At 36.9% G+C, this 144,179-nt stretch overlaps 7 protein-coding genes and 1 long non-coding RNA gene across 9 annotated transcripts; 5 read left to right on the forward strand and 3 right to left on the reverse strand.

The window, feature by feature from the left end:
* The first annotated feature begins 8,435 nt into the window (after positions 1 to 8,435).
* Positions 8,436 to 14,724, forward strand: LOC127624260 (uncharacterized). The gene is made up of 4 exons (XM_052099002.1): positions 8,436 to 8,572; positions 9,861 to 10,219; positions 10,742 to 10,944; positions 13,825 to 14,724. The coding sequence occupies exons 2-4, from the start codon at positions 9,880 to 9,882 to the stop codon at positions 13,909 to 13,911; spliced, it is 630 nt and encodes a 209-aa protein (XP_051954962.1). The 5' UTR covers positions 8,436 to 8,572; positions 9,861 to 9,879; the 3' UTR covers positions 13,912 to 14,724.
* A 6,020-nt stretch (positions 14,725 to 20,744) lies between these two features.
* LOC127624150 (feline leukemia virus subgroup C receptor-related protein 2-like) lies at positions 20,745 to 43,762 on the reverse strand. Of its 2 annotated transcripts, XM_052098833.1 has the most exons (10): positions 43,013 to 43,762; positions 38,092 to 38,233; positions 36,761 to 36,901; positions 33,622 to 33,689; positions 33,031 to 33,134; positions 32,667 to 32,777; positions 32,308 to 32,413; positions 30,142 to 30,253; positions 28,796 to 28,851; positions 20,745 to 20,915 (listed from the first exon to the last, which is right to left on the reverse strand). In XM_052098833.1, exons 1-10 carry the CDS (start codon positions 43,619 to 43,621, stop codon positions 20,862 to 20,864), a joined length of 1,503 nt encoding a protein of 500 aa, XP_051954793.1. In that variant the 5' UTR covers positions 43,622 to 43,762; the 3' UTR covers positions 20,745 to 20,861. The 2 variants fall into 2 exon arrangements, 1 of the variants encoding a protein (XP_051954793.1); XR_007968123.1 differs by lacking the exons at positions 20,745 to 20,915; positions 28,796 to 28,851 and having other exon boundaries at positions 30,144 to 30,253; positions 36,761 to 36,893.
* Positions 43,763 to 50,394: 6,632 nt separating this feature from the next.
* taar14a (trace amine associated receptor 14a) lies at positions 50,395 to 51,405 on the reverse strand. Its single transcript, XM_052099158.1, has one exon. It carries the CDS (start codon positions 51,403 to 51,405, stop codon positions 50,395 to 50,397), a length of 1,011 nt encoding a protein of 336 aa, XP_051955118.1.
* A 5,506-nt stretch (positions 51,406 to 56,911) lies between these two features.
* Positions 56,912 to 75,387, reverse strand: stx7l (syntaxin 7-like). The gene is made up of 10 exons (XM_052098961.1): positions 75,319 to 75,387; positions 72,119 to 72,239; positions 70,987 to 71,056; positions 70,651 to 70,741; positions 69,302 to 69,439; positions 64,453 to 64,499; positions 61,767 to 61,863; positions 61,479 to 61,551; positions 59,692 to 59,774; positions 56,912 to 57,726 (listed from the first exon to the last, which is right to left on the reverse strand). The coding sequence occupies exons 2-10, from the start codon at positions 72,195 to 72,197 to the stop codon at positions 57,631 to 57,633; spliced, it is 774 nt and encodes a 257-aa protein (XP_051954921.1). The 5' UTR covers positions 72,198 to 72,239; positions 75,319 to 75,387; the 3' UTR covers positions 56,912 to 57,630.
* An 8,707-nt stretch (positions 75,388 to 84,094) lies between these two features.
* taar10 (trace amine-associated receptor 10) lies at positions 84,095 to 85,135 on the forward strand. Its single transcript, XM_052098524.1, has 2 exons — positions 84,095 to 84,413; positions 84,486 to 85,135. The coding sequence occupies exons 1-2, from the start codon at positions 84,095 to 84,097 to the stop codon at positions 85,133 to 85,135; spliced, it is 969 nt and encodes a 322-aa protein (XP_051954484.1).
* An 8,021-nt stretch (positions 85,136 to 93,156) lies between these two features.
* Positions 93,157 to 94,188, forward strand: LOC127624402 (trace amine-associated receptor 4-like). The gene has a single exon (XM_052099220.1). It carries the CDS (start codon positions 93,160 to 93,162, stop codon positions 94,186 to 94,188), a length of 1,029 nt encoding a protein of 342 aa, XP_051955180.1. The 5' UTR covers positions 93,157 to 93,159.
* A 2,866-nt stretch (positions 94,189 to 97,054) lies between these two features.
* Positions 97,055 to 107,205, forward strand: LOC127623949 (trace amine-associated receptor 4-like). The gene is made up of 4 exons (XM_052098525.1): positions 97,055 to 97,182; positions 100,935 to 101,946; positions 106,360 to 106,381; positions 107,195 to 107,205. Exons 1-4 carry the CDS (start codon positions 97,055 to 97,057, stop codon positions 107,203 to 107,205), a joined length of 1,173 nt encoding a protein of 390 aa, XP_051954485.1.
* A 271-nt stretch (positions 107,206 to 107,476) lies between these two features.
* LOC127624278 (uncharacterized) lies at positions 107,477 to 109,524 on the forward strand. Its single transcript, XR_007968141.1, has 4 exons — positions 107,477 to 107,521; positions 107,615 to 108,827; positions 108,958 to 109,046; positions 109,343 to 109,524. It is a non-coding gene; the product is annotated as an uncharacterized LOC127624278 (long non-coding RNA).
* Positions 109,525 to 144,179: the final 34,655 nt, after the last annotated feature.

Raw genomic sequence — 144,179 nt, forward strand, 5'->3', positions numbered from 1 at the left:
CAAATGCATACTGGCTTTCATGTCTTCATATTTACCAAAATGTGGCATTGGCTAACACAACCAACTGAAGTTGAAAACCCGGCTCTGGACAAGCCCAAAAGCTAAAAACATTAGCAAACTACAGCGTAACAAATAAAATGACTATACGTTGGCTTTTTCTGTTCTTTATTAAAGTCATAATTAAAAACATACAAAATACACACAAACAGAAAAGTGACAATCCTGCATTGATTTCTACCTTGAGCACACCAGATGAGGTGTGTGACAGTATCACCAGTAGAGGTCAGCGAGGACCTTTAAATTATGAACTCCAGTTTAAAATTCAGCTGTTAATAATCTGTTAGAATGTAACAAAAATTATTTAATCTACACAAGAAATAGATACTAGAGATGGTCTTTACTGTTGTTCAGATTATATGCTTTGATATTGTTGTTTAATTGATGGTCAATAGCTAAAATGAACATATCAGCTATATTAGGAAATATTAGTTTTGTTTATAGATTATAGTTTTGAAATTGTTAGTTATAGTTATATAGTGTAGATATAGGGGCAGTAGTTATAGGGAAATACTTGTCAACTTATTAACAAATTAAGATAATGCTTATTTAAAATAACCACTTCAGATAAGGGTTAACCATTTATGCATTTAAATACAATTTTGCATTTCGTTATATATCTAGTATTCTATCTCCATTGGGATTGCTGATCACAGTGACTGTGAAAATCCTTCATTACAAAACTATTTTCCCCACTTAAAATAAAACTGTGTTTTTTATGAGTGGCTTTTAGGCCCAGAAACATGGGAGCTTTTTACCTCAATTACCAGCTTCGGAAATTCACCTTTTTTTTAATTATTATTTGTAATTAAGGGGCAATATTATCCTCTCGAAACTGATTTTCAGGGGCATTTTTTGCTTCATATGGACATATTTTCCAAACATTTTAAAACACTATGTGTAATGTAAAATGCTTTTAATCAGTTCATTAAAATATATTTTAAAGCTCTTAGGTACCTAGAAAATGATATCAGCATCAATACAATGTTTTGTATGATATGATATTTTACTCAGCCTAGAATCAAATCTATGATACAAACAAAACTTAAAGAGAACAATTCATTACGGGAGCATTTTTTTGTCCCCACATTTTAAATTTTATGCACATTTTTGTCTATATCAGTAGCATTTATCAATTTCTGACACTGCCAAATCCTTTCACTCATTGGACAGTTATTAAAAACTATTTTAATCACATTGAACCAAAACAATACGGTCAGTATTTTGTCTCAAAATAAATGCAATAATTTCAGGGTATTTCATTTGCTACATGAATTTGAAACATTTTAAAATGATTAAATTAGGCTTTAGACATTGCATGGATGACCTAACAGATCAGGAAAAGTTAGCAGTGCAATGTGACAAACAGGTGTTTAGGAAAGGGGTGTAGTTTTTTTGTTTTATAGTGTTTTGGGAGAAAAAACTAATAAAAAGGTGCTTGTAGACCTGTTGTACCCTACCATTGTAATATTATGAATATGGTAATCATCCAGTACCATGGAACCAAAGTAGGCTTACCAAGGAGAAACACTGGGGCCCACCAACGTGTCTATACACTAGTAGTATATGAGGGCAGCCCATCCATAAAGCTTTCGTCCTGAACGTAACCGTCACAGTACTTCCTCAGTTCAGGGTGTTGAGTCATCTGTTTGAGATCCGATTTTCAATCATCAAAATATTAAGTATTTAACATTTATTGAGTGCAAAGAATGACTAACAATGACAAAATATGATCACATTTATCACAGTTAGTGAAATAATCTGGCTTGACATTGGTGTGGATGCCTACACAAGGAGCTGAAAACTCCTTACCTTATTCCTCAGGAATGTGTACTGCTTTCTGTTCTATTTTTAGAACTCATATAACTTTGTGGTATTAAGGTGGCGGGACATCTGTTCTTTCAATGAACACACACATATGTACATACTGGTTTATAAGCTGCCAGTGGCTTAAGAGAGGAGATCCCAGGGGACCATATTGGATGCCAGGCTGCAGTTTGCTGACATCACCTGTCACCATCTTTAATTTGTCCCAGGATCTGGAGCTGCTGTTGTTGACATCATCTGTGGGATTTCCAGTGTTGTCACACACACACACACACACACACACACACACACACACACTTTAACCACATAGATACTTTTAGGCAAATGCAGTACATCATCATCCAGGTTTTCCATACATTCATAGAATCCTATTATATTCTAGTTTTGTCATGTCACATAGCATTGCTTACCCTCAGTGTGGACGAACTGTTAGAATGGATAAGAATGCATAAATACATTCTAACTGAATGTATATATATATATATATATATATATATATATATATATATATATATATATATATATATATATATATATATATATATAAAACTGGAATGTTTTATATATGTTGTGTGTTTGTGTGTAATTTTGTAGTGTGGCCATCTTGGCCAGGACTCCCTGGAGGAAGAGATTTCTTTTAATCTCAATGGGACCTTCCTGGAAAAATAAAGGAAATTATTATTATTATTATTATTATTATGACTCTGATTCATAATCAGTAGGCTAATTAGTAATGTGTGATACAAATATTCTCAATCTCAAATCATCCTGAAGGTGCATGGATGAATGATCCAAACATCCCTTTTGCCTGCTATCCAACAACAGTATTCCTGATTTTATTATTACCCATCTTAATATGTCTTTAGTGCATAAATGTTACATTCTAAATAACAGTTTGAAAATTGATTCTTTGAGTTTATACCGAACTGCATTCAGAATTCAAGACAGGTATCTAGTAATATGCCAAGTGGAGATTTTCTTACAACGTCTTCCAAATATATAAAACATTTGACCGAATATCTGTTGCAACAAGCAAGTACAGGCAATGTGGCATATGGTTAAAAAGAGTTTAAAGCAGCCTTTCTTGAGATGCAATGGGCTATTAAACATACTGAGCTACACCTAAGCTACACGTGTGTATTTTCTCAGTCTAAATAGACAGAATTTCAGTAGTACACCCAAATGACAATAGCCCAATCATACTGTTCATGTGTTACACTTGCTATAGTTTACTTCCATGTTGTTTCTTTAATGCAATGTCAAATGTAAATCAAGATAATCACTGAAACATCAGTGCCACCTTGAGTAAGAAATAGCATTGATATATATCTGATAATTCACCATTGTTGCACAAAAAATCAACATGATTTAGTAGTCATTTGTATGAATATAGAAGTCATTTGTCTTGTAATAAAGAGGTTGAGGAATACTTAAGATTTGTGGGCATAACTCAAAAATTAAAGAGGCCCCGGGTCACTAAAGACCCGATGTGTGCATTAAAGGGTTAATCTGTCTTGTCTGAAGCATGATGTCATGCAATCTGCCAGCTATGATGTCACGTCTGATGTATCTTTGGTTGTGTTCGTGTTCATCTGGGGACTTCATTTTCATGCTAGGTGAATCATTTGCACAAATCTCCACGGCTTTGATCAAAGTTTAAACATCTAACAACACGAGAGAATAAAGAGTGAACACTTTGTGAACGTAAGGACTAAAAGGTCAATTGCACCTTCTAAAATATTAAATATTTTTTAGATTTACTCTAAAGTGATTATTCAATATTTCATACTGTTTGTTACTGGAATTTCAGGCACAAACAAAATCCTAAATTTCTTAGGCTTACTAAAAATCAGGGGAAGACCAATGTGAACTGCCTAACTAACTTTCCATAATGTAAATTTGGAAGAAAGATGGCCAACAGGAGAACAAACATCAGCACTGAATCTTAGCCAATATTGTTGTGTTCAAATAAGAGCAAACATTTAAAGAGCTTATGTACATATGCTAACAATACTTGCAGTAGTGACATAAGAAGCAGTCATTTTATCAAGTACATTTACTGAGAGATATTACAAGTGTGAAAGGGTGTAATCATTAGTTAATGAATGCTTGTTTGTCATACAAAATACTTCTTACTAAGAGTGGAAAGGCAGCAACAACATCATGTGTGGCCAGCATTTGGATGATTGACACAAGTCTAGCAACACCCTCTTTTAGCAATAGTGGTTTGTTACTAGGACTCCACGTTGTTGCTCGACCAATCAGAATGAAGACAACTTGACCTTCTGTTGTGGGTGTGTCCCTCCAGGGCAAAAGAGGGCAGTAGCAAAACATATGAATGACTGGCAGATCGTAAAGAGTAGCCAATGGGCCCTGAGCACAGACCAAACCAATCAGAGTTGCATTCTGTTCTGCTAGCTAGACAGTTACCAAGTCACTGTTACTGCCTGAGTTGGCTAGGGCTGTTTGCCATTGGCTGAAAGTTGAGAAAACTCAGCGACTCATTGGCTGAATAAACACAAGCCGTTGCCGGGGAGCAGCACCAATCACAGTGAGGCAGCAGTCAGCTGTTTGGTTTCTAGGCAGGATTGAGGGTTCTGAGATGTTTTGGCGGGAGAGTGGGAAGGAAGGGGGAGGGTAGGGGTGCTCTAGAGTGAAGAGGAGCATGTGATGTGTTTAGCTCTTCCTCTTGTAGGATCTTTCTGATGCAACATGCAGTTGAGGGAGTGGTCTCCTGGGCCTGTTATGTTATTTTTATTTTTTTTAACAGGTCTTTACTATGAAACAAGAACCAATGATGTAGCTGTTGCCATGCAGGCAGTGCCAGTGTTTGTTTTGCCTGCTCTCTCATCTCCTATACCACCCCATCCACAGTTACCGTAGAAACAGAGTCACTTCGAGTCTATTTCAATCCTCTTCCTCTAGTCAGTGATTTGTCTGTGCTTTATCCGCTTCTAAACCATCCCAACTCTACACTTTCCAGCAAACTGAAATGGCTGGCAACACAGTGTTGGCATGAACTGACTAATGAAGTTAGGATGCAGCCTGTACAGAATCAGACAGACACACTTATTTTCAAGAACAAAAACAATTCTCCCTGACGACCCCCCCCCACACACATACTGTAATTTCTCTCATTGGCAGGTTTTTTTCCTTCTTGTTTTAAGCTCACTTTGGTTTGTAAAACATATCTTATGTAATTTTGTTTATCAAGTAAATGTATCTTTAAGAACTTTTACTTGAAATTACTGATCAAGAAAATTATTTTCTTTGCAGTATATATCGGAGTTTTCTAGTGCACTAATTAAACTTTAAATTGGTCATTGCAATCTCATGGTTGAGAACCGCAGCAACAGTGTGCAGGAATGCTGAGCGCAAGGGCTGTCAGAAAAGATGATGTCATCATAAACCAGTGAGAAGAGGAAGTCTGTAATATTCATGTGACTCACTGCCCATTTTTAAGAAGTGCACTGGAAAATGTTTAAATGGGTTTGTGTAAATTTATCACAACAGTCCCACATATTCCTCTGTAAGGTCAATCTAACTAATAAATGAAACTGGCAAATGGTCCTTCACCAAACACCATGCTTTTTCTTTATTGCAGGAAAGTATATAAAAGTAGGGATGGGCATTTTGAGTAGTTTTGTAGTTGAGAACTCTAACACGTAAAAAATGAAAAATGGAATACTTGAAATTTAGAACTCAGCTCAAACTTCAAACTTTGAACCTGTATTTCTTTATATTTTATTATTATTTTTAGAAATGAGCACTTAGCATAAACAACATCTAGATTCAAAAACTAGATCAACATACTTCATATAAATGCTGCTTTACTGAATGCATGCTGAAGTCTCTCCACTTTATACCATAATATTTAGAAGAGAGTTGTTTGATGTCTGGCGGAATGCATATTTTTTTTATAAATTTTCTGCAATAAATAATTTATGGAGAAATCATACTGAAATAGTATTTGCTATTTACCAAGTGTCTTTCTTTAAAAGATCAGAGTGAGATATTAATATAGGACCAGTTTCATTGTGGATGTGTAGTTCATGAATTAGGTACATGTAGATCTACTGTAGTTTTACATTTCCCTATAGAGGCTTTAGATCGAGATCTCCACTCATACTGTGGCAAACTGGGGCTCATTAATTGACAATGGTTGCATAAGATTTGCCTGTGAAAAGCAGAAAATGCATTTCTGGCAGAAAATGCCAATTATGTTCAGACGCAAAGGGACAATTCACTCTTCCTTGACTAAACTTGGAAAAGGTTTTTGCCTTTGAGTTTTTTCCTCAAGACATTGCACTGATATCCTTAACTTTGTTCATGGTCTGTGGCTCAGGATCTCTGTAATGCACTGTTGTTGTACAACAGAACTAAATTATTCAAATAGGAAATCAATGGGATAAGTAGTTTGCAGTAGTTTGACTTCAACTATGTGTTGGTCTGCTTTTGTGAGGCTCATCCATAGGCTTCAGGTATATAATGGGTGTGTCTCATCTCGCTCCCTATGTCGTGAATCAGTATATTGTGAATACGAATTTGAGCACTATTTAGGTGTTTATCCACTGAACATTGGGGACCTTGTAACTCAAATCACCTGCAACACAATTAAGAGGTCGGGCATCTGTAATTAATCAGCAACATTGCTGTATAAATTACAATGTTGTGAATGAATATGTACAGTGTTTTTAATGAAAGATAAATTACATAAATTAAGAAATAAAATACAAAGTAGTGTATTTTTAATGTTCTTCTTAAAACTGAAATATTTAAATGTCTTTTTTCCTTAAATGCACATCATGGATGAAAGATATCACAAACAACACCTCTTTTAAAGAGAAAATTAGGATTTCACAGCATACTTTTACACTTGCACTTGTCTTCTTGAGTGAGAAACATCAGAAGACTTGAGAGAGACTTCAGAAGACATGATGTGTTTCCGGTTAGGAAACAGAGTGAGAAGCGATGCTCCCTTGTTTTTTACGGTGCATTCTGGGAAGTTTTAAGGATCTAACATTTCAATGCATTGATCGATTTTGTACTTGGGACCGCCCTAGAAATATCTGACTCCCTGGTCAGCTGAATTCTAAACGAGGAAGCTTATTGAGATGCACCATAATTTTAAAATTTTGTACAGATAATATTTAGTACATTTACATTTATGCATTTGGCAGACGCTTTTATCCAAAGCGACTTACAGAGCCCTTATTACAGGGACAATCCCCCCAAAGCAACCTGGAGTTAAGTGCCTTGCTCAAGGACACAATGGTGGTGGCTGTGGGGTTCGAACCAGAGACCTTGCTGCTTACCAGTTCTGTGCTTTTTAGCCACTACGCCACCACCACTCCTATCTGCTATATACTATCTTACTACATTTAGTAAGATTGCTTAATGTGTTACAAATATGGGCAGTCTTTTTAACAACAAAATTTGCATCAGAAAACACCAAGAACAATACCAACAAAGAAAATGCATGGTAATAAGTTCCTCAGAACTGTTGGTTGTAAATAGATTCAAGAAAGGAAGATCACAAATGACTTCACTGTTGATTACTTCTAAATGCTGAAAACAGGTCTACTATCAATGTTAGTCAAAGGTCTTACTTTTCTTAAAATACAAAGTGATGAAGTAGGCAACACAGCTATGGCTGAAAATATAAACATGAATGGATGGAGTCTGTAAAGTTGGCAGATTGAGATAAATTAAAAGGGCTGTATTTGTTTGCTAAAGGCCTCTCTCCAAAACCCTGAACTTCTAAGACATGTAAAAGTGTTTCTGAGTGGCTAAAATAAGGGTGTACCGCTCCTCCAATTATTTTTGTTGTTTACATTCTAGAGTTGTCACAGAGACAGGTTTGATCTATTATAATGCCCAATTCAGTCATACCTGAATTTTAGTTGGGACTTATTATGCATGGTACAAAACAAATTGTATACAGCACATTTAATGACAGAAGTTTAATGCTTAAGCAATTTAGAACAAACCCCAAACAGTGAATGTTTGAGGAATATTAATAATACAGTTCTGCGTTGCAAACAACTCCATCAAGTTCTCTGCAGGGGGGTATTCAAGAAAGTATACTATCACGATCCTGTCACCTTGTCAGGGGATTGTCTGACGAGGACCGTGGCATCATCGTCCTCTGTTTAAATTCAGTTCACATGACATACAGTAAAATAACATTTGATGCAGAACATGGTAAATACCAGTAGAATTAATCTTAAAATAAAATATATATTAAACCTAAAGCCAATTATCATAATATTAATAGAATATGAAGTTCAGTGCAAACTACGTAGGCGAGAGTGGTCTAATATTAGTGTTAAATAATATCATTGAATATCAAGAAAATGTTGAAATGCTGCGTACTTCTAACAGAGATTGACGGATTCAACACACAAACCCTAAACTGACGTTTTCCCTCGGGCAGCAACAACACACAGAGATACCCCGCCCCTTTTAAATAAATTACCATATCATGTGACGTCATCGCAGATGGGTGTGACTTTCGCTGCGCTCGTGTCCAATACAAACAACTCGAACTGAGGGCGCAGAATGAAAGCGAAGCGCGTCGGTGTTAGTAAAAAGACCAGCATGTACAAACGTGAAAACGGAATAAAACAGTACTGATACAATAAACGGAATAAAAATAGCACTTGACAGACACGTTTTCGCACTGGCGGTGAGTGTCTAAAGTTTATGTGACTTATTCATTTCTTACTTTTCTCAGTTGGGACGTGATTTGTGCTTTCATACTTAGAAATAAAAATAACTGAAGTGACCGTTTGTGTCAGTTAGACACAAACTTCTAGTGATGGTCTATGAAAGAAAATGGTTAACTACAGAATGAAGAATGATGATCACAATGCACAGAAAAGTATCAGTTTCATTCCAAACTTTAAACAATCAGTTGTGCCTATTCAAATGTTCATGTCTGTCTGAACATTTCAGCTACACTCAAATGATGTTGTATGTGTATTATTGTGGTATTACTTTCTGATAGGTTGTTTTATTTTGGTTTACTTTGCTATTATACTTAATAGCATATGCCCATATTATAATACCTTAATAAATCTCTGTTGACATAATTACTTATAATTAATTATTTAGAACATTTAAAATATACTTATAAATCAGTTTCATTTTATTTTTAACTGTTCGACATTTTGAAATGATAAATGATCATGAAATGTCAGATGCCTGAAATGCATGCCAGAAAACTGTTTATAATCGGTACAGTTTTACTAAATTCACCACCCACTGTAATTGCCCCTGTTATATTAAAACATCCTCATTGTTGAGTATCAGTGCTACATTACATTGCAATTCTCAGTTAATCAGATTATTCTAGACAGAGATTGATTGGTTGATTGTTTATTTTGATGTGGCTGATTTAAATTGTACCAGTCTGTTTTCTGGGAAATATAGTATCAGCCACAGCATACAGAACACTTGAGCACAGGCCTGACACTTCCCCTTAATTTGTATGTGCTGCCGTTTCATGTGCTGGTGGTTTTGCTTGCAACTTGCCTGTCTTAGTCATCATCTCACAGTCCTTTGATTCCAGAAATGTCATTTTACATGCAGAATATTCCTTGTTTAAGCTAACCAAAATAAATATATTGACTAAATGTTATTTTAGATCAGTCTCATTATTAATTGCTCATGTGAATGTGTGTACGCTCACAAAGATACATTGTTTTTATCAGGTCAAGTGTTCCAGGACTGTATAGATAAGATGTTATGCTTTTGAGCAGGGTGGGCCATTGCTAGTCAATATTCTGGTAATATCATAGAAACTAGATTTCAATCATTTCCATGAAAATTGACTGATATATAGAGTTTTTCCTTAACAAAGGAACTCTGAATCTAGACACAAAAATTATAATTTCGCATAAAAATGTGTCATAATCCTGACTGATATCTACAGGGGTCTTGACACAGCATGACAGTTCTGTGCTGTATTTTAGGGCAGTTTCGGTGACTCTAATGGAGGATGAGGAGGACGAACAGCTTCCTCACTGCTGTGAAACACCATTAAGAAACAAGAGCACAGAGAACAGAGACGCCTTGCATCTAGAGGTGGGACAATCGACTACCCGGCACAGACGTTTTGAAGACAGATCCACTCAGACTGCGAGCTCTGTCCAGAACTCAGGGAGAGCTGGAGATATGGCACCATTCCAGGGGTCTGAAGCAGAGACAGCATCATCTCCCTGTGGAAATGTGGATGCCAGGACTGCATTTAGGGCTAATTGTGGAACTGGGGGCTGTGCTTCACTTACTGCGGCCCTAGGGGCTCCTGAAGAGCCAAGAGCACTTTTTCATGGTAAAGAAATTCAATGTGCATCAAATCCATGCTTGTGAGATTATAATTTGGTTTCTTTAAATTTTTGGTGAAATGTGTTATTTGTGCGCCTCTAGTGTCAACAAACGGAATTGCAAAAATAATGACTGTTTTCAAACAGGTTTCCTGAACACTCCCCCATCTTCTATTGGTCAGCCAAATAAACAGTCCCATCCCAAATTCACACCTTTGGAATGCTCTAACAAACTGAGCAACGTTTTGAAAGTGCCATAGAGGCACAGTGTTTACACTTTATTGGAAAATCAACCTACAATTGGCTTATTTATAGTTGTCTCTGCATATTAATATGAAATAGGAGAAAGTATTTTAACATCCCAAACATTTGTACACTTCATTCTTTAAAATGATTTTGCAACTAAATTTAAAAACTTAACTATCACACAGACAAACTGACTTGAGAAAAATAAGTCAAATTGTTGCTATTTGTTGAAGCAATTACAAAGTTTAAAGGTTAATCATTCATAAATGTTTTCCATCTATAAGGAAATGCTGGTTTTCGCGCCCACTTCCCTGCCTTGTTCGAACCGGTCCCGGATGGTGCACCAAACACAAGAGACAGTGCGGTGGATGAAATGAGGCAAGAACAAAAAGAAGATGAACCAGAGGCGGGGATTAGTGTGGAGATTCAGATTGGACGTAAATTACGAGAAATGGGTGACCAGTTTCAGCAGGAACATCTTCAGCTGGTAAGAGTCATTTCCGGACAAACTAGTTCAGACATGTTTCTTTCCCTCATGCAAGGTTGAACTCTCGACGTGTGAATCAAATGGGGTAAAAAGGATCACAGGTGTTGTCAGACTGTGGTTTACATTGCAGTGGTTATTGTCACAATGTGAAATGACATCATCGTGTGCTGTTATTTCTACTGCATATGCAAATGCTCAACCGATGACATCCTTGTTGGTTTACTCTTCTCAACGCTCTGTTTACTCATGACATGTTCTTTTAGATTTGTTCAGATGACTTATCAAAAGTTATACTGTATGAAAATATGTAAGCCTGTATCCATTATATTAGACACAGTTGTCTGTCAGAAAGCCATTTTACTCGCTTGATGTTTTACGTATATACCAACATGAGAGTTTGCATCAGTATCCAGTCATAATTAAGTATCAATGTCAATTTCATTTATTTTTTATGTGTTTTTCAAGGAAATAACACACTAATATACTGTAGGACAGTGGTTCCTAACCCCGTTCCTGGAGGCCACCCAACATGGCATATTTTGTATATCTCCCTTTTCTGACACACCCAATTCAGGTCTTGGAGTCGCCACTAACAAGCGGATGAGTTGAATCATGTGTGTTTGATTAGAGAGATATCCAAAATGTGTAGTGTTGGGGGGCTTCCAGGAACAGGGCTGAGAACCACTGCTGTTGGAGATACATTTGAAACAGTGTTAGAAAAAAAGTATATGAACAATGGCACATTTTGTCATGTAAATATGACCATGTGAGGAGTCTTTAAGTGTTTGCTGTAGACCATTTGGGTTAATGTACATTAAGCGCATTCAAGGTATACATCTCATCAGTTTATGCAATTCCTGGGAATCGAACCTATGACCTAGGCGTCGCTAGCGCCGTGCTCTACCAGTTGAGTCATGTGAATGTATAAAAAATGTTAGAGCTATTCTGTTTTGAAAAAAAGTGACGTGGTTTAATTAAAATGACCGAAGCAGAAGAAGACAACAAGGTTTGATTCAGTTAAGTATTAATGTTTGAGAGATACCTACATTGATTAATTTAGCCGCTGACACTTTTATTGAAAGTGTTTCCCAACCTCTGCATTAAAGGGATTGTTCATCCCAAAATGAAAATTCTATCACACTTGTGTTGTTCCAAACCCAAATTAATTTGTATTCTTCAATGGAACACAGAAGGAGATGTTAAGCAAACATTTTAAGCTTCAGTCCCTATGTTGTGTGTGTGAGTAATGCAATTAACTTTTAGTTTGACTGAGTCTAAAATGTATATTTGGTGTTCCATGAAAGAAAGAAAGTCGTACTGTTTTGGAACAACATAAGGGTGAGAAAATAATGAAAGAATTAAAATGTTTGGGCGTACTATCCCTTTAAGTACCATAGCATAACTGTAGATCTGTAGAGGCTTTCAAACTATACAAGTTGAATTTAGCTCAGGCCTGACTAGCTGAGGTTTGTGTGTGAGAGCTGAAAGAGGATGTGGAGTGTGCTTATACTCAATCTAAATTTAGACACTGACTCAATCTCCACGTCAGCCTGCATGTGACAATTATTTCAAATGTCGGCTAACATAACACTGTTTGTCACGCCTGACTGTGTGTATATAGTAGTGTAAAACCGAACGCGTGTAACTGTGATGGATTCATTACAGCCATGTGCTTTTAATAGTTTATTATATTTATATTTATATATTTATAACAGTTCAGATACAATTAAAAACGTAAACTTCATGTTCTAACGTATGAAACCCGCCCAAAGGCACTTGAATAATAATTAAATAAAAAAATAAAAAAATAAAAAATTCCCTGAAGGATATAAATATAGCTAAGAATGGTAGAGTGTATCGGAATAGCAAGGTAATCTAAATTAAAGATTTGATAATTGATTTTAGCGCTATATAAAAGACTGAAGACTGAAATACAATTCCTGCCCACAACTTAGCTGGATCAACTATTGATTGGACCCTTTAGCTGTCCATCAATAGGGGTTTTGAAAACAAGCTTTAGTCGGGACACAGCACCATCTAGTGCACCACCGCTGTTACTCGCCACTGAATTAATAGAATAGAAGCATTTATTTGGTGACATTATACATATATTTTTGCATATATATACAGTGAAATGTATTTGTTTTTCCACATATCCCAGCATCTATACCTGGGGTCAGAGTGCAGGGTCAGCCATGATATGGCACCCCTGGAGCAGATAGGGTCAAGGGCCCAACAGTGGCATATTGGCAGTGCTGGGACTTGAACCCATGACCTTCTGGCCAGTAAACCAGAGGCTCAACCACTGAGCCACCACTGCCCCAAAACAGTGTTAATATGGCAAAATGAACAGGTCTTATTGCACAATAAGAATAATTTCATATTATTCCAGAGAAAGAGAGAGAGAACGCTTGTCTCTGTAATCTTTCATCATCATGTAATAATTGCTCTAGTTTATTTATTTTAACTGATGATTTACAACAATATCATCAAGAAATCACATGCCCTTATGAACAAGATGAGTTCAAAACAAAAGAGGACAATATTATAATACCCTTATACAGGAAAATTAACTCACTAATTTAATGTAATTTATCGTTAAAGTAATAAAGACTACAGCAATAAATCTAACAAATAAATCTGTCTTCATTCTGGTATAAAGCGGCCATATCTCATGACCAAATTACTTCCCAACGTTCAAAATTAAGTCAAACATTACAAGTGCACGTTCAGTTTCACTCTTGAATATGTCACCTAACAGAAGTAAAATGGCTTTTCATGTTGACCTTAAATTCCAGCATAAATATAGACCTTATAATGGATCTTTGATTAATTTGGCCATTTCACTTTATATTTACATATCTGTTTCTTTTTCTACAGTTCACTCAGCACCACAGGGGCCAGTTGGGTTGGTTCCACCTAGTAACATCACTGTACAACTTCCTGTTTCCACGAGAAGGGCCCTGAAATACAAGAGCCCAGAGACGAGGGGGCCACAGCACAGGTTCAGGACCCAAATGAGTTTCACGCAGCACTGCAAGATCTGGACTGTGCACAGATGTGGATTATATGGCTCAAAAACAGTGTGAAAAGAAGCGAGTTGCCGCTGGTCTGAGACTTCCTTCCTTTTTCAACAAATTCATTATGAGGATAGAGCATTGGGGGAAATGAGACATATACTGCAGGTTGTATATCAAAGATATAAATATTCTGCCTCATGTTGTTTCCCCAACACATCTTCACATTTGAGTGGATCTCGGTGCAGTGAATGCCTTAATAAAACCCTCCGAAGAAAGAAGCTCTACTGAAGAGGTCCACAGAAATATATTTGTGCTGAAACGTCTACACATACTACACTCTGACACATTCCAGAACAGATTCTTGAGCTTTTTCTGCTGATTCATCAATGCTCTTGTTTGATTCCTATCCACGTGGCAGTTTTCAGTATTATTGGGACAGAGTTGAAACACTTTTTTCATTGGCAATGGAGACCTGTCGTCTTGACCAGGGCATTCGTTCATCCATAGGCCAGTAACATGCTTCATAAAGGACTGATGCACAGAACTTTGAACAATTAATTATTTGTTGAAATGAAGACAAATACTTGAACATCAGGTTTTACTCTATCAACATTGAGCCTTTTCTAAAAGTGTTTGCATTTGAGAGAAATGTGAATTTTCTGATAAAAACATGCTGGAATTCCTGCAGAAAATAATGCTTTCTCGTTAAGGGAGAATGTACCACAAATGATTGAACTCACAGGTAAAAAAAAAAAAAAAAAAAGCTTTTGAAAAAATGAATTTGTATGTTCTGTTGTCTTAAAAGACTCCATGAATTCACTTGATTAAGACATTTAATTCTAAAGAGCATTTGATTGGACAAAAAGAAAGACACACCCATGAGTGCAGGATGTCATCAATATTTTCAGGTTAATTATCCCAGAAAAGACTGTCATTTTTACGTTTCATGTGTACACCTACCAAAAGTTTTAGTAAACCTTTACTAGTACACTCGCTTATGAATGATTTTGAAGCCACAAAATTCCAACTCCAACTTCAGGCTCTGTATTTCTGTTCTTCTGTCTCATATCACAGACCTTTGACATTTGATATCAATATGAATTACATAATGAAAATTACATAAATTATTTCTTTCAGGCACCCAAGCGAAAAATGCAATCACTAACATAAAATCTGCAAATATTATAAGTTACATTTTCTCCCCCTTTTTTAAGTTCTAGGAAAAGTTGTATATGTTTGTATATAGCAATCACTGATTATTACAAAGATGATTTTATTAATGTAAATGTCTTAGAGGGAAAGTTTCTTTGTACAGATGGCATAAATATGCTTTTATGAGGAGGACATGAATGAACTCAGAGATGTAGATTTCTATCAGAACGCCCAGTGACTGGCTCATGATCTGGTGTTGATGTTAATATTTTAGTTTGAATATGATTAATGATAAACTGGGAGACTATTTATTTTCCATATATATCTTTTTAAACTCATATTGTAAAGTGAAATTTATATAAATATGAGATTAATATGAATTTAAGCTATGAAAATAGATATTCCATTTATTTTTTCTTAAAGGTGAAGCGTGCAATTTCTGAGACACCAAATGGAATGGCAAAAATAACTAGATAGGTCAAGTTTGTCAACAGAAATTTTAATGTTGGCTTGACAAAGCTTTGTCTGAATGTTTGAAACTTGTTTTGAAAGTTTGAAGTTTGATGGTTATACCAGAGATAATTTAGCAGAGATGGGCAACTCCTATTAAAATGAATGGGAGAAATTGGAACACTTAACGGCAGCCAAAGGTCAACAGATGAGCAAAGAAGTATTAAAGGTAAAACAGCCAATCACCTTTTAGATACAGACATCGTCTCTCAATCAACTAGACAACATGCTTGCACGTTAGCTATACAAGCTGAGAAAATGGCGTTTTTCTTTTTTGTGTAATATGAGGTAAATAAGCAATATTTACGATACCAGTGTTTTAAGATTTTACTACTGATTTGAAATATCTGATTTGAAATATGTCCTTTGATCGTAATCTTGACCAACCATTTAGGAGATTTCGTTCTTTCCCCATTCAAGTAGGTAGGAGCTGCACTGTCATGACTGGAAATAGCCTCCTGAGAGCATTCAAAAGATGGCCGACAGTGGACCGACTTGCTACAAATACTTTGGTTATTCCAACACTGCAGTAAGACAAGTGGCTAGCTAGATTGTCAGACTATCACATAGTCAGATAAACCATCAGATAGAGAGAGAAAAGTAACTTAAAGCAGATTAAAAGCCTATTGTTGGTTTGTTTACATTTGAATTTTTGAACAGTAGGAGTTTGAATTAACGAGCATTCCGTTGGGCAGTTTGAACATTCCGTCAATGTAAGTCTATGGAATTTTTCAGATATTTTATTGTCTGCTATTATATGTCAAGCCAACATAATGATGGACACCTCTCCCAGTCTACCAATGGACAGATAAACAGATAGTCCCACCCTGAGCCCATGTGTTATATGGAGCTAGTCAGGTAGATCCACATTGTTTACACATTTCATGGAACTCAACCTGGGACAGGAGGAAGTATCTGAACATCAAAAAATATTACACACTTCACCTTTAAACGCTTTCTTTGTGGTACAATCCAAAAAAAAGGTGCCTGTACTTTGCAGTTTACAACTTTATATAATTTGCTTGCGCATTATTGATAAAAAGAGATATCATTTATAATGTTGTTTATGACTCCAGCATAAGAAAAAACCTACAAATCATGTCTTATAATTTCCTCTGCAATTATTTCAAGACCATTTTGTTTCCTGAAAACATGTTCCACCAATGTGAATTCCAGTGCAGTGACATTATTGTCCTGTTGTTCTTTTGATGAGTGTGCCTGTTATATCTGTGTATTGGTGACAATGACACTTGCAGACAATCAAACAGCTGAAGGTGCCTTAGAACAGCCGGCCAACAAAGAATTCATATCACCATCACGCTGAGCTTCAGTCATCATGGGTACACAAATACTGTCGATCTAAATGCTGTTAATGGTTCTTTGGGTCGAGGCAGACATGTATTACAGTTGGGGTGACAACAGATTTTGCAAATACCTCCAGGTAAATAACAGGGAGCTCAAACAGGCTATCAAAAGATTAACATGAGCACAATCTCTCCAACTGAACTGATTGTTGCAGGAAAAAGCTGCTGCTGCCTCTTGATCTGAAATGCCCTTTCAAATGCACTCAAAAAAAGAAAAAGGAGTAAAAATATTGTACTGTTTTTTTTTATTATTTGAAATGTGTACAGGACATTCCTGCTGGTTCTTTTTTAATCTTGCTACTTAAAATAATTTGATAAATGCACAATTTCCATATTAAATACTGTTATGAAAATGTAAGTAAGATGTTTTTTTACATACATAAATGCTGTTATATAAATGCTGACACGTTTTCTGCAAGGTTTGATGCATTAAAATATTAATGAATACTCATTTGAGAGCTTGTCTTGATTATATTTCTGTGATTATATTGTATTAATATAATATAAATTAAATATGTAATGTTAAATACAGTAAAAGTCAGAAGTTTACATACACCTTAGCCAAATGCATTTAACCACAATTCCTGACATTTAATTGTATAAAGTATTCCCTGTCTTAGGTCAGTTAGGATCACTACTTTATTTTAAGGAAGTGAAAAGTTAGAATAATTGAGAGAATTATATATTTAAGCTTTTATTCCTTTCATCACATTCCCGGTGGTTCAGAAGTTTACGTACACTTTGTTAGTATCTGGTAGCATTGCCTTTAAATTGTTTAACTTGGGTCAATTGTTTTGGGAAGCCTTCCACAAGTTTCTCACAATAAGTTGCTGGAATTTTGGCCCGTTCCTCCAGACAGAACTGGTGTAACTGAGTCAGGTTGGTAGTTCTCCTTGCTCGCACATGCTTTTTCAGTTCTGCCCACAGATTTTCTATCAGATTGAGGTCAGGGCTTTGTGATGGCCACTCCAATACCTTGACTTTGTTCTCCTTAAGCCATTTTGCCACAACTTTGGAGGTATGCTTGGGGTCATTGTCCGTTTGGAAGATCCATTTGCGACTGAGCTTTAACTTCCTGGTGGATGTCTTGAGATGTTGCTTCAATATATCCACATCATTTTCCTTTTTCATGATGCCATCTATTTTGTGAAGTGCACCAGTCCTTCCGGCAGCAAAGCACCCCTCTACGTGACACCTCCATGCTTCATGGCTGGTATGGTGTTCTTCGGCTTGCAAGCAGGGGTGGACTGGGAATAGAAATTGTCCTTGTTGTCAGAAGGGGGGGGGGGTCCTTTTCTGCATAATGCGGTGGCTCATTACAGTTTATCGCGGCCCATTTTGCAGCCGGCCCGGTTCCCCTGATGGCCAGTTTGCCCTGATTGGCCCCAAAGTGCGTCGGCCCACCGGGAAAATGCCCGGTATGCCATATTAACAATCCAGCCCTGCTTGCAAGCTTCACCCTTTTTCCTCTAAACATAATGATTGTTATTAAAGCCAAACACTTTGATTTTTGTTTCATCAGACCAGAGGACATCTCTCAAAAAGTAAAATCTTTGTCCCCATGTGCACTTGCAAACTGAAGTCTGGCTTTTTTAATGGTGGTTTTGGAGCAGTGGCTTCTTCCTGGCTGAGCAGCCTTTAAGGGTTGCTGTCGATATGGGACTCGTTTTACTGTTGATATAGATACTCGTCTAGCTCCAGCATCTTCACAAGGTCCTTTGTTGTTGTTCTGGGATTGATTTGAACTTTTCGTACCAAACTATGTTTATCTCTAGGAGACATAATGAGTCTCTTTCCTGAGCGGTATTGGCCAATAAATTTCCCCTTTGGCCGATTTGTTTTGAATCGCCTACTTGCATGTGAAGTGACTGAGACATGTAAACGACTAATCACAGTTTTTGATGTTACGTACCATTGTGTAACTACAATAAAATACCGGTGTGCAACACAGTGTCATTTCAATGGTCTGTATATCAGAGCCGCAGCAGACGCCGCGTTTGAACTCATAATGTTAAAGTGATCTCACGTTTCTTTCTCCCTCTCTCTCCTCAACAGTTCCCTGTAACTTTTCTAATGATAAAAGGCAAATATCAATAAAACTTATATACCATCTGCAATTATGTACATATCTCATTTAAACACATGTAATTCACAAACCTCATGAAAATCCAGCATTTTCTTCTGGTTGAGCACTCATCTAATATCTTCTGAAGCACGTATTCATCAGCCAGAATCAAAAAAGGATCAAAAGTTCCTCTGATTCACAAATCATGACGGTCAGTCCATGACAATCCAAGCAAGCGATCCAGGCCTGTCAGGAGCTTGCTGCTCACGCTGGATCCGCACAAGCATGAGTGCAACTTCAAAGTAAAACCGCTTCATGTGTGCTATGAGTAAATGTCTTATTCACTATGCACTATATATTTTATTGGTTTGATTTGATATTTTTGGTGAAAATGCGATTGCTCACGTGGACATGTCATACATGGTTGCTGGAATACTGTGTGTACTGTTATTTCCTTCTTAATATATTAATAATTTCTTCATGTGCAAATAAATTACAAAAATGTTATGACTAAACAGAAATCTGAAGAAACTGCTAACATTTAAAACAAAATAGCATTTTTTTAATTCTTTTTACAAAGTTAAAGTTTAGTGTGAATTTGAGTTAGCAATTTTATGTTTGTGTTATATATTATATTAAATTGTGTGATATATATATATATATCGGCATTGTATCAGCCTATCAGCCACCCTGCTCTCTGGATATCGGCATTGGCCATTAAAAAACCCATATATTATAATTTTATAATGCAAAATTCAAATTTAACATGGTCGGCAGTGATTTGATGTTGCTGGCCATTACTTTTAATCAGAATTATTAATTCAGCTTTACAGAAAATCAGCTTTAATATCTATAACGTCTCAAAAACAATTTGATGAAAAAATCTGACTTTCTATAGCTTGGCATTACTTAAATTTTCACAGCGTATGTGGAAAAACTATTTTTATTTATTTTTTTGCTTGTTTATTAGGTGCTACTAGTTACAAATTTAAAAGGGAAATGGAAAATGCACCCAGCAGACACGCGGGGTCTCAGGATGATAAACATTTGACTAAATAAAAAAAAATAAAAAACTTGAAAGTGCTTAGAAGTGTTATAGATTTTTTTTTATTTTTATTACAACTTTTTAGACCTTTAATTATGGTCAAAATACTAAAGAATAGGAAAATTTGCGTTTTTATGAAACAGAATTTATATAGCTGCATAGATGGAAACCAACACAGCGCATTTAACTTTGAAGCTCTTATTTCTATTCAGTCACAATTTTTCTTAAATATGCACAATACTGACAAACATTTTGCATTTTCCTTCTGGGTTTCATCAGAGGATTTGGCTTTGAAACCTTCTATAAAACCTTTTTATTATTAAAGAGAATGTTACCATAATTAATTTTATTCACCAACTGATAAGCTAGTTAAAAATTAGATGATATCCTGAGATGATTATAGGTAAACTTAAAAAAAATTATCTTGTTGAACAAATAGACAAGCTTAATAGAAACAAGATCTGTTGAAACTAAGGATGCAGTCCCTGGCTGTTATAAACACATCTCTCTCTCTCTCTCTCTCTCTCTCTCTCTCTCTCTCTCTCTCTCTCTCTCTCTCTCTCTCTCTCTCTCTCTCTCTCTCTCTCTCTCTCTCTCTCTCTCTCTCTCTCTCTCTCTCTCTCTCTCTCTCTCTCTCGAAAACATTTTAGCTTCACTCTTGACATTGAAGGCAAGTTACAAACTATAAAGAAAAAAGTGTGAAATACTAAATACGATCCATTCTGAATTCACATTATCTGACAGAACGATGTGCAAGTGCGTTAGAGTTTGGCTTCAGCTACAACAGAAGGTGCAGTTGATCTTTCCAAAGGGTCCTAAAAACACAAAACACATAATAAATATAACAGTGAAACAGCTGTCATCATCACACATATCAACTGGAGGGCAGTTAGTGAGTCAAAGGAGTTTAATAAAGCTAAACACAACTATAGCCAAAACAAATAATTGACATTGTAGAAGTGCTATTATTGTTAACCATTCATTAAATAAAATAAAAATGCAACAATTTACGCTAAATTAAATTATGTATTTAAAATACAAATGACTAAATATGTACTTTAGTTTTAGGTATAAACTATTATAAAATATAAAACACTTACAATCTGTCTTCATTGCTTATAAGAATGCCACTAGACAGTGATAACACTAGACAGAAATTACACAGAGATAGGACTAACAAAAATTAAAATAAATGAAAAGGAGAAATTGAAAATAACACTACAATGCAGAAAGCAACATGCTACAAAAGACATGCACATTGCTCAAGGGTTAAGCGTTTGGATAAAGCAGACAACTTTCAGAACAACTACAATCAAGTAGAACGCATTTTTTTTAATCAGTTTATAAGATACAATCAAAATGTGTCAGAGTGTGAATCAGATTGGTGTGTGCCACCTGTACCTGAACCACCAGTGAGTGATAAAATAAGGCACAGATTCATTGATTGATCAGATGTGTGCAGGCGAGAGGGGAGACGTGCAACTGCGATCCTTAACGTCTGATTTCCCGACTGCTGCCTGCATGCGCACGCACGCACGCACGCGCGCGCACGCACACACACACACACACACACACACACACACACACACACACACACACACACACACACACACACACACACACACACACACACACACACACCTGATTTGTGCAAATGAGTCGAGCTGAACAGAGGAAACTATAACAGAGACGAGAGAAGAGGACAAGTAAAAAGAGGGAACAGGATATGCATACAGAGAGAGAACGGGATAAATGAAAAAAAGAAGAGTGGAAAGAGGAAACCGAAAATAGGATGCGTGGAAAGAGGGAACAGGACGAGTGGCAAAAGGAAACAGAAAATAGGATGTGTGGAAATAGGAAACATGTTAAGTGGAAACAGAAAATAGGATATGTGGAAACAGGAAATGGAATGAGTGAAAAGAGGAAACAGGAAGAGTATAAAGAGGAACTGGCTAATTGGAAAGTATAATGGGATGAGTGGAAAAAACAGAGTGGAAAGAGTAAATAGGGATATGTGGAAAAAGTGAAAGGGATGAGTGAAAAGTGGAAACAGGAAACAGGATGTGTATTAAAAGAATGTAATGCATGGAAAGAGAAAACAAGATGAGTGGAAAGAGGTACTTGATGAATGGAAAGAATAATGGGATGAGTGGAAAAAATAAAAAGAGTAAAGAGGGCTAAGTGAAAAGAGGAAACAGGATGAGAGAAGAGAGGAAACTGTATAAGGAAACAGAAAAAGGGATTAATGGGAAGGGGAAACAGGATAAGTGGAAAGAGGAAACGGGATATGAGGAAACAGAAAAAGGGATGAGTGGGAAGGGGAAACAGGATAAGTGGAAAGAGGAAACCGAAAAAGGGATTGATGGGAAGTGGAAACAGGATAAGTGGAAAGAGGAAACAGGATATAAGGAAACAGAAAAAGGGATTAATGGGAAGGGGAAACAGGATAAGTGGAAAGAGGAAACAGGATATGAGGAAACAGAAAAAGGGATTAATGGGAAGGGGAAACAGGATATGTGGAAAGAGGAAATGGGATATAAGGAAACAGAAAAAGGGATTAATGGGAAGGGGAAACAGGATAAGTGGAAAGAGGAAATGGGATATAAGAAAACAGAAAAAGGGATTAATGGGAAGGGGAAACAGGATAAGTGGAAAGAGGAAATGGGATATAAGAAAACAGAAAAAGGGATTAATGGGAAGGGGAAACAGGATATGTGGAAAGAGGAAATAGGATATAAGGAAACAGAAAAAGGGATTAATGGGAAGGGGAAACAGGATAAGTGGAAAGAGGAAATGGGATATAAGGAAACAGAAAAAGGGATTAATGGGAAGGGGAAACAGGATATGTGGAAAGAGGAAATGGGATATGAGGAAACAGAAAAAGGGATGAGTGGGAAGGGGAAACAGGATATGTGGAAAGAGGAAATGGGATATGAGGAAACAGAAAAAGGGATTAATGGGAAGGGGAAACAGGATAAGTGGAAATAGGATGAGTGGAAAGAGGAAATGGGTATGAGTGGAAAAGTTAAGTCATGTAATTTTTATTTGTATAGCGCTATTCACAACAGACGTCGATTCAAAGCAGCTGTACAGGAAATTATGCTACAAGAGAAAATAAAGCCGCAATGTCTGTCATCTTTGTGCTATATGATAAAAATTGTATTGCAGATTGTGCTTTAATAAGTAAATAATATTAGTTTTTTAGACCCCGAAATGAGCAAGCCAAAGGCGAATGCAGCAAGGAACAAAAAAAAAAACTCCATAAAATGAAGAAAATGAGTGAAAGAGGAAATGGAATGAGTGCAATGAGGGAACAGGATATAAAGTGTAAAGATTAGCAAAAGTGACAGTGGAGGACAGGATGACATGTGTTAATAGTGGCAGTTTCAATCTTTAGAGCACATCCTGTCACAGCGCTGGAATCTCATCACAATAATAAGAGCACAGGACACAGGAGCATGTGGAAGAAATGTCAGGAGGCCGTTAGTCATTTTATCTAGTATATGCAGACATGATAACAGCCATAAAATAATAGAAACACAATATGATTTTTGCAGCATGAAACAGACCTCGTTCAAGCAACAAACAAATACTGCAGATCACAGGCACAACATTAACTTATCTTGGAAGGGAAGGTCTGTATATACAGCTGCCCAAAAATGTATTTGGAAACTTGAGCCACACTAAAAATGTATGTCTTTGCATCATAAACAAAATATCAAATAAAGTGGAATTTTATGGAGTCAAATCCAAGCCACATATATTTGCAAATATATAACGCATCGCAAACAAAAATAAAGTATCACAAAAGAAAAAAGTATCGAGGAAAAAAAATAAGTGTTGCAAACATAAATGTAGAATTGCAAAATATAAATAAATATAGCAAAAATAAAGAATAAAGAAAATCACTGACTGTTGTAAAAGATACTTAAGAACTTTTTTATTTCTGCAACAGATTTTTAGCAGCAATGAACTTGCTGATCTTTTTCTTTGCGATACCTACAAATTATTTTGTAACGCTCCTTTTATTCTGTGTTTCCATCAAGTGTGAGCTCGTGATACCGCTTTCCCTTTAAGCGGTATCACTTTTCTGTTTCACTTTATGGCACTGTTTTGACATGGGAGTGGAGTCAGGGGATTGGGGTGCCTACAATCATCCATGTGTTTATCAAATCAGCCAATCGTGCGGCAGCAGTGCAGTGAATAATATCATGCAGATACAGGTCAGGAGATTCCGTTAATGTTCACATCAACCATCAGAATTGTGAAAAAATATGATCTCAGTGATTTCGACCGTGATTCTCTGTGCCAGACAGGCTGGTATGAGCCAGTCTGTAACTGCTGATCTCCTGGGATTTTCACACATAACAGTTTCTAGAATTTACTCATAATGGTGCCAAAAACACCATGTTATGGCTGATTGGTGTATTTTATACCTGATTTTTATAAAAGATTTATGTCTATCCCAGATCTGTTGTGCTGCATGCAACCCTGCTTCTGATCAACCCTGCTTCATAGGTTTCATGCATGTGAAATTGTCTACGCATGTGTGAATCTTTTTTTTTTTGCGTGAATTATTAATGAGATTGATTTGGCTCCATAAGTAACACTCCCTTCTCAAGCATGTGTAAGACATCATAGAAGATGTTTGTAACTGCCATCCATACGTCACGCCAAAGGCATTCAATGCTGAGAAATGTAGGCAAAACAATGTAATATTTTTATTAACATGTCACCTTGTTGCATAAATGTTGAGTACAAACAGTCACCCTAAAAATTTGAATGCTCGTAAATTTAGGTCTATGTATGACCATTTAATTAATCTTAATGCTTACCACTGGTTATGCATGCTTTTTCCTGACATGTAACTTCCCCTCCCACAGCCTCACATGGAAAACATGCACCTAGCGAGCTCCACATTTTCTACTCCTTGGTCTCCTCGAACTCTAAATGCATAAGTAATTTAAAAGGGTGTAGCTGTTTTAGAAAAGTGGCCCGACAGTCTAATAAGCATTGCCAATGCCCATTTCATTTTGGTCCTGTTTGTTAAGACAGCCAGCAGGGACATATTGCACCTAATTCTTTCAAACGGTTTATAGAAAAATATGGAAGTAAACATATGGAACAATTTCATCCTCATGATGTTCCAAACATATATGACTTTATTCCCTGACAAGCCTCTGTAAATATTAACTATTTTTCATAAAATTAAATCATATTTAGTATTTTAAGAAAGCAAGACAAACAGGTTTGGAACACAAAGAATTGAAGGCAATTTAAATTTCGTGATGAACTTTTCCTTCAATGAAAAGCGTATCATACACAAGATGAACAAACCATACTTTTTTGAAAAATACAAATTGTCTTACCTTAATGGAAACCCATGTCTCTCCACTGACTGAAGGAAAAACCAAGGGCAGTTGCTGCTTTGTTATATGTAGCAGCTCCAAGGTACATGATCTGAGGGAATTTATCTAATGTTACATTTATGTATCCCATCAGTAATTCTGTATGTATTTTTCGAGGCAAAGAAAACATAGTGAAGAGAAGAATTAGAAAAATACTTTTCTGGGGTAGCCATCTATGGTACCAAAAATCACAAGGCCATACATGATAAAAGATAACATTAGTTAATAACGGTTTACATATATATGTAACTAGAGAGAGAAAAGTGCAAACATACTTCAACAGAAACATACTTCAACAGCTGTTGGTGTCCCACATGGAGACCCAGTGCTTGCAACCGTTCATTCTATGCCCTAGGTGTGGACTTTCAGCCTTTACCGAACTGACTAAGTTGTCAAGCACCTCGTTTGTGATCTTAGAATAGGTGTCTTTTACAGAAATGCCATACTCATTGAGATGATGATTGATAGTCCTTGTTGACACACCAAGGAGCTGGGCAATACATGGAACAGACAGCTGCATATTCACTAGTTTCTGAAGATGCTCTCTGGAAAAAATAAACATTGGAGGTCCCTTTACTCCACTTCAAGTGCACTGTTATTTGCAATATGCCTCTCCACTGTGTTTTTAAGGTTTGGAGTTCATTAAGAAGTTCTTCTGGGACTGTATTTGATTATACACAGAGGTGATGAAAAGTAGCTCAGGGTTGCATACAAACTGAAAGTAGTCTAAATCCAATGGTTGGTGACACATTGCATACTGCAGTTTGGAGAGCAGTCTCTCCATTATCATCTTTCCCAGTTCAACACTAATGGCATCATTGTGCCCACTGCCCAACAAAATAACAGTTTCTTCAGTAAGTTATGAAATATACAAAATGCAAAATACATATATGTATACGTATGATCTTCTTGACTACAAGATATTATAGAAATTATAGCTTAATTTGTTATAATATTACTTTCTGTATAGCTGCTATACAAATACAAATGACTTCTTGACAGATTATTTGTTGTTTGACATCAGAGGATCCTCTCACGATTGTCAATTATCTGTTAGGACTAATAATCCTTACAAATATGAACACTATCCAAAGCAGCTGGCTAACGTTAGCGAGTATGGCTAATATATCCACTGCTTTAACTGATCTCCAACTGCTTTATCTGAAGCAAATGCGGTTAAAACACATTTAATGCTAATTAAACAAAAGGAAATGATCAACTTTACATACCTGAGATCCGACCGCATGTCTCTGCTTGGCCATGATGTTTGATCCGCGTTTCAAGCTAATGACGAAACTTCCAGGGAGGCATCCCTGAGCACATTGTACACGGCCCAGTCCCCTGACTTCACCCCCATGTCAAAACAGTGCCATAAAGTTAAACACACAGAAAAGTGAAGCGCAAAGGGAAAACGGTATCACGAGCTCACACTTGATGGAAACGCAGATTAAAAGGAGCGTTGAAAAATAATTAGTATGTAGATAAAAAAGGATCAACGTTCTTAAAGGGGTCATATAATGGTACATGCACTTTTTCAAGTTGATTGTACTGAAATGTGTGTTGGCTGTGCCTGTACACAACCATCCTATTATGATAAAAATCCATCCAGTGTTTTTGTTTTAATCTCCTTATATATTTTCCCCTGCCTCAAATCGAGCCGTTCGACCGTGTGACGTCACACGGTCGGACGCCCCTCCCAGGATTGTTGATTGACAGCAGTGTTTCAACACAGACCCGCCCTCGCTCGTGAGCGAGCTGTCAATCATAGTCCGTCATCATTGTTGATACACTGGAGCAGAATGGCGCCTAAGCGATTGTGGTGTCCTGTTCTTCGGTGTAATAACGAACACAGCAGTCATTTTGATGTTCCTAAATCTAAACCGCTGAAGACGCAGTGGCTGAGTTTTGTTTACGATGGGAATATTCCCCACGAGCAACGTCAATGCGTTCATGTTTGCGCGAATCATTTTTCACCAGACTGCTTTATAAACGAGGGTCAGTATAAAGCTGGTTTTGCTAAGAAGCTGCTGCTGAAAAAGATTCGGTACCAACTATTTATATTCCCTCTGCACCTCCAGAAGTAGTAAGTGTAACGTTTTATTAACCTTTATATTAATCTTTGCAAATCGCTTGCACGCTTCACAATGAATGTGGCTAATGTTTACACTCAGGGTACATTACGGCATGTTTTCCATAACGTTACGACGTTCTCAATATAATTCATAATCCCACGTTTATAATGAACAACGCGTTATGGTTATTGTGTTATTAAAAACTGTGTACGCAGGTGTTACAGTTAACATGGTAACACTAAGTTACACCTGGTTTACTTGTATGTTACTGATTAAGAAGTAATGTCAAAAAAACAGTTATACGGAGAATAACTCCAGAACGGAGGGGCGGGGTGACCAAAGCTCATTATCATTTAAAGTCATATGCTCTGAAACGGCGTGCTGAAAACAGAGCTGTTTTTGAGCAGGTAAAATTAGTGTTTTCTTAAAATACTAATGAGAATTTTTAATAAAAGTATATTACAAAGTTTTCATTTAGACCCTAAAGATTCATATTAACTTGTACAAAAATGGCAATATATGACCCCTTTAAGTTTCTTTTACAACAGTCATTCATTTTTTGCAATTAATTATATCTTGGATACTTTATTTTTGTTAGCAAAACATAATAATGTTTTTTTTTTACTCAACTTTCTTTTGCAATGCTTTATATTTTTGCAAATAAATGTGGCATGGATTTGACTCCATAGGATTTATTTGAAAGAAATGCAACACAAACTTTAAAATAATAGTTAAAAACAGTGATAAAAAAACAATAGCCGTATTATTCAAAATGAAGACAAATAGTAATTGTACACTTTTCTTTGTGGAACATGTTTACAGCTAATGTGATGAACTACATCTGTGATTTCCCTCTTAAAACACATGTGTAAACTTCATACACCCACTAAAATCATACTGATAACAAAAATGACTCAGAAAAGTGAAGTTCCGAGAAAAGATCTAGCATTATTTGTTTGTCAATGCCACTTGGTTTGGTTTTTAATGCAATTAAGTTGACATTTTAAGTTGTCTTAAGTGTCCATGTGTGTTTATTTTATGAATACATCTCATATAATTTATATGTCTGATGCATTTTATATGTAAACTCATTTTTGATGCTCTGCTTGTCTTCCACGAATATACAAAGAGTTATGGTGCAATTTCAGTCACATTTATGTAAGTGCAGCTGCAACTGTTCCACAAAGCAGCAGGCGTGTTTGGATTGGTACTTACAGCTGTCAGTGCTTGCTGGTTTGCCAACTGTCTGCGCAGATCTGACTTAATACAGCCTGAGATAAAGAACACAACCACAATGAGACACGTAGGACAGATTCTCAACTTTATCATGCCACTTCACAGTGTTAATTTTAAAGAATAAGATGAAAGATATGACTTATGACCTCTATCTTTCTGGAGAATCTCACTGCCCATTACGATTAAGATTTGACTTTATTTTCATGACAGTTAAGCCAACCATCCCCTCCATTAGAATACTATATAATATTTAAATAAATAAATACCATATATATTTTTTTTGTAAAACTTTTATGGTTGCATATAAAGTTGTATATGTTAACACGTTAACTACATCAGTTAACATGAAACAACAATGAACAATACTTTTAAAGCACATATATACACACGCATATATATATAAAAAAGTTACATTAACATTACATTAATTGTATTTAATTACCTAACAAAAAATTTTATATTTTCAAAAAAACATTTAGTATGTTTTAATGCTGGTTGAACGAACGAACGAACACACACACACACACACACACACACACACACACACACACACACACACACACACACACACACACACACACACACACACACACACACACACACACACACACCCCTTCATAAATTAAAGACTTGTCCCTGCTGATGCCCAAAAGTCTACCAAAACGGGCGTAAATGAGTTAAAGATGCCTGAAGAGAGTCCACAAAAGCTGCTCTGTTCAATGTCAACTCTCTTCCAGAACAAAAGAACAATTTTAACTCTCGGCTGAAGAAAAAACAAAGCAATTTTTTTGCATTTCCACAAACCAGTGATTTTCCATGCATGTAATCGCTCATACATTAACTTAAATCTTAGAGAACAGAGCAGCTTTTAAAATATCACTCATGCAGCATACATTTTTATATTTTTAAGAAGCATTGAAATCACCAGGAAGTATACTGTAACTTTAAAATGCAACCACACAATGACCAAATGAGTCAATCTCTAAATGGTGAGCTCTAGTAGACTGTAGAAATAAATGCTTTAAGTGTGTTGCTTTAAATTATGTTGTTCCAAATCCATATGACTTCTTTCTTATGTGGAACACAAAAGAATATTTTTACACAGTTTTTTTCTTCTCTCTTTTTTTCATACAATCAAAGCATTTAGTGACCAAAAAAGGGCACTGTCTGGAAAAGAGCAGCATCAACATTCTCCTTTTGCATTTCATCAAAAAAAGAAAGTCATACGGGTTTAGAATGACATGAAAGTGAGCAAGTGATGATAGAATTTGTATTTTTCCCTTTAAGAGACACAGAGGCAGATAGAGACACAGAGCTGTCTTCACCTGTCATAATGGTTCCTATCAGAAGGAAAACACACAGGAAGAGATTTCCAGCTAGAGTGTTAAACGAGTCCATCATTTTCCCCTGACAGATTGTGAATATGATCCCAAATACCTGCAGTAAGAGAACAGAGAGACATAATGAATGAGAAACCTATAGACTTGAGGAGATTTTAGCTGCAGTGGTGCATTATGCTCAATAGGTGCTGCATTTCAGGATTTGGAATTGTTGTGCATCATCATAGAAGCAATCTAAATGAGATTCTAAAAGAAGACACAATCTGAGCCTCTAATACAGGGGTCGGGAACCAATGGCCAATTAAAAATAAAGTGGCTCGCTGGGCGTCTCAACATTAATCACCAACACATGATCGTTTAAAACATTCAAGAGGTCACTTTCGTGCAGAAAGTGTGGGTGCGAATGCAAAGCTTTAAGTCAATGACAGTTTTGATTTCCTTTATCTTGAATTTGTCATGCAGCCTACTCCTGGTGAACAAGGTTTAAAATGAACACCCCGCCAAATGAGGAATTTTCATGCAAAGTATTTTGCTGATGTACCAGCCACTGTGGAAGGTGACCTGCAAGACTTCTCGGAGTGATATATTACAAGAAATGAGACGTGCATTTGACGAAACTTGATTATATTTTGAAGAAATGACGAAAAGAAAAGCCGCCGATGCATGTCTGATTTGATATGTGTGAGTCTGCTATTCAGGAGTGCAATTAAAGTGCTTCTAAAACACACACATTCATTGAGTTTTGGGCCTCGTTCACCAATAACTATTGATCTTAGCTGTTAAGAGTTATTTTATGAACATTCGTTATTTTTTATATGCGCCTAGGGTGTGAAATAGCACCCGCCACACTCCAAATGCGACGAGGCTCAATCAAGTTCGCGAGCTCCTTGTCCAAATGCAGGTATTTCATTCAAAAGTAATTTTGCTTATCTACCCGCAACAGGTGGGTGACTTGTAAGAAGTCTCGGAGTGACACATGACAAGAAATGCTGTTAGTCAAAAAGACACACGCTTGAAGAAACACACTTTACTCTATTTAAAAAAAAAAAAGACAAAATAAAAGCTGTAATTGCCCAAACAGCAAATCAGACACAAGCAGAGGCAGTGCAACAGGACCCTGTCTCGTGGAACAAGCGCATGTAAAGAGTTATCACTCATTTTGCTCTCTTTCATTCAACTGAAAACTGTTTGCAATAATAATGTAGTCTATGAGAATGCTGCACATGATCTCCGATCATCTTGTGAGGTGCTGTGAGTTTCGCTTTATTTCCACAGAGCAGTTCACTCATACACATTGTGAACGCAACTCTGCAGGTTCAGTAATGGTATCTTTGTATTAAAGAAACAAAGAATGAAAGTGATTAAATCATAAAGTAATACAAGACAAGTTTACCTTGAACCTAAAAGCTCTAATTTCTTTTCTTTAGGCAGCATTAACTATTACCAAAACGCAAAACAAACACATTCGATAAGAACACACATTTGGCAGCATTTTTTACAAGGGAATTTATTAGGCTTATTTATTATGATGATTATTATAATTCATCTTTACATTTATAATTGTCTTTAGTTCTTAATTTGTAGGCTATTAGTCATTTTTGCATATTTGGTTGTTTTTGAGTAGTCTATATGCAATTTTATTGTATTAAAAAACTTTGTTTTTGAAAATAGTAAATTATTAATTTGTGCTATGGCTCTTTCAAAAAATGCATCTACCAAAACTAAAAAAAATTGGCTCCTTAGTGAAAAAAGGTTCCCGACACCTGCTCTAATAAATTATTATAATTTTTCTGCATAGAATCTTTATCTTTGGCATGACTTTATAGTGACATGCCAAGTGAAATGCATAAAGTTCACTGTAGCAAAATAATACCATGTCTTGCAAATTAAATAGTTTAAAATAAATGAAAATGATCAACTTTAAAATTCTAAGATATTACCAGGTTTTCTATGACTGTAAAATAATTCTGCATTGTCCTAAATGGTTGTTTTGTGCATTTGAGCATGCAAATGACTAGAGTGGGATTCACTTTTATTCAGGTGTACAAGTGTGAATAGGTCTGATGTAAATGATCGCTGATTTGTAATATGTTGATATCATTGTACATGACATTAAAACAGACCTCAATCATTAAAATCACACACACAGACCTGTGCGGAACAGTTCAGAAGACCTGATGATGTTCCCTCAGACTCTGGGTAAGTGAGTTCCACAGCAAACTCAAAGCCAAGGGGCAGATAACCCGTCATGAAGAATCTACAGAAGAACACACAAATAAAACCAACATACAATATATTTAATAACTCTGGATCCAGGAAAATTTTCATTTAATAAGTAATTTAAGAGGGAACTTAGCAGACAGAAGTGTCTAAAATTTGTGAGTGTGTTTGGAGTCAAACTTAAATAAAAAATGCTGTAAATAATAGATAGCTCCTGGACAGGTCCCGACAGATTGTCATTTACAAAATCTACACATCCCCCACCACATGCATCTTAAATTCTCTCTTACCCGAGGCTTCCCGCTGTGATGAAAACCACCCACAGGTGTCCCAGATCCAAAGTAAAAGCATAAAGCAACAGACCCAGAAGGGACATGAGATACACAGCTAGAGTGGTCTGTCTGTGGAGAGATCAGATACACAGCGAGAGTCAGAAACACAAAACAAAAGGTTACGGGGTCAGTGAGGTCAAGGTTCATGGGTCGAAGAGGCAAACACCTGGACAAACACACTAAACTAAATCATATGAGCAGACTCACAGGAGGGAGGACACGATAACAAACTTGTCCAAGAAAGAATCTGCTGGTTTTAAGACTAAGGTTTATGGAGTGCTGCTGATGGAGTGATGTCTGAAGGCCATCTCCAAAGACTTACTTGTATGTTTTGGATCGGTCTAACCAGATCCCACAGATGAGGGAACCCACCATGCCAGCGGTTACAATGGTGAGGCCGATCCTGCCCACGTTCACTTCCTCTCCCTGCCAAACCAGAATAAACATTCACATACAAACTCTATTGAAATGGTTCTCAACTGGTTTTGCTTCAAGACAACCCAACAGGTCTCAACATTGTTTACTGTACAAAAGTAAACAGAAATATAGTTCAAATCTAATTTTGAATTTGGTTAATATAACCACCATGAACTGTGTACGCACAACAGTTAAGAGTTTGAGAGTGTGGTTTCTAAATGTCCATTGAATTTTGTTTTATGGTTTTGGAAAGCCAATAATTCACTCACCAAAAAAAAGAAAACTGGTTGAATTCTCATTGTTAGTGAACCCATATTTAACTGTCGCCTTGGTTTAACCTTGCACAGTTTTGTTCATTATTTTCAAGGAATTATGTGCCAAAATGGAAGGGATTTGGGGTTTGTCTATATCCCACAAAGTTTATTTTAGTGTGAATTTAGTGCAGGCCAGGGTCTTTTATGATTGGCTGGACAGCCGATGAGTGGGAGGGACTTACGTGATAGTGTTCGATGATCATTCGGTTGAGAAGTGTACCGACAGCATAGAAACAACCAACGTTCAGTCCTGAAAAAAGACAGAAATGTTAAATAGCCAATCAGAATCAGGTTCGAAAAATTAAGGAGGGTGCGTTTATATGTTGAGATTACAATGTAGGGGTTAGGGATTTTTTTAAGCATTTTTAAGTATTTACTATATCCCAATTTATGTGAAGCACGCAACAAAACTACTACAGTTGTTCTGACTGAAATAACAAGCTATATGAACACTGAAGCAAAGTTGGCACACTGTTGCTCCCCAATACTTACTTTATTAGGCATACAAGCTTTGGTGATACAATAATGCTACTGTATATAAAGCTGAGAAGAGAGAATAGTCCAGAATTGCACAAGCCGAGAATGTGAAGGGTTAGGCAAATAAATCTGTATCCAGCTGCAATGGACGATCACCCCAGGTGTTCGCCTCTATAGTGTGGCCACTTCAATACGCATCCCGTATAATGGGAAATACATAGTATTCACCGGGTGGGGAGTTGTACCCCCGATCATTTGCTAGGTGAACAGGGGGAGGGGATCACAATCAGGGCCCGGTTGCATAAAACTGTTTTAGACTACTCTTACAAGTTAGTTGTCTTAATTTTTATTCTTAACATTTTCAGTCAATTGCATACAAATTTAGATTGATCTAATTTAAGACAGCAGACACCTAAGCTAAGTTTTGTTTACATTCGATTTTGCCATGGAAAATAACTGTGATCTGAGCCAGTAGGGCTTGACTTCTGAGACGATGAGACTTTGACTTCTACAATGGTAACACAATTCCTTGTTTAAAATTCACTACATTTGTTAATTAAATTTTTTTTAAGCAATGCATTCTTTTAATAAGCAAATATTTGTGTTGAGCACCCACTGTTGGCCATTTTTTTTTTTTTTTAAAGCTGTTCAATGTCTTTTTCCATAATGCAATGCAAATCTGACTGTCTTACTAGAGACAACTGTGAGCTTGTTTTTTTGCAACAGGCTTTCTCTGGTGTCTTTCGGTAGTCAGACTAATTTTTAGACAATGTCTTAAGTTACTGGCTATGTTTATGCAACCGGCCCTAGGAACCATATTAAAACTAAACTTCAGTCACTCTTTCCTCACACTGTCGTCCTTCGGAAGACAATGCAGAAAAGCTGAATTTCCACATCCAGGAACGGCTAAACATTTTAAAATCTTCCCAGACATTGTAATCTATTTTTAGTTAAATAACAACAACGTTCCCTCTAGTTGTGTATCAACTTATAGTGATGTAGAGCACCAGTGGACGGACCAAAGAGGCGATGATGTAAAAGGAGGCATTGTTCTCTTGATGTGGAAGTGGTCAATGCATTAATGAAGGCCCCCAAATAACAGAGAAGTCACAGAAGTAGAGAACCAAACTGTTTTTGCAGCTTTGTGTCAATCAATGCTCTTTTTGAGCTAGAGAGGAAGTTTTGAATTCTGGAACTTACTGTTTTTTTTTATAGTACATTAAACTCTTATGAAACTCTTATTTTAAAACATTACGGAAAATGTTATTACTCATGACATGACCCCTTTAAAGTTTAGATGCATACAACTGTTTAAAGTTAATTTGGTAGACTAGCATTTAGTTGACCTCAAAGCTAACAGACATCACTTAATAGCCACCAGGGTTGGGCTGTAACGGAATACATGCGACAGCGTTACCTATTCAGAATACATAATTGAAGTAACTGTATTCAGCCACGTTTACATTTTGAAGCACCTGCTTTCAGAATACAGTTACTTTATAACATGTTGTTAGAATACTTCTCTCATAATGACCACAAAATAAGGCAGAAAAAAAACATTATTTTAAATCAAGTGTGAAACTTTATCTGAACAGCACTGCACATGTGTCCTTTCGGTCTCTCTTTCATTAGAGCAGCTGCAGCATGATCTGTGTTGCCAGGGTTTCATGCCAAACTGGGATCATTTGAAAACACGGTCACGGTTCATAATCATAGAATCGTAGGTTGCATTTTTGGGATGCTTTAATAATGGACTGAGGTCACCAAAATGTTTGATGGTAGTGAAATGTTTGATTTGGTGAGTCACATCCACATCAGGAACTTACAGAATAAACAGTTGAGAAATAGCTGTTATTAACGAGAGGGATACTATAATATTTCTGGCTTTTAGATGGGAGGCAAGTTCAGTGTGACACGTATTGTAATATACAGGCATATTAATATTTATATCTCACTTTTTTTTTAAATATATAAAAAAAACAAGATAAAAGAATCAAAAGCACCCAATAATAAAAGTGCAGATAATAAAAGAGATAGAAAACAAAATGTGTAAATAGGCCTAAATATGGAAATATGCAAGCAAGCCTAGTTAAAATCATTAATATACTACATTGTTGTCACATGATCTCACTATTTTTTCTTCACGTAGCATTTAGCTATCATCTTGAAAATATATATGGTTAATTTTACATTTACATTTATGTATTTGGCAGATGCTTTTATCCAAAGCGACTTACTTATTACAGGGACAATCCCCCCGGAGCAACCTGGAGTGAAGTGCCTTACTCAAGGACACAATGGTGGTGGCTATGAGGATTGAACCAGCAACCTTCTGATTAACAGTTATGTGCTTTAGCCCACAACACCACCACCTCTCCGTGGAGAAAGAAATTAGCATTTCTTATCTAATTTTGTGTCAAATATTGTAGTGGACCACAAAATGCCTTCTGACTTACAAGAAGAAATACATTTAGTGTCCAACTCCACATCTAATTTAAAGAAACTAGCCATTCAGCTTCACTTAGATGAGTTAAAAGTCCAGGTGTAGCTTTCAGATAAGTTAATAATGACATATAACACGTAATTCTTCCAATAGTGCCTTGCCTTTTTAAATATTTATTCTAAAAGTATTCTGAATACTTACATTTATTTAGTAATGTATTCTGAAGACATTACATAATAAGTAACTAAAGAGTATTTAGTATTCAGCCCAGAATAATTTAAGTCAAATTCTGGCCAACCCTGATAGCCACAAAAACATTTGATTTCATGGAGTCTTTAAATGCCAAAGAGCATATGTAATTAAGACATGTTCTGAGGTCGTAAATGGGGAGAAACATTCACCATAACTGATGACGAGTAGGATGAAAGCTTTGTTGCGAAGCAATCGGAGTATGGAGGCTGTGTATGAGTAGCTTTCCGGAGAGATCTGACGAGCCACAGCCTGGGCGTGAGTGGGAGGGACCTCCGGACGGTCCTGAAACACTGACAACAACATAAAATCACAAACTTGTCCAATCACCTGCCAGACACTTCACAGAGAACTCTTTAAATAAAAAATTTGGAAAGAAGGAAAGTTTGAAAGAAAGTTGCAACAAAATGTATTTTTAAAAGTCTGAAAGTATGCAAGAAAAAGTTTGAAAGAAAGCTTGAAAGTAAAAGTTTGAAAGACAATTCGAAAGTTTAGAAAGAAAGAAAGAAAAAAGGAAAATTCAAAAGGTTGAATGTTCATAAGACAGTTTGAAAGAGAGAGAAAGAGAAAATGTTGTAATTAAGAACGTTCGAAAGTGAAAAAAAAAAAAAAGTATGAAAGTAACTTTAAAAGGAAGTGTAACAAATCTTCACACAGGGAGGGAAAGAGGACACAGGGAACCGGGTTTCTTCAGTCTGAGGTAAGGCTTTTTAATTGTAAACTCTTCTGAGCTTATAGCTTCACATTAGCTCTTTAGCTTCACATTGACTCGTTAGCTTCACATTGACTCGTTAGCTTCACATTGACTACTCAGTTGGACCCTAGATCTCTGGTTCTCTCTCCCTTCTTGGCGTGGTGTTTTATATCGCTCTCCCCAAGCTCACTGCAACTCCCCCCCCCCCTTTTTTTTGCCTGCTGTTCTCAAAACCGCAGGTGACTGAACCCTTAATATTTTCTCTATTAAACATGTGCTAGATATATAAAAAAAACTCTCCCACAGTATTTGAGCTGTTGGAGATGTCTATTTATAGAACTATTAATCAGAAACACTAGTGTTGTCCTTTAGAAGTCTGTTATTTACAGAATAAATCAATGATGAAAACATCAAAACAGATTATTTCAAGGGAAGTTAAGACTACACAATAAACATAAAAAAAAATGGCATGTGAAACAACACTGAAATGTGACCTGGTTCTTGCATGAGGTTTTGTGGCTGGGTCAAGATAAAAATGGCAGATCGTTATTTAAACAGCTGAAATAAAGAGAATGTAAAGAGTGAAAAGAGAGCAAAAGTGTTACATGTCAAAGTATAAATAGTGTTACAGTACGTGCATGCACATGATCCATGTACAAATATATATGTAAATACGTATATGTGGTTTTGTACAAAAAAAGAACAAAAACAGGACTCAAAAAGAGGAAGAGAATATTCAGATTGAATATTCAGACATTCTCTGACATCACCATTGACTTTTGTTCTTACCAATGACAACCAGAACAAACAGGAAGGTAGCCACGCCCGCTGGGATGTAGAACATGACTCGTATGTGACCCGCCAACTTGTCCAGATCATCCACATTTGGAACCAGGATTGGTGGAACAAGAAAGCCAATGGCGACCCCTAACTGAAAGGAAAACAAATATGTCTAAGGTCAAAAACAAAGCAGGACTTCTAAAATACATGCTCTACACAAGTTCATGAACGCAAATGCAACACAATCTCAATTTCAAATCTCGCTGCATTACGAAATGTGTCCAAATTCTTTCTAGTAAGTCAGTCCACTGTCAGCCATCTTTGGAACGCTCTCGGGAGGCTATTTCCAGTCATGCCAGTGCAGCTCCTATCTACTTGAATGGGAAAAGACCAAAATCTCCTTAACGGTTGGTCAAGATTACGATCAAAGGACACATTTCAAATCAGCAGTAAAACCTGACCTCAATGTCACCATACATTGTGCTTCTTTACCTCAGATTACGCTAAAACACAATTTTCTCGGCTTGTATAGCTAATGTGCATGCACTCTGTTTAGTTGATTGACAGGTGATGTATTTTACCTGTAAGGCGGGATTCCTTTCTACATCCATTGACCGTTGGCTGCAATTGGGCGTTCCAGTTTCTCCCATTCATTTAATAGAAGTGGCCCATCTCTGCTAAATAATCTCTGATGTGTCCGAACGAAATTCATAACAGCTCAAGTATGTGTTGCATTCTAAGGGTTGCCATAGGAGGCACTAAAGTGGGCATTTGAGTAAACAGTCTTTTTCAGTTTTCAACAGTCAGTTTTCTTTTTCCGCTGAACTACGGTCATGGTTGAAAAGGATATTGCTGAGCAATGTTAGTTAAAGTTTGTTAAACTGTCAACATGTTTAGCTTGCTAGCTACTTGAATGATATTATATATTATAATATATTGCTACCCTTATAATGGGTTTCATTTATGACGATGTCATTTCAAAATCTGAGGTATATTTACTCCTTACCTGGGACTTCAAAGCCCTCAATTGCTCTCACGTACCCAAGGACCAGGGACACATCAAAGGACCTTGAGGCCTTGGGGCTCAAAAGTCATGAGTTGGGAGCCCTCATAGTATTTTGTCGGGGTGTAGTTACAAAAAGATAGGGCCCTCAATGGTGTTTTGTTTTCGGGAGGGGCCCTTACTGTTTGATTCATATGTAATCATTAAACAACAATAAAAGTTCAGAGGCTTAATGAGTTTGCTCTGTTTTTTGAAGCTCATCTCAGAGTTGTTGTCATAACAAGGGGAACATAAACTCAAACCGGCTTATTTACCATCAACAGGATTAGATTGCAGCTTTATAAATGCCGTTGATACTGGAAATCCATATGCTAAATTTTCCAGTAGCACCCTGTTGAACTAAAGACAATAATAATTTTGTATTCTAAAATTAAATAATAATACATAATAATAAATATATATTTACTGATAAACACAAAAAATTATTTAATATAATTTAAAATATACATGAATTGCACCAAAAAATATCAAGAAACATCTGGGTTATATTTGACCCTAAAGTAAAAAAAAATGTATACTATGAATAAAACATGTAGGCCTATATTATATACCATAGTTACTATAATTTATTATATATACTTTTACTAGGATATTAACCTATGAATGGCTTACTTATAGCTGGCTCTGCATATTAAGATGGGATCCGAGAAAGTATTTTTAACAAAAAAAGTTACATACTTCAGTTTTAAAGGTACAGAAGCAAAAACAATATGCATGTTTAATTGCAAAGCCCAAAACATGTGTACAGGCGAACATTCTAGCCTTTGAAATTATACTCTATCTGACCATGTGGGTAAACACAGATGGTCGACGCATGTACACTATGACTGCTATGAGACACTGGACTATTTCTGTACTAAAGTTCAGACCCATAAATATGTCTTTAAAGTCTTTCAGACTTGAGTTAAACAAATGCAGAGATCACCTGATCTTCTTACGCATGCACTCTTGTTTTCACTTTCGTCTCTTGTTGTTCACCAGAGTCTAAGTTGTCTTCAAACTGTTGGGCCACACACAGACAGTCCACGTGGACTGTCCTGATGATGACATTTGCGTCACGCATACTGTGCCGTGAGAGCGATCATCAACATAGACAAACAAGGCATTAAATGGTAAATGGTCTGCACTTATATAGCACCTTTTTAACCTTCGCTGTATTCAAAGCGCTTTACACTGCGTCTCGTTCACCCATTCACACACACATTCACACATTAATGACGGCAGAGCTGCCATGCAAGGTCCTAGCCTGCCATTGGGAGCAACTTGGGGTTCAGTGTCTTGCCCAAGGACACTTCAGCATGTGGAGTCTTGTGGGCCGGGATTCGAACTGCCAACCCTGCGATTAGTGGACAACCCGCTCTACCACCTGAGTAACAGCCCCTGTTATACTATACTTTTGCATTGAAGGCCAAAGTATACTTTGGATGTCTGCATTGTGGTTCGCTCTGCACACAGTGTGCTTGCTTGATGCAGATTTCGTCATTTGCACAGTCCGAGCGGACTGACCGCAAGCAAACCTTATTTTCTCAAGAGGCGGACGAGGTCCTCATCTCTATGCACCATCTGCACATGCACCTGGCATTGACTGTACTAAAAGAGATTCACAAAACAGCTGTACTGGGCATGTGTCGAACGCGTTTGCATGTGATTTTAGCCTTCTGAAGCTTTCATAGGACTGAGTTGTAGAATTAGCCACGCCCCTAATTCCAAAACCCCACCCTCCAAAGATAATTATTCACCAACACCTAGCAGAAGAGCAGCATTGTTTGTTTCTGTGGCTGTCAAATTCAATAGAGGCACAATAGCACCACTATTGTATGTATGTTTAGTGGATAATTTCAGCATTACTTTTTGCAATTTATGAATTTTGTAAATGATACCAATAAAAAAATTAAAGGTAAACTCAGTAACTTACATGTTTGCGGAATTTGGACTTGACACCTAGTGGCATGGATGTAGCATAATTCAAAATCAATAGTTTTCAGTTTCAGATACCATTGTAGAAATGTGCTATTCATAGTCAGCCAAATGTAGGTTTCTGAGATTAAGTGAGTAGTATTCAGCTGGCCGTGTGATCATAACATGTACCCCCCTCTCCATGTACAACCCCAATTCTGAAAAAGTTTGTACAGTATGAAAAATGCTAATATAAACAAAAAAGTGATTTGTTAATTATATTCAAACTTTGCTATATTGAAAGCACTACAACTACACATTATAGGATGTTTTACCTTGTGAATTTCATTTTCTTTTTTTCTTTTTTTATGTACATTCATTTCAAATCAGATGATTGCAACATGCTCCAAAAACGTTGGGAGAGTCGAGTGTTTACTACTGTGAAACACCACCACTTCTTCTAATAACACCTATTAACCATTTGGGCACTGAAGACACAAGTTTATTAAGTTTAGAAAGTGGAATTTCCCCCCATTCGCCCATTATGTAGGTCTTTAGCTGCACAATTTTATGCTGTCTTTGTTGCCGGATGGTGTGCTTAATAATGTGCCACACATTATCAATTGGAGAAAGATCAGGACTGCAGGCAGGCCAATCTATCACCCACAGTCTCTGCTTACATAGCCATGCACTTGTAATCCAGGCTGGATGTGGTTTGGTGTTGTCCTGCTGGAAAATGCTGGGACGTCCTGGATAACAGTTCATGTTGCTCCAAAATTTGTACATATCTGTCTGCATTCATGGAGTTCACACAGATGTGTGAGTTACACACACCATGGGCACTGGTGTGACACTGACACTGGCTTTTGGACCTGATGCTAATAACAGCTTGGATGGTTCTTTTCGTCTTTGGACTGGATAACACGAAGTTGGCAACGTTACTGGACAGTGTTGATGTACGGCTTCTGCTTTGCATAGGTGTCTTAACTTGCATCTGTGGATGCAGCGGCGAGTGGTGTTGGGTAACAAAGGTTTACTAAAGTAACCCAAAGCCCATGATCATGATATCCATTACAGATGAATTATGTTTTTTTAGACAGTGATGTCTGAGGGATCAGAGATCACGTGCATCCAGACGTGGTTTTCGTGTTGCCCTTTACGCACCGAGCTTTGACCCGATTCCTTGAATCCTTTAACTATATTGTGCACCGTAAAGGGTGAAATGCCCAAAATGATTCCAATTTGTGTTTGGGGAACATTGTTCTCAAAGTGCTGGATTGTTTGCTGAAGCATCAAATTGACAAATGTCGAATGATCCTTGCTCTTGAAGGACTAGGCAGTTTTTGGAGGCTCCTTATATAATATGACATGATTGCCTCACCTGTTTAACATCTCCTGTTTCACATCGTCTTATTTCAACTTGTCAAATTGTTATTAGTCTTAAATTGCCCGTCTCAAATTTTTGAAGCGCGTTGCAATCATCTGATTTGAAATTACTGTAATTTTTTATTTTTTTTTACTATGAAATTCACAAGGTAAAACTTCATATAATGTGTAGTTGTGGTGCTTTCAATATAAGTGTGAATATCATTTACAAATCACACCTTTTTGTTTTTATTAGCTTTTTTCAAACTGTCCCAACTTTTTTGGAATTGGGGTTGTAGAATAAATGTAAAAAAAAAATATATATTTTATACATGTATTGCAAACATTTTTTAAATGAGGAACACCTTTAAGATTGAAGTTTCAAAATGTTCAGCATTCAACTCAGCATACGTTTCTAATATTTGTATACCGCACTGCAATTACGTCTTTTGCTTTCACCTATTTGCACACTGGATTATGATTGGCATCCATGTGCGCACGCAACCAACGGCATGCGGCATTTCTTTAATGCATAACCAAAATCTAAAACCTAAGCTTACCTACAACTTAAAACCCCTAAAATAATAAGAACAAAAATCAACCCACCTGATTTCCGAAGACCCCGATGGAACACGCAGTGGACACCTCATCCGAACCGAACCACACCGACGCGATGCGCGAGGGCATCCCGAGGATGAACACCTGGGCCACGGAGCAAGTTAACTGACCCAGAAATGTCACGGGAAAAAGGTCCGGTCTTGCACTGGCCACCTTGATCCACGTGCCTGCGCAGTTCAGTGCAGCGGCAACGAGCGCGATGACCCGCAGACCTTTTTTATCCAAGAGCCACGAGACGGGAAAAATGAGCGGAATGTACGTTAACATGTAAATCATGGACATCCAGTCAATGGTGAAAGAGTCCACGCTATAGAAGCGCATGAATATATTGTTGATGATCCCGTATTGAATCCACTGATATGAGTTACACAGCGAGTATGAGCTGAATAAACACACTATGATCCATCTCTTCTTATATAAACGCGTTACCGGCGGCGAGGTTTGATGCTCAAGACACACCTCAGCATCAGTCACGGCCGTTTTGGATAAATATGTATTATAATTCACCTCCCGACTCACCGACTTTAACTCCTCGCCCATTTCCTCTCTATTAAAATGCCTTCGAAACCTAGTAACAATGTCATAGATGTCATTCATTCATGTTAACTTATGTCAAACTAGCTTGTTTAAATACTTACATTACATGGCATATTAATGATATAATAACTGAGATTCAATTCTAGCAAATAAACATCCAATCTCGCTTCGATTTATATCAATCCGCTGCACGGATTTGATTGCAGCGAAAACTCTTCAAACATTCGCTCAAAAGTTTCGACAATGTGGAGAAGCTCTCAATAATGCAGAAGGGAAATGTAAACAAACTTGGCGAGCGAAATGGGTGGAGCTTAACGACAGAGGCGGAGTTTTCTGATCTCTCATTAAAGGGTTAGTTCACCCCAAAAAAGAAAATTCTCTCATCATTTACTCACACTCATGATATCCCTGGTGTGTATGATTTTCTTTCTTCAGCAGAACTCAATTTAAAATAAAATAAAATAAAATAAAGAAATATATCTTAGCTCAGTGGGTCCTTAAAATGTACGTGGATGGTGATCCAACATTTGAAGTTTTAAAAAGAGCAGACTGTCAGCATAAATGTCATTCATACGACTTTAGTGGTTAAATTAATGTCTTCTAAACTGACACGTAAATTGTTGGTGCAATTAAGCACTTTTTAACTATAAACCATCACTTCCGTTAAGCTTCACGTGAGCGCTGCGTTAGGGTGACCATACGTCCTCTTTTTTTGACCTTAAAAAGTGTCTGGCTGTGGTTTGCGAAAATGTCTGGGATTCAGCTTTAGTTGCATTATGATGTGCATCTGGCCTAATACTTAAAATTGTGTGCTCACATATTTGCATTGCTTTAACCCATCTTTGTAAGTCCCGCCTTCTCACAAACCAATTGGTCGAATTATAAGTGGCTTGCAGCAACTATTGGCCAAATTCCTGCCTGCCAATCGCTCTGCGAACGTGCGAAGCGCTGTTGTGTTTGGCATCAAACAGTTGCTTGATAGTAGCAGCAAATGGCAGCTGAGTGGAAACGATGGTGGATACTCGGTTGTAAACAGCGCTGCTCTTCTGGGTGTGTCGCACGTGTGTCAGTTCTCACGTGTTTCACTTGCCAACGCGATTACATCACACGCACATACTGCTGCTGACTGGAAGCGATTAATTCGAGTTAAAAAGTACTTTAATATTGATCTTTTCACACCAAAAGCAATCGTGTCCCTTTAGAAGACATTAATTTAACCACTGGAGTCCTATGGGTGACGTTTATGCTGACTGCTCTTTTTGGAGCTTCAAAGGTCGGATCACCATCCAAGTGCCTTTTAAGGACCTTCTGAGCTAAGATATTTATTTTTTATTTTTCTTCAAATGTGTCCTGCTGAAGAAAGAAAGTCATACACACCTGGTATATCATGAGGGTGAGTAAATGATGAGAGAATGATTTCATTTTTGGGTGAACTAACCCTGGGACTTAACCCATGGGGGAAAAAAATATTTGTAGTGTTTATACTATTTAAATGAACATCAAAAATAGATGTGATTAAAGTGGTGAAAAAATTATGACCTGTCACAGTCAGATCACAGGACCAAAATATTCACTTTAAAAAAAAAGGTTAATGCCCATGTTATTTTCATTTCATATTACTCTTATCACGCATGATGTGTATACAAAGGCAAAGGGGTTCCTTGGTACATTACTTTTCTCAGTGGGACCTGGAGAGAGGAATACACTGATAGCACACTGTGACAGGGCGGAGGGCAGGGCCGGGTCGTGATTTTACACACCCGGTCCCCTATTAGGCTAATCAAGCCTCCGAGAGGGACAAAGGCCGACTGCGGGTGGTGGTGCGACAGAGAGAGAACGTTTACGGGCAGCTGTCCATCCTATGTGTGTGTTTGTGTCTTTTGGTTTATTTCTTCATTAAACTATTATTTATATTGTCAAGCCGGTTCTCGACTCCTCCTTTCCATTGAACTGCTTTACACTGGTGCCGAATACACGGGAAGGAGGAGGGATATGCCGTAGTGGAGTTCTCACCGCTACCATCAACCCCAACGGAGCAGCCGAGGGGATAAGGGGCTCCTAGCGACCGCCTCTACCGGTCAGGGCCACTGCCAGGGGCGGGGGAGACCCCTTCTGTTCCCCGAGAACGTGGCGGGGCGTTCTGTCCGCCAGGGGCTGAATGATTGCCTCCAATCCGCCCGGTGAGGCGCGGCTGTCGTCCACTAGAGGGTGGAAGAGTGGCCGATGACCAAGCTATGGCGTATCAGAGAACCAGCGTGTAAGTGTTTTTTTTTTCTTTCTTTCTCTATCTCTCCTCTCTTTCCCACTGCCGCTCCGCGTTGGCCTTTTCCCTCTTTTAAATGTTACAGTTTTTTGTTGTTGGGGGGGTTGTACTGCACTGTTACAGGGAGTACCCCCCTATTTTTCATTAGTTTCCCTCACTCTGTCCCCTCCCAGATTCAGGAAGGCAGGTATGACCTACCTGACATCTATATGATGTGTTTCTACATTTGGAAGATGTATTTTCTTTTACATTGTTTGCTAATCTACAGTATATCTATAAGACGTATGTCAATAAATATGTCTCAGATGTCAATAAGACATTTAGCAGATGCCTTTGAGACGTTTAGGATTTAGAATGTTTGTAAATCTGATATATTTAAGATGTTTAGCTGAGATTAATTAGATTGTGATGCTTCCCAGATGAAAATATCTAAAACAGACTATAAAATTATAGCTTCAGGCCAAGCTTCAAAAACTGCCAGCAAAGATATAAAGAGCCTCTAACTTAACCCCTACAATTTTTAGGGTAACCCTTAACCTTACTCTAACCTTTAATCGTTGCCTTTTTAGGGGCCATTGCCAGCCCCCTTCCACACAACAAGATCACATGGGAAGTCGGCATAATGTTTGCAAGCATGGTAGTACCCTACCTGGAGTGGTGGTGGCGTAGTGGACTGAAGCACATAACTGTTAATCAGAAGGTCGCTGGTTCGATCCCCACAGCCACCACCATTGTGTCCTTAAGCAAGGCACTTAACTCCAGGTTGCTCCGGGGGGATTGTCCCTGTAATAAGTGCACTGTAAGTCGCTTTGGATAAAAGCATCTGCCAAATGCATAAATGTAAATGTACCCTAGGATTGACCACATTATGCAGACTCACTGACAAGCACCATCTCTTGTCAGACATGTTCACATCGGCTCCTATGTGTTTACCTGGGGTCATATCCCACGTTGAAACCAGAAAGTTATCACATTCGTTCTCATAATGAGTAATGAGCACATTTCAGTGGTTACATTTGTCCCTCTAACATTACATTTTTACTGCACTTATGTTTAAGTTTGGGGGTTATTTTGGGGGATACAGTTCCTAAAATATGCATTCCTCTTCTCTATATTACAGCCTGAACAGCTGAAAACAACTTGCTTCTCAACTCACTTTTGGCGCCCCTCTGTGGACATGTGCGGAAAATGGACCTTGCATGCCAAACGACCAACAACACTTACTGATTTGTCCACTGGGGGCAGTGTTTCACATTTTGGGAAGCACAGACTGATTTTAGCTAAATAAAAGTCAACCAACTGTTTGCTATGTCACTGTGAGATCAGTCTGACCAGGCCCAGTTTTGCTGCCCACCCTCTACTATCTGTAGTTACGTCAGAGATTCTTTATGCTAAGATCAGCCTCCACAGCTTTTCCATATCCTGAATATGGATAACAGAGAGCATAACAGTCGACTTGGATCGTGTGTGTCTTCTTTATATAGCCCTGACGTCAATTAACTAAGTTAAGAGTGTTAGAACAGTAAATCACAGTTTGTGGTTACCATACAAATGAATGGGTTGAGTCATAAACTGACTTTTGTTGTAGTTATCTCCACTCAAAGTTTACTACAAAAGGATAGTTTAGTGTAAAACAATTTGAAGATAAGCGGACAGGGGGTGAATTTACTATGAGATGAGCAGTTTCCTCGCAAAAGCATTTTATTCAGCGTACTGAAGCATCTCCCCCATAGACATCCATTCAAAAATTACAGCCTAGTCTCCTTGCCAGTGAATTGCTGTGTCATGCATTGTTTTGCTAACATTGGAGGCTCCCCCTTGGAAGATTGGTTATGCACTGTGTCTATGTTATTTTCATTACAAACTAACCTAACTTGAGTGGAAATATCGCCCCTTCTTGTATTTGTCCTACCCTCTTCTGGAGTAACCCCGCCCATTCTGGAATTACCACGCCCTCTTTTTGACCATTTGGAGATGTCCATGCTTCAGCTACTTAGGCAGGGGTGGTCCAATTATTATAATTGTTTGTGATCACTGGGTAAGGTATTTTATTGAAATATTTTATAGGAGATGGCTGGGCCGAATTTAACTTTTTATGCCAGTTTCTAAAGCTTTAAATTATTTAAACGATTCCTTTTAGTCTACAAACTTCTCCAATAAGACGAAAATCGTACTTGGAATTAAATGCGTCTTAAAGGTGGATTCGGCCTTCTGAGCCACCAAGCGTCCTCTGGAGGAGAACATATGTACTGCAAATGAGATGCTGAAAACATTCCTTGAATTCATTTATCAAAGAATAAATATAATATGGCAGTAAACACATCAGAAAGACAAAGACCAGAATGCAGAGCACTAATGCAGCTTTTCACTCATGCTGTTTTTAGAGGGTTCTGTGTTGTCGTGAACCTGAAGAGCTCTTATAGTGATCGCATAAACTCCAATTAGAAAATCGGACACAGCCAAAGAGAGGATGAGGATATTAGCAGGTGTCAGAAGAACCGCAGCTGCTGAGGCCACATAAATGAACACATAGACAGGAAAATTAACAGATCTCTCTGGACAGGAAAATTCCACAGTCATCAGTTTGGTTCACTGCTGTAAAATTAATAGATTGTGAAGCATTTGGAAGAGACGTCAAAAAAAAAAAGAAGAAGAAAAAAAAAAGAGTATTGTTCTCGTTGACTTCCGTCACATAAAATGCAATACTGACACAACCAGAGATAAAGATCTCTCAAGACAAGATTCATGGATTCACATCAGCTAATTGTGTCTTCAACAGCAGAATCTACTCTGAACTGACCCTCAGTGTAGCATCAACATTCACTCCCAGAGGTTCATTCTGTGTTGACTTTTATCTGTTTGACCTGTTGACTTGTTTTCTCAGTGATGTGAATTCTATTTTTAATGTTGTTTTCAAGGCCACCAGCATCAAGGGGTATTCAAATACAGCTGGGAGGTTTGGATTGCTTGAACATGAGGTTGTTTGCAACTTTTTATTCGCCTAGTTGGGTCCACAAGATTTTTAACCAAAATGGCCATGCTTTGTTTTTCCAGAAGAGCTGGAAAACCTCACATTGCATTCATTTATAAAAATGTATTCTCGTTTTAAATGCATGAATAGCACTAGTATTTGCAATAATGGCCAGCTCTATAAAATGTTGTTCCAATCTAAACCCAGTGACAGCGGCCCCCAAATTGAGGGAAATGTGGGTGAAAATAAACCTTGGCGGATAATGCCGTCAACTCACTACTAGCAAATTTGGCAAGGGTTTTCTATCATGTTACAACATTATTCCTTTTCCCTGACAGTATTTCAACCAAAAAGCATGTTGTCTATTTTCCCTCAGCTGTTTAGAATCAAACACAATGTCCGATTCGTGAACGAATCACTCTTTTAAATCGGTTCTTTCAGTCAAACTGCTCAGCAAAATGGTCTGAATCGCAACTGATTCGGGTGGCTCACACGCGTACTGAATTGTTTGGAGCACTTTCTCACTTGGTAAACATTAATGGGACACATGAGAACAAACAAACAGAAGTGCTAGATGAAGTGGAATATTTACAGACAATCCATTGAAACAAAAGCTGCAAATACATCCCATCGTTTTCCAGCAATGCATTAAGCGGAGTGCGCAGCTTGAGGACGACTCTGTAATGTGTGTGGGTAAACATGTTCTTATAAAAAAACGAGTTTCAAAACAATAGCATGAATGTACCAAAGTTTAGATGAACCATGAATCATTCAGTACCATGGTATGTATGCAGGCCTAAATTTCAAAGGTGTTACTTTCTGATACCATTACTGTACCATGGTCAAATATATGTGGACTCATTATGGCCATCCCATTTCAAAAGGTCTGGAGCCACCACTGTCCAAGCCTGTATGACTGTCTGTCATGGACTACAAAAGGAGATGTATGGCAGAATATTAGAAACTGACAGCATCAGTCACCATTCACTTACATTGCATTTTTTTATTCATTGAATTAATCTGAATAGAAAGTAAACCTACAAAAGTAAAAAAAAAAAAAGAAAATGGAAATAGGCTATATATAATGCAAAAGTTTTATTTGTCACAACAATCTTAACCGCTATAAATATTTGCTGGTATATTATGTAATTCCCGTTCAAAATAAAGTGGCAGTATATACTTTTGTGTGGGGTGTTCCAAAAAGACACACATGAGACTGTAATGCCCAGCTCTCTTTAGAGTACCCACTTTGGGTCTCTGCCCTTCAGAGTGAGTAGGGCATAGGATGCTCATTTCATCTTGCCTGACCTGTTCCAAGGTGACCACCTAAAATAGCCATGCCATCCATAAGGTATGAAAAAAAATGGGGGGGTTGATAATAACAGCAGCTAAGATCATTGGAAATGCAAATGGAAATTATTAGAATCTGTACATAATTATTTATTTTTTTATACAATATACATTTTAGCAATTAAAGATAAATTGTATCAGACTTAAGGGAAAATAGGCAATTGTCAATAGGAAAGAGAACAATTTTTTTAATTACAAAGTATTTAGTTTAAACAAGCAAAACACACATTTATTTCACATTGTTCCTAATTAAGATCTTACAGAGAGCACGTTTATCAGGGAGGAATCTGGGTTAAATACTTTAAAAGATACAATTAATTTGAAACTTTCCTTAAACCAAGGGTAGAACGAAGCATAAATAAGTGGATTGATTGAGGAATTAAGGTAAAAAAGAACCAAAACATTGTTGATGACACTATAAAATGTGTCATCTCTTAAAAAATTGTTTAAAGAATAAATATAATATGGCAGCAAGCACAGGAGAAAGACAAAGACCAGAATGCCGAGCACTAATGCAGCTTTACCTTCTGATTTCATGGAGAGAAGGAAGACTTTCATTCTGTTTTTAGAGGATTCTGTGTTATAAACCTTAACTGCTCTAATAGCAGTTGCATGTTTCTTAGCAATAAAAAACACATGCGTGTATAATATAATAATAAGCGTACATGGAATAACAAACACAACCAGGAGATCAATGAGAGACGACACCTCATCTATGATATAAAGACATTGTCCTGGACACATGAAAAAAGAGAAGTTTCCATTAATAAAAAGAATAGTGAAGTTATAAAGGAGTGAAAACATCCAGTTAAACAAAGTTGCTATGCAGATCACAGTGGGAGAGATTTTCTCGGAGTATACAAATGGATAACTTAATGCAAAAAAACGATCAACTGCTATCAGACCCACAGTGTGAACAGAAACACAAGTCACCAGAAAAGTCACAAAATTGAATATAGTGCAGAAAATTGGTCCAGAGATCCAACATGACTCGATCAGCCACATCAAATGAAATGGCATCACAAAAACTCCAACTAGGAAATCAGACACAGCCAAAGAGAGGATGAGGATATTGGCAGGTGTGTGGAGCTGCTTGAAGTGACTAACAGAGATGATGACCAGCAGGTTTCCACACACGGTCAGAAGAACCACAGCTGCTGAGACCACATAAATGAACACATAGACAGGAAAAGAAACAGATCTCTCTGGACAGGAAAATTCCAGACAGTCATCAGTTTGGTTCACTGCTGAAACATTCATGTTATTTTGGAGAAACGTGCAAGCAAAGTCTTCCTTCTCTAATTGTACACACTGTAGATTTACACACAATGCCAATAGATTTAAATGTAATACTTGCATTTCCAACAGAGTCCAGTTTCATTTGATCTGTAAGCAGTTTTCACTGTGCCCAGAACATTCTGGAAGGAAGAAGAAACTAGCTTAGCAAACACCAAGTCTTGCTGATTTATATATGCACAGATGTAACCTGCCCCCTCCCCTTGACAATATTAATAAATTATATTTTAATGATCATTTTCTGCATGTTGTTTACATTCTTTGCACAGTTTTTAATCACTTTGAAAAGTGTCGATATAACGCATTAATTCAGTGCGATTAATTACAGTATATTAAAAATTTGAAAAAATAAATGCAATTAATCATTCCCCCTGACTGTGATAAGGAATGATCCTACAGTACCATCAAAGCAATTCAAGCTTCAAGTACCATTTTCATGTTTTTACGAGTCTTATTCAGCAGGGGACAGTAAGTGCAACTCCAGACTGAGGACGTGTTTTGCAGTCAAACACATCTGAATAAAGAACAACCGTGAGCGTCGCAGTCTCGAGGTGTGTTTTTCTAAGTTTCAAACTACGTTTAACTTTACACAACATCCTTAAAACACTGTTTATATAGCGATGCGTCCAAAGTAAGATGCTCTAAACGCAACCGTCTGACGCATGCACAAAGACGTTTCCTAAGAAAAGCCCATATATTATGTCTATCTCAGAAAGATTGACAAATTAAATTGCAAAATTGATTGATGTGGACTGTAGGCCAATGATAGCCTTATTCAATGATGTGGAGATAAACAATGACTGTTTTCGAGGTCTGCGTGCTAGGTAGAACACGCCCTTTGAAGGCTACAGTATAAGTCATTAATTTTCAATGACAGCCAGCGTCTCTCGGCGGCGAGAAGCGCTGCGGCGAGTCTTGGGCGGCGTGGGCGTCAGATGGAAGTTCAAGTGCAGTCAACATTATGAGAATGAGCTGTGTGTGTATGGGAGGTTCGGCGGCAACCTATTGGAATATAGAAGTGCTCCGCTCTAGCGAAGTCTAGAGAACATAACCGTGTAAACTTTGGTTCCCACCAAACATTCGTTCCGAAGATAAAATGGAGAAACGAATTATTGCCGTGACGGGTTTTCCTTTAATATATGACCAAGTCCAGTTATTATTACAAATGTATTTTATTCTGATAACAAACAACTATAAATGCAATTACTTTCTGCCATCGATCGATTTCTTATTTTCACATTTTAAAGAGTTCATGAGGATATACGCTACTTGTGATAGGTCGGCAAAAAGTAAACGGTCGACGTGTCTGGATGTTTAAATTGTGGCCCCTTTAAATACAGTTCACAAAACAAAGCATTCTGAACAAACGTTGCCGCCTATTTCAACTACGTCAGAGCGTCCACGAGCGTCGAAGGCAGGGCAGCCACAGAGCCATATAGAGAGAGAGTTGCGACAACTCCATTGACTCCAATGGAACGTTTATTTACAGCAATGCCGGCTCGTGGAGCCTCTCAATAGTTCCCGGAAGTAGCAGCAAACACATGCCGCACCGTAGAACAAACCGTTTGCGACACACTTTTAAAAGGTGAGACGTTTAAAGAAAAATATTATCTTATTCTGTATATTATCAGTACATCTAAATAAAAATAACTTGTAAATTAAAACCTTTATAGTTGAGTATTACTCATTAAATTAGGAGATAAGGAATGTTATCGGATAACTAACAGATTAGGCAAGGATTGGAGCTGGATAAAGTTAGTAACGAACACCCTATTAATTGTAAAATCTGTTTTCTTGAAAAAAAAAGTAATATCGTAATATATTATTACAATTTAAAATAACTGTTTTCTATTTTAATGTATTTTAAAATGTAATTTACTCCTGTGATGCCAAGCTGAATTTTCAGCCTCATTAATTTTGAATGGCAGTTTATATACGAGTATGCTTAAGTTGTTTTAAAGCTGAATATATTGTGTATATGAATAAGTATTGTAAGAATTATACATTAGATATATAATATTTATAATACATAAATAATTATATTACTATATATAGAATTGTAAACAATAAGCTTCATTTCACAAAATTTTACATTTACGTAACTGCTGCTAATAGTTAATAGTTCATTGACCCATTGTGCGGTGCAAGCTGGAAATCACCTGTCACCAGCCTGTCTCTGTACTATCTGAAAAGTCATAAATATGACATTAGTTACCATGAGATTAGTGAAAACAATGAACATGAGGTAACATAAAAAGGCAACAGAAACCCTAGCCTGAAATAAGTTGAGGCAAATAACGGTAGCTGAACACTAATCCTCAAATATTAGCTGATTTGATCTTTAAAAAACAACATCGCTGTAACAACATACTCATGCTACATACATATGTCGGTGTGTTACATAAATATATAAAATAAATGCATTTATTGACTACTAATTACCAGAAATCGCAGTTCTGTCACTTTACTCTAACAGTTTGAAATGCCCGCCAAAGCACTTCCTGGAACTATCTGAAGTCTACGTGAATCACGTGACGATCAAGCATTTAGAACTTCCGTTGTCGCAACTCTCGAATTTTGACGCTCTCGCCGCTTCTGGTGTGAACGTACAGTAAGGCGTTCAACAAGCCACGTGATAAGATGCGCGGATTGATGGTCTGACGTGGAGGCAACTGAGATTCGTCCTCCACCACTTGGATTGAGGCGAGTCACTATGCCACCAAGAGGACCTAGAGCATGGAATTGGGCATGCCAAATTGGGTAGAAAATACAGAAAATTTTTTTTTATTTTTTTATTGCATTCTAATGCAACTTGTGAATGTAAGTGAATGTTTATCACTTACTTTGTATATCTCCCTGAGTGTCCACATGTTTGTGTGACATCATGCCGGAAATTGGTGTTAAGAATTTCTGCACGATCCTCCAAGTTGTAATTCTGACTTCAAGATGCAGTCCATGGCACTTTTCCTAGTAGGAAGTTGTAAAATCCGAGTTGAATGAACACTGCACTACTTTTCAAAATTTGGTCCAACACTGAATGCTCAAGCAGCCTAATTTACACTTAGAAAACTCCCGATGTTGCTGTAACAATGCACAAATTACATACCAATTTACTTGAAGTGAAAATCAGTCCTCCTTTCCTGTTTAATAAATTAAGCAATCACACGGTCATGCAGAACATCTCGTGCAGAAGGATCTCTTTCTCAACGGCGATACCAGCAGTGATGACAGCCGACTGGTCAGACAGCTTGATCTTATGCTTTTTGTCTTGAATTACATACATAACTTAAAGCGTGCTTGTGTCACACAAGGCAAGCTAGAAGGCCTCAACCGGAATTGGCTGATGAATCTAACAATCTGAGTTTAGTTGCTCATTAATTTGCCCTGTTGAGGGATTCTGTGGAAATTGTGAAGGCCTGAGGGGGTGGAGCTCAAACTCACGCGCTGCTTCAGGCATGCATACATCAAGGAATACATTCTTAGTTTTTCTCTATTTGTTTGTGGATTCATTAAGAGTTGAAAGCGATTAAAAATACATAGGCAAAAAGGTGATTGAGAACGAAAGGATTAAATATATTTATTTATTTGGCATGTTATGCCAGCTGCTCTCTCTATACAGTATATATATTAATCATTATATATTTGATCATTTTTATTTAGGGGCCTTTCTCGGTAAACACTGATGCAACTACAATTCATTCGATTAATCAGCATATGATGCCAATAATTCGACTGTAAATTTAAATTAATTGACAGCCCTAAATATTAGGCTATGCATTAGCCCTACCTAAATTTGAACTCATCCTGCAAACCTTTGTGCATGAGTCGTCCCGCGCTGTTTATGCTACAGATATGAATGATTCCTCAAATTGAGCGGCTTGTTAAACATTTTTCTGGATGATAAAACAGGCAACAACAAATCCATTAGACTTACACTGAAGAAGAGATCTGATCCATATCTAGGGACCAGGGTCCGGTTGTACAAAACCAATAAGGTAAATAATGGCATATATTAGGGCAGCACAATTAATCAAAAAATAAATTATCATTAAGTCTTAACATAAGATCTGATCAGATAAGTTAGGATATTTCACAAATTCATATTACAGAAGCAAAAAGTTAGGGTCCCCTTTAATAAATAATGACAGAAATTAGAGCTGCACAATTAATAATATTTTTTTGTTGTTGTCATAATTATGATGTTTGTCATAATCGTGCAACCCTAATATAATTATTTTAATGAATTATACCTTTAAATATTCTAAACAATCAAACATACACCTCTAAGCCACAATTTAAAACGGTATTTGTCTTTTATTTCCCCCACAGCAGCCACAGACCTCTTGAGAAAGAGAAGATCCTGCATTGATAAAATAATTGTAATTTCATAACAAATGCAAATAAATCATGGAAAGAAAAATCAACAAAAAAGCTGCATTTTAAAACAACACATAAAAAAATTGTAAGATCAAATATTGCTTTTATAATAAATTAGGCAGCTCATTTCCATGCGCTTGTTACTCATTTAGCAAAGATTTTTAAAGTCAGTGAACTCCCTGTCACAGGCTCTTCTGGAGTTACTGCATATTTGAGAATGTCTCCATCTCATGGTTGTTCTCTCTCATAACATGTTATCAAGTAACCCAGCAGGCAGTTTATTCACAGCTCTCATTGATGACACTTTTTATTTATTGTTAAACTCTTTAAATGTAGTCTTTTAGTTGGTGAAGTTACAGATTACCAGACTCTCAATAATATCAGACAGAGATGGATAAACATGGTTCATGGCAATGATATTAACAGTTATAATACATACACTCTCTCAAACACACACAGGATCATTTAATTAAGACTTCAGAGCACAATAAAACTATATGGCCCGTGATTAACAGAATATGACTTATGTTGTTATCTAAACATCCTAAGCCATATAAAAGAATACGTACAAAATCCAGTAATTTTCAATGTTTTGTGATTCGGATCGATATGTATAATCCCACTGACTCAATTTAAAATCAATAAAAGTTAAAATGTTTAAATCAACTCAATCTGCTATTTTACTTCATATTACACAAGTTTTTTCCGCAATACAGAAATATAGTGCATAATAACAGATTTTCCTTTTTATATTGCACTTGATATATTAACTTTTCCAAGAGTGTTTGAAATTTGTTCTTATTCAAGCAGTTTGAAAGTCAGGTGCCCTTACACACCTTTATAGCAGCAACGTCAGAAATAAAAACATTCATTTTAAACAGATTATCAGATATGTTTTAAGAATTATGCATCACAATTTCATAATAAAATTCTATCAAATTGAATTGAGTAATTAAAAAATAATTAAAAAGTAATAATAATAATAATAATAATAATAATAATATATATATATATATATATATATATATATATATATATATATATACATATAATAAAATATTACATTATTTCATTTTATTTTGTTAAAGAGTACTCAATTCAATTTGATTGAATTTTGTAATGAAATTGAAAAGCATAAAATCATCTAAAAAAATTGCTAAAATATTTTTTTTTGTTTATCAGGAATGTCTGTATATATAAAAAGGATGAAAAGTGCTGTCATGATTATATAAGTATATATACACACACAGTATATACCGTATGTACTACATATTTAAAGGAATGTTCTGGGTTATATGACAGAATACGTAGCAAGTGTCATGCTGTTACTTTAAAAAGTTTGTTTTTTTAGGGCTGATTATTGATTTAAAAAAATGTATTTAATTAATTTCATGATCAGTTAATCACAAATAATCACATATCAATATTTGCTAAAAAAGTCCCCAAACAAAGACAGTTCAAATGACATTGCTTTAGAAGATGAGTAAAGCACTGAATAGACATTATGAAAAGTTGCTTTAGCAGTCAATAAATTGTTTGTTTTGTTATCTTATAATTGGACATAGCCCTATCACTGGCCACAATTAATTTGAATAACTTAACTTAATTAACAGCCATAGTGATTTGTTTTGTTTTTACGAACTAAGGGACGAGTCAAAATTACTTTCTGTGGACAAAAGAGCTTAACTTGTATTGATCCCGGAACATTCCTTTGATGGCAATATCTTAAAAGCATTTAGAAAGCAACTCTACAACTCTTTAAAGACACTGCCGAACAAACATTGTAGGAAGTTAGATGAAAAAGATGCAGGCTCATCCTCTGACGGCAGCCCAGATAATCAAACCAATAATGACAGCCAGCACGACCAGAACAGCGATGAGGATGCAAATCTTCTTGCGGGATGACGTCTACAGTGATTAGAACCAAATGAGTCATCAGTGTAAGAATTAATTCAATGAGTCAAAATGTACTCACCCTCATGTCGTTCCGAACTTGTATACTTTTTTGGTCTGTTGAATTAGTCAACATTCTCCGTCAAATCTCCTTCATACTTGTGCGCATTCAAACATGACGCCTCAAGACAAGTTACTGCAAGTGATTTTAAACATCATTGATTCTCTAATGATTCCAATAAGATTTGAGAGCTACAGCAGCAAATTGTAACTTAAAATGTTGGATTATTCATCACACAGAGACATCGTTTGTTTTTTAGAAAACTTGGAATAAAGTGATATGGAAAGAAGTCATATGGACTTCTTTAAAATATCTTTTATGCTGCGATTATGTACTTTTTGGAGCTTGACTGCATAAATCACAACCCTTTTTTAATGTAAGGAAAAAAGCAGCACAGACGTTCTGCAAAACCTCACCTTTTGTGTTCCCTAAAAGAAAGACAGCTCTATGGCTTTGGAATGACATGAGGTTGAATAAATGATTACAGAATTGTATTTTTTTGGGTGAACTTATTTAACTATACCATAGTCCAGAATGAAGATTAGGGCTGTGGTCAAAATTGCGTATTGTCCAAATATGCACTGCATTTGGTAAAGACAGTACTTCCCGGCCAGAAAAAGTATGTTATGTTGGTATGTGAGTGAGTGAATAAGTTCCGGACATACTTCATCTGGAAACGTGGGAATTGTCCCGTGATGCAAATATATCACAATGTACCAACCGCTAAATGAATCTACTCTTGATTTCTTAAACAATCACAACTTAAACTCTCTTGTTTGTTATTTACAGCACTTACAGTTGAAAAGAGCAGCCCGACTCACGATTCTCCGCCATTTTTAATTTTAAGAGTTTTGATTATGATGTCACCTCGGCTCCCAAGGCATTATGAAATAGTAAAGTGTCCAAACTATTCTCACTTCAGAATCTCGCCAGTAATAGTAGACCACCTTGGGTGTTTTCGCTTACTCTTTTATGAATACTTTGAATTTGGACACCCTACTCCACTGGCATACTGTTTTTGGCATTCAATACAGTAGAAACATATGCCCATTCGGATGTAGCTTAAGCCGGTGTCACACTAGGTGATTTTTCTAATGATTTTTTCAGTTGTGAGCTTCATTTGCATAGTCGCCGGGCAGATGGATGGAGTTGGAGCATTCATTAGGGTCTGTGTGACAGTGTGGAGGGCGGGGCCGGGTCGTGATTATACACACCTGGTCCCTTATCAGGCTAATTAAGCCCCCGAGAGGGATAAAGGCAGACTGTAGAAGATGATGCGAAGAGAGAGAGATCGTTTACGGTCTCTCTCTGTCCGTCATGTGTGTGTTTGTGGCTTTTTGTTCAGTTTTATATTAAAACTATTATTTGTATTGTCAAGCCGGTTCTCGCCTCCTCCTTTCCCTTATAACCCCCTTTACAGTCTGCCAGCGGGAAGTCGTTAATCCCGTGACCATCTAGACTCCCTGCTGAGTTATTGGCTCTGACAACTGGAAAAACAGATCTAACTTGTTAGAAAAAATCTTTCTTTTACTGAAGAAGTGACAAGGCCTCATGCTGATCTGAAAGTTTTCATTAGCATTCGCACGCACAGCCTCATATCTTCACAAACGCGGACTGCAATCCATAGTGATTCTGTCACTAAGCATTTTTACTGGGGCTCTCTTACACTAAAAGGAATAATAAAATGAGAGGCAGAACAATCTGTTCTTGTTGAGGATAAATCCTTTACTCATTGAAAGCTACATATGGACATACACATTCTACGGCAAGCTGTGCGAGATCTCCGCAAAACAGTCGGTAAGTGTGACAGCCTCGGACAAAATCCAGTTGCTTGGAGTCGGCTAGTGTGACGCCAGCTTTAGGTGTCAGTTTTTACCATCTGAAAGTCATTAGTCATTATTAATGAATGAGAGCTGTACCTGGGAGTCTGCTGCTCTGGACAGCTGCTGTGTGCCAGACTGCACATAGACCTCTGCATTTTCTACATTGGCCTCTATACTGTCTGCAAACGGGACAGACATAAAAAGAGTAAAAACCTTTCACAGATGAACACAGAGATTTGACTTCTTCCTCCAACTATGCAAAACATCAACTATGCAACTCATTTCTTTTTCTTTATTTAAAATGTTGCTTATAAATAAAACATGATAATCCTGGACAATATTTAGTTTCCTCTGCAATCTCATATCATTCACTCAGATATACCTCTTTAGGCAAACATTCAAAGTTTTGAAGGACAGCACAAGACAATGATGCAAACTTGTGTTATTTGTATGAAATAGGAACACCCACATAAACAACAAAAGTTTGTAATAATAGCTGATATCTGGTCATTAAAAGTTTAGCGTATGAACAAACAATCCCACTGAGGTTTAGTGTGTGAAACCTCACGGGTCTTCATTATCACGATCTGCTTTTGCCTTTTACACCTTTAATTGCACTTTTCTGTCTATGGGTTTCACCACTAAACATACACTAAAGACTCAAGGGGACAAAATCGAAATGCTTAGAAAACCATGTGGACAGGGGCAGTTCTAGGGTCAGTAAATAATCAGGGCATAGCCTAGACATTTGTGGATACGTATTGGGCCATTCTTTGATGAAACATCAGAATATTATACACTTTATAATAAAAGTTGAAATGTTAAATTTATGGTGTCATTTATAAAGAAGACCTTAAACCTTTAAATATTTCCCTAATTAAAACTAAAAGGTCTAACTAACTTTTGTCTCAGCCTCAGATACCGTATGCGCAAAGATTAGACATTGCATGCTTTTAACACTATATACTTTAAAACCCGATTTAATAAACACTATTTTATCCCTTTGTGTAGTTCAATGCACATTGTTTACCTTTGACAATCTTATAGCTTTTTATTGATTCTTCAGGTGCTTCAAAGGGATAGTTCACCCAAAAATAATTTACTCACCTTCATGCCATCCCAGATGTGTATTGCATTCTTTCTTCTACTGAACACAAACAAAGATTTTAAGAAAAACGTCTCATTGTCTAGGTCCAGACAATGCAAATGAATGGTGATCAGAACTTTGTAGCTCCAAAAATCACATAAAGGAAACATAAAAGTAATCCTTAAACTCCAGTGCTTAAATTAATGTCTTTAGAAGTGATATAATAGGTGTGGGTGAGAAACAGATACACATTTTTATCGTTTTTTTACTCTAAATCTCAACTTTCATATTCACTTTTACATCTGGAAGTGAAAGTTAAATTGGAGATTTAGAGTAAAAAATGACTTTTTTATCTGTTTCTCACCCACACCTATCTTATCGCTTCTGAAGATATGGATTTATACACTGCAGTCATATATATTACTTTTATGTTACCGTTATGTGTTTTTTGGAGATACAAAGGTCTGATCACAATTCACTTGCACGTTATGGACCTACAGAGTTTAGATATTAATCTAAAAATCTTTGTTTGTGTTAAGCAGATGAAAGAAAGTCATACACATCTGGGATGGCATGAGGGTAAGTAAATGATGAGAAAAGGTTCATTTTAGTCAAACTATCCCTTTAAGTTAATTTAATAAAACGTAGACGGCAGGCTGTAAATAGGCAGAAACAGGTGCTTAGGAGGAAAACATTTTCCATACCATCTGTACCACCCACTTCTAAGAATTTCAAGCGTGCAGGACTGCAGTGTACATTAAGACTCTTTCAATCATATATTTCTCTCAGATCTTACCAATCATGTCTCCCTGTTCATGCACCATCATGCCCAAGTCTTTGAAGATTACATTAATGTCTGTGATGTCCGACTGAAAAAGAAAAAGAGTACAAGAGAGGCTACTGATATGGCTGGAGTCTTCATCTCTTCTTGTGTAATGTGTTTTTTAATTAGGACAAAAATATGGAGTGCAATTTTTAAAAGACTGAAACTGATGAAGCAAAAGCAAATTTTGGTTCAAATGATGCATGTAGCAACTGCTGGCTAAATCAGTTCTGTGGTGTCTCAGATTTAAATGAGTCTCACCTCCAGTTGTCTGATTGCTGATTCTCTCTCCTGAATGAGCTGCAGATCTTCTTCTGTGATGTTCTCCACAAAGGACTGAGAATGAATTTGACTTTCACTGGAAATACACAAACACACACATTTTATTTTTGGCCTTTTATGTCTATATGTGACAGGATAGATGGTGGAAAGTGAATGGCCAAAGTCAAACAGTGGTTCCAGACCTACAAATACATTAAAGGAGGAGCACAACACACGTGATACAGCTGTGACATGGCTCCGAAATATTGCATTTTTAAGAGCAAAATTTTTAATCTAGTCATGTCATATTAGGTTTCTTCTACTTCGGCCACTTTTAGCACTGTGGATTTCTAGATATGTTAAAAGTTAAAATGTTAAATAATTTTTCACAATCAAATGTATTTTTTATTAGTCAACCAACAACAGAGATTTACGTAATTTCTGTCTTTTTGAAAGTCAAGAAATTCCCACCAGAGAGTAATTTTCAGCACATCACAAATTATGTATCGTGTTTAATAGAATTCCATGGTGGAATGGTGAAATTTGTAAACTTTTGGTCACTTTTTTTGCCTTGCCAAGGCTACTTTCATAGCTAAACAAATTTTGTATCCTAAATACACACAATGGGGCTAATTCATGAACATTTCATAAATATATGAAAGAAATTGGAGTTATTTCAGCATAAAATGGAGATTCCCGAAAACGTCCTACCGGATTCACCAACGCTTTCTAATCCCCAGATCTGTTAGTACAACTTGTGTATGTAAGTGAATTCCAAATGTTCGTAAATAGAGAGTGTGTGCACATTCATTAAAAATTATCATAATCCACGGCCATGAAAATGTCATATAAGGAAGGATTCAGACTCACTAGTAAATGAGAGCTGATAAGATTTTAACATATATGCGAACAGTAATAAAAGTTTGTAATATTCACATCGAAAAATATTGATTTAGCAAACACTCGCATCTAAAAATAAAGTTAGGAACTTACAGTCATCTTTGCTTTCATCAGAGGTTCTTTAGTGAATTAACAAGTCCAAGAGGTCAATAAAACGTATTTAACACGAAGCTTTAGTGTAAAACATGTTCAGTTCATGCTGACAGGAGGATGTCCTTCTCATCGCCAGCATCGTTGGAGAAACTTCTCTAGTAAATGCAAGACTGTACTTGCCTTGCAACAGGAATAATCTTCAAAGAAATTGATAGAATGACTGAAGAAGGTCTTTGACCGAAACACTCTAATATATTACAGATTTAAAAGCTGTACGCAGTGTGTAGGACCACCCCGGCTGGACTCATATATATATTTTGAAAATATGAAAAATTCATAAATCAGAAAATTTACATAAAATTCGTTCTGCTCATGTTTTTTATGAATGAGGGCCAATTAAATAATATCTTCTCAAATTTTAAACAATTGGATAAAATTACAACTTGAAAATGCCACCCAATACAAATACTCTGCTCAAAAGTGATATTGACCTCGAATTGTCTTTTTCTTTGTCTCATATTTCATCTCAGGCATGCTCTTCACTGACACTTTTGTCCACTTGGTTAACAAGTAAACAAAAAACGAACAAAAAAATATTAGGGGCAAAAAGTTTTGTGTAGTGGAAATGATGCCACAACTTTGGGACAGCTGTAAAAAATCTTTTTTAAATGGATAGAAATCACTTTTACACAATATATACTGAAATGGTTTGTTTATTTCACTCTTTGTTTAGATTATCATAGTTTCCAATGCAATAATTTCTATTTTATAATGTTTCATATTTTAATATTAAAAGTCTGACCAAATTACTCAAACTTAAATAATCACAAAAGGTATTTAAATAAAACATAGTGAAATTGTTAAAAAACTACTAAAGAATTAAATGAATCACTAAATAAATCAATAAATGTCTCTTTAATTTCATTTTTGCATTAGTTTGCATTAATTTATTATTTTCACATTATCTTTGGGTGTGTTTTTCATTCGAGCATGAGCTTCGTGTCTTTTCTTTTTTATTTTCAGGGTTATGGATATTGACCACTACAGTGGTCGTCACGTTTCAAAATCGATTTCTTCTGACTTTCAGGTAAATTAGTTAACATGCGTTTGTTACTATGGATGTGCTTCTTACAATAAGAGATTTCTTGTTAATTTGTGCAGATGAAGTTGGCAAACAAAATGTTGAAAATCACTTAATTTTAAGTTTTAACTCATTAAGAAAATACTGAAGAAATAAATGCTACAAACGACTGTAACATCCGCTTAGGTGTTGATTTTTTTAAAGTCATTATGGAAGGAGGACGTCCTACATTGAAAGGTGACACCCACTGCCACTGAGTGACATGTTGTTAACTATAACCCAGAAAATTTCTTAAACAACAACAACAACAAAAAACTTAAAGATAATGCTAAAATGAAAATGGATCCAAACTAGTGCTAAAATGAAATAAAGTTACATTTATTTATTTATTTAAAGGGACTTTAAAAAAAAAAATTCAACAAGTAATTTGGCCTACCATGGGTCTGGGAATAGGATAAAACATTTAATCTGTTAGTTTTAATAAAAATCAACCCCTGTGACATTAAATGTCTAAAGTTGAAGAAACCTATTAATACCCCGACACTGTTGGATTTCAGATTAATACACTTGAATAGCAATTAAAGGTGTTACATTAACACTTAAGTGTCTAACCTTGCTAAAGGTGTAATGATTCCTCCAAAGTCATCTGTAGCGCCACTCTGTGGATAAAAAGAGTATTTAACTATTAGTGTAAACCAGAATGCACTATGTTAACATGCTTGTCAAACTGTAAGCAATGTATAATTTGCAGTATGGAATAGTAACGCAAGAAATTAAACATCTGACACGCTTTCTTGAAATTAAAGGAAAAAACTGAGGAATATGTCTACAAATGTGTACAGAAATGTGTTCATGCTCTCGCATTTTAATAGGGTTCAACCTATTAAACCTATTTACATTATCAATGTTAAGCCACAAAAATACACACAGTCAGAACGGCCATAGATTGACCAGTAGAACACATAGTCAGAACGGCCATAGATTGACCAGTAGAACACATAGTCAGAACGGCAATAGATTGACCAGTAGAACACATAGTCAGAACGGCCATAGATTGACCAGTAGAACACACAGTCAGAACGGCCATAGATTGACCAGTGGAACACATAGGCAGAACGGCCATAGATTGACCAGTAGAACATATAGGCAAAACGGCCATAGATTGACCAGTAGAACACATAGTCAGAACGGCCATAGATTGACCAGTAGATCACTTAGTCAGAACGGCAATAGATTGACCAGTAGATCACTTAGTCAGAACGGCCATAGATTGACCAGTAGAACACATAGTCAGAACGGCCATAGATTGACCAGTGGAACACATAGGCAGAACGGCCATAGATTGACCAGTAGAACATATAGGCAAAACGGCCATAGATTGACCAGTAGAACACATAGTCAGAATGGCCATAGATTGACCAGTAGATCACTTAGTCAGAACGGCCATAGATTGACCAGTAGAACACATAGTCAGAACGGTAATAGATTGACCAGTAGAACACTTAGTCAGAACAGCCATAGATTGACCAGTAGATCACTTAGTCAGAACGGCCATAGATTGACCAGTAGAACACATAGTCAGAACAGCCATACATTGACCAGTAGAACACATAGTCAGAACGGCCATAGATTGACCAGTAGAACACATAGGCAAAACGGCCATAGATTGACCAGTAGAACACATAGGCAAAACGGCCATAGATTGACCAGTACAACACATAGTCAGAACGGCCATAGATTGACCAGTAGAACACATAGGCAAAACGGCCATAGATTGACCAGTAGAACACATAGGCAAAACGGCCATAGATTGACCAGTAGAACACATAGTCAGAACGGCCATAGATTGACCAGTAGAACACATAGTCAGAACGGCTATAGATTGACCAGTACAACACATAGTCAGAACGGCCATAGATTGACCAGTAGAACACATAGTCAGAACGGCCATAGATTGACCAGTAGAACACATAGTCAGAACGGCAATAGATTGACCAGTAGAACACATAGTCAGAACGGCCATAGATTGACCAGTAGATCACTTAGTCAGAACGGCCATAGATTGACCAGTAGAACACTTAGTCAGAACAGCCATAGATTGACCAGTAGAACACAAAGGCAGAACGGCCATAGATTGACCAGTAGAACACATAGTCAGAACGGCAATAGATTGACCAGTAGAACACATAGTCAGAACGGCCATAGACTGACCAGTAGAACACATAGGCAGAACGGCCATAGATTGACCAGTAGAACACTTAGTCAGAACAGCCATAGATTGACCAGTAGAACACATAGGCAGAACGGCCATAGATTGACCAGTAGAACACATAGTCAGAACGGCAATAGATTGACCAGTAGAACAATTAGTCAGAACGGCCATAGATTGACCAGTAAAACACATAGTCAGAACGGCCATAGATTGACCAGTAGACCACTTAGGCAGAACGGCCATAGATTGACCAGTAGAACATATAGTCAGAACGGCCATAGATGGACCAGTAGAACACATAGGCAGAACGGCCATAGATTGACCAGTAGAACACATAGTCAGAACGGCCATAGATTGACCAGTAGAACACATAGTCAGAACGGCCATAGATTGATCAGTAGAACACAAAGTCAGAACGGCCATAGATTGACCAGTAGAACACATAGGCAGAACGGCCATAGATTGACCAGTAGAACACATAGTCAGAACGGCCATAGATTGACCAGTAGAACACATAGGCAGCACGGCCATAGATTGACCAGTAGAACACATAGTCAGAACGGCCATAGATTGACCAGTAGAACACATAGGCAGAATGGCCATAGATTGACCAGTAGAATAATTAGACAGAACGGCCATAGATTGACCAGTAGAACACATAGTCAGAATGGCCATAGATTGACCAGTAGAACACATAGGCAGAATGACCACAGATTGACCAGTAGAACACATAGTCAGAACGGCCATAGATTGACCAGTAGAATAATTAGTCAGAACGGCCAAAGATTGACCAGTAGAACACATAGTCAGAATGACCACAGATTGACCAGTAGAACACATAGTCAGAATGGCCATAGATTGACCAGTAGAACACATAGGCAAAATGACCACAGACTGACCAGTAGAACACATAGGCAGAACGGCCATAGATTGACCAGTAGAACACATAGTCAGAACGGCCATAGATTGACCAGTAGAATAATTAGTCAGAACGGCCAAAGATTGACCAGTAGAACACATAGTCAGAATGGCCATAGATTGACCAGTAGAACACATAGGCAGAATGACCACAGATTGACCAGTAGAACACATAGGCAGAACGGCCATAGATTGACCAGTAGAACACATAGGCAAAACGGCCATAGATTGACCAGTACAACACATAGTCAGAACGGCCATAGATTGACCAGTAGAACACATAGGCAAAACGGCCATAGATTGACCAGTAGAACACATAGGCAAAACGGCCATAGATTGACCAGTAGAACACATAGTCAGAACGGCCATAGATTGACCAGTAGAACACATAGTCAGAACGGCCATAGATTGACCAGTAGAACACTTAGTCAGAACAGCCATAGACTGACCAGTAGATCACTTAGTCAGAACGGCCATAGATTGACCAGTACAACACATAGTCAGAACGGCCATAGATTGACCAGTAGAACACATAGTCAGAACGGCCATAGATTGACCAGTAGAACACATAGTCAGAACGGCAATAGATTGACCAGTAGAACACATAGTCAGAACGGCCATAGATTGACCAGTAGATCACTTAGTCAGAACGGCCATAGATTGACCAGTAGAACACTTAGTCAGAACGGCCATAGATTGACCAGTAGAACACAAAGGCAGAACGGCCATAGATTGACCAGTAGAACACATAGTCAGAACGGCAATAGATTGACCAGTAGAACACATAGTCAGAACGGCCATAGATTGACCAGTAGAACACATAGGCAGAACGGCCATAGATTGACCAGTAGAACACTTAGTCAGAACAGCCATAGATTGACCAGTAGAACACATAGGCAGAACGGCCATAGATTTACCAGTAGAACACATAGTCAGAACGGCAATAGATTGACCAGTAGAACAATTAGTCAGAACGGCCATAGATTGACCAGTAAAACACATAGTCAGAACGGCCATAGATTGACCAGTAGACCACTTAGGCAGAACGGCCATAGATTGACCAGTAGAACATATAGTCAGAACGGCCATAGATGGACCAGTAGAACACATAGGCAGAACGGCCATAGATTGACCAGTAGAACACATAGTCAGAATGGCCATAGATTGACCAGTAGAACACATAGTCAGAACGGCCATAGATTGACCAGTAGAACACAAAGTCAGAACGGCCATAGATTGACCAGTAGAACACATAGGCAGAACGGCCATAGATTGACCAGTAGAACACATAGTCAGAACGGCCATAGATTGACCAGTAGAACACATAGGCAGCACGGCCATAGATTGACCAGTAGAACACATAGTCAGAACGGCCATAGATTGACCAGTAGAACACATAGGCAGAACGGCCATAGATTGACCAGTAGAATAATTAGACAGAACGGCCATAGATTGGCCAGTAGAACACATAGTCAGAATGGCCATAGATTGACCAGTAGAACACATAGGCAGAATGACCACAGATTGACCAGTAGAACACATAGTCAGAACGGCCATAGATTGACCAGTAGAATAATTAGTCAGAACGGCCAAAGATTGACCAGTAGAACACATAGTCAGAATGACCACAGATTGACCAGTAGAACACATAGTCAGAATGGCCATAGATTGACCAGTAGAACACATAGGCAAAATGACCACAGATTGACCAGTAGAACACATAGTCAGAACGGCCATAGATTGACCAGTAGAATAATTAGTCAGAACGGCCAAAGATTGACCAGTAGAACACATAGTCAGAATGGCCATAGATTGACCAGTAGAACACATAGGCAGAATGACCACAGATTGACCAGTAGAACACATAGGCAGAACGGCCATAGATTGACCAGTAGAATAATTAGTCAGAACGGCCATAGATTGACCAGTAGAACACATAGTCAGAACGGCCATAGATTGACCAGTAGAATAATTAGTCAGAACGGCCAAAGATTGACCAGTAGAACACCTTATTTAAATGGAAAATGTCAACTCTAACTATTTTCCACTTGCATTGGATACATTTTGATTTAAGTGTTATTCATTTTTGGCCTTTCTGTCATATTTATGTGTAATACAATCAAATAGATTTCACTGTCGACACTGGCACTTACACTTTAGATATTCAAAATGTACTTCTTTAGTATAGTGTCTGTATGAGTTCTAAGAATGTGCTGTACAGTATATTTTAGATATTAGATCTTAGGGTGTACCCTCAGTCAGGTAAATAATGCCAATCTATGAGTATTATTGTTTTAACTGAAAGGGCTACACCGTACACATATAACTTACTGAAATTCTTGAGCTGGCACGGACACGAGCCACAAACTCCTTCTCTTTTTTGGCCGCCTCTCGCTGAGCTTTCTGGAAAACGCCCAGCGCATTGGAGAATTCATTGATTAGACGTTCTCGCTGGATTTTTCTTTGTCGCTGTGTGAAAACAGAAGAACGTCACTCACTATACACACATCTGAGAAAGTGAGCAGTACTTTTAAGTTAAACATTTATAGTGATTTGTGATTTCATCCCTACACCAAACATCTGTTATTTACAGTATAACATGTATTGTTCCAGTCCTGGATAATGGATGCTGATGTTGTTATAATCTGCATGTTAGCAACAGATATGAGGCAAAACACCTGTTCACCGAGCTACTGTGAATATCACTGAACAGCTCCCATCGAGGCCATTATTTAAAAAGTGTTTTATAAAAACAATAAGGCACTAGAGAGGCCACATCATATTGTGACTATAATAACAATATAGCACTTCATCATGCTTATTTCAGTTAGCTTGTTTATTTTTGTTATGAGACCTACTGTAAGTGTGTAAAAGTATGATGCTGTTTTAGTCCCACGTCAAAATAAATGACGTGGGAAATAAATTATTACGAGAATAATCTCATAACATGCCTTTTACGAAATTTGTTGCATTATGAGATTAAAGTCGTAACATTTTTAGAACAATGTAAAAATCATTAGAATAAAGATGTAGCATAATGAGAGATATTTTGTTTTTTGGATGAACAATTCTTTCAAATGTAAAAACAAAGTAAGAATGTTGATCCAGTAGGCAATATGTAAAAATGCTCATAGAAAACAAAGACCAAATGTTTCACTAAGTATGTAAGATGAACTTCCTTTTTCACTATAAATCTTGAGATCAGCAGTCTCCTTGCTGATCATGATCTCAAGCTCGATTTCACTTCCTAGCGCCATCTATCACTCTGCGCATGCGCCAAGAACTAGGAAGTGTAATCGAGCTTGAAATAATGATTGTAAAGATTGCAATGGTAAGAGCTAAAGTGAAAAAGGAGTTACATTTTGGTCTATTCTCACCCAAAAAATGTATTGGATTGCTTCAGATGATATAGATTTAACCACTGGAGTCTTATGGATTACTTTTATGCTGCCTTTATATGCTTTTTAGAGCTTTACATAACTGGTCACCATTCACATGCATTGTGTGGACCTACAGAGCTAAAAATCTTCATTTGTGTTCAGCAGAAGAAAGAAAGTCTTACACAACTGGGATGGCATAGGGGTGAGTAAATTATGAGAGAAAATTAATTTTTGGATGAACTAGCCCTTTAAAGTGTTAAATGACTGAGATAATATGGAGGGACTGTGAGAATGCTGTACCTGCTCTGTGGTCACAGGTAAAGAGCTGAACTCTTTCATCAACCTATCGGTCTCTTTAGCAAGATTATTGACATGCTGCTGATTCTGTTGTCTGAATATATAGACAAAGACAAAAAATATATATTGGCATTTACTTGCTGCAAACCGTCAATGTCTGGACAATTGAAAAAATCAAGAGTTTAAAATGTAGGTATTTTTTATTTATTGTGAGAACTAAGATATTGTTTATAATTATTTAATTTCAGTTATGAACAATTATAATAAACATACTGTATAATGTGTGATAAATTAAAGTGTCTTTATTGACACTGAAATGGATGCTTATGGTCGACTCACAATCTCTGTCGCAGGTCAGTCGAATCTTGTGCTGTTCCAAGGTGGTTTATCGTTTGCTGGATTGTATTAGCTGGAGAAACCAAAAGAATAGTGACCTATAACAAACAAACACTGGGCAAATATTCACTTTAAATACCCCCATGAGTTTTAGGTTGATGTAAATAAATATATTCGTTAGGTTGGGATTTGTTTCCTTGTGTGATGTGGTGGTGGCGTAGTGGGCTAAAGCACATAACTGTTAATCAGAAGGTCACTGGTTCAATCCCCACAGCCACCACCATTGTGTCCTTGAGCAAGGCACTTAACTCCAGGTTGCTCTGGGCGGATTGTCCCTGTAATAAGTGCACTGTAAGTCACTTTGGATAAAAGCATCTGCCAAATGCATAAATGTAAATCTAAATGTTTCCTAGTCCACTAAACAAAAACCTTTGCCACTAGGGAAATGTGTCTTAAATAAAGTACTAAAAAGCTTTATTGGTTTGTGTAAAATGTATGTGTATGTATTATGGTTTAACATACCCATCTACTTCAATACTGATTTTACTTCGCACTTTATTTTCAATGTTGTTGTTTGTAAATGTAGCATTAAATAATAGAGAAACATTAATATGCAAACCAACATTTGAATGAGCTTTCGAACTGCTCAAGAAAACTGAAGAGAGTTTTGACATTAGAAACACGGAAATGAATCAACCCAACCCAAGACTAGACGTGATGTAATAAATAGTAATTTAGCAGACAATTTTATACAAAGTGACGACTAACACACTTATTACAGGGACAATCCCTCTTAAGTTCAAGCGCTTTGCTCAAGGCCACAATAGTGAAAAATCTCATTCCTTGCAGGGTTTAAACAATTAACCTTCTGGTTTTTAGCTTGGGCTTAAGGCCAAAATGGACCGAACTTTACTGATGTGAAGTTCCAGAACTCAACACATAAATCAACGCTGATATGGAAAGACAAAGCTTGATTAAGCAATTGATTCAGTTTTTTCATATTTGTTGTGAAACTCATGAAAGTATGTTGGTCACATCAGTGATTCAAACTCACACTTTGACCTAAGTTTTATTGTACTGTAAATAGTAGGAAACGCATCACATAGATAAGGAGTGACACGGTTAATTTACTCACTTAGCTGTGTTATTCTCTGGATGTTTGAGCTTATAGTCTGTGCCAGCACATTTGCATCAACCTGACTTGATCCAGACATGATGGGGTCCTCTTCAGATCTTCACAGAATAAGTCACCAAACCTAGAAAGATTACAGCTGTCTAGTCAAACTCATCTGTAAGCACAATTTATTATTGAGTCTACTACAAAACTAATGTCAAGCATTATGCACAAGGGTTTCGATCAGAAAATGTTTTTAAGATCATGAAACACAGTCAAGTTTGTCATTTATGTTTATACAGTATGTTCAACATGGCTGAACTTTGAAATCTCTCTTAATATTTCCACTAATGATAAATAGTCGAAAGGCATTTATCTATGTTTAATATATATATTATACAAGCTTCCGAAAACTAGTTAAATTGTTAATATACTAGCTTAGATAAAAAAGCTAGTTCAATTTAGTCTAGCTTTGGTAGACTAGTTCAAATTTAGTAAGCTAGCAGTCAAAGACTAGATCATTAGTTAATATATTAGCTTTCATAGACTAGTTTAGTTAAACACGCTTTTGTAGACATTCAGGTTAGTCTAGCTTTGGCAGACTAGTTCAATATTTAGTAAGCTAGCTTTCGAAGACTAGATCATTAGTTAATACATTAGCTTTCGTAGACAAGTTTAGTTAAACAAACTTTGGTAGACTAGTTCAATAGTTAGTAAGCAATCTTTTGAAGACTTGAGAACTAGTTAATACATTAGCTTTTATGGACTAGTTTAGTTAAACAAGCTTTCATAGACTAGTTCAATTTAGTCTAGCTTTGGTAGTCTAGACTAAAAAGTTAGCTTTTGTAGACTAGTTTAGTTAAACAAGCTTTCATAGACTTTCAATTTAGTCTAGCTTTGGTAGTCTAGTTCAGTAGTTAGTACACTTGCTTTCTAAGACTAGATCATTCATTAAATCTTTAGCTTTCGAAGACTAGTTTAGTTAAACAAGCATTCATAGATGTTCAATTTAGTCTAGCTTTGGTAAACTAATTCAATAGTAAGCTAGCTTTCAAAGATTTTGAGACTTGAGCACTAGATAGTACATTAGCTTTCATAAACTAGTTTAGTTAAACAACCTTTCATAGACTTTCAGGTTAGTCTATCTTTGGCAGACTAGTTCAATAGTTAGTAAGATAGCTTTTGAAGACTAGATCATTACTTAATACACTAGCATTCATAGGCTAGTTTAGTCAAACAAGCTTAAGCAGACTTGTTCAATTTAGTCTAGCTTTGGTAGAACAGTTCAATAGTTTGTAAACTAGCTTTAGATGACTAGATTATTAGTTAGTGCCCTTCAAGTGGACTTGGAAAAATCTTAATTATGAGTTTCGAGCACATGAATGACCCAGCGAAGTCAAAAGTTCAATTGGGAAACTCGGAATTCTAGAAGATACCAGAGTTGCCGAGATGGGAGGAGTCCTAAACTTTCAACATGGCAGAGGAGAGTATAGTTTCTGTATTAAATTACAGGTTTTGTAAATTTTTCAAAATACAGCTAATTGTAAGTGTTTGCCGTTTTGGTCATATCCATTTATGTATATCCGCAACCATTCTATGCATGTTGTACATTTTCACACAGTGAAAATAGCTTGTATTTAACCAAAATTCCATTATCGTCAACAAGCTGAGTGATATGTATAATGGTGTCAGAATAAAAGTTCCTCAAGAAATATGAATGAAATCCTGGCATCGTCCATGTTTCCTGTTCTTTACAACAACAAAGCACATACACGACATACTTGTAATTACCACTTCAGAAGTGGGAAGTAGGATAATCCCGATAGCACACAAAGGCAGCAATAGACCTTTTCCACCATCCGGGTTTTGGAACGTGGAAGTAAAATATTGCTGGGTAAACTTCGACAGCGGTGAATGGAGACACAGCAAATATTATTTTCACTTACCCATTTGCTCCAACAGCAAATAAAAAAAATCCACTATTGCGTTACGAAAATGCCACATTTTCTGTCACTCTATCAACAGCTGTATAGGAAAAAAACTTGCAGCTGTGGTAATCCATTTTTTTTTTTTTACTAATTCCATAGTAATATAACACAAAGTATAATGTTATAAACGTACACTCAATGTTTAAAAACAATGATATTGTAAAAACGTTTGCCAGATTATTGCTGTTAAATAAGGTGGAAACGCGTCATCACAGTCTGTCAGGTCTATTAGTTAATACATTATTCCCATGTAAAGTTTATAATTATTTTATTACTACTCCTTTACATTCTACTACTACTCAATTTTACATTCATAAGTGTACATTTTCAAAGAAAATACCTTCTTTTTTATTTAAAAAAAGATGTTGATCAATATTTGAATTATTTAAAGAATTCAAATAATCCAGTTGCTTGAAAGATTCTTTCATGGAGTATAACCACTGATCTATATACAACTGGATTGCTCATGACGTCACAACAGTGAAGCTACTGCTGGCAGTTTAGAATCCTATGAGCAATCCAGTTTTATATAGATCAGTGTGTACGATTTAAAAGTTAATATAATATGCTTTAGTTCATTTAAAATTTCATTTACCGTAACCCTCGTGATTCATTGTGTTTATTATATTTACCATTGCAAATGTTTAATGTTTTGTTATGTCTTGCTTTGGAAAAAAAAAAGTTAATACATTAGATTTCGTAGACTATTGTATGGTATGACAAGTCTTATAGACTAGTGCAATTAAGTACTCTGGCTTTGGTAGACTAGTTCAACAGTTAGTGGACTAGCTTTCGTAGGCTATTTCGTAGTAGGTAGACTAGCTTGGGCAAACAAGTTCGTTAGTTAGTAAACTAAATCTTTCTCAACAGACTAGAAATGTTGGCAGTTCAAACGCACCCGCTGAAACAATGCGGAAACTAAACTGCGTCAAACTGACAAACACATTCAATAATAAAATCAGTTATTTTACTTTGCTGGTAGGCTACTCACCACCACAAACTAATTATAAATACAAATCTGTGTGTTTGTTTCAAACTAATGGATCAATAACGCGGCTGTCAAAGAATCTTTGACAAGTGAATGAACTTCAGAATCAGCTGCAGCGCGACTTCCTGTACAAAAATCATTATTATTATCATTATTATTATTATAAGTTGTTAAACTTGCACTGTGAAATGAGGGCATACGGTTCTGTCTTTAACTTTGATGGGAACTTTCGTTATTCTGTTTACCTGGATTTTCACGAGCGGATCTCCGAGTCCTCTGCTGGTTTCTTCACTCGGGGTCACGTGATGTTTCTTTAGCCTTCCGCATTTTATGGTTCGACTCTAGAAACACAGACGACCCACTTTACATGACACATATACAGTATTTGGATAATGGGTATTGCTTGTGTACACACACACACACACACACACATATATAGGCTATATATATATATATATATATATATATATATATATATATATATATTTATTTTTTATTTTTTATTTTATTATTATTATTTATTTATTGAATAATATTGCCTTTTACCAATATAGATGATCTCAGTGATATACTGTAAATGCCAGTAAAAAGAAAGAGCAGACATTACCTGTTCTGATGCACCATTAATATTAGTATGGTAGTCCGTTGTTAAAGGCAACCCTTAAGGACATTTAGCTTTTTTCTGGTCACAAAATGTATCACTGTCAAAATGTTGGTTATTTATTTTTATTGAATATTGATGAAGCAACATCATTTGTGTGAAAATAAATAATAACGGAAGGTTGTTTCGATTAAAATTCAGTTTTAGTATAAAGGTGGCGAGAGAGCCTTTTACCTCACAACTAAAAGGCCCCAAGGGGGATTAAAGTGATATTGTGTAGATACAATTTGTGAAGTAATGCAAATAATTTTGAGACAGATGCTTTTTTGAGTAACAAATTAAGATGATGATTACTCAAAATATCTACTTCGAAGAAGAAAATTTGGTATTTTATTTATTTTATTATTTTTTTACATATCAAGTATAAACAAACTAATATTGGATCAGTCAATGTGAGCCCACTTTGAAACATATTCATATCAAATCCATTTGCCCCACTTAAGAAAAACAATGTGTTTAACAGGGGCCTTAAGCCTCTGCAACAGGGGGGCTTTTTACCCCAAAAACTAGCCTTTCACTTATTGGACAGTTATTGAAAAATATTTGATTATTAAATTACATTTAATGTTTTGGGAGAAAATAAATAAATGGAAATATAATAAAATCAATCAAAATCAAATCCCTTTAGTGTCACTCAACCATATACACAATTGCAATCCATCCTGTCTGCTGTGTTTCCTTATTCCCAGCTCAGAAAACAAGAATCTATAAAATGCTGTCTAAATTGAGTCAGATAGTTAATATTATGTTACTCCAACAAAGAGTAAGTGAAGAGGCCCTTAAATACTCTTTGTTGTCTTCTCTGGCCCTCCCACACGACAAGACAGCAAATAACAGTGAAAGTACTCTTTAAAAATTAAGAGTTAAAAAACACAGGCTGGAAATATATTATTTTCATTTTCTAGTTTAACCATCATGGTTGAACCATTTTTCGTCTTGACGCATTTCAGTAGTTAATGTAATCCTGCAGCGAGGATAGCGTAAACATATGTGCCTTGCTGTCCATGGCGGAGGGCTCGAGGCTCGAGACTTGATCTGAGCTTGAACGCTCCCCACAACTGGATTAGTATTGATGGAATAGAAAGGAGGAGATGGGAAGGTGGTGGGATGCTGGAAACTCTGAATGCTACGTAGAGGTAAGCAGCTATTTATATACTCTTACTTTGTCTGTGTGATTGGTCGGATTAACTAAACTAGCTCCCCTGAACTTTGTTAATAAAACACCATTTAAATTAGTGGTTATCCTGCTACAACACTTCTGGTTCATGAGTCGACTTGCATGCTCTTTATGACAACATGATCACAAGGGAAGTCGGCATGTTGTTTCAGAGAGTTCCAGTAACCTAGGATCGGCCACATTATACAGACTCACAAACAAGCGCCATCTCTTATCAGACATTTGTGCATCAGCTCCAGCATCCAGCAGTTTACCCACGACCAAAACTGTGTTGCATCAGCAGCATGTAAACCCCGTTTAGTTCCTGTGTTCAAATTAGGAAGTAATCTTGTTTGCATTATAAGTGACAAGCATGATTCCGAGGTTGCACCCCCCATTACATTTTTACTCCACTGATGGTTAGATTTTAGGGGTTAGGGGGAACAGTTCATAAAATATGCATTCCTCTTCATTGAATTACAGCCTGTACAGCTGAAAAAAACTCTCTTCACAACTAGTTTTTGGAGCCCCTCTGTGTACATTACACGTGGAAAATGGACCTCACATGTGCCCACATGCCCAACAACACTGTCCTTTAGGAGTATATAAAATATCAAATGTACATTCCCAGTTTAAAGGAATCCCATTCCTTTATTCTATTCATCTGTGTGTGTGTGTGGTATGTTTTGCTTTTGAGTTGCTGCCTATAAGAGCATTCCAAATCGGTCACTTCTGAGGTTCCATTTCAGATTCTGGCTAAAAGCCCCAGCACGGCAAAGTGGCTCTTCGTTCTTCGCTCAGAGCCAAAAAGAAGTTTGAAACAGCTAAGTAATACTGTTTGCAAACATTCAGACACTGACCACACTGCTGGGGGATGCAATAAGAGATACATTTAAATATGACGATGCTCAAGGCTACATGTAAAACATCACCTAATATGACATTAATATGTGTTATCAATGACTTCATGCCTTATTTTATGAGTAGAATTCACTCAAGATCAGTAAAAGAAGCCATTTTAATTACTCAATGATGATTTAAAGTAATAGATGTGCAGTTGATAATGTGTAATTTGTAATATTTACTTTTTGTAATGCGCTAACATGCTGTACATGGCCGATTACACTCTGTTATTATAATTAACGATGACACTGATACTACTGCTACAATGTATAAAAGAGTGTTAATGGGTAGACAGACAAAAGAATGATGATAATAGAGGCATATTTTACTTTGGGCAGAAGGCACATGAGTGAAGCAACATATCAAACAACAAAGTGAATGAGCACTTATGCTGTGGTCCAGACAACTCAGAATTTTGGATTTTCCCACCTCCAGAATGCAATGAATGACTGGATATCCGCTCGAAGTCGGACACTTGTGAACTCGGGGTAGATCAATGAACACCGACTTCAGCTAGTAGCATCATTTAACGTCGTTTCAAATATGAAGCGACCTCTGAACAGAAACTGGAAATGGGTTTTGTGAAGCATAAAAACTAACCTTTTAGTATTTTCACAGCAGGATATATCTGTGCATGCAATATACAATAAATGTACAAGAGGATGTTAAGAAGAATTGTTTATGTGTCTATCAATGCTTATGTTTTCACCTATATTGCTAGTGAAATAGCTACTAGACAGCCTGCTAGCTAGCAACTGAAAGGCTGGGCTGTGTTTATGCATTTGGCATGTGTTCATGTCACCGTGGTTGGAAGTGGGAAATTTCATCTTGGATATTCCCACTTCTGACTTTGTCTGGAACGCAGCATTACTGTAGGAGTATATAAGTAGATTTGATTCCTTTTGTAAACTAATTTAACAAAAAAAATTGCTTGACTTTTATTGTAAAATCTCTCATTAACAATAATGTAAGTCACTACGTGAAAGTTTTAAAAGATGTAGGTCAGTTTGAACACCGGTGTATTCATGTTGATTGATTTTAACTAACTGAATGGGAATTAGCTGTCTGCCTCAAAGTCGGTGGAGCTCCAGGTCACACCTACCAATGACATGGAACAATGGCGGTAAAAAGGTGTTTAGCAGCCGGTAAGTTTCCCTGAAGTTTCCCCCAGCGAGCTGTTACGAGCCACCGAAACCAACTCAAAACACCTTTTTGGCCATAATTTGTTGTGAATGACATCACACTTGTTCCTTCTTTGAGTTTGTAGGTAGTGAGCAGGGCCCTTTAAAAGGCAGCTGCCTATATCAGCAGTAGACATATAGAGAGCTCACTGGGTTTTGGAACAGAGTGAAAAGAAATATTTTCTGTGGGTTACACAAAGCTTTTAAGAATATAAAAATAAACATCCTATTAGGGATGTCTTGGGCCAATTTGTCCTTCTTTTTTCAATAAGAAAATCTCTAAACATTATAAACACTACATTTTATTTTTATTTAATTTTCATTTAGTTTGTTTTAAACATTTCTTTTTTCAAATATGGGTATATGTTTAGACAAGATGTAAAATCTGTGTCAAGTCAAATATGTGGACCACGGATGGTCTGCTGTGGCGACCCCTAACGGAAGCAGCCGAAAGAAGAAAAAGAAGCAGAAGAAGGGTATGACTGGTGCATGACCTTATAAATATTCACTGTGAATAAACTTTTCAAAACCTCACACCCTCGGTTGTTTTGACCACATTATCTAATTAACATCACAATGATGCAAATCACTGAGTGATTGGCAGGTGTGTTCACATCTGTAGGGATCATTCAGCGTAAGGTGTGAGTCCTTTGCAGTTTAATGAGGAAAGGTGTGAATGTGTAAGTAAACAGCAGCATGTCTTGCGAGCACATTAGTTGTCATTTCAATAACAAGATTTCTCTTGAGACAGAACTGACATGTGTATTATGATACTGTTTAACTGAGAATTGCAGAAAATCATTATAAACTTACAAATGTTTTAATAAACATTTATATAATGTAAATTTAAAGCACAAACTCATAAACACTGATTCATTGTAACCCGCACTACATGTATTCTCCAATCAACAGCCATTCCACCCTCTCTAAGGAAAAGGCCTGAGTCTATATTTCTAAAGTAATTATTTATTTATTTTTACCATCAAATCATTTTTTTTTTGTCCTTTTAAATGGTCTTTTTAAAAGTGTTTTTACCATTAAGACAAATGCACATTTTTAATTTGTCATGGATGCTACATTGAATAAATATGAATTAACATGGACATGAGTGTGAGCAAGTTTCTGCAAATCTCTGTGTCAAAACAATTTCACAATGCAAAGAACGTCACCTTCCATATCCAGGTATTGTTTCAAAAGACGCAAATGCAAATGCAAAATAACTTTTTTATATTTCCAATAAGGTAACTTGTAGCCACTCACATGCAACAAGACAAAGTTATGTGCTTAATATTTAAAAAAAATATGCATTTTTTAAAACACTGTCCAATATATACTACATGGCACATTGTGTGCTGCGCAGTATTTCTGTTCAGTACATAAAAGGTAGTTTTCAATTCCCAATACATCCCACATCTGTCATGGTCCTGTCACTCTTGTCAGTCTGGGTTTTTGTCTGACAGGACCGTGGCATCATTGTCCCATGTCTGTCTCGTGTTTCATTGTCTGTCTTCATGTGAGCGCACAGGTTTGTTTTTTTCCCTGCCGTGCGCACTTCGGTCTGTCTAGTTTCAAGACCGGAGCATGGTGTTTGGATCCTGACATCACTGTCTGGTTTGGTTTCGGTCTGTGTCGGGATCCAGACACTCAGATGTTCTGTCTTGTTTTTGTCACCTGCTACGTGCATCGTGTTGCGTTTGTCTCTATATGTATGCTCAGGTTTTATTTAGTGTGAGAATGCCTGACATAGCTTTTTGGCATTGCTACGCATTCCCTCGTCTTGTTTTTCGGTTGGCATGAGCGTATATTGCCTTATTGTCTTGATGATATGCGCTCATGCCATTTGGGTGTTTTGTTCTCTCATGTAAGCATGTAGATTTGTTTTATTTCTGTATAACCTTGTGTCTCTCTGTCTTAAGTCATACCCCACCTCCTTGTTTGCCCATTATTAGTTCATTTGTTACATCTGCCCTGCATTAGCCTGTTTGATTTCCTTCACTATTTTTCTCCTCGTGTGTGCTGTCCAGTGCCAGTTCGTTTGTGTGCTTGTGTATTCTGTCGGCCAATTGGTTTGTTCCAGTCGGTCTTGTGTGTTGGTCCTGTCTTTGATTCTCCCATTCCTCTCCAGTTTGTCCTGGTTCCCCGTTATCCTCTGCCCCAGCCCGGATTACATTTTCCCCTACGGGGTAGTTTGTGGGGTTTTTTTCCCCCTTGTGGGGGTTTGATTTTGGATTCTTTTGTTTTATTTTTTGTATTAAATAAACCTTTATTTTTTACTCTGTGTTTGGATCGTGAGCCTCTCTGATCCTAACAATATCAATGCATATCAGTTTCAATGGCATGTAGATGCTGACAGCACCACTGCTTTTTACTCTATCCAGGAACAACAGTGATACCATTGTACATGCACATCCACAATAATACCCCCTTCCTTCATGCTGAAGATCAGCAGTCTCTTCACACCAATGCACATTTTATACCCAAAAGTCTGTTTTTGAGGTTTGAATGTAAATTTTTAAATCTGCAGAACAGTTTTGATTATGTCATAATTTTGTAAATGATGCAAATGAAAAGAAATAGCCTTGTTTTGATCACAGTCTAGCCAGCTATCATCAGAGATGGCCATCTTGGGAACGCTCCCTTGCAACTATTTTCTATGAGTTCAAATGGCCTAAAATGGGTAAAGACAGAAATCTCAAAAACCATTGGTCAAGATTATGATCAAAGATCATATTTCAAATCAGCAGTCAAGTCTGACAACAATGGAATCACAAATTGTGCTTCTTTAGCTCAGATCATCCTAAAAAAACTAATTTTTTAAGCTGGTCCATCTAATGTGTCTGCCCTTTCCGGAGTTTACTGACAGCCTTGACTATGTCTAAAATGTGATTGGCTCTTAAACCTATAAGGCGGGATGTCCTTTTCTACATCCACAATATTTGTTGTTACAGTTTTCTACCATTAATTTTAATACAAGTGAACCATATCTAGCTAATTAGTCTTTGCTGTCAGTTAGCATGATTGACATATATCAGTGTTGAAGTGTATGGTTAGCATATCCAATTTCATCATGGCAGACAGCGCAGCGTCAGATGCAACAGTGATACAATTGTCCCCATTCATGTGTGCCATGACAGGTTGATAGTAATGAGTGTAAATAAATACTGATTAAGCTTTGAATTAAATCTGATAAGCTTTACTGTTTATATATATATAGGATAGGACATATATTATATCCATCATATGCCATTCTGTATTGTGTGCCATGAGAGCTACTCTCACCCTCTTGAGTTGTGTTTGTCATCCAAGCAATGGGCACACAAAAGGATCACTAATGGCAGTCCAATGTATGATGTCACAAAAAAGCTGATTGAAAATGTACCCTGGCAGTTCTCTCCATTCTATGTTGTTTTCCTATGTTGGCCAACAGCCCACTTCTGTAATAATCTTTTCTTGCCAACCCAAGCATTTAGAATTATATAACTTACAATACAGTGATGTGTTGTTCCTGAAGATTTTGCTCAAAACGATTCTCAAGATATGTCTGAGTCAAGATCGGCAACACCTAACAATAAGCAATTTATGTCTATATGTGATGCATGTGCCAATTCAAACAGAACTTAAAATGCTGGTACAAAATATTATGCAATATTAAAGTCATTTATTGTGGTCCGGGTCAATTGTAATATTTAATTTGCTTGACTTTTTTTTGAATATATTCAAATATTTACATGGTAGAAATACAATATTTTGTTGGTATGAGTGTAACGGGAGCCAGCTGGTACGTGATAGCTGTACAGTTTGTGTAAACCTCACTACCATCGCCTCAAGAGGTGCACTAGTGGCTTACGCTAGGTGCTGTAGCCTTTAGCCTCCTCGTTATAGCGCCCGTCTGTCATGCCGGCAGGTACCGGTTCGAATCCCGTTCAGAGCGGTTAGAGCAGGACTGGTTAAACGAATACCTATCAGACAAATATACCTTTTTTTTAATGACAAACATTTTTTAAATTGTGGTGTAGTTTATTTTGTTCCTGAGATTTAACTCAAAATGTGAAACATTTTACTATACCATCACTTAATACTATACCATCCCATAGTTTTATACCTTTGTAGTAACTGCAGCCATAAAAGCATAACCATATCCCATCATGCTATTTTAACTGATTGCTTGTTTCTGTAACTCAGGAACAAGGAAGACCTCATGGGAAAAGTTACTCCAGTGTCCTTGTTGACCGATAATGAATGTAGAAGTGTACTGATGCAACGCTGGAGGGCTGAGAGATATAAATGTGCGTTCTGCTTGTCTGACTTTGGTGTAGGCAGGTCAGGGCTGTACCAAGTATGTGTAATGGTACGTGTCTTGTACAAGCTGTAGGGTGAATAATTAGTTTTTTGTTTTTGTATGCATTTGAAATCTAAAAATTATGTATTACTATATGTACAGTGGGGTCCAAAAGTCAGAGAATACTTGTGAAAATGCTTTTTAATACAGTTATTTTAATTTAAAATACTATTATTGATCAAGTTAAATCTATCAAAACATTTGATAGTGGTGGTGGTGTAGTGGATAAAGCGCAGGGCTGTTAAGTCACAGGTTCTAACCCCACGGCCACCACCATTGTGTCTTTGAGCAAGGCACTTAACTCCAGGTTGCTCTGGGGGAATTGTCCCTGTAATAAGTGCACTGTAAGTCACTTTGGATAAAAGCGTCTGCCAAATGCATAAATGTAGTATTTGGCACGCATCCATTATGCAAAGCATCCATGCATGCTTGAATGACAGCATGAACTCACTGCACTGGAAATGTTTCAAGGGGCATCTTGTGTAAAGCAAGTGAAGTAAAAGGAGTTATCATGGTCAATGTCACAAATGTTTTTATTTGATCAGTGACCAAGAAAGAGTACAAATGTTTAAATATGTCTTTTAGTTCATAATGTTTCTTTAAGCCTAACACTGATCATTTCCAAGTTTATATTAGATGTTGAATTCCAGATTTTCAGTGTGAACTTTGATGGTAAATATTCATACTGTTATGACGATTATGGAGTGAAAATCTGTTTATAATGTGCTAATGTTGTTGTTTTTAACAGACCATATTCCATTTCTGACAAGTCAAACAGGAGATGGACCCAATCAATTCAACTACAATTGAAAGTGGGCCGGCTCTCTGCTTTGAATCCTTCAACAACTCGTGCGAGAAGCTTGTCTATGCGACAGAGACTCAGATTTTGCTCTATTTGTTCTTCAGTGCTATAGCACTTACGACAGTATGTGGGAACTTGCTGGTCATCATAGCAATCATTCATTTCAAGCAGCTTCACACATCAACCAACTACCTCATCTTATCTCTAGCCGTGGCCGACCTGTTAATCGGGGGGTTTGTGATGCCCCCGAGTATGATGCGCTCAGTTGAGGCTTGCTGGTACATGGGGGATGTGTTCTGTAAAATACACAGTAGTGTTGATGTTATGTTATGTACCACATCTCTCCTACACATATCTTTCATCTCTATAGATCGATATTATGCCGTGTGCCACCCTATGCAATACCATAATAAAATCACACCTCCCATTACCTTGATTATGATTTCCTTAAGCTGGGCTTTGTCTGCCTTTGTTGGATTTGCTATGATATTTCTACAACTCAACATTCTTGGTGCTGAGGAGTTTTATTTCAACAATGTAGTGTGTAAGGGAGAGTGTTTCATCTTTCAAACGGCCGCAGCGAGCTTGACTTCCTCATTTCTTGCTTTTTATCTTCCTGCTATAATCTGCATCTGCATATATCTCAAAATTCTCCTTGTTGCAAGAAGACAATCAAAATCTATACAGCATGCAGCACAAATAGGCAAGGAAACCAGCACGTCTATTATTAAAACAGAGGGGAAGGCCACTAAAACACTAGCTATAATCATGGGGGTATTTTTTGTGAGTATTTCTCCCTTTTTCTTCATTAATCTAATTGATCCATTTGTTGAACACAAAATACCACCTGCCTTATTTGACATTTTTTTATGGATCGGATATTTGAATTCTCTTTGTAATCCCTTTGTGTATGCATTTTTTTATAGATGGTTTAGAAAAGCTCTGAGAATCATTCTTTTGGCCAAAATATTTCAAGTTAATTCTTCACAATTGGACTTGATGACAAGACATAGTAATTAGGAATGACCTACTGTAACTGTGTAAATATTCTGTATGTTAATAAGAGCAAAACATTCCTGGATAATATGCATGTGTCCATACAGACAGAGATCTGCACAATAACCATGAAGCCAAATCAAGTTAAACATTCAATGTGTGAACTTAAACTGCCAAATGACTGAGTTTTGACATTTTGAAATATAAGTTAGGTGTACATTTTTCATTTGAGATCAGGATGTAGGTGTTATGACTTAAAAAATACAACCTCATACATGTATAAAAATTATAGGGGTAAACAAAGGTTCTATACACTTTACATTAACACAACATAATCAATAAAGTTGAAACTGTTCAGAAAATTGTGTAGTATTTGTGTATTGCTTAATTATTGAATGTCTAGAATATTTTGTGGGTTTTGTGTATTATGTGTAAACGGTATATAAAATGTAAGTGTATTCTATACATTTGATAAATTGTGTTATATTGTAACTACATGATTGCATTGTTTGTGGACCACACACCCAAGATTTTTACCCACTCGTACACTTGTGTTGTAGTGACAAAAGTGATAAAAAATAAATATAAGATTTTAAAAGACATAGTAAAATGTATGGTAAATTTATTCAACACCATGGTAGTACAAAAATGACATTTGTACTATATAATGAGTTGGCAATAGTAACATTTCCCATTTAAAGACACACTTTTTTTGTCTCACCTTATCATTATCAAAGACAATGCCTCTTAAAGTCATTCTAAGCCAGGCGCGTCACTTGACCCCTTTTACTGGGGCACGTGCCACAGTATAAATCTGCTGTGCCCCAGTAAATGCTCAAGTTTGAGTTTTAACAATTTACTTTATTTGTCAGTGCATTCATTTATATTGATAATCCGAGAAAAAAAGAAATGGATCTATCTAAATGCAACGCAGTAACCCACTCAATCAACGCTTGTAAAAGCAACGCAGTTTAACCGAAAACACAAATCTGATGCATGCGCGCAGAAATCCATGTCCGTGCGGCGCGCGCCTGTGCGCATGCTGTAACCAAAGCCACTGCTGCGCGTACAGCCACACACACAAGTCCAGGAGCCGTTTGATCCAGCAATGGTTGGAATAAAAAAGCAGACTCATTTAATGACATCAATGTATTCATGTTTTGCGTGATAATCATTCATCATTTCGACATGTTTTATGATGTTGGTATTTACACTCGTTTACATTTACAAGAGGGGAAAAAAAACGTTCAACATACACTAAATAGGGCCTATAGAAGATATTAAAATGAACGAATGTCTATTTTTTCCAGCCTGTTTTACTATTAGCATTTATTTATCACACATTATTTATTTTAGATACAGTTCCTACATATTGCTATTTACACGGGGCAAATATAATACTATTTATTAAATCTACTTTTATTACGTATCCTATTTGAATGGGGATATAATTTATTACAGCTGACAGTTACACGAGCAGACAAGGTTTGAAAATTAACTGTAGCAAGATAAAACTATAATACATTTGAAGGCTTTTTATTGGATCAATACAGGTAAACGTCATATTATGGAGTGGTGGTGGCGTAGTGGCTAAAGCACAGGGATTAATCGGAAGGTCACAGGTTCTAACCCCACGGCTGCCACCATTGTGTCCTTGAGCAAGGCACTTAACTCCAGATTGTTCCGGGGGGATTGTCCCTGTAATAATTGCACTGTAAGTCGCTTTGGATAAAAGCGTCTGCCAAATGTGTAAATGTAATGCGACTACGCATTACTTTATGGAGAGTTTACGACCTACTAGTTTAAAGCTTGCCTTAAGAACAGGTGGTGCAACCAAATTAAGCACTGACTTAGTTACAAACTAACTAGTAAGGCCTTAACTTACGTGAGAACTTACACACAGCTGGCGCAACCCTACCCACGTGTCAGCACACAAGTCAGAATTGAGGTAGGCTTTGAAAACATGATGAAACTAAAGTAAGTTTCTAAATAATACAGATGGTCTTATTGGCTCTTGTATATACATATGGACATCAGAAAATTCTTTGGACGAAGCAGGGATAGGAAACAGAAAGGAGAGATGAGTTTGTGGGAAGTAAACATAATGATGATAAACAAACTACATCCTCACCTGTCAGAGTCAGGTTTCAGACATCAGATGAGAAAGCATCAATTCTCAGGAAAACCTCAGTCAAGTCTGGAATTGCAGAGAAAATAAACCCATTTTTGTGTTCTGTAGTAGGGGAGAGTGGGGGCGGTTGCAACACTTTTTACATTTCCTTCAGATTCTCAGCGACTGTTTGTATTAGAAAGTCAAAAAAATAAAATATTAAACCCATATATGTCACCTACCTGCCCATACTGTTGCAACATGTGTACATATGATAATATGAATGTAATTTGTACTTAAATAGACCCTGAAAAATGTTGCGACTGTCCCCATATTTGGGGAAAGTTGCAACAGTACCGAGGGGCAGTTGCAACAGTCATTTAGATGTAATAAAACTCATACTTCTGCATCATTTTTCAAATCTTTTTTTAGTTTATTTGAGACCAGAGTTCATCGAGTTAACTTACTCAAGTAAAAAACAATTTTTTTCTGGTTCTTGGACAGTTGTGACCCCGGTCTCATCCATATTCCAGATGTCCTTCCCTTCAAATTTGTTTTTGTCAAGCACATTGGCAAGATTGTCGTAAAACAAGGATAGGCCTACATTGTAACGGTTGAAGCTTGTGTTCCGTGTGAGACTGGTAGCTTGAGGGCACCGTATAGACAGACTGGGCTGTCTTTTCATGAACCCCATAAACCAATCCCGGCCAGCCAGGGAGCACTCATTCCAGGTTTCAGGGTAGGAGCACTTGTAGTAGACAGCCAGTTGGAAGGCCAATCGACGAACCTGCGAAATGGATGGTAATTTCTCTTATCTTATTATTTCACAGTCTCAATATTCTTATATAAGGCTCCCTACCAGCCCTCCCTTTAAGCCTACACTCTGCTTTAATACCTTCCTCATGCTTAGGCCTACCTCTTTAGTGCTGAGACCATAGAAAAGATCAGCTGCTCTTTTTAGGTATTCTGCCAGGCTATCTTCCTGTTGGACTGAGAAGACCCTCCTCGGGGTCCAGTAACCTGTCCTCATCTTCTCTCCTTGACTTAGCCTCTCTCTTTTTTTAATAAAGCGGTAGAGGGTTGTGTGGCAAATTGAATACTGTTTTGCCACAGACCTCACTGTCCTGCCGTCATTGCTCACTACAGCAGCAGCTAAGGACAGAATAGGTAGAGGGACACCCCTATCTGTTGTCCTTTTCCTGTCTCGTGGCATACTGAAAAAACAGAACAGAAAATTTAGGATATACTGCAGCCTAGTTTGACTTTTAAAAAAGCAATTTGCTGAAATACAAAGAGGAGACACCTGGCTATTGAAATATGTTCTTTATCAAACCACTGAATTGCCTTTTATATCAATTTTATATAATTGTCATTATTATTGTCATGAGGGACAGTTGCAACACCATGTGGGGACAGTTGCAAAAATGCGTTGCAACTGTCCCACCCTTGGCAGCCATCTTAAAACTAGTGATGCTAGCCTAACACATTAGCTTGAACACATTGTACCTAAGTCTGTTAAGAGCTAAGAAACTGCACATTCAAATTATAAAACTATAAAGATCAATACTTAAAACGTTTAGACAGTATGACAAAAAATCTAGTTGTAAAAAAAGTTACTTTTTTACCTTGAATTTCAGTTCTCCCTTAAGGAAGTTTAACATGTGGCTGTTAACTTCTAGAAAGAAGGAGGGGCATACTGAGCATGTGCAGTAGGAGTGTCATGACTCCAGCTCATTCCTGATTGGAGAAATCAGCAATGTTGCAACTGCCACACGTTGCAACTGTCCCCACTCTCCCCTACTGGCTTTGATTATGATAACATTTAATCTATCTTTCGGATATTAAATTATTTGAATTCTCTAGCACTAGTTTAGGACACTACATAAACAGTTGGCAGTAGCTAACTATGACTGCTGTGTGCTAATTACCTAGCAACTAAAAAGGGCCATAGTTTGGCTTGTTTTGAGCTGTTGTTGCAAGTAAACTTAATGAGATTCAAACATCAGTTTAAACTTACACCAATTATGTTAGCTAGCTAGTTTTTCATCTATAGAAATTACACTTCTACATTTATAAAGTTAGAGATAGCTCAGCTAGTTTCACAAGCTAGCAACCAAACACAGCCAGTTTAGCTACCAACTCTGCCTAGCGAGCAACTCTGCTCATTCTGAGTTTGTCTAAAGCCGTTTCACCCGAGGCTGTTTCGCCTGACATTGGATAATGCAATTCCATAGACTTCCTAGAGGTTTTCCTGATGTGTAATGTGCAAGATGTTTACCTTTCCCAGTACTTGTTGCAGTGTAGGAATAGTGGGTTAAGCAAGGTTTTGTATAGTGCATTGTGTTGCACGCTTCTTGCACGCAGCAGGCTTTGAAGAAAGAAAAGAAAAAGTGATATGAGTAATGGGGGGCCTGTGCCCCAGTAGACCTTTATGTCTAGCAATGCCTCTGTTCTAAGTTCAGGTCTATAATTTATTTATTTATTTTTTGTCTTCAAACCTTCCAAGGAACCTATAGACTCATTTTGATTGTTGATTTTGATTCATTTTGATTAAGCACAAAAATAGTTTTGCATTTGATAACACAATTTCAACAAATGTATGAATCGTAAAAATATTAAACATTAATTTCCTCAGTATAAATTACCTAAGTTCTCTTGGACTGTGAGTTTTAGAAACAAATGAATGCAGTCTAATAAAATGGCAGGATGGGATTTGGTTATCGTTGTTGCTTTTGTGGCTTCAGTTGCTTTAGAGGCAAAAACATCTTCGGGATGGCCCATACAAAACTAATGTGAAACTGCAATTCATAACACCAGAGACTGTTTATCAGGCCACGTATATTAAAATGAATGGTAGAAATTGGAACGGCCAATATGGTGGGTGTAGAAAATGAAGTCCCACATTACAAGTTAAAAAGCCTTTTCTGCATATCGCCAGGGGCGTAGCACCAAATTTTGGGCCCTGGGTACAAACCATCTTGCTGGGCCCCCGTACCAAATATGTATGTATAGAAAACTGACTTCTAAGGGGCCCCCTGCCTCGGGCCCTGGGTACTCGGTACCCTTTACCCCCCCAGTCCGACGCCCCTGCATATCGTGGCGCCGTTTTGTGGTCCGTTCTGCGGTGGCTCATTGTTGCTTATTCTCTGCGGTTCTCCTGATGGACATTCCGCCCCTGATTGGCCCAAAAGTGCGTCGGATTACCGGGAAAATGCCCAGTATGCCAGATTACCAGTCCAGCACTGGTTATAGTGAACAGGAGGTAAAAATGAGGAGCTCATATGACAGCAGAGTAGACAGTCTTCACACATGAGTTGTATAAAAAACATTAAAAATGATTAGTTAAAAATTGACTGCATATCAGGTTTAAAACTCAGTTCTGTAATAAGCATCAAGTTTCAATTTGAAGTTCTTTTGAAATGTGCATTTCAAACCATATATTTAGGATCACATTTAGAAGCTCTTAGACAGACAATATTCTGTATTATTTTATTAGTTCTCGAGAGTATGACAATTAAAAATCCTGTGCATGAATTGTTTGTCTCAATGTGTAAAGACAAAGATTGTCTTATTAGTTTTAAACCAGTCATTTAGTTTAGAAGATTCATGTGATATTGTGACGATCTTGTGAAGTCTCAGTTTGACATCTGTTTAACAGATATTAGTTGTCTTCCTGTTATTTATTTATTTTCAGTCATATTGTATTTCTGAGATATTTCTAACAATCAAAGTTGCTGATGGATTTGAGTAAATACTATATTATTTCCAGTTTAATAATGTGTTGGCTAAATTCAACTTTCCTCAGGTTCATGTGGTGTCAGACATCAGCAAAAGACTAGAAAGGCAAACCCGAAACTCTCGGGTTCATACATAAACATCGGGTTCATTGGGATGAGAAAAATCGAGACAGATTCATTACATTGATGCAGTTATTTTAGCCTTTTATCCAAGGCTACCCAGGCTTTCTCACTATCACCCATATACTAAAAGGCAAGCTTTGCCAGTCCTGTATTAGCTTGTCATGAATTATCAACTGTTTTATTCATATATACTTATATACTATGTTTATAAGGTATAAATCCAATTTTGAGTGTTTGCTATTGTTTAACATCATTGCTTTTGATTATGTATGAAGGACTCAAGGACTCACTTAAGGAGTGCTTTGAAGCACAAAAAAATAAATAAGAGAAGGTTAAAGATTGGCAAAAGTTTGTCAGTGTCTGTCTCCCAAATGAGGAAAGGTTCAGCTCTATGGAACATTATGAGCTATGGGGTAAGGTGTGATGCCAGTGTGGCAGGATACAGCTAATGAAGCATAATAATACATACTACAAGTGAGCACTGATATTAACACCTTTGATTGGTCAGACGCCTTTGGGAGTCTCTCCTATGAGAAATTATAACAAGTCTCATGGGTGTGAGACACAAATATTGCATCATTGCTGGGTTGTGTTTGTGTGTGTGAGTGACAGCCATGATGAGGTCAAATTAACAGTGATTTCTTTTTCTGTTGAGAGGTCAACAGAGAATGGCCAGACTGGTTTGAATATACTTTGGCAGCCAAAAGTTTGGAATAATGTGCAGATTTTGCTCTTATGGAAAGAAATTGGTACTTTTATTCACCAAAGTGCATTCAACTGATCACAGTGTAGAGTCGGGACATTAATAACTTGAATAAAAATGTTCAGAACTTCAAAGAGTTCTGATTAAAAAAAATCCTCCACGTGCATAAATGACAGCTTTGCAGATTCTTGGCATTCTAGCTGTCAGTTTGTCCAGATACTCCGGTGACATTTCACCCCACGCTTCCTGTAGCACTTGCCACAGATGTGGCCATCTTGTTGGACACTTCTCACGCACCTTACAGTCTAGCTGATCCCACAAAATCTCAATGGTGTTAAGATCCATAACACTCTTTTCCAATTATCTGGTGCCCTTTTTGTGTTTCTTTCCCCACTCTAAACATTTCTTTTTGTTTTTCTGTTTCAAAAGTGGCTTTTTCTTTGCAATTCTTCCCATAAGACCTGCACCTCTGAGTCTTCTCTTTACTGTTGATACATGAAACTGGTGTTGAGCGGGTAGAATTCAATGAAGCTGTCAGCTGAGGACATGTGAGGTGTCTATTTCTCAAACTAGAGACTCTGATGTACTTATCCTCTTGTTTAGTTGCACATCTGATCTTCCACATCTATTTCTGTCCTTGTTAGATACATAAACATTATCTATAAAATAATACAAATGTGACACTGAAAAAATATGTATGATATAAAGGTTAAATATAAAAAAGGCAAATATTTATACGTTCTAAAGCTGTAAATACCTAAAAGGTTTGTTTTGAATCAAACAGTCTTACATATTGCTCGTTTCAGCGTCAAGCCAAATGCCCAAAAATTTACATTGAAATGTTACATACTAAAAGCTAAGATTAATAATGAGATCAGGCTGGATAGTAATTGATAAACCAGTTCTAAAGTTTTATAACTAAAGTTTTAGTGTTTTAATCTAACTATTTTCCTTCAGAAAACCAAGGGAAATGTTTTATATGACCAACCTATCATGTCATGAATTCATATTATATTAGACCAGCCAAAGGCTTATTTTTCTATTTAATACCTTTAGTTTTTAGTCCATTGATCTCCTACTTTGAGGATACAGATTTTTTTCAGTCTAATCTCCTGAGTTCAGGATGTTTGTGTAACCATGGGTTACACCTCGAATCTTAAGTATATATTGACAAGACTGAGATGCACGGAGTCCATGTATATTAATATATTGAGTGGGCATGTACTGTATGTATATTCATCTTTCTTTGGATATTGGTTTTTACCATATTAAAATTCATGAAATAATTCAGGTCAGATTTTGGTTAACTTTTTTTGTGGCTTTTTACATTTACAGAGGAAATCTTTTTTAAATTATTGCTACTTGGGTAGACGTGATGGCTTCAAATGAAACAGACATTTACACTGAAAACATTCTTCTCTGCTACCCACTTCTACCAGACTCCTGTCCCAGAACGCAACGTCACAATATAGTTAAAGTGGCAATGTACACTTTCATGCTGCTCATTACTATTATGACTGTTTTTGGGAACCTGCTGGTCATCATCTCTATCTCACACTTCAAACAGCTGCAGTCTCCAACTCATCTCATCGTGCAGTCTCTGGCTGCTTGTGACTGTCTGCTGGGCTCTTTCATCATGCCCTACAGCATGGTACGATCTGTGGAAGGGTGCTGGTTTTTGGGAGATATTGTTTGTAAAGTTCATTCTAGTTTGGATATGACTTTCTGTATCTCTTCCATACTGCATCTGAGTTTAATATCTATTGATAGGTACTGGGCCATCTGTGACCCATTAAGATACAAAATGAGGGTGACAAACTGTACTGTGACTGTTTTTGTTACCTTCACGTGGCTGTTTTCCTTTGTGTACAGCTTTTCTATTGTGTTTTCAGGGGTAAATAACATTGGTTTGGAGGAACTAATATTAGAGATGTCTTGCTTTGGAGGCTGTGTCCTGTATTTTAACAAAGAGTGGGGCCTAATTTGTGTACTTTTGGTATTCCTTATTCCAGGAACTGTCATGAGCTCTTTGTACATCAGCATTTTCCATGTTGTGAAAAAACATGCAAAGGTTCTGTCAGAGAACGTGTCCACCGCAGTGGGGGTTCATACTCAAAGCTCTGCGCAGAGAGAGAGAAAAGCAGCTAAAACTCTTGCCCTCATTATGGGTGTGTTTTTTCTCTGCTGGCTGCCTTTTTTTATTGCTACCGCTATTGATCCTTTCCTCAATTTTGTGACTCCTGTTGATGTATTTGATGCTTTGGTTTGGTTTGGGTATTTTAACTCCACTTGTAACCCTTTGATCTATGGATTTTTCTATCCCCGCTTTCAAAAGGCCTTTAAGATTCTCATATCCACTTATATCTGTGGCTTCAGTAAAACAACCACATTGATATTTGAATGAATAGGACATCATACCACATACATTTATTCCAGAAATAATTTTATGCATCTTTTCAAATTAAATAATTGGTTGTCCATGCATGAACAAACTTTTATATAATATAGAAAATTCTACATTTCTCATCTTTAGAATGAAGAATATCTTACTCTTATTGTAATGATAATGTTTTGCTTTTTTGTCCAATTTTACTTCAACATCATGACCAAATATATTTTTTAATGCTCTACAAACAAAATTTTCAGACAGATTTAGTTCCTAGATGTATGACTTTGGCAAGTATTTAATAATTTGTGCTGTTTAGAGTACCGCTGCAGTCTGAGAGCCTGCACTTTTTGTGCTATAAGGAATTTAAACCCAAGGACAACTTTAATACAAAAGTATCAGAGGGAAATTCGCCTGAAAATCAAGTGAATGAAGGCATGATCTGATAAGAAGTGCCTGATTTCTTACACTAATAAATTCTGTCCCTCTCACTTAAAATTGTTTAATTTAAGTCACTGTGTCGGGGAAACACAAAAAGAAACATTCTGATGCTTGATGAAAATATTCCCTTCTGAAACTCCATGATTTACATTTATGCATTTGGCAGACGCTTTTATCCAAAGCGACTTACAGTGCACTTATTACAGGGACAATCCGCCCGGAGCAACCTGGAGTTAAGTGCCTTGCTCAAGGACACAATGGTGGTGGCTGTGGGGATCAAACCAGCGACCCTCTGATTACCAGTTCTGTGCTTTAGCCCACTACACCACCACCACTCCTTTTACATGTACAGTATCATCACAGCTGCATAAACTGAAGGAAATTATATTCTACATCAGAAGTAGTTTCCTCAAAACTGGCCTTTAGGCCAGTGGTAAAACTTGTTGCCTGATCCTTAAATTTCAGACATTTTTATTGTCAGACCAGTCAGATAAACGAGGATCAGGCTTTGGATCTTGCCATTCATTAAACAGGCATTCAGTACATTTAATTAAGCATTTTTGTGATGATTTGGGAATTCAGCAAAGTAGTTGAACCTGAAGAGGTCTGTTGGGCTTCAGCAGGGCTGTAGCTAGTGGGGTGAAAGGTGGTACTCAGGGCCAGCCCAAGCCTTTATGGGGCCCTAAGCAGAATTTGATTTGGGGGCCCCTCTGTGCCACCAATACAATTGACTATTGTCAACGCACACTATAAATCTAACACACCCATTATCAATTTTATTAGTTGTAGCTGTGTTGCTTACATAACACCAATGTCTTCCTGGCATGCTTTTACTCTTCAATGGTTTTAATTGTAACAGTAGCAAACCCACAAGAGTGGTCAGGTGTTAATTTGCACTTTAAAATGCATTGTCTTACAGTACTAAATGGCATACTTAATGTGGTGTACTGAAAAGTAGCAAAATAAACCAGAGGACAATGCATTTTCTGTAAACAAGTTAACAACTTTAATTGCTTTTGGTTTAAAAAAAAAAACTGTGTTTGTTTATAAAGTAAGAAAGGAAACATTAACATAATGATTTGTGGAAATCAAAAACAAAATATTTAATGAATACCTGGAATAAGAAAAAAGAAAGAAAAAAAAACATATATTTTAAAGATTCAGCAAAGAAACACTCAGCCATCACTGAAATAACATAGGAAATTAATACGGGTCTTTTTAGACCCATGTATGTAAAAAAAAATGTAGAAATACAAAAACTGTGTTTGTGCATAAAGTAAGAAATTAAACATAAACATAATGATTTGTGGAAATCAAAAACAAGATATTTAATGAATACCTGGAATAACAAATGATAAAATACATATATTTTAAAGATTCAGGAAAGAAACACTCAGCCATGCATGAAATAACATAGGAAATGAATACGGGTCTTTTTAGACCCATGTTGCGCATTAGAAGGGTTGCGATACAAAAAAGATTTTTATTCGAAAAGTAAGAAATGAAAAATTTCAATTAGGATTTTTAATGATCTAAAACAAGTTAATTGAGGAATACCTGAAATACTGAATGATGAAATTAATTTCTTGCAAAGATATAGAAAATGAAAACTCAGTCGGGTCTTTTTAGACCCATGTTGTGCATCAAAGGGTTAACATGCCTTTATCTGTCAGTTTTTTTTTCTCTTCCTCGGTTCCCTTACGACTTCAGTCCACTTGACATTGTGTTTACTAACGCATATGGGGAGTGCCTTCATACATGACCTATTTGAAACCTCTCTACAATAACGCCAATATTCTAATATTGGCTATGGTGTTTGAGCCCAGCCTGTTTTGGCGCGGAACTGACTGGTCGTTTCCGCTATAAATCAGGTGGACAGACACCATTTCCTCAGAATTTCTTCCTTCAAGACAGTGATTACCTCTTGTCTCGAAGCCCTCTACCTTCGCCGTCGATTCACACCAGTCAGCGGACGGAATCTTCACGGCAGTGAGAAGACTCTCCGCTCCCTGCAGTGCTCTGGCGAACATCACTCCGCCTCCAACCCAGCATGCACTGTAATTAATAACTCGTAACTGACATGAATTCAATGAGTGCTTTATCACCATGGGGACTGCATCATAGTAAGGTATCACAATCAGAAAAAATAACCAGTTAAACTGAACTAGTGTACATGTCACTGCCATGCTAATAACACCAGCATGCAGTTCCCATGCGGGTCTAGTGGTTTGGTGTTGGCCTAACTGGTGGACCTGTGAAGCCATTCTTTTCACCAGCAAAACTTAGCTGGTGAAGCTGGTTGACCTGAGTGATGATTCTGATGAAGTTGGTTGAGCTAGTTTAAAAGCCTGGTGAGGATACCAGCACCCAAAACACAACATAAGCTGGTGTCCAGCAATGCTGGTCTTTTCAGCTGGGTGGTAGAAGATAATCATGTGTTTAAATGGTTCTCTCAGCTGGAGTCATGCAGCTAAGTAAATGGGCTCTGAAGAGTCTGTTTAATGAGGCCTTGTCTAGAGCCACAACTGCATGTGCACTTCTTACAGAAGCGTTGGCCAAACACCTGATCTGGTAAAGTATTTCTAAACAGAATAGAAATACCTGTTTAATCAACAAGTATATAATGTTTATGTCTTCTGTCAACAATTTTTTAAGTCAAAATTGAGTTTTTAGTGATGATGCTAAAGTACAAAACAAAGCTTTGAACCATGCAAAATGCTGGTCAATTACAAGAACCTATACCTAAATAATGGATCCTTGTGCTGAATTATATAGAAATATAATATGTTAAGAGATATCAAATGTAAATGTTATTTTAGGACATGGAAATAATTCCAGAATATTTGTTTTTGGAAATAAGATTATTTTTTTTGCAAATAAGTCACAAATATCTCATGCATTTTAAGTGACTAAGGATTTTACAAATTGAACTATACAAAGCATAAAGAGTCATGCAGTAAGCTAAAGACAAGTAATAATGGTTATCCAAGTTTTGATGTGAGATTTGATAGCCAAACAGTCTGGGACCTGCTAAATAACAAATCAATAACTGGATGAGTGTCTGGCTACAATGGGAATTGATCACCTTTGAGAGTCACTCTGTCATTAAAAGTGAGAAATGATAATAAGTCTCCTAGGTGCTGTTGTATTTGTATGCTAAACACAAACATTGCATCATAACTCTCATGAATGAGTGGCTTTGGTTGAAGCATTAAACAGCACAGATTAAACCATGTGATTAATTCCAAAATATTCAGTTTTAATTCATAAAGGGTTTATAACTTTCTGTGTATTCTGTTTAGAGAAGTTACAGTGAAAGGAAAACTAAAATATTTAACAATACACACAATTGTTTGTATGTATTGTAAAGGCCTATGGGCAGTTGACATGACAGGTCAAGCGGTGAGATGCTCAATCTAAAACTATTTTAACAATCTTTTGTAATTCCTGTAGTTTTATTATGCATGTATTTTTTTTCCCAATAAGTGTATATTAATTAGAAGACAGCTATTTGCAGTTTGGAAAACAGGTGGTAACACTGGTGGTGCCATTTCAGTGACCTGCACATTAGTGATTAAAAATGTTGAAAACCCTATTTCATTCAGTCCTTAGAACTTTAATTCAGTTTAAATCTCTGGATTAGACCCAAAAAGTGTCACTTTGATTTTTTTGTATACACATAGGCTATAATACAGTCCTATTTTAACATGGCATTTCAACTTCTCAAACATTGTTAATGGAATACAGTGGCCCCTGAGTGCTTCGCGGGAGCGTAAGGACTTCTTTAAAGGAATATTCTGGGATCGATATAAGTTAAGCACGATGGACAGCATTTGTGTTCTTCCTTTACTTTAAATAAAAGCAAAAATCGAGGTTACGGTGAGGCACTGTATTGAAGTGAATGTGGCAATTATTTGGAGGGTTTAAAAGCAGAAATTTGATAGAAGCCTTTACATTTATTCTTCTGTTAAAACTCATGTATAATTTGAGCTATAAAGTCGTTTAAATTATATTCCTTATTTTTGGGTTTGTTGACATTGCATTGTCATGGCAACAAAGTTGTAAAATTGGCAACAACTTTTCACAGAAAAGTTTTGTAAGTGATTTTATCAAACTAAAATCATGTTTACATACATATTGTTTATGACTTGTGGCAACATTTTTGAAACAGTGAGTATTTTAACTTTCAAAAATTGGCCCCAAATTCACTTCCATTGTAAGTGCCTCACTGTAAACCCAGATTTGTGCTTTTTTTAAAGAAAAGGAGGGGGTAAGTAAAAATAACTTTTTGTGGAAATCAAAATTATACCACAAATGCTGTCAATATAGCTTAGCTTGTATAAAACCCGGAATATTATTTTAAGGACTTTATCAAAATACACATGATGGGTGCCTCTCAATCGGAAGGCTGCAGCCTCATTCGGCTAGTTGGGCTGCCACGTAATCAAGCATCATCAAAGGCCATCTCAATTGTAAGGACACTTGGAAGGCAGCATCGTTTTGCAGCCTTTGTTTGCCACATTTTGGAGGATGCATCGGGTGTATCCTTCGTGGCCTTCAATCACCCACAAGCCTTTGCACATGTCCCAAATTAGGGGGAAAACGAGTTGTGTGACCGCGCAGGCGGAAACCTCTATAACGCAGCATACTTTTTCTCTTCAAGTTTAATTTGCATTTGCAGTTATGTCAATATGTAGAAAATATAAATAAATGCAAGTAGTTTAGAAAATACAACAAATTAGAAGATACAAAGCACCAAAAATGAATAATTAAAAAATTAGCTTTGTGAATAACAAATTTTGCTCAAATAATTTAGAATAAATTCGGAAGGATTTCGGGGTGGCTGTGGCTCAGGTGGTAGAGCGGGTTGGCCACTAATCGCAGGGTTGGTGGTTCGATTCATGGCCTACATGACTCCACATGCTGAAGTGTCCTTGGGCAAGACACTGAACCCCAAGTTGCTCTCAATGGCAGGCTAGCGCCTGGCGTGGCAGCTCTGCTGTCATTTGGCGTGTGTGTGTGTGTGTGTGTGTGTGTGTGTGTGTGTGTGTGTGTGTGTGTGTGTGTGTGTGTGTGTGTGTGTGTGTGTGTGTGTGAATGGTTCAAAGCATATGGTTTGGCTGAATGCTGAGGAGTGTAGCCTACAGTTTCAGAAGGACTGGTGTGGGAAGGACACAGCCTAACTAGGCTGCAGCCTTCCATTTTAGAAGCACCCAATGTAATTTTTGCTTGATATCAATGTGACTATAGTTAAGAGAGATCATGGGCCTCCAAAAACCATCATCAATTTCCAAAGAGAAGCATCTACAATTAGGCCCATAACATTTAGAAAGGATTACAATGTAATTCCACGAGTTAACATGCACATTTTGCAGTCCAATTTAAACACAGATATAATCAAATATAGCCTTTGGACTATGAGGTAGCCAGTATTTTAAACTTCTCCTGTCTGCCTAGAAGCGATTTGAACAGACTGGTTACCTTGTCAATAAGCTTAGCCTATATCAATGATCGGTGCATAATCAAGTATTTGCTCTCTTTTTTTTTTTGCTAAAATGGTGCGCACATGACCCACTTTGGAGTTCTTTTCAGCGTAGCCATGGCAATAAAATTTGCATCTCGCAAATCCTGAAAGCATATGTTGCAGATTGCACATGTACACCTCTGAGATGTCTTTTCACGATCATTGTCTAGAAGGCATCACAATCTAATTAACATCTGATAAATATCTTAAAAAAATCATATTTACAAACATTTTAAATCTTTAATGTCTCAAAGATATCTGCTGAATGTCTTGTTGACATCTGAGTCTGATAGATGTATTGCAGATGAGCAAACAACGCAAAAGATATGTCTTCCAAGTGTAAACACACACATCAAATTGACATCTGAGTGATGTACATGTGCTATCAGGGGTGAACTATCCAAAGAGTCTTTAAAAAGCTAAATGAACCCTTTACAGAAATGAGAAAAAATACATTGAAAAATAAAAGTAAAATAAATAAAATGACATTTTTAGAAGGCTATTTGATATTAGTAATTTTCGAGAGTAGTGTTGCATGCCACCTGGGGGCCACAGTTTGAGAACCACTGTTTTAACATATTCAGATATGTTTATGAGAGTCAGGGTGTTACCCGTTTTGAAACGTGAGTATATATATACACATCAGACTGAGCTGTACATTTATGCCCATGTAGTTTCTTTGAATGGGCATGTACTGTATCGTTTTCTCTTTATATTTTGTACTCTATCAGACTGTGGTTGATTTTTCCTTCAGAGTTTTTTCAATACTTGTGCAAACAGGCAATATTGTTTTTTATAGTGCAGCCCAATCAGCATCTCGGGCAGACGTGATGACTTCAAATGAGACAGACATTTATGTTGAGAATATACTTCTCTGCTATCCACTTCTACCGGACTCCTGTGCCAGAGCGAATCGGCTTACTGTAATTAAATTGGCAATGTACACTGTCATGCTGTTCATGATCATCTCCACAGTTTTTGGGAACCTGCTGGTCATCATCTCCATCTCGCACTTCAAACAGCTGCAGTCTCCAACTCATCTCATCGTTCGCTCTCTGGCTGCCAGTGACTGTCTGCTGGGCTCTTTGGTCATGCCCTACAGCATGGTGCGATCTGTGGAAGGGTGCTGGTTTTTGGGAGATGTTGTTTGCAAAGTTCATTCTAGTTTGGATATGACTTTCAGCATCTCTTCTTTAATACATCTGAGTTTAATATCTATTGATAGGTACTGGGCCATCTGTGACCCTTTAAGGTACAAAATGAGGGTGACAAACAACACTGTGACTGTTTTTACTACCTTCACGTGGCTGTTTTCCTTTTTGTACAGCTTTTCTATTGTGTTTTCAGGCGTTAATGCAATCGGTCTAGAATTGCTCATTCTGCAGATTTATTGTGTCGGAAATTGTGTTCTGTTTTTTAACAAACAGTGGGGTCTCGTTTGCTCACTTCTCACGTTCTTCTTTCCAGGGACTATTATGAGCTCTTTGTATATGAAAATATTTCATGTTGCAAGAAAACATTCAAAGGTTATGTCTGAAAGAGTGACTGTGGGAGCTACAGGGGAAATTAAAAGTCAAAGCTCTGTGCAGAGAGAGAGAAAAGCAGCTAAGACTCTGGCCATCATTATGGGTGTGTTTTTTCTCTGCTGGCTGCCCTTTTTTACTGCCACTGCTATTGATCCTTTCCTCAACTTTGTGATTCCAGGTGATGTTTATGATGCTTTGGTGTGGTTTGGGTACTTTAACTCGACTTGTAACCCTTTGATCTATGGTTTTTTTTATCCTCGCTTTCAGAAGGCCTTTAAGATTCTCATATCCACTTATATCTGTGGCTTCGATTACAACTTAACACTTGAATGAATGTATTTTTTCACCTTTATACCCGGCAACATTTTATATATTTTTAAATGAATTAAAACGCTACTCTATATATATATATATATATGTGAATAAACATTTACACCTGATACTGTTTATTAAACATTGAATTTGTACTACCATTGTAAAAAATGTTTGATCTAGGATGCATTTCCATCTGAGGATTTCCATAAACAGCATAATCACTTGCATGTTAGACATATTTACATGGATGTCTCAAAACTTTTTGAACCAGTACAAAACTTAAATATAGAAAATGGGTATAAAAACATAAATAAATACATTAATTAATTAATACAGAGGGCTCTTTTGCTTCAAATATTTAAACTAACATACAACTGGGTTTTTGGATCTTTATTTAGTGCTTTGTATAGCCTTTGTTAATAAAGTTGCATCTCATTTTGAGAAATGTTGTATATGATTTTATTCCAAGGCAAGGACATTCTGACCATGCATTTGTTATGGTTACTCATCCTCAAAATACAGCAGCACACATATAAACAAAAACTAAGAAATTAACACACAGTAATCACATGAACGTATTTGTCTAATTATCAATGGATGTTGTTATTAATAACTTTAGTAGGCTACTGTGGTCCCTGTATTTACCATCATGAATCTATAATATTCTTTTTCACCTGTTTGTGAAGAACCCAAATAAGTTCAGCGAGGTTTGGTGGTGTTCTTTCCATGATGGAACATTCATAATAACATAAGTATCTCTATATTTAGAATCGACATTTGAAAAAGACTTTCTACTGTATATTCATTTTACAAATGGCAAGAAATCTTTGTCTCCATCTGTTGGAACATTATTGAAAATACAATTGTAAAAGTCTCAGTTGGATTGGAAAATCAATGGTTTAACCTGTCTCATGGCTCTGTCTGTAGTGGCTTTTGTAGGCATGGTAGTATTTATATGTCCACATTATGATTACAACAATAAGGCACTTGGTTTTTGTCCTCCTACTGGGCCAGAAAAAAAAAAAACCTTATATATATATATTTTAAGGCAATTGGCAGGACAGGACAGGAATAATTAGGGTTAAGGGAAAGTCATAGGTTGTTATAAGTTAAGGTTGGGACAAGGCAGATATTAAATGGGTAAAGACATCATGTAGTTCTTATATTTGTTACAGATTACCCCAAAAAGTTGCACAAATGAATGAATCCAGATACTGGAATAGGTTGTAACAATGGAACTCAATTAATTCAACATTAGTTCTTAATTTCGGCTTTATAACTACATACAATTTCTTAGAATTATTGATACAGTATTTATAGTAGACAGATGTTGCTACTTTGTTACACCTTCAAGAGTTGTGAATAAAATCACAAAATCAAAGTCATGTTAAAATAATCACAGTCTTGTTTATTTGATGATGCCTTGTTGCACTCTCACCTACCTGTTGAGTACAAATACCAGAAGCTTGTGACTCATTTTAGAAGAACTGGAATAGTACTTACTTCAGTCAGGACAACGTCTGTCAAATTAATACTTGATTGAATACATGAATGAATACTTTAATTCACTTGTAGACAATTAAAGCATCTGTTGCTGCTGGGAGTATGGTTCTGTTTTGGGCAAACTCTTCACCCATCCATGCAGCTGGCCATGAATGGACAGAACAGGGAGTGTAGCGAATACTACCACAATATGAACACATATTCAATATATTCAACATTTTGTTGACTGTGAAGCTCAACATTGGACAAAAGTTGTTCAATGGACCAACATGTTTTGAGTGAAGTGTTATGGATTTATTGCTGTCATTCTGATTTCTTGTAAACCACTCCCAGGCAAAGAACAGACACATTCAAATAAGTAATTGAAGCTTATTTTCTAATAACCCTAGTGGTACTGCCTTTAATTCTGATAAAGAGTCCCAATGCTGTTATACTAAAGGCACTGCCTCTTTTCCACCACCGGGCCAAACGGTTCTTGATGTAACACTGTATTGTTCCAGCCAAATTTTCTTATTCTATGTGTGATTATTGACAACATCCTAGTGGCATTGTCTTTAAGACTAACCAAGAGCCTCTTTCAATAATGAGGTCATTTCAGGCATCAAATCACATTAACATTTTTGGGTTTTATTCCGATAAAAAATGCCATAGTAGATTCTTTAAAAATTTGTAACATTATAACCTATATTTGTGAACATTGTGATGAAGTTATTTCTAATGCAACACCACTGACCCAAGTTGCCTGCAGTAAACAGAATAATGCAGCTTGAGTTATCATTTATGAAAGAGAGTCAATTTATGGCATTTCAATAGCAAAGTCCTTTCAAAATTTAGATTTCATAGACAACTTTTCAGCACACTTTGGATGTATATGAATTGCATGTGTGGAATTTGACCACATTTGGTGCACATGCTAGGATTGGGTATGTCAATTTAGAATAAATTATATCTCATTTAACGAGTTATAGCCTAGAGTGTTTTCCAAATAAGTGTAATACATGTTATATGTGAAAATATGATAATTCTATTGTTTTAAACTACATTTTTCAAGGACAACAGGTTACAGAAAAGCCCACGTTGTCATTAGAGCCACAACTTACCTCAACGTGCTACCTTAAGTTGGAGCTTCAATTTTAATCTTGAAATATCAGCTTTGTCTTGGTGTTAAATGAAACACAGCTGTGTGAACATCCACTGTAGTAAAAGTCCCATTCAGAAATCTCTCAATAAATTATGCATTAATTAAAATTGAACCCAGTAATGTAACAGCATGAATGCTGCCCATTGAAACAAAGTAAATGTAAAAAATGTTCATTAGAAATTGACTTGAGTGAGAGTAAAAAGTACCCACTTTTAAACCTACTCTAAAAGTAATTTCCCCCAAAAAAGTTACTCAAGTAAATGTACTTTACTACCCACTTCTGCATAAAATGCTGTGAATGATATAAGCATGTATTAAGGTGATGTATGCTGAAGCATATAGGTAGGCTAATGCTCTGTTTGTGTTTTCATTTAACATTAGCCTCTACCGTATTTCTTTCCTGTATTTCATCTATATATACAAACCCCATTGAAGGCTCTTTTTTTTTTTTTGTTCCCGTTTGTTTTTTGACAGCCGTCAGAACAGGGCCGGTTCTACACATTTGGAGGCCCTAGGCAAAATGTATGTTGGAGGCCCCCCGCCATGCCCTCCTCCCCTCCACCTTTCAGAATTCACGAGTTCACACTTACATCAAATTAAATAGAGTAAAGATTATGCGTATTTGGCATGCTGTCCAGGGGAGGGCTCCAGGCTCTGATTTTTGGCCAGATTTACACAGTATTGCATTGGATTGCATTTTGGATTGTGTTGTTTACATCCAATAAGAGATTATTAAAAATCAAAATGAGGAGATGGGGGTGGTGGAGGGATGCTGATAAACTGTCAATGAACAGAGGTAAGTCTGCAGTATATATACCTCTTATCTCGTTGATTATCTGAATGTGCTCCTCCCGAACTTTGTTAATAAAACATCATTTAATAAAAAAGACTTGAAAACAAATATGATTCCTAACCATTTTATTTATACAAAACCTGTTATCAGTATTTTTATATTTTTACTTAAATGTGCATATTAATGTAACTTTAATTAAAGTAAACAAAAAAAAAATCATCTGAAAAGTCATCTTTTTTTTTTTTTTTTAGCAATCAGGAAGTTTTTTGCAGTAATTTGTTCAGTAATTTATTTATGGTAACACACTAACCCACTATTTGGGATAATGAACAGTTTTGTTTTTGATAGACTAAATATAGTCATATTAGGTATGTATTGTAGAGAAATACCTTATGATACACAAATCAGCTGCTAGTGGAAGTGAAAAGACAAGTTAATTTCGTCAACTGTAATTGTGTGCTTATTCATATGCTTAAGATTGCATACTTATTTTCAATAAATATTGCAACAGTATTTATGATTGGAAAACGAAAAAAATGAAGTCTATTATGGTCTATAGTCTATTATGATAGACTAGAGCAGTTAATGTAGGCTAAACATCTGCGTATTAGAAGATATACAGATGGTTTTAAAACATAATAAACAATGCTTTAGTATAGTGCGTTTGCTCTTTGACTGACAAACTTGACTTTTTCTGTAGTATTTTGCGAGTCAGCTCCTGACTAGGGCTGGAAATCGATTCTAAAAGAATCGATTCCTTGATTCAGAGGCGTTAGGAATCAAGATTCTATTCCACAGGTTGTAATCGATTCCATCGAGGAGAATCGACTCCTTTGTAAGATTCAGTTCAACAGTTAATCATGAATTCGCCTCCATCTCTCCAACTGTGACTGGAATTCCGATTCATTTCTGCGAATCAGACTCTTTCGGACGGTTCATTTAGAACGTATTTCTTTTTTCTAACAAAAGTCTGCATTGTAGCCACATACGCTCGGATTCAAAGTGTCAGAAGCGAATTCAGTCCATCAGCGGTGCTCGCGCTCTTTTGAACTGGAAATAACCGTCAAATGATCTATCTCAAAATGACGCTGATCGTTAGAATCAGTTTATTTTTTACAATAAATTACAATCACTCAAAAATAGATGATACCTGAATCACGAGCTGCACTTTCTTTGCGTGCCTGCTTAGCCTTACGCTTAGCAGCCCCTGAAGGATGAGTTCGTTTCGGCGCCATCAGATAAATTTGCAGAAAAGTTGGATTTTATTCATCTACAATCTCTTCATTCATAATTTCAGAGGTTGGGAGTGACTCGCATGTAAACGGTGATATTAATTGGTTTAACTATAGGTGAATGACAATTGTTATATCCAATGGACAAACAGCATAGTATTTTGCTGCTCTTGATTGGTGGATAAGCATGTGTATGTTTTGGAGGCCCTGCCTCCAAGGCCGAGGCCCTAGGCAACTGCCTAGTTCGCCTATAGGTAGCGCCGGCCCTGCGTCAGAATAAAAACCCCCAAATATATTTTTGTATCCTGTGGTGCTTATTCTCAACCCCACCGCCATATTTACATTTATAGAAAACATTAAACTACTTCAGAATGATATCGGAAGGTATTGCACCTTACTAAACAGGAAAACGAAATCTTGCAGTGTTCCTTGAAACAACTAGTTTTCCTGTAAGTATAAGAGCAATACTAGACTGACAAGCATGGTGCAGCTGTAATTAATCAGGAATGTGGACAGACCTGATGACAGGCACCCCACCCTGTTGCTTAGCAGACTTTTAAAGGCACCAAGAATACAGAATGTACAACAGACTTTAGCCATTTGTCAAAATGTACAGCAAACTGAGAACTTCTAGAACTTCATTAAAAGAAGTCAATGAGAGATTCAAAGTACAAATACTTCAAAAACTGTTTATGGATTATTATTAAATCATGTTCATGGAATGCATCACTTATTGAGTAATACAACTGTAATAAGTTTCAGTTTCTCTATTAAAGCACCTCCCTTGCACAACCCAGAACAAAATGATTGGTTCAGAGATTCTATAAATCAGAGAGAGTTCAAGGTGTTTTTAGGAGCTTAGAAATATCTTCAAAGGTATGGCTTTATATTTTAAATCCTATCCAAAACTATTTTTAGAAGAATTTGTTTACTTCTAATTAATTAAGCTAATTTGTTCTGTTTTTATAGATATTTAAAGTGGACTATGGGTAATTTTATGAGTAGACAATCAATTATGAGAGATAATTTTAATTTAGAAGATTATTTTTCTGTATTATTCAATGAGAGTATGTTTAAAAGTGCTGTCAACATATTTAATCAAAATGTTGGTCCAATATCGATTAAAAATGGACAGTTTACTTTACTTAAAAACGTCATATTGGCTCAGCATCATCCGTGTCTTATTGTAATTTGGTGTGATGATGTTCAAAAATGGACAGTTAGGGGTCTTGGTTTTTATTTGTCATCAGATTTAGTAATAACTGCAAACCATGTTTTAAAAAATCTTCATAATTGTAGAATATTTGTATTTCTTCCACATCAAAATTCGTATGTGATGTGTTTAGCTGAATGTCAACAGAATTATCAAAATTATGATTTGGCTACAATTAAATTGCAAGGCAGTGTTGATACAGAACAAAGTATCAAATTACTAATTGATACAGATTCTTTTGAAAATGAAAATGAACACCTACACTTTTTCGTAATACAGCCACCATTCTTACAAAAAAAGCAATGTAAAATTAAGGAACCCCTATATCCAGATTTAAAGAAAAATATGCTTGAAAATGAATTTTTAATTTCTGAAGTGGGTAGACCTGGAGACAGTGGAAGCCCTGTTTATTCAAGTTCTGGTAAATGTGTTGGGATATACTTTGGAGAATTCACCTCCACATGTGGAAATATCAAATATGGCCGGGTATCAAAACTACTCAAATAAGTTCTAATGTTAGATTTGTTACTTTTGATTTCTTAATTAAACATTCACATCACACATCAACAATCTGCCATGGAAAGAAACTAAATTGATTCTCAAGGTATTTTAATGCTTAAAATGTATTTTTCTTAATCACACCAACATCTTTTGTTGCATATATTTTCCCTTTTTATTTGCGTGATCTAATTTAATTTGAACTTGTGTGAAAATATTGCGTGAAAATAAAATAAAAACATAAAAATATAATAAGAACAATAAAAATGTGTGTTTCTCTAACAAAAACAACAAATAATAGTATTGAAAATATATATTCATTCTTAATTCCCCACCCCTCACCCCCGGGTTAAGCCGCTTGGTGTGATTAATGACAATGTTTGAGTTCTCATAGCGATTGTGCACTTGTGAAATTACCCATAGTCCAGCAGCTTCCCGAAGAGAGATGTGTCTCACCCAAAACAACACCGTGTAAGTCTATCTTTAAAATATTGGTGCACACACACTTTTGGTAAAATCGTAAATCTTGAAACATGTTTTTTAATAATAGTATAAAGTAGGATAAATGATGTAGTGGTCATATTCCAAATGTTTCTTACAGGTGTCCGTGTTGGTCTGGAGCGGGTATCTTGGAAAAAGATGTTGCATGTGTGGTTTTGAAAGCTTTGGTAATGCAAAAACATTTTCAAGGTAATAATTCTGACGTAAACGGTTTAAAAAAAATCTATATTATAATAGAAATAGAAAACATAATGTATATATTAGCATATTAGATAAGCACAATGCAAATAAATAGAACATTGTCGTAGCAAATAAAAACCTAAATCTTACCAAAATGTCTCAAATACTGTATAGATGCAGAAAGAGACGTTTGTAGCAAAGTTACTTGGGTATATATACATTAGAAACTTTGTAAAGATTAATTAACTACTAATTTTGATTGTATTTTGTTAGAAATAACTCTTTCTTTCTTTCCTTCCTTCCAGGAACATAACATCCCTCTCAACAAGTAAACTGAACAAACCAACTAAAAACCACCACCACCGCCACCACCAGACTGAATACATGACTATGGGTCAAGCCACAATCATTTGATCTCTCTCCGTATAATATAAAAAATGTATGTTCTTTTGAAAACATTGTTTTTGATTAAAGAACAATACACATATATCCTTGTAGTTATTTCTCACTATTGAGTACTGCTGTTCTAAAAAGTATACAATTGACCATTCTGGAAAGGATGAACTCAATATGAGAGTTTGTGGCATTTAGTCCATGCTTAATAGCTTTGAGGTGATCTAAATGTAGTCCTAAATGTTGAGAACTTTATTCCATGCAGTGTGCTTTGTTGGATAATGCACATTTTGGTAAATGTAGTGTTTAGTTTCATTTCATTCATATTGTTATTTAGGTATTTATACAATTTATAACAATTGAATCCACCCAACATCATCTTTTGTTAAAATGTCCTAAAAGGAATAGGCTGAAGCTTATTATGCGTACCCTTTTTACCTCTCTAATTTTATATTCGCTCTCTAAATATTCACATTTGCATTCACAAATCATAAGAAGGAAAAACAAATAAAATATAAAAGAAAAAATAAGAGCAAGATGGCAAAATTACATTTATAAATGTAACTTATAATTATAAAAATGTATAATTGCACGCGTTAACTGCTTAATTTCTATATGTATACATTACACAAATACATTTATACAAACATATATACATTGTATATCTATCAACCCATCTTTCATGCAATTTAAACATTGTCATAAATTTTTAAACTGTTTTACACAGTGTAAAGCAGTCAATGTAAAGGAGGAGGCGAGAACCGGCTTGATAACATAAATAATATTTTAATGAATAACTTAAGACACAAACACACATGACGGACATGTCCGTAAACTATCTCTCTCTCGCCGCACTACACTCTGTCATCGGCCTTTATCCTTCTCGGAGGCTCCCCGGCACCGCCCTCCGCCCTGCCACATTCCTCCCTCGTTCTCACAGGCTGGGGAGCCTCGGGCCTGGCGTACATCCCACCCCCCCCCCCTTTCCCTTGGGGAGGGTGTGCTTTAAGCCTAGTCTGCCGGCAGGTCATCCCCATCTACCTGGACGAGGGAGTGGACAAGTGGAGGGAAACAGAATTAATTAAGATGGGGGGGTACTTCCTGTAACAGTGTAGTCCCCCCACAAAAAAACACGAAAATTTAAATGTGAGGGAAAAGGCCAACGCAGAGCGGCAGTGAGAGAGAGAGAGAGAGAGAGGAGAGAGAGATGAAAAAAAAACAAAAACCTACTCGCCGGTTCTCCGATACACCGTCTCATGGTCCTCGATCACTTCTCCACCCTCTCAGGCGGACCGGAGTCAGACTCACGACCCCCAGTGGTCAGAACGCCCCTCCGCGTTCTCGGCGACTCGTGGGCACACTCCTCCGCCCCTGGCAGCGGCCCTACCGCTCAAGGCGGTCACGACCCAGCCCCACCCTCCGCCCTGCCACACACAGTTTTAATTCATTTTAGCTTGTTCCACAAATCAACTCCTTTTATTGTAATATATCTATTTTCCAACTCAATCCGAACTCTGAAATATCCAGTACATATTCTGTTCAAATTCTAACCCTCTCTGGGGTAAATTTTTCAGCAATAAATGCTTGTGAGCTTAAACACAATTTGAACAATATTGACATCCACTAGATTTTACATTTCAATATTGGTCGTTTTACCAGAGGTGGGGGACTTGAGTAACATGACTTGACTCCAGTCGCAAATTTAAGGACATGTGACTTGCTTGACTAAATGAAGAAAGTGACTTGACTTGACTTTGACTTGAGAACCAGTGTCTGGAGACTTGAATTGAACTGCATGACTTGAAATTATTATTATTTTCAATAACTTATTATAAACACTAATGAAATGTGCTTAAAAAAATTGCGACATCAATTAATTTATAGGCAAAAATGGAAATAAATTCTTTCATTATCATTTCATTATCAAGAAAGATTAATATGTAAAATAACTGATCAAATGTTTGAGGGTAGTCAGTAAATTAAAATAATTCGCGATTAATCTCATGTTTTGTAGCGCGATGAGATTGAAATTACCCGACATTGCCGCTTTCTAAACCTTCTCAACAGTCAACAATATACCATAACCATTTGTTGGCATTATAAAAACATAACAGGCAGATTTGCAGTCACAAAAACATGATTAGTATAAAATATACAGAATGATTTGTGATGAAATCTAAGTGCTTTCATAGTGATTATGACTTCTGAAGACTTTAACTAAAGGTCTTGAATGCAAAACATTTATGACTATTTTATATAAATGTTTCTCTGAAGGGAACTGACTGTCTTCAGAAAAGTTTCAGTGGCATTTTCTTTTCATCTTACCTCCATATAATGCCTAGTACAGTATTGTTTATAAGCGCAGGGCTGCTGTGTAAACAGGCGTTACCAGGGTAACAGCTTTATTTCTGCTGCATAAGCGCCACCTACTGTCAGAGATAGAATTTGCATTTTCATTCAGCCCGTCTGCCGTTTTTATTAGATCAATGTGAAAATCTGACCGCATTTTACACCGCATACACGCAGTGTTATACATTTTAACCAGTTAATTCTATAATTCTAAACAATTCGGATAATAAGATATCTAGAAGTATTCACAGTATTTTTAAGGGTCCACAATAAAAATTCTGTGCATGTTCATTAATGCAATTTACTAATATATATATTAGTGTGTGTGTGTGTGTGTGTGCGTGCATTTTATAACACATTACTGTTTTGCAATTCATATAAAAAATGAATGTAAAGATATGTGATGAAGATAAGTTAATCTTTTCAGAGCAAAAATAAATATTTATTTCAAAAATGAACCTCTATTTATTTTAGTACTGTGGGTTGACTTGAATTGACTTGCTTGATTTGTCTGCCTGTATATGAGACTTGACTCGAGACTTGATGGTTAAAACTTGAGACTTGCTTGTTGACTTGAACATGTGTGAAAATTGCTCCCACCTCTGAGTTTTACAAATAGATGATTTGATTGTCCTGAATAATTACTTCTACTAATAATTCTTATTGTTTTTTATTTTTTTATTTTGAAGTATACAAATTTGATGAGTAAATGTTTTATAACAGTTACCTCAAACTACAATACAATGTATATCATCCGACAGTGGCCAAATCATGCCGCTGAGAAAAAGAGAGCAGCTCCAGTTGGCACGTGACACAAATTAGACGGAGCACTGTTATTAAAATCAAATAGAATTGGAACACCTAATATGGCGGATGTAGAACAGAAAGTCCCACCTTGTGTTTTCATGTCTGTAGCTTACTAGATTTGTTCCGATACAGGGGCTAAAATTGTTACAATGTTGTATTTTCATCATGGTTTGGTTCGCTTTCACAAGGTAATATTTCAAAAAGGACAAAAACTGTAAATTTTCTGTTGTGGTTATTTCTTTAGTCATTAGTAGCTTTTGCATTATTTCTGCATTGAAAAGTATCTGTTCTCACTCTCACAGCTTTCTATCTCTCTCCCCCTTGTGACTCCCCACAAACATGCTCACTTGCACACACATACACACAGATAGAGTGAAGCCACATTTTTAATTAAAAAAAAGTTGCTGACACCGTAACCGTGTCTGTTCTGCTGCTACCCAAAACAGAGGAGCAATCATGAAGATCGACCTACAGTATTTCTAATACAGCCTCCAAAAGGCTACATCCATATTCTGATGATGAATAACAGTTATGAGCTACCTGCAGATTTCTTCTTAGTCCATAGTGTCTCGAACAGATTGTTTTAGTTCTGATCCAAGTGCTATTGCCATGTTCATAAAACCGAACCAAGGGAGAAAATGCACTAGGTTCCTAAATGCCCTTAGGAAGTGATCCATAACTTTACCTTGTGAAGCATATTGACTATATGAAGCTTTCAGTAAGTAAAGAAATTACATTCAATAAAAACAATGTCTCCACATTCTGATGTCATTTTAGTGTAGGACAAAAATGCAGGAAAAATGCTTGGCGACAGAATCACTTTGGATAAACATTTTCATTTGTGATGATACTGAGTGCGATCAGTGTAAAAAAAAAAACAGTTTGTCAAGATTTCAAAGAACATATTTAAAATCAGCTGTAAAATCTGACAAAATTGGTATCATAAATTGTGCTTCTTCAGCACAACTCACAACAAAAAGGCTGGTCCAGCTAATTTGCATGTGAGTTCCCGAGTTGACTGACAGCGATGTATTCCTGTGTATTTCTTCAAGCTCCACATGACAGGGAATCAGACATAGAGAGTTGCAGTGGGTTGGTGTGTTTGTCACCTCTCTATCATTTTGTATAACTGAAGAGAGCAAGATCTTAGCAAATCAAGTGTGACACCATCTGCCAAAATAGTTAAGGTGGGACTTCCTTTTCTACATTAGAGAAACAAACACTGAACTGAAATCGTAAAAAAACAAGTTACCTGCATGACAAAATTGTTTTAATTAAAAATCAACACCAACAATGTAAATAAAACCATGTTATTCATGCCCTAGTGCATGCTGGGAAGATATGGCAGATGTTGAAATACATTTTCATTTTATGGACCATTGTGGAAGAACAATTCATTTCCAGGGATGCATTAATGTGTTGTGGACCATTTCTAGTGCTGTACAGCAAAAACAAAATCTTTTGGACACCAGGTTAGTTTTATTTTATTTATTTAAATTTAGATAGAGAAACAATATATATATATATATATATATATATATATATATATATATATATATATATATATATATATATACAAACTAATTGGAAAAAAGTTCTACCAATTAAGATATATATATAGGCATACTTGATAAAAAAAAAGAAAGAATAATAACAGAATTATTTGTCACAAAATGTGTCTTGGACTACTGAAATTGTGTAGTGTGAATTTCTTTGAATTGCGCTTCAGTAAATTCCACTTCCTATTATTCAGTTCAAATTCAACTTCCTGTGGGGCGTGGCCAATTAAAATTCCAACTCATTAATTGAAAGGGTGTTAATTTCAGAAATTATGAATATTATCTTACAGCATCACTATCGTGAATGTTCTCCCTTCAAAGTGCCATTCGGAGGGTGATTTTTGCCATTTTGAACGCAGTCTGAGAAACCTAATTTGAATTGAGGTCGGCGGGCAGTTCTTCAAGTTCCCACAAGATGGCGATATATATCTGTGGATGAGTTACAACCACAGACTCATACAAGAGCATCGCTGGCACACATGGCTGTAGCAGCTCTGCATTTACTCCCCATGTGCGTGCATCTCACTCTTATGAAAGCTCCTGTTTTTTGTTTTTTTTACTAGAACAGTTCCTCAACTCCAGTCCCTATTAAGGAAGCGGAGGAGAGATAGAGGTGAAAGGGTGAGTGATGCTTTGCAAAGATGCAAACACTGTGGCCAGGTGCATACAGTATTTAGATGAAGTGTGTTTCTTGTTAAAGACCATATCACTATCTAATGTTGTAGTATTCAAGACAAACAAACCAATACACATACAAATGCACATCGATGGTGGTATTAGCACAGGCTGGAGTTTTAGAAACACTCAGGATAAAGGAAGGTGCACCCAAAATACAATTCTGCCACCATTTACTCACCCTCATGCCATTTCAAACCATATGACTTTCATTCTTCCATAGAACACAAAAAGGAGATGTTTGGCAGAATGGTAGTCTCAGTCACCATTCACTTTCAATGCATCATTGCATTTCCATTCACTTTCATTGACATCTGTTTTTGTATTCCACAGAAGAAAGAAAGTCATACAAGTTGAGGCTGAGTAAATGACAACAGAATTGTCATTCTTGGATGAACTATGCTTCCAAGAGTCTCTTGGGACACAATCCAGAAATGCTAATATGGTGGAAGGTGGTACGTGCGCAGAATACAGTCGAACCCTTGTCATGTCATCTGCTGTTCACATAAGCATCATTCCCGCCACGTGTTGGGGAACCCACAAAATATTACATTGAAGAAGGCATCTTCCTCCCACCAGATTTATAGCTATTTCTGACCATTAGGAGACCATAAATCCAGGGGTGGAGCCAGGAGTTTTTAACAGGGGTGGTCGGGCAGAGTCCAGCGATCAGTCTGTGGTGGCACATCTTCTTTGGGTGTTTGTTGGTGTAGAAAGATTAACTAAATTGTGGCTAAGACAAAAAATGACCAAAACGGCAATTACGAGTGGGGTGGCCAATGGGGTGGTCAGGCTTCGCTCCATGGTGGCCACGGCCTCTCCCCTGCCTAAATCATTTTAACTCTTCAAACAGTTGCCCGTGCCAGTTTGTAAGGCCATTTGGTCCATCTACAGAGGGAGCAATGTGCGTTTGTGGAAAGAGAAACCTTACGCTGACCTGTGAAACATGCTTCATCAATTAGCAGCCTTACTACAGGATCAAATAGAATTGAAAACATTCACTGACGAGACTGCCGCGCATCACAATGGTCCATTCATGAAACCTGGGCTGCAGCCTTTTTCCCCTTTTTCTTTCTTCCATTCTTCCTTTCTTTTTATATGAATACAACTAGAACCTGACCTTTCTCTCGCACGCAGCTCAGGATGGTTTTATGAGTCAGTCTCTTGGTTTGGAGAGGTTTCACGCTTGGCTCTGGTACAGGCCACCTTGGTTTTGCACCTGAGATACCACAGTCCGGCTTTAGCTGTGCCATTTGTTCAGTGACAAGGTTCTCTGACCTCAAAACACAACAAATTGGGTGGGTTTTGAGGATGTTTGAATAGGACACAATAAAAGTCAATAATTTGACATTTAAAGGTGCTGTAAGTTGCTAATGTAATTTTGAAAACCTTCTACCACATGGCCTTTCTTCAAAACTCCACCTTCTGAAGACATGTCAGCCAACCCGATTCAAGCAAACTCAAATGCACAAAATGATTATAGGCAGAGAGTGTTTCTGACTGGTAAATGTGAACTATGGTCACATTATGTTTAATGAGTCTAGACATCTATTTTGGTCAGTATGTTAACATGCACGTTAAAGGTTCGATTTCAGTTGGACTAAAACAATCATTTCTCTTTTTAAAATGTCATGTAAACGCTGAAGTCTGGCATGTCTGATTTTGCGAAGTCGCACTAACAGACATTGATTGTAGCTTGGCTTTGCCCAGCATGCTATGAATTATAGAAATTATAGATAGAATGTATTATAAAATAATAGATATTGAATTGTATTTATTTATAATAACATTTTCACAAGATAAAATGTTAATTCTTGAGATCAGCAATGGAATTACTTTAGTGAAAATTAAAAAAATTTAATGCCAGTAAATAGATTTGCACTAGTTAATTCTTGAAAGAAAAAATGACACCATTATTTGTTGTAATATCCATTAAAAAATTATCTTTTTTACATTTACATTTATGCATTTGGCAGACGCTTTTATCCAAAGTGACTTAAAGTGCCTTACTCAAGGACACAATGGTGGTTGCTGTGGGGATCAAACCTACAACCTTGTGCTTAACAGTGTAGTGCTTTAGCCCACTACACCACCACCACTCACATTTTTTATATCTTTTCTAGTTTTCACTAGTGACTATTAACTTCTGTATGTCTAGAGTATAATTGTAATGTTACTTGTAAGAAAGCCTTTGAAGATATCTTTGATTGCTCTTCATTTTCTTGCTATCTGATAAACATTTCCTGATATCTGAAATTAACATAGCTACTAGTGAAAACCAAATTCCAGATATCAAAAATTTGAATTTCTTCTAGTTATAATTCAATTGTTGATTTCAGGAATGGGCATTTCCCCTAGTAAAATATTTTATATATGTTTTTGCATTATGAACATGAGTAAATTACATATCATTGTGAAATTTTACTAGTGAAAATTACAAATTATATCTGTAGAAATCTACAGTGTGATACTGTATATCAGCACTACTGTGATTCGGCTACTGGAACGAGACTGCAGGCCGAGTGTCGTAGGTAATCACAACAGTGCTGATTTAGGACCATATAGCACGATTGGAAGAGTGATATTGCTTATATACAATATTACGGTCACAGAAAACGCATTTGTGCATGGTACTAATTTCTTACACGATGGATCAGAATCTGTCGTTGCTGGTTCAAACCAAATGATGCGTCCAAACCTCTCAAAAACAACTTCAGAACTATCACAGCTTGGGGTGTTTCTAACATGATATTGGAGAAACAAGGATGTGTGTGTGTGAGAGAGAGAGAGAGAGAGAGATCGATCGATCGAGCATGTGCGTTCATCCGTTGATGATGCTGTAGTCCGTAGTCAGCTTTCTGAAGATAATGTGATTTTGGTGAAATGCATTCTAATTTCTCAGTGAAAAAATAGCTGTCCAAGCAGGGTTATTCCTCCCTATTTTATGGTAACAGGTGTGCAAGAGTCCTTCACTATAGAAACCGCAATGTCCTCCGTCATTTTGTCCTTTCCAGTGTGGAAGGTCCGGTAAGAAGTAAGCGCCTTCAGTTTGTGTAATTAATCAGTCTGTTGTGTCTCTCAGCTGTGATGAGCCTTAATGCAGAAGTTGTTGGTTTAAAGACATTTAAAGGCTATTTCCTAGCTTTAGTAGTGTTGTAGTAATTCGAGCAATTACAGAAGTGCTGTTGAATATAAACACTGAGTGACGATGACTCACTTCACGTCACTAACTGTCTCATATTACACACAAAAATGGTCTTTTGCCTACACCTGCTGGCTAAAATATGTAATGTCACAAAATGAAATGTAAAGAGATATATCTCTAAACACATCTGCATTGCTCTTACACTTTAGTTTAGAACAGCACGAACACAAGCGGAGTGATACACACAGTGAAGCGTCCCAGTGATGATGGTGTCCAATCAGATTCGAGGACTGTTGTGTGTGTGTGTGTGTGTGTGTATATATATATAAATATATATATATATATATGTGTGTATATAACAAAATAGCACCTTTGCATATGAAATATAATGAAATAATAGGAAACATCTATAATGTGTATAGGTTTTGTTCGTGGTTGTTGGACTGGACGTTTTCCATGTCAGTGCTTTGACACTGTATAAATAGCCTCTCTATTTCCATAATTAATTGTTTATTTGTATGAGTGGAACCTTTGTCGGTTCATTAAAAAGGCAAACCCATGTCTTTGCTTGTATATCTTTCCATTGGAGCTTATGAAAATGTTGCTGGGGCCAGGTGTTCTTTAAAAAATAGAAAAACACACACACACACACACAACACACACACACACATTCACACCCGTCACCATCCCTTTCCCCCAAACTCAATCACACACGCACACACAGCATAAATACGCACGCACAGATTCAGAAATATCCAAGCACCGCATGCATTTTCAATTATCTCCGTCTGCTTGCAGATCTTAACTTTCCATCAATATCAGCCAAGTCCCAAAGCTCACATGGAACCAACTGATATAAATATAACTTTGCAGCTTGTCAGGTTAGAAAGCCATAAATACAGAATGTCATGCACAAAGACCAGCCTTACCTTTTCTCGTCACCCATAAATATATAGAGCAGCTCTGGAAAGGGATATCACATGTTGAATTATCACATTTATTCTTTGAGATGTAGCTACTGTATAGTGGCTTTACAATACAGAACGGAGCCAGTTGTGTTTTATATCTCTGTGGCCCAGAAACGGGAAAGATGTGGATGAACCGGCTCATATGTTTTGATGGAAGTAATCTGCCAGATAGATTGTGGCTTCCATCATGATGACAATAAATAAAAGTGCATGTATTCTGCGATCTGACAGTTGAATCTGGCCACATGTGTACAAGGGATTTTATGCCTCGCTGAAAGAGCCAAGACTGTAGTTTACTAACAGATGTAGTGTGCAAAATGTCATCTAAACCAAAAAAACAGTTTTGTGTCTAGTGTAAACTCTGGGGTGTTAATAGGGAGTGATATTGTTTCAGCTGCTGCAATACGTCTATCCGAAATGTCATCGGGGTTTGTGTGATTATTACTGCTCACAGTCCGTTCACTGACCATCTAACGCAGGGGTGTCATACTCAGTTCCCGGAGGGCCACAGCCCTGCAGAGTTTAGTTCCAGCCCTGCTCCAAAATGCCTCCTTGTAATCTTCAAGCACTCCTGAAGACCTTGATTAGCTGCTTCAGGTGTGTTTAATTAGGGTTGGACTCTGCTGGACTGTGGCCCTCCAGGAACCGAGTTTGACACCCCAGATCTAATGCATATTGCACACAAATAAAGTAAGAACTGGCTCTTACTAAGCAACTTCCAGGAGTTAGGGTGCACCAGTGCATCTGGAAAAGAAGTCATGTTTACAAGAAACTTGGCTGATGCAATGAGTGCCTCTGAGGATGAACTAAGCTAATCTCTGGATTTGCCAAAGTTTGCCGGGGTAGTGGCATTAGATCTTTGCAAGATACTCTGAGTTTGGTTTGAGGCATTTAGTAGCACAGTAGAACGAATGTAACACTGTACTGTACAATGTTATTAATTTAGTAGCTAGTTAGTTACCCCCCTCGTCTCAGCCTAGGTGACAGCCTATATTGCCTATGCCAAATTCACCTCTGATGATTATAGACCTTATTCACGCTAGTGCCATCTTTGATTTTTAATGGGAATCACAATCACAACTAGGAGCTTTATACCATTCATTTTATGCCACTGAAGAGATGGAAAGTCTATCCTTCACAGCCTCATTTAATTCCCATTAAAAATCAAAGATGGCGCTAGCGTAAATAAGGTCTTTTTTTAGTTATGTTTGTGAAGCAACATATAAATATTATTGTTGGATGAACAGAAATCTTCATCAGAAAGTCCTGTGTTGTTCTGCCAGTTGCAGAGGGATGGTGCTGTGCAATTATTTAAATGTGTTTTTTTTTCCACGTTGGCCTATTATTGTGGTATCAGCTATTTTCGATACACCCATCTCTAACTGGCATGTAAAATCTGTGGTTAGTCGCTTTACGGGTCAGTTAGATGGTCTCTTCCAGTCTGTGGGTCATTCAGACCGAACCGGTTTTCGCACAAAAAAACTCAGTTGGGTCAAGATTCGTTTTTAAAAATTGACATTTCTTTTAATTTGACACAGAATTAAAAAAAGTTGCAGATTTTCCATAAGCCGCTAAAAAAACAACAAGGCATTGCTCAATGGTCAAAAATGCATGTTTAGAAAAGCAATTAACAACTGCACAGATGTACAGTAAACCCAATTTTGTGTGAACAAGAAGCAGCGTAACAAATAGAACAGAGCACAGGTGTCTCGACAACGTTCTTTTTAACCAGAAAGGGTGTCTAAAAAAATTTGATGCTTTTGCGTGAGATGTGAAAAAAAACTGCGAGATTTCGCACAATAGTCAAAGGCATCTGTCTAGCACAGGTTTACCTAGAAAAACAGTTAAAAACAGCACAGATGGACAGTTTGAATGAGACAATGGCAGGTGTGAAACAGATGCAGGTGTCTCGAGACGTGTTTTTAAAAGTTGACGTTCATTTTATCCTGACACACCACCTAAAAACAGTCCTTCACAAGACTCAAATAAAAGAGCAAGATGCTGTGCAAAAGTCAAAGACGTCCGTCAAGAACTTGTTTACATTGAAAAAAACTATTAAAAAACCAAAACTATAAAAAAAAGTGCAGATGGACGTCAAAACGCTTTTGGTGTGAACGGGAAGCAATGAATAGAAACAGAACGCAGGAGTGTCAAAACGCATTTTTAAAACTGTCTGGTTTTTGTGAATTTACATTTATGCATTTGGCAGACGCTTTTATCCAAAGCAACTTATAGGGACTTACACCCTTATTACAGGGACAATCCCCCTGGAGCAACCTGGAGTTAAGTGCCTTGCTCAAGGACACAATGGTGGTGGCTGTGGGGCTTGAACCAGCGTCCTTCTGATTACCAGATTACCAGTTATGTGCTTAGACCACTACACCACCCCCACTGCGCTAATTTACATAATAAAACAACTGAAAAATGGCGCAGAGGGATGGAAAAACGCATTCAGTGTGAGCCATTTCTTGGCCAAAATAAACTGTAAAGTGGATCACACTTTTTGATATTTTCAAAAGTCTGTCTATATGCACAATGTTCATAATAAACAGCTTTTTCCTACTCTAATTCACCATGTTAAAAATCCATAGTCTTTTAACCAAACAGCTCTGCCATTTACCTATAGCAGCTGCAGACTCTGACCTGTAACAAGGCCCGGTGCATTCAGGTAAACTAAAATGTTGGTTCTGTTTTAGGCCTGTTGCCCGGTGAGCAGCTGCAGCTGGGATATTTAGGCTGTAAGAGCATCAGGTGAGTATCAGGCCAGAAAAAGGTAGGTGTTTGTTTCCCCGACCAGTGAATATGCCAGCTATTCGTGAATGGATGCCATTTTGCCTCAATGTAAATTTATGCGGCATTTGCTAGTATCAGCTGAGGCATATTAGTGTTATCGTTGGCACAGGCAGAAAGGCAGCACGGCAGAAAGACGTATTGAAAATTAAAAAAGGTATCGCAAAACACTTTCCATTGCTGAGAGCCACTGAATGAGGCCATTGTACGGTGGGATTGAACCCAGGAAAGTAAACTCTGTCAGGACCCAGTTCATTAGCACCTAGTTTAGTGTTTGAAGCATGTTGTTTTGATGGGGCTTACGGGGAAACCCCACTCATATATACCTTTGTGTATATGTTCTAGATGTCCAAAACCCTACTGGAGGATTTCCAGTGCAAATTGCTCCAGGGTGTACGGAATGTTAAATGGGCCCTCGGAGAGTTACTCTGTATCAATAGTTGAAATGTAATGTGGTGTTTACTGACGAATATGATGTGTCAGGACATTCTTAAAGGGTTTGTTCAATTATGCCATTATTTGTTGTTGTTCTAAACCCATTTGACTTTCTGTCTTCAGATGAAAACAAAAGAAGATAATCCTAACCCAAAGTATACTTCGGTCAGTCGCGAGTGCTAGGCATCTGTGTACAGGACACGTGACGCAAGTCTTTCATCAGCAGAGTGCTTGAGCACGAAATGCGTGAAGCTCGATTTTTCTAAACGTGCTCTATGCACATGCTCCTGGAATTATTTGCACTACTTAGTGAGTCCACAAGGTGGCGACACTCACAGTTGAGAGGTTGATGTCACTAAGAAACCGCTAGAAGAAGATGTAATCGCCGCTAAACAACAGGACACCAATGTTGAAGAAAAAAGTGGGTGTTCGCTTCAAGAACACGTGTGTGAGGAGGTCAGGAGATAGATTTGTATAACTTGAGTCTGAAGGAATATAAAGACATTTTTGGGTGAACTATCCCTTTAAGACATGGTATTTTGCTTCAATGTCTTTCTCTCTTTTTTCCTTTGCATCCACACAGTTTCCACTCTCTAAACCCCTTTATACAATAACAGTAAATCAGAAGCATCCCAAACAAGGGATACCCCTCTGTGACTCACAGAAAAGGCAGGGTTGGAAAAAGAGCACTCTGTTTTGAGGGGGGATGGAGTGAATGAGAGATGGTTAGATTATAGGGAAGCTTGTTTGCACCTGTTTTCCGACTTCAGAAGAGCAAATGTTTAGAATTTCCACTTTGACTTTTCCATTCACTTATTCATTTATATTTCATGTTTCTAAGTTTACTTAAATGTAGAAGCCCAGTTTAAAAGACATCACAACCAACCTCATATTTACTGTATGCATAAATCCTGTAATCTGCTTTTTATGCTTAATCATTTGTATGAGAGTTATGGAGTCCCTCGCTGGGTGTAAGTTTCCAAAACCAAAAGTTCTTGGACATCGACTGTAATGTGGGCGAGTATCACAATGTGTCATGCCTCCTGATGCTCAACATTCTGTCATTATTTACTCACACTCATGTTGATCTTAACCTAAATGACTAAAGGGGATGTTAGGCAGTGTGACAACCTCAGTCAACATTCACTTTCATTGTTCATTGTGTGGACAAAGTCAATGGTTACTAGAGGTCAACCAATAGTGGATTGGAAAGAATTGGTGCATGACGTGGAATTTTTAACTATAAACAACGGGGACTCTTATTGTCATATTGATAGCGCAGTTATATTATAGAAGCCAGTCTAACTGTAGACTCCTTCAATGCCGGTCTTAGAGGAACATGGAGGAATAAAAAAATAAACTATCAGCAACTATCGGAATAGATTTCTGCCGATAACCAATAGTTCCAAAAAGCGGTGACCTCTAATGGTGACTGAGACTAAAATATTGCCTAACATCACTTTATCTGTTCAATGGAAAAAAGAAATTCACATGGGTTTGGAGAAGCATATGGGTGGGTAAATGATGATTGAATGTTTATTTTTAGGTAAACTATCCATTTAAAGGGATTAGTTCGCCCAAAAATGAAAATTCTATCATCATTTACTCACCCTCATGCCATCCCAGATGTGTATGACTTTCTGTCTTCTGCAGAACACAAATGAAGATTTTTAGAAGAATATTTCAGCTCTGTAGGTCCATACAATGCAAGTGAATGGGTGCCAAAATTAAGCTCCAAAATCCACTTAAAAGCATCATAAAAGTGATCTAGTAGACTCCAGTGGTTTAATCTATATCAGAAGTTAAATGAAAGGTGTGGGCGAGTAACAGATCAATATTTAAGTCATTTCTAATCATACATTCTCCTCCCTGCCCAGTAGGGGGTGATATGCGCAAAGAATGTGAATCACCAAAAACAGAAGAAGAAGAAAGTTAAAGTGAAGGAAAAATGACTTAATTATTGATCTGTTTCTCTCTCACACCTATATCATCACTTCAGAAGATAGAGTCGTCTGGAGTCCTTATATGTTGCCCTTTGGATTTTGGAGCTTCCAAATTTTGGCACCCATTCACTTACATTGTATGGACAAACAGAGCTGCAATATTCTTCTAAAAATCTTCGTTTGTGTTCAGCAGATGACAGAAAGTCATACACATCTGGAATGACATGAGGGTGAGTAGATGATGAAATAATTTTCATTTTTGGGTGCTTTAAGCTTAAAATGTATGTTTTAACCTGGAGAGATACTATTATCCATAAAGTTTTATAGCCACCACCAGTGCTCACAAGGAGGACCAAATCAGATTTGTTCTCTAATCCTTCCCAGGAAAAGGAACATAGAATGGCTTTGTTATAAATAACTTTTCCATGGCCTGAATCATTCAGCAGGCCCTGTGTGTTCCTTCCAAAGATCTGCTGAAATTGCGATTTATCCTTTTTCAAAACATGCAAGATCCCCCATATCCGGGTATCATATTTCTTGAGCATATTGGCAAATTTGGAGTGTACGTCCTGATTCTGGAAGCTTTTTGAGCGGATCTTGCTGCAAAATCACTCAGAAGCACCATTCCACTTATTTGTCTTTTTTTTTATTATTATTCAAGTAGTTATAACATGTTTGTGTTTTGCTCCTCTGGTCAGACAAAAATGCCATCTTGAGCAAAACCTCCTCTCACTTTTTTTTTTTTTGGCTTGCGTGGGCCGGCCTATTTGTACATGCTTAAACAAATTAGAGGAGCAGCTGTGCAACTCTGGCCTATCCGTGTTGGCTTTCTGCGATAAAAATATGCTTTGGTAAAAGCCAGCCTCTCTTCTCCAGAAATATACGGCTGTTTCTCTGGCTCAGAGGTCCTTGCATATTTACAATCAGCCTTCCCGCCACTCGGGCCCTAGAGAGAGTGAGAAAAAGACGGATTTCGGAGAAAAAGAAAGAGACAGAGCGAGAGAGAGACGACCACCTATGCAGATGTTTTCCAGAGATGGAACATATTAGGTGCCAAGAGGCACCTGTTGAACTGTAGATTCGTTTTTTCATTTCCCATAGATATAATTGGGCAACACATTGGTTTTAAAAAAAAACAAAACAGGGTGTATAAACATCACATGCAAAAGGAAATAAGCTCAGACAAGGTTTAAGGACATTTCAGAGACAGTCGTGTCATCTCACGACACAAAGCTAACAAGAAGCCAAACTTTTTTGAGCGCTGCGAAATCGCATGCACATGTTGAGATGTGACATGTAGTGGCGTGACAGGTTTTTTATACCATGTTTATGACACAGCTGTGTGAATCAGCCTTTGAAGGGTGTTGATTGATGTGTTTCCCAAACTTTCCTCAACATTTCCAGCACATACTCTCCTGGAGAATCATGAAGTCTCTCAACACAGGAAGCTCTGAGTCCCATTTCGGGTCGCAGTGAAGATACAGCAGGTCCACATCAACACAGAGACACAGGCAGTCGTCTGTAATGGCCAGCTGTGTGTCTGAAATAGAAATCATCTAATTACATGGAAAAAATGGCCACCGACCACCAGCAAACAAACAGAGTCCTTCTCACCTGTCGCATGACCTACTTCATGATGGAAAATACTGCAAAATACTGTTGCTTTATTTCATTTCATTTTAGTTAGACAAACGTTTTGTTGATTTTTTTGTTGATGTGTCTCCAAAGGATAAAGTATGTTATACAGACTATTAGCTTTAAATAAATTAGCTCTTTTTCGGGTAAATCTTAACAAATATATGTCCATAATTCAGCCTAAAATAAAAAAGAACGAAATTATATTTAGCATAAAATATATATTTATAAGAAAAGTATATTTTGAATATATTTTATATAATAAAATGGCAATAAAAAATTTTATTTATTTTATTTGTAAATTTATTTTGTATTTAATTTTTTAAATAAATATTTAAAGGTGCAATATGTAACAATTTTCATGTAATATGTGTGAATGGCTTGTAATGCAACTTAAAAAATGAGACCTTCTCGGACTTCCTAGGTTGCCTATTAAAGCCTGTAGACTCATTTTCATGCGAAGGGAGAAAGTCGGTTTTGCCAGGAAAGTCCAAAGAATGTGACGTTTATGCTCGCTCCGAGAGCCTTGCCTCAGACAGTAGCTTCTATTCCACTATTCAACAGCGACAACAAACTGCAACACTAGGTAACATCATCTTAAAGATGGAATCCAGCAAACGTCCGGCTCCCAGTACAACACAGACTCCTACACAAACACAGAGTGAGCCAAAAAACATTTATCTACTGAATTCCATCTGGCTAAGTGGGAACGTGATCGAGCGAAAACTAGAATGAACATCGGCAGGGCATTTGATTACTGATTACTGGAGGGACCTCTCGTTGGGTTTTGGGGATCACCCTGAATTGGCGTTCTTCTTACTGGACAGGTAAGCTTACTTATACCATGGTCTGGGTGAATACTCGATTCTGATTGGCTGCAGGGTGTCCATTAAAAAGTGATAGAGGACACCTAGTAAAGTAGTTCTGGTGAAACTGCCTGTTTACCATTCGAAATTAATAAATAAATGCGCTGCCTACAACAGCTGTGAGTAACCATAGCAACAGGCAGTCAAAGTATCCGTTAACAATTTGCTCTATCAAAACAAACATCTAACGTTAGTTAGATATTACATAGCCTACTAATACAACAATGAGCGACTTCGTTATTTCTTTTAACATTTATGGAGAATATGACAACTTTGACGACTGGGATGCTGCTGAAGAAAGAAACAATGTAAATAAAATGGAGAAACGACACAAAGAGATAACACCGGGAGAATTGAATCAAATAGAAGACGAAAAAGATGACACTAACCACAGCCTCCGAAGCACCGCTGTAGGTCGACTCTCCGATGCTGGACTGGAGAGCCGTCAAATAATGTCGGTGACAGCCCATCGATGTGAGAGCAGTCTGCGGGCTTACTGGGCTCCGTCAGTCCGTGAGAGACAAAGCTGGAGCAACGTACTGTCTGCATCAAGTGCCCATCATGGGCAGTACCCAGCTTTTGTGGATCCTCCTTCAAAGGCCCCTATGTCTGACTGGCCGACTTTTTCAAATTGCACTATAAATGGAAACGTTGAAATTAATTGTAAATAAAAAAGCTAGCATGTAGGCAAATGACCCTCTCTTTGATCTGATTAATTTATTGCCCTCTATAAGCGCAAATCGCTGGAGCGCAGAACTAATTGTTTTTTTTTGTTTGATTGTTGTTTGATTAATTGTTTTATGTGTAATAAAAAAATAACTATGCCTACCTTTGTGTTTCATGAAAAACAAAAATGCATTTTTGAACCTGACAGGTTCTACAAGCTGAGCGGACTATAAATATCTCCGGTTGCTAAATAAACCGTCAGGCAAGTTATTATTTGTAAAAACTAGATTTAGCCTAATTAAAATATAAACTAATGTTTTAAAAATGTTTTATTTGGCAAGTGACCATGGTATAAGCGGGTTAATGCCCTCCGAGGTGTCCATTGTCAGGTTTTAATGGCCTCCGCTGCGCGTCGGCCGGTTCACACCTCGCGGTCGTCCATTAAAACCTGACAATGGACACCTCGTCGGGCATTAACCCTTACATAACTGCAAAGCATGTGAAATATAGTGCCATAAGGATTAATCTGTGTAATTTGATCTAACTTGATCTTGTCTACACAGTAACTGTCATAAAAAATTTTAATCTGTAATTATTCAGCCAGGTAAACTACAATAACACATGAAATGAATGCTAGACAATGTTCAAGATAATTCAAAAAGCTCCATTCATTAGTGTAACGTAACTTGGTTATACAGAAAATATACACAATCTATTATTATAAAACAATAACGCATCGATACATCAAAATGACAGTTGTGATGGAATCACATCAATACTGAATTGTGTCAACATATTTATAATGTAGTCTATTTTATAAACAGCTACTGTCATCATCCACCAAATATAGCTAACAGCTATTGATAAAGCTGGCAAGCTAGCTAACGCCGACATAGGCCATCGTATAAATGCAGTCAATGTATCATGCAAAGAAAAGTGATTACTTCAAACTACAGTCTCACATAGTCAGATCTATATCCACACTTTGTTTTAGCCCTGTTCCAGCACTGGAGAGTCAAATATAATATACAGTCTCAAAGTTTGTAGTAAAACAATCATAGCTATATAATTTTAATTCTGCTACCTCATCTGTCAGCATGATGTCAGTGAATCACGTTCAGCCTCTTTGTCATTGTTGGCCGATGCTCGTGTCCCTATGGAGTGTGTGCATGAGCAACAGGTAGCTGGCTGCAGTTCACTTAACGGCCACAGGTGTCATTAATAACAAGGGTTTCTGAATCTTACACACTAATAATTAATAATTTATTTAAAAATCATGTATTTTTATTTCTTTGCATTGTGACATTTTTTTTTTTCAATTTAATTTGGCACATTTCAAAATTTGTCTGGATATTATACCTTTAAGTTAATCTCTAATTGTCATTATTCACAAGGACTCTGTGTATCCTTAATAGAATAGTTCAGCACAAAATGAACATTTTGTCATAATTTTCTCAACACTAGTATTGTTTTTTCTTCATTACTTTTTGGAGCTTGGCATATTAATCACCACCCACATGTACAGAAAAGCTCAGATAGTCTGCCTATTAGCCCCTTTTGTGTTTCACAGAAGAAAGAAAGTAATATTGGATTGGAATTAAATGAAATGGGGGCGAGTTAAAAAAGACAAACTATTTCTTTGGGCATATTTTACAGTCAATAGTTGAGGCATTTACAAAAGACAAGAGCAACGTTTTACAAGAGGGTCACACAACAACATGGCACTGTGTAGGGCAAAGCCAGCTGTCAGTCATCTCTTTAGGTTATAACTCTGTGTGTTGGGGGAATGCACATGTGCCCGTCCTGCCAGTCTGCACGCAGCTCAGTGTGGAAATGTGGGCCACACAGCAAATATTTAGCTTGGATTGAGAAATTTAATTATACTGGCACTGAAAGCCAAGCAACCTTGGGAACCATTATGCAAAGTGAATGGAGGCTTTAAACCAAGTGCTACTGGTTTTCATTTGGACAGGAAAAAAATCCCTCTGTTGCAAAACTAATCTGCCTAAATAAACGCTTCCCCAAATCTGTCTTTTCCTTGGGAGTAAGTTGTTGGGTTCAGAGTGGCGTGGGCAGTTCATGCTTCAGGTTTGGTCAGACGTCTATAGATTTTCATGTACATTTTGTTTGTTTTGTTTTGCCAGCGCCCCTGTATGGTTATGTTAAGAACCTCAGACTCAAACAGCATGTAGTCATGCTTATGTGATGGCCTGTTACAGATGACAAAAGGTAAACGCTATTAAAAGGGTAAAGAAATGGTGCAAAATTGGCTTTGAATTTAGTTACAGTAGATGTCAAAGCTGAACAAGGCGACATAGGGAGTGAATTCAAAGTCAAGCAAAGTTCTGGTTTTGCACTGGTCTGTTCAACATTTCCTCTGGGTCGTTTAATTCTTAAAATGCAAAATACCTGCAAGCTGCCTGCAATGAACAAAACGGATAACAGTTCTGTTGAGTTGCTGTATCATTTCACACACCAGATCTGCAAATGCAAGTGCACTGCAGCTAAAATTTCTGTGTTATATTTTGCTTTATAAAACAGATAGTTCAGACTCTGAATTCTGATTGGATGAGCAATGTTCACAGCCATTGCAAAATGACTGTATATAAACACGTGTGACAGCCCTTTTTATATTATTGCGCCAAGTTGTACATTGCTTGGCAACTGCAAACTCCTACAGTTAGGATAATGCACTATAATGTATTAATAATATTGAATGGAACTGTTTATTAAACAATAGTTAATTATGGAGCCACTTGGAGGACAGGGAGGGAATTTCTATTCTGAAATAGTTTTGCCTTCCAAAAAAAAAACAGTTTGGGGTTCTCAAACAATTATAGTGGATTCCCTCGCAATAGCTTTATCCATTCCTTAAAAAAAATAACCATGGTTTTACTACAGTATCCATAGTTCAACGATGGTATTTGTAGGAAAATCATACCAACCACAAAATTTACCATGGTTTTACTCTAGTAAATATATTTTAGCTATAGAGGTTGACCGTTATATCTGTTTTACCGATTAGTTATCGTATCTATAGATCTATCGTTTTCAGCTAAAATCAACGGCAATAATTTACTCTATAGTGTTTATATTGTAATACATTTTAGATTATGGTAAGCGTGTATATTTTGTTTCCCTTATGTGTCTGTGTGAGCTGAGAGCACAGACATTTCAAGATAAGAGTGTTCATGCCATCTTGTTCATAGTTGAAAGTATATTATAAAGTATAATGCACCAAATGTCATTTTTCTGGATATTAGTGGGATTTTGGTTGCACAATAATCTGGATCTTAATTTTTTATTAATTTTGGACTCTTATATTTCTTGTTATGTTTGTGCCTGTCACAGTTAGGAGATTTTTAAACATTAAATAAATGCATTATTTCATTAAGCGGTTATCTGCCTTTTCCACCTGCTTAGATATTGGCATTGAAAAAATCCACTATCGATCAACCTCTCATTTTAACCATGGTTTTGAAGTATAATTCAATACATTACATATAATACATTAGTAGTTATACAGGAAAACCAATTTTTTTTTTTTTTATATAGTATAGCATGGTTAATTTGTGATATAGGTACCATGGTATCATTTACCTTTTCCCAAAATTAATCATGGTTTCGCTATAGTAAATGTGTAGTAACTATGACTGTAGCAACCATGTTTTTTTAGTGTGATGCATCTTTCTAATCTCGTCTTCATTACCGTTTACAAAATAAATAAAACAATTTAGTCAACAAACATTTTCATCAGTAATTTGATGAGATTAACTCTGGAGGCAACACATGACAATAAGAACCAAAAGTGTTTAAACTTTTGAAAAGGTTAAGTTGTGTTGTCTATTATTTTGTCTTGTGAAATATATATAAATATATATCAGATCAATTCATCTGAGCAGTACTAAATAAAAACAAAAGCCATTTTTATGATCCCTCATCGAAGAAAGAAAAAACATGATTATGCAAGGTGTATGTAAAGTTATAAGTGTATGTGTTCCCTGCAAATAGAGCCAATAATGCCAATACTTGTAGTAATTGACAAACATTCCAACATGGCCGGCTGTTGAAGCACATGACCTTGGAGCTCGCTTTGTTTGCTCACAGCTGAGGCACAGAAGAATGGGAGGACCTTCAGGAAAGGGCCAGCTTTGACAATTCCACACAAAGGCGACACTGTTGTCTAACAGTGTCCAGTCTGTTTCGGTGAAGTTTGCACTGTTCCACCAGCAGATTTCATGGAACAGTAAACAAGCAAGGCCAGAAACAGGCCTATTTAGAAGGGTGATACAACTCCAAACAGGGCCAAACCAGGGCTTGATTCTCTTTCCTTTGAAAAGGTCAGAGGCCTCTAATTGCCTGACAATCTTACTGTGTTGTGCAGGTGTTCATCCACAAAGTCGCATGGTTGACCCTCTGAGGACCGGGTCTGGGGGATGTTATAAGACTGTGGGAAGAGAGAGATCTGGTTGCTTTTGAAGGACAGCTTTGAGCACAGACACTGCATGTGTGTTTCCTTACTACTGGAGTTCTGTTCATGTGGTCTCTTGCACTTTTTATCTTTTTTAAAACAACAAACATTTTAGATATGAATACTTCAACAGAACCAATAGTATCAACATTACCTTTTCATTGGAGAACATAATGGGAAAATATTTCGCTGAATGAACAACCCAACAAAAAATCTTTAAATATTTACCAAATCTTTAAACTGTAGGTGATATCAGGTATAGACTGTCAATTTTAAGATATCAAAATCTAAAAACATATTTATTACATAGATGCCCTACAATATTCATGCACTTTGTTTGCCATTCCAATTGCTATACTATCCATGGGAACATTTTATGTCCTTGTTGTTTCCCAAAAACTAAATTTGTTTAAATCTAAACAATTCATTACACCTTTTGCAACTAGTATATACACTGGAGGCCAAAAATGTTGAAAAATGTACAGATTTTGCTCTTATGGAAAGCAATTGGTACTTGTATTCACCTAAGTGGCATTCAACAGATCACAATGTATAGTCAGGACATTAATAACATGAAAAATTACGATTACAATTGGGAATTGTTTTTTCAGAATTTCTTAAACTACTTCAAAGAGTTCTCTTCAAAAAATCCTCCACATGCAGCAATGACAGCTTTGCAGATCCTTGGCATTCTAGCTGTCAGTTTGTCCAGATACTCAGGTGACATTTCACCCCACACTTCCTGTAGCACTTGCCATAGATGTGGCTGTCTTGTTGGGCACTTCTCACGCACCTTACAGTCTAGCTGATCCCACAAAAGCTCAATGGGGTTAAGATCCATAACACTTTTTTCCAATTATCTGTTGTCCAATGTCTGATCTTTGCCCACTCTAACCTTTTCTTTTTGTTTTTCTGTATCAAATGTGGCTTTTTCTTTGTCATTCTTCCCATAAGGCCTGCTCCCCTGAGTCATCTCTTTACTGTTGTACATGAAACTGGTGTTGAGCGGGTAGAATTCAATGAAGCTGTCAGCTGAGGACATGTGAGGTGTCTATTTCCCAAACTAGAGACTCTGATGTACTTATCCTCTTGTTTAGTTGTACATCTGATCTCCCACATCTCTTTCTGCCCTTGTTAGAGCCAGTTGTGCTTTGTCTTTGAAGACTGTAGTGTACACCTTTGTATGAAATCTTTTTATCAAGCATTTTATAGCCTTCATTCCTTAAAACAATGATTGACTGATGAGTTTCTAGAGAAAACGGATTCTTTTTTGCCATTTTTGACCTTAAGACATGCCAGTTTGTTGCCTACTGTGGCAACTCAAAAATAAACACAAAGACAATGTTAAGCTTCATTTAACAAACCAAATATCTTTCAACTGTGTTTGATATAATGGCATGTGATTCTCTAGTACCAAATTAGCAATTTAGCATGATTACTCAAGGATAAGTTGTTGGAGTGATGGTTGCTGGAAATTAAGCCTGTCTAGATTTGATCAAAAATGACTTTTTTCAAATAGTGATGGTGCTGTTTTTTTTTTACATCAGTAATGTCCTGACTAGTTGAATGCACTTTGATGAATTAAAGTACCAATTTCCTTCTGAAACAGTAAAATCTGTACATTATTCCAAACTTTTGGCCGCCAGTGTACATGGACAATAATTGGATTATTGGACATTTTACATGCTTCTTTTTTGTGATTCAGTACAGTAAATAGTTAGCATTGCTCAAATAAGAGCGTTTATCATGCTCCATCTGCACCCAAAAAGATTGTGTTCGAGTCACCTTTTCAAATGTGCATGGTAATTTAGTCAACTTAACCCTGGGATGTTCCTCTTCCCAAATAAACTTGGTTTACATATAAAAAGTTTAAAACAAATTACAGAATGCCATTTTATCTGGGATGATTTGATTAAAAGAGATACATGATCTCTCAGACATATCAGACATAATATCGGACATAATTATTTTAATATTATCTGTTTTTATAGATTTGTTTTTCCAATAAACAACCAGAGGAACATGTATTGCACAGAGGTTGCACTATCAGAACTCAGGTGTCTTAAAGGAATATTACAAGTTCAATAAAAGTTAAGCTCAATCGACAGCATTTGTGGCATAATGTTGATTTCCACAAAATGTATTTGGACTTGCCCCTCATTTCTTTAAAAATACAAAGAAAAGCAAGTATTGAGGTTCCAGTGAGGCATATGCAATATAACTGAATGGGGGCCAATCCATAAATGGTAAACTACTTACTTTAAAAAAATATATAACTACAAGACAAAAACTATATGTGTGTTTACATGATTTTAGTGTGATAAAACTGCTTACTAAACTTTTCTGTGTAAAGTTATAGCCACTTTTACAAATGTATTGCCATGACAAAGTAATGTCAACAAGCCCTATAATGACTGTAAAAATAATTACAATTTAACTTTACAGCTCTAATAATACTCAAGTTTTAACAGAATAATTAATTTGTGTTGTTATCAAATTAAAATCTTCACATTTCTGCCTTTATACCTTCCAGAAATTGGCCCCCATTCACTTCCATTGTAAGTGCCTCACTGTAACCTCCGTTTTTGCTTTTTGAAAGTAAATAAACGGATGAGTCAAATTATTATAATGTTTTTTTTTTTTTTGTGGTAATCAACGCTATGCCACAAATACTGTCCATTGAGCTTAACTTATATTGAACCTGGAATATTCCTTTAATGGAGTTATGTTATATCAGTTATGTTTCGTTTGAGTATTAACTTACTTTGACAGACCTAAAATTACTTAGGAGAAATAAAAAATCTAAGCAAATTAGATCATTTATATATTGAAAGAGAATAGAGCCAAAAATGTATGCAGATAGCAAAACCCAGATCCCATATATGAGTTTGTAATGAAAATCTTGATTGAAGACTTCTGTGCCTTGCCAAATCTGAGCAGAGTTTAAGAAGACATTGTTTTGATACACATAAGATTGCCGGGGTCTTTTTCTCAGGGGAAAAATATTAGAAGCAGGAGACTTAAAGAGGAAGTTCATCCAAAAATGAAAATTCTGTCATCATTTAATCACTCATATATTATTCCAAATTATGACTTTCATTCCTCAGTTCCACAAAAGGAAATGTTATGCTGAATAAACTTCCATTCAGTAAAGTTTGTGTGAGCTTGTTTTGTTTGTCCAACAAATGGAAGATGGGGGTAGCGTTCAGGAAACCTATTTGAAAAACAAAACAAAAAACAAAACTATTACATTTGGTGATGCAAGGGGCATAGAAATGACACATTTTATCTTTAAAATCCTAAATGAAAGTGCACAAAGAGCAGATCAGTAGACATATGTGTGGTCACATGTATACACAAAATAAATATAGTTTTATTTTTTTATTTACCATTTGCTGAAATATCGTTCTACATTTCAATATGAATTAGTTCCTGGGCCGGTTGCATAAACATAGCCATTAACTTAAGACTACATCTAACAATTAGTTTGACTAGCTAAAGACGTCATAGAAAGCCTGCTGCATAAAACAAGCTCACAGTTGTCTTTAGTAAGACAGTCTAATTTGCATTGCATTGTGGGACAAATAAGACACTGAACAGCTTAAAAAAAATGGCCGACAGTGGATGCTCAATACATTTTTTATTCGCTGAGAATATTTGCTTATTAGAGGACTACAATGCTTCAAAATGTATTTAAATGAACACATTTAGTGATTTAACCCAAATAATTAAAAATACAAAATTTTGTTACCATTTTTGAAGTCAAAGTCTTCAACCAAGTCTCAACTCAAGCCCCTTTCAGCCCCCACTGGCTCAGCTGACAGTTATTTTCAATGGCAAAATGGAATGTAAACAAAAGTTAGCCTGAGGTGTGCTGTCTTACATTTTGGTCTTTAATTAGACTGATCTAAGTTTTTATGTAACTGACTGAAAAAATTAAGACCAACATTTTAGACGACTAACTAGTAAGACTAGTCTAAAACAGTTTTATGCAACCGGCCCCTGATATGGATATTTCTATAAAGTATGGTGATGTCGGCACTGGCCACCCATTGCTAAAGTTGTGTATAGTTTTGGAAATGGCTGGCAAAAGGAAATGTGAGGAAAGAACCAGAGTTCCCCACATCAGTCACTGTGCCTCTGATAGGTGGTTTCCAGTTCCATAATGACAGACTGAGAGACTTGTATTAAAAGACTCCCATGCCACTTGGATGCTCTGACTGACGTCAGACTTAAAAATACGAGAATGACAGCATTTCATTGGGAGACTCCTTCCTCATAATGTACATTTCCAATGAGCAGCCACTTTTTCTTAGCTTGTTATTTAGTTGTTAACAAAGTTATACAATATAGTTGGCAAAAACGCATGAAACACAATTTTTATGAGTGACAGTAGGGTACATTGCGGCTAAAGGTCCACTTTAAAGGAATAGTTCACCCAAATATGTGTGACTTTCTTTCATCTGCTGTACTCAAATGAAGATTTTTAGAATAATTTCTCAGCTCTTTTGGGCAATACAGTACAAGTGAATGGGTGCTAACATTTGTAATCCATAAGAATCCATAAGTGGTTAAATCAATGTCTTCAGAAGTGATAGGTTAAGGTGAGAAACAGATCACTTTTACGGATCACTTTTTTCCAATGTGTTTTTGGTGATTCACATTCTTCATGCATATCACCCCTACTGGGCAGGGAGAAGAATTTCAAGCAAAATCATACATAAATATTGATCTGTTTTTCACCCACACCTATCATATCACTTTTGAAAAAATGGATTAAAACACTGGAGTTATATGGATTACTTTTATGATGCCTTTATATGCTTTTTGGATCGTCAAAATGTTGGCACCCATTCACTTGCATTGTATGGACCTACAGAGCTGAAATATACTTCTAAAAATCTTTGTTTGTGTTCTACAGAAGAAAGAAGGTCATACACATCTGGTATGGCATGAGGGTGAGTGAAGGATGTGAGAAATTTTATTTTTGGATGAACTATCCTTTTAAAGAAAACATACTCTTTTTCTGGTTGCAAAGTGGATCAAGATACACATTTTTTTTATCTTTATTGAATATTGATGGAGCAAGATTATTTGTGTGAAAGTAATAACAAAAGGTTGTTTTGATTCAAATATATATATATATATATATAGCATGAGCAATGCAGTTTATACAGTGAAGAAAACAACCCTTCAGCAGACACACAACACAAACATGCGTTCTTGCATTGAAAACATTTGAAGGAGCGCAAATGCAAACTAAGGGATCTCAAGATGTGTTTATAGATTGAGTATTAAACTATATTCAACATGATACAGTAACCTAAACATTTTATGTTTATGATGCAATTCACACACAACACTACACAAGCATGTCTGACGCAAGTGTAAATTGACGGGTCCTTAAACAAGCCCTCATAATAAATCTCCAACTGATTGACAAATTCACTTGTGAAATGGATTGCTGTGAACTGTGTGCCAATGATTGACTTATGATCAATAATATGGTAGTAAACAATACATGCTTTTTGTATTGTCTTATCAATGATTAACTCTTCTTCTACAAGAATGTAATGCATTTTAATTATCTGAATGTTTTTTATTTTATATATATATATAAGTTTTACCCCAGACTAAAAAAATATTCGACAAATATTTTATAAATAATATATTTTTAATTTTCTTAAATATTGTATTTATGGGGGGACTTTAGCCACTGCAACAAAGGGGCTTTTACATTTGCAAGCTATTAAATATTAGATAAAATTCCCTCAAAGTGAGCCTTTATACATTGCATGCGATGGTCTTGTGAGGCAGGAACATTTTAGTTGTGCATAGTGACAAATAGGTGTTTAGAAAAGTGCTGTAGTGGTTGCTTTTTTTTTTTTTTTTGGAGAAAATAAAATCAAAAGTGTATATTCCCCGGGGTAAAAAGTGCCCCGTTATACCCTAGCATGTATCTATGGATTCTGTGAGACTAAACTAAAATAAGCTGAGAAACTTTGAAAATATATATATATATTTTTTAACCTAATATATCCTGTATCCCATAACCTCAGTGAACAGAGCAGTAACTCAGAATTTAAATTAGCAGAGAGCCTCAAAATAAAACCAACACCGGTGATTATATACTCAAGTGTACATATATTTATATATATTTAGCCCTGTTTAAACAGATCTACTCCATTCCTGCCAGTTTCTCAAGAGTTGTCCTCGAGTAAGGCACCCTACATGTTTGCATGTTGGCTTCACAAAATACATTTGCCTTGATGCACTGTCATAACGAACACAGCCTTGTTTCTGGAACTTTTCAACTTGGCTGGACAGTAGGTTCTCTTCGCTGGCAGCCGGAGTTGGAATGACCTCATAGCAGCACCTGCTTTACAGTGTGCTGCCTTTAAGGAAATGCCATGACCTTTGGTGGCCCATGACCTTTTGTAGCTAACGTAAACTCATTACGCACCCCAGGCCTGAGGGACGCTGGTTCGGAGGCTCTGAAAAAGGGAGCGGACCAGAGCCGCCTCAACTTGGAGCATGTAATTGGGCGCTGTCCTCCAAAAACAAACCCTCATTATCTCACACTTTCAAACGAGGCCCACCGCGAGTTGGGTGTGGAGAATGGTCCAACGGGGGTCTCACATTCCGTCCAACAGACATTTCAGCATAGAGTGGGCAGGTTTGCCTGGCCAGCCCCGCACACAAAGACGGCCTTTGTCTACTGTCACTTAGCAGCAATTACAGCCCGTCAAAATAGTTTTTTTCCTGGTCCGCAGCAACGTGTTAATGGGCCCAATGTTGGGTGTGAGGAGAAACCGGGTCCATACACACGGAACTGGGATCAGAGGTTAATAGGGGCCCTATGATGTGGCAGATGAGCTTTCCTTGCTGAAGGATGCTGAGAACAATGATGAGATAATATGATACAATTAGATGGACAGCTACTGGGTCTGATTTGATCCCAGATGAAAGGCAAGGAGCCGACATTGAGCTGTGGAGAGGATGGAACATGCCTGTCCGATCGGGTGAAGCGATCATCTAACAGTGTGGAGTCATTTGAAGAGACACGTCAATCAGACCTTACAGCAATGCATGCCTGAGTACAATTGTGCAAGCTTGCACATGGCGGAAATGCATTAGGCCAATGTAAATTGAAAAAAGTGTGTCTAAAAAAAGAGACTGTTTCTACATTGATGCTACAAGTTAACTAAATCAAAGGCATATGTTGCATAATGTTGCCACAAAAATGAATTTACTACCTTGTTTAGTAAAAAACAAAAATCGTGGTTACTATAAGTCACAAACAATGGAAGTCCATAAACGTTAAAACACACATTGTTTAAAAAGTATTGCTAGAACATGTTAATATTATGTATTAACATGATTTGAGTGTGCTAACATTGCTAATTAAACATCTGTGTACAGTACATCCAATATTACAACTTTGTTCCATACATGCAGTTTTATCACATTAAAATCATGTAGAACAGAGATTTTATCACACTTAAACTATGTGTGCATGTTTAATGTTTTTGCCTTGTGGCTATACTTTTGAAATAACATGAATTGTACTGGCCCCATTCACTTCCCTTGTAAGCGACTCACAGTAACTTTGAAACTGTGTACATTTTAATGTTTATCATCTGGTCCAATTCACTTCCATTGTAAGTGACGTTACATGTTTTTTGTTTTTGTTTTTGTGTTGTTGTTGTTGTTGCTGTTGTTTTTGATTTTATCACACTAAAATCATAAAGAGCAGAGATTTTATCATACTAAAATAATGTTAACGTGTACGCTGGTAGCCAAAAGTTTGGAATAATGTACATATTTTGTAGTTTTGGAAGGAAATTGGTACTTTAATTCACCAAAGTGACATTTACCTGATCACAGAGTATAGTCAGGACATTACCGATATATAAAACAAAAGTCACAGTTTGCAAAAAGTCATTTTTGATCAAATCTACTGTATATAGACCCTATTTCCAGCAGCCATCACTCCAACACCTTATCCTTGAGTAATCATGATAAATTGCTTATTTGGTACTAGAAAATCACTTGCCATTATATCAAACACAGCTGAAAGCTATTTGGTTTGTTAAATGAAGCTTAACTTTGTCTTTGTGTTTGTTTTTGAGTTGCCACATTATGCAATAGACTGGCATGTCTTAAGGTCAATATTATGGCAAAAATGGCAAAAAAGAAACAGTTTTCTCAAACTCATCAGTCAATCATTGTTTAGAGGAATGAAGGCTGTACAATGCTTGAAATGAAATCGTCAAAGACAAAGAAAAACTGTCTCTAACAAGGACAGAAAGAGATGTGGAAGATCAGATGTACAACTAAACAAGAGGAGAAGTACATCAGAGTCTCTAGTCTGAGAAATAGACGCCTCACATGTCCTCCGCTGACAGCTTCATTGAATTCTACCCACTCAACACCAGTTTCATGTACAACAGTAAAGAGAAGACTCAGGGGTGCAGCCTTATGGGAAGAATTGCAAAGAAAAAGCCACTTTTGAAACAGAAAAACAAAAAGAAAATTTTAGAGTGGGCAAAGAAACAAACATTGAATAATAGATAATTGGAAAAGAGTGTTATGGATCTTTACCCCATTGAGTTTTTGTGGGATCAGATAGACTGTAAGGTGCGTGAGAAGTGCCCGACAAGACAGTCACATCTATGGCAAGTGCTACAGGAAGTGTGGGGTGAAAGGTCACCAGAGTATCTGGACAAACTGACAGCTAGAATGCCAAGAATCTTCAAAGCTGTCATTGCTGCATGTGGAGGATTTTTTGATTAACTCTTTGAAATAGTTTGAAGTAGTTTTTCTGAAATAGTTTTTTCAAATTGTAATTGTAATTTTTCAAGTTATTAATGTCTTGACTATACATTGTGATCAGTTGAATGCCACTTTGGTAAATAAAAGTACCAATTTCTTTCCATAAGAGAAAAATCTGTACATTATTCCAAACCTTTTGTATATAATGTTTATGTCTTGTGTCTGTACTTTTAAGAACAGTGTGCCTTTGAATGTTTATCAACTGGCCCCATTGACTTCTGTTTTAAGTGATTCACTGTAACCAAGGTTTTGCTTTTTATTTAATAAATGGGAGTTTAAATATTTTTTTCTGGCAATTAACATTATGCTAAAAATTTGTTGAATGAATTGAAACTTAAAAATTCCTTTAAGACATATCTGAAACGTGTAGTTCGTAACAATGTTTCCTTCATGGTTCTGGCTCGTGTTCCAAAGCAGCGAAACTCACAGCATGAAGATTAATGTGCGACTGTATTCTCTATTGATTTTAGCTCCAGCACATTAAGGAAAAACCTGGAACCTCTCAGAGATGAAAAGATTTTTTGGCCATGTTTACTGCCGAACTGGATGCGGTTTTTGCATGCAGAATGAAAGCTTTATCAGATTTTTGAATAATGCGACCCACTAATCACATGGAGATTAAATCACTTCTGCTCTTGAGTATGGAGGTAGTTCATGGTTCATGGGAAACAAGCGTTTGGTTGTTGTTGTTTTCCTTTGTGGGGGTGGGGGTAACCTTTAGAATTATTCTTCAAGGCAACATATGTCCTTCTCCAACCCCAAACTAATGGTAAAACATGGATCATTCAGCCCAAAAACACAGTCTTCAAAGAGAATTGGAAATGATGACTTGGAAGTCTAAACCATGATGATGAAAATCCTGGACGCAACTGAATGCAATGGCCAAATTGGATTTGTTTTAATCTGTGTTGACTGTGAGCAGGGATCCATAGGAATTGAGAGACCCCTTAAAAGCAAACCTTCATTAGGCCACAACTATTCCGAAAACAAGGAGCTACGAAAGTTACAGACAGGGTCGCGGAGGTTAATGCCAATCCCGTTGCCTACTTCAAGTGTCCTGACATCTCCTGTGTGGGAGATCGGACGGGAGCTGTGATTAAACAAGGTCATCCATTTCCTTTCACTGGACCTAATGAGGTTTAGCAGATTTTGCCTTTCTCCATCCCTGTTTCCCAATAAGGAGCCACATCTCAGGGTTCAACAATAAGGATGGCCCACTGGCCCAGGGCCAGTGTTTGAGAGTTTTGAGCCAGTTGACAGAACTGTCACTATCTGTCTTACATTTGTTGATTTTATGTATGTGTTTGTATGCCTTGAAAACCTACGCATTCGGTGTTCTGTGACATATTGAGCATTGTTTTTGTGAATTCTGCTAATTTAAATGGAAAATTCACCAGAAATGAAAATGCAATCATTATTTACTAACCCTCATTTTATTCTAAACCCTGACTATCTTTCTATAGAAGAATGACTTTTGATATTCTTAGAAGCAGTAGGAATGTGTTGAAATTATAAACAAATTAGTAATATTTTACATTGTATGCCACCATTTTCCAGCAAAAGTGTGAATATTTAGCTGTCATGGAGTTACATAAAAACAATATAATTTCCAGCATTTTTTTGTATTGAAAACTTAACATTTAACAACATACTGTATATAAATATTGCAAAAACTAAAACATATCTTTTCCCTTTTTTTGTTTGGCAGGTCGAGTCTACTGGCCCAACTAAAAAAACTACTGGCCCAACCGAGAGATTACATTCCCTCTGGTGTCGGCATGGAGGGCTGGTGTATCACAGTGGGTGTGTTCAGCTCTACTGCTTTAAAGTCATGCAAGAAAGAGGTGGAGGAGATGGGTGGAGATGCAACGCTTTTATTATGTTTGTCATCGCGAGGCAGACCCGGCCAAAGTGAAGCTCCGGCCAATTCTCAATGGAAAATGTATATTACAGGTACTCCCCTCTTTTGTCAAGTCAAGTCATTTTTATTTGTATAGAAAATGACTCAAGATCATCTATTTTGTCTGATATACATCAATCAGCCTCATCATTAAAACCACCATTCTAATATTGTGTAGGTCCCCCTCGTGCCACCAAAACAGCGCCAACCTGCATCTCAGAATAGCATTCTGAGATGATATTCTTCTCATCACGATTGTACAGAATCATTATCTGAGTTCAAACCAGTCTGGGCATTCTCTATTGACCTTTCTTATTAACAAGGCATTTCTGTCCACAGAACTGCCACTCACTGGATGTTTTTTGTTTTTGGCACCATTCTGAGTAAATACTAGAGACGGTTGTGCGTGAAAATCCCAGGAGATCAGCAGATACAGAAATACTCATACCAGCTATCTGGCACCAACAACCATCCATGTGATTATCTAATCAGCCAATCATGTGGCAGCAGTGCAGTGCATAAAACCATACAGATACAGGTCAGGAGCTTCAGTTAATTTTCACATCAACCATCTGAATTGGGAAAAACATGATCTCAGTGATTTGGAGCATGGCATGATTGTTGGTGCCAGATTGTTAGTTAATTCTTCTGTTAAAACTCATATATTATTTCAGCTTTAAAGTTGTTTAAATTGTAATTTTTAGGGTTTTGGTGTTTGTTGACATTACATCGTCATGGTAACAAATTTGTAAAATTGGCATTAACTTTACACAGAAAAGGTTTGTAAGTGATTTTATCAAACTAACATCATGTTTACACCACTAAACATCTATCCTGTATGTCTTGTGGCAATACTTTTGAAACCGTGAGTATTTTAATGTACAAAAATTGGCCCCCATTCACTTCCATTCTATGTTCCTCACTGTAACCCAGATTTTTGCTTTTTTAAAGGAAAGGAGGAATGGGTCTAAATTCATTTTTGTGGTAATCAACATCATGCCACAAATACTGTAGATTGAGCTTAATTTGTGTTGGACCCGGAACGTTCCTTTAAGGATAGGCGTGTTCACATGAAACCTTCACCACTGGTTTGAAGGCAGGTTCCATTGTGACCATATATAGTACAGTATATAGTGTGACACAAAAGGTCAAAAAGTGTTTAGTGATCTTTTTTCTGGGCAAAATGGTAAAAATGTTCATAACCTTTTTTAGCCAAGACTTCAAGGTATGTGGCAATACAGAAATGGACTTTCATAAATAAACCTACCCTGAAAAAAGCATGTCAGTGTGCACCGCATGAGCATGAGCTTTAATCTAGTGCTGTAATAGAGTTTTGATTTGTTTAACATTTTTGGTCACTACATAATTTAAATACTTCCATTTCTGTTTTCTCAAAGTTTTGATGACTTTACTATTGTTGTAGAACGTGTAAATTCTTATTAATAAAGAATGAGTAGGTGTTTCCAAACATTTAATTGAATGTGTTGCCCTATTCAGTTTTTTACTAAACAAAAAACAGTGTAGTTACAGAATGTTCTGACTTTGAAAACAAGATAAATGAAGGGCAGACAAGAAAAAAACAGCCAGGAAAAAGCACGAGACAGTGGGGGAGGAAGAGAGAGAGAGAAAAAGATGGAGGGTGTTCTCCTAAAGCCATGCCAACACACCTGCTACTATTCACTTCAGAGGAAATGGACACTCGGTG

This window comes from Xyrauchen texanus, chromosome 30 (genome assembly GCF_025860055.1).
Source record: "Xyrauchen texanus isolate HMW12.3.18 chromosome 30, RBS_HiC_50CHRs, whole genome shotgun sequence".
In the NCBI taxonomy this organism is placed as follows: domain Eukaryota; kingdom Metazoa; phylum Chordata; class Actinopteri; order Cypriniformes; family Catostomidae; genus Xyrauchen; species Xyrauchen texanus.

Bases quoted from the DNA above. Each gene is read 5' to 3' on its own strand.
- LOC127624402 (XM_052099220.1), top strand. From the start codon at position 93,160: ATGGCTTCAAATGAAACAGACATTTACACTGAAAACATTCTTCTCTGC.
- stx7l (XM_052098961.1), bottom strand. From the start codon at position 72,197: ATGTCTGGATCAAGTCAGGTTGATGCAAATGTGCTGGCACAGACTATA. The intron at 71,057-72,118 runs GTGAGTAAATTA...TGGTTTCTCCAG, and splicing joins CCAGAGAATAACACAGCTAA to CTAATACAATCCAGCAAACG. The intron at 64,500-69,301 runs GTAAGTTATATG...TTTTATCCACAG, and splicing joins GTGCCAGCTCAAGAATTTCA to AGTGGCGCTACAGATGACTT.
- LOC127624260 (XM_052099002.1), top strand. From the start codon at position 9,880: ATGGAGGATGAGGAGGACGAACAGCTTCCTCACTGCTGTGAAACACCA. The intron at 10,220-10,741 runs GTAAAGAAATTC...TCCATCTATAAG, and splicing joins GCCAAGAGCACTTTTTCATG to GAAATGCTGGTTTTCGCGCC. The intron at 10,945-13,824 runs GTAAGAGTCATT...CTTTTTCTACAG, and splicing joins AGCAGGAACATCTTCAGCTG to TTCACTCAGCACCACAGGGG.
- LOC127623949 (XM_052098525.1), top strand. From the start codon at position 97,055: ATGGTTCTCTCAGCTGGAGTCATGCAGCTAAGTAAATGGGCTCTGAAG. The intron at 97,183-100,934 runs GTAAAGTATTTC...TGTTTTTTATAG, and splicing joins TTGGCCAAACACCTGATCTG to TGCAGCCCAATCAGCATCTC. The intron at 101,947-106,359 runs ATATCCACTTAT...TTCATTTAGAAC, and splicing joins AGAAGGCCTTTAAGATTCTC to GTATTTCTTTTTTCTAACAA.
- LOC127624150 (XM_052098833.1), bottom strand. From the start codon at position 43,621: ATGAATGACATCTATGACATTGTTACTAGGTTTCGAAGGCATTTTAAT. The intron at 28,852-30,141 runs GTGAAGACAGCT...TCTTTATCTCAG, and splicing joins GATAGGAACCATTATGACAG to GCTGTATTAAGTCAGATCTG. The intron at 20,916-28,795 runs GTAAGTACCAAT...TTGTGTTTTTAG, and splicing joins ACCAGCAAGCACTGACAGCT to GACCCTTTGGAAAGATCAAC.
- taar10 (XM_052098524.1), top strand. From the start codon at position 84,095: ATGGACCCAATCAATTCAACTACAATTGAAAGTGGGCCGGCTCTCTGC. The intron at 84,414-84,485 runs GTAAAATACACA...TCATCTCTATAG, and splicing joins GTACATGGGGGATGTGTTCT to ATCGATATTATGCCGTGTGC.
- taar14a (XM_052099158.1), bottom strand. From the start codon at position 51,405: ATGAATGTTTCAGCAGTGAACCAAACTGATGACTGTCTGGAATTTTCC.